This window comes from Salmo salar, chromosome ssa17 (assembly GCF_905237065.1).
Source record: "Salmo salar chromosome ssa17, Ssal_v3.1, whole genome shotgun sequence".
NCBI lineage: Eukaryota > Metazoa > Chordata > Actinopteri > Salmoniformes > Salmonidae > Salmo > Salmo salar.
Window position 1 is genome coordinate 61659188 of NC_059458.1, and position 133371 is coordinate 61792558.

Consider the following 133371-nt stretch of genomic DNA (forward strand, 5'->3'; position numbering starts at 1 on the left):
TCATTTAGCAGACGCTCTTATCCAGAGCGACTTACAAATACCATTTTCTAGCTCTAAGTCTACTTTTATCCAATGTAAGAAACACAATTTCAAATGTTGCTAGATAAGACCGAATCGAGCCGGTCGGTCACATATTTAACTTAGAGATTGTGTAATCACGGGATTTCCAGCGTTCTGTTTGTAACACTCGGGTTGATGGTCACTAGACTAGAGGCTGTATGTTATGGATTAAACTCGTAACTGCTGATATGGTTGACGCCAAACTGGAGGTACAAGGACAGAGGATACACTGATTACTATTGTATTGTGTGAAACACTGTGATTCTGTAGCAGCTGACAAAGTCACTGCCTTCTGTTTAGACTTCCTACAAGCCTCTCGGGCTTGTTTTTACAGATGTATCCTGACAAGGATATAAGGGTGTTTCCAGAGAAGGCCAGTTAGACATGTTCTTTGCTGGATGTTTCTCTCTGTTGCAAACTTTAGTAAAACAAATAGATTTTAGATTGACTATCTGCAACTGCTCTTCTCTTTTCTCCACTTGGAACTATCTATTACATCACCCCTCCCTCCTTTCAGGCGAGCCTGGATCTCAGTGAGAGAGGAAGGCCATCCTGTCTGTATCCCCAGGCTGAGCACTCACACGCAGAGGGACGATGAGGCTAGGTTTGGGGACTGGCTTCTTTGCTGGCCATGGCCGCTGGGATACTCTACATCACATCCATTAACCTCTCTAGGGTAGGTGGGATGAAATCGTACCGCACTATTCAACAGTCAGTGACACATCAGAGCACCAAATTTAAAACCACAAAATGTCAATTCAAAGTTCTCAAACATATGACTATTTTACACCATTTTAAAGACAAGACTCTCGTTAATCTAACCACACTGTCCGATTTCAAAAAGGCTTTACAGCAAAAGCAAAACATTAGATTATGTCAGGAGAGTACCCTGCCAAAAACAACCACACAGCCATTTTCAAAGCATGCATTTATGTCACAAAAACCAAAACCACAGCTAAATGCAGCACTAACCTTTGATGATCTTCATCAGATGACACTCCTAGGACATTATCTTATACAATACATGCATGTTTTGTTCAATCAAGTTCATATTTATATCAAAAAACAGCTTTTTACATTAGCATGAGATGTTCAGAACTTGCATACCCACCGCAAACTTCCGGTGAATTTACTTAATTACTCACGATTAACGTTCACAAAATACCTAACAATTATTTTAAGAATTATAGATACATGAATGGGCTGGACATTTCAGGAGGTAAATTTGGATTGGTGTGCCATGTAGCATGCTTCTGTCTATAACATAAACTGCTCAGTATGTGTTGATATTCCTTTCTACCGCTCTGGTTTTGAAAGATGCAACGTTAGCCATAGAGAAGTACAAAAGTTTTTCTGCTTTTCTCAACAACATTGATGCCCTGAATTTAGCAGGCGGTATTGACAGATCAGTTGGAAAAAGTGATGGGCTACTTTCTGCACACACCACAGTCAATATGAAACAAAATGACTTTACACAATGCTGGCCAAATAAAATGTAGCTACAATCAAAATGGAGTTAAATGGTTCCAGTCTGCCGTGAAGCGTTCATCCATGTATATGAGTAAAAGTCATGCTACATTTTCAGATATTTTAAAGTTTCTAATTTTGTCAAAGTTACTTTCATTGCAAGTTAAAGTGTACAGTTAGCTAGCTAGCGAATGTTAGCTTGCTGGATCGCTAGCTAACGTTACGTGTGTGATCTGAGTTGAAATATTACTCAAATCAGAAATCCATTTGCATTGCTAGTTATAGCCTAATGTTAGCTAGCTAACATTGAACCTAGTTGTTAGCTTTAGCTACCTGCAGGTTCATACTACAGGTACGACAATGTTTGTATTGGTAGTAACATGAGATGGGATTATCCGGTTCATTGTTTAGCTAGCTAGTTAGTTAGCTACATGTTTTTAAAATTTCTTAAAAAAAAAAAAAAAAAAAAAAATCACCTTTATTTAAACAGGTAGGCCAGTTGAGAACAAGGTCTTATTTACAACTGCGTCCTTGCCAAGATAAAGCAAAGCAGTGCGACAAAAAAAACAACACAGAATTACACATGGGATAAACAAACGTACAGTCAACTACACAATAGAAAAATCTATGTACAGTGTGTGTAAATGTAGTAAGATTAGGCTGGACCACGCAGCCATAATACCGCTTAGGAAGGAGACGCGTTCTCGCTCTTAGAGATGAACGTACTTTGGTGCGAAAAGTGCAAATCAATCCCAGAACAACAGCAAAGGACCATGTGAAGATGCTGGAGGAAACAGGTACAAAAGTATCCATTTCCACAGTAAAACGACTCCTATATCGACATAACCTGAAAGGGCGCTCAGCAAGGAAGAAGCCACTGCTCCAAAACCGCCATAAAAAAAGCCAGACTACGGTTTGCAACTGCACATGGGGATAAAGATCGTACTTTTTGGAGAAATGTCCTCTGGTCTGATGAAACAAAAATGGAACTCTTTGGCCATAATGACCATCGCTATGTTTCGAGGAAAAAGGGGGAGGCTTGCAAGCCGAAGAACACCATCCCAACCGTGAAGCACGGGGGTGGCAGCATCATGGTTGGGAGTGCTTTGCTGCAGGAGGGACTGGTGCTCTTCACAAAATAGATGGCATCATGAGGAATGAACATGATGTGGATATATTGAAGCAACATCTCAAGACATCAGTCAGGAAATTAAAGCTTGGTCGCAAATGGGTCTTCCAAATGGACAATGACCCCAAGCATACTTCCAAAGTTGTGGCAAAATGGCTTAAGGACAACAAAGTCAAGGTATTGGAGTGGCCATCACAAAGCCCTGACCTCAATCCTATTGAAAATATGTGGGCAGAACTGAAAAAGTGTGTGCGAGCAAGGAGGCCTACAAACCTGACTCAGTTACACCAGCTCTGTCAGGCAGGAGGAATGGGCAAAAATTCACCCAACTTATTGTGGGAAGCTTGTGGAAGGCTACCCGAAATGTTTGACCCAAGTTATACAATTTAAAAGCAATGCTACCAAATACTAATTGAGTGTAATATTCTGACCCACTGGGAATGTGATGAAAGAAATAAAAGCTGAAATAAATAATTCTCTCTACTATAATTCTGACATTTCACATTCTTAAAATAAAGTGGTGATCCTACCTGACCTAAGACAGGGAATGTTTACTAGGATTAAATGTCAGCAATTGTGAAAAACTGAGTTTAAATGTATTTGGCTAAGGTGTATGTAAACTTCCGACTACAACTGTATATACTGTATTCTATCCTATTCCACTGTATCTTAATCTATGCCGCTCCGACATTGATTGTGTGTATTGTTAGATGTTACTGCACTGTTGGAGCTAGAAACACAAGCATTTTGCTACACTCGCAATAACATCTGCTAAACATGTGTATGAGACAAATAAAATATGATTTCTAAGAACATTGAAACACAGCCCTGAACATGTATGTTCAGATAATCATACAATTTGAATTTAACAACTGAATGCAACCAACGTTTACATTAATAAAATAAAGCATACTTACAAATGAAAAGCAACAGAAGCGAAGTATTGTACCCTTCCCTTATTCACTTTTTCCTTCTCAAGTGTGTAAACCTCTCTCAAACTACCCCAGTACTATGCTATTTAGTCTGAGTTGACGGGCTCACAATACCATTGTTGTATACCCACTTCTTTAAATGGTTGTTGCTAGTCAGCAGAATGCGGACCAAAAATGTAGCATGTCATGAGATTCTCTGGGGGGACCATGGATGATTCAATTTAATATATAACAAGAGACTATAGTGCAACTCCTTTGTCACCAAAAAAATGTGTTGTATTACAGTACGATAGAGAAATCTGTGTAGGTCAAAAAAGAGCCGGCAACTGATACTATCGATTTATACTTTATAACATATTTTCACGATAACCTCTTTAGATGTACATTTTTACCCTTCCTTCTTTTTTGATACAACAGCAAAGACATATCAATAACTTAATTGGATTCAACAAGGACATAGTTAGTCTTCAATGTTTTTCCGGCTTCACTTCATTTAAATTGTGATGGATGTGAGCAAATAGCTATGGGTGAGTCAATGCTCTATGCAATATTTTTTAATGAGAGGAAGATGTTATTAGATGAAATAAGGAACCTATACAAGATGCATTGGCTACAATAGAGCCCCACAGTGGAGGTGTCATAATACCCATAAAACCTAGAGGTCAAACAATGAAATGGTTCCAATAATTTCCCCACCATGTTTTCCCCTTATTGTTAGGTAATTTTAGAAACACTACGGGCTGTATTCGTGTAGGCTTACCCTGGGTTGACGTTTTGTTAACCGTGTAAATTTCTGGGACAAGGTGATTTATCAATATATTCAGCTCTATTTACTCTCAAATCCAAGATTCTTAACTTTGCCTCGATTCGGCAGTCTCGTCCCGATCATCATGGCATTTGTAGTTCTTTATTATAGCCACATTAGCATTTCATTTTTTTTAGGTTAATACATTGATAAAAGTGTCCTTGTCTTAGAGATTTACACAGTTATCAAAATGTCACGCCAAGGTAAGCCTACATGAAACACAGCCCTTATTTTGAGTTTCTAAAATCCCCTATGGGAAAAATGTATGGTGAAAAAACAATTGGAACCATTTCCTTGTTTAACCGCTAGGTGTTATGGGAATCATGACTCATACTGTGGTACTCTATTTCTCTCATGCAGCATGATCCAATCAGACTGAAATGATTACTGTCCAGCCAATCATAATAAAGATGACTGCGGTGTGTAAACCAAGATCCCCAGGGGGAGCAGCAGATCCATTAGCACTGTGCAAAAGTTGCTCCTCCTACTCACATCTGCAATGAAGTTCAACTTTTATACTGTCCCAAGATGCACAGAAATACAACAATACATGACAAAACAACAAAAAGGTGTCTTTTCCATTTTTAACTGCGTTTTTGGAATTCTTCTCACAGAAACAGGAATGGTCATTTTCACACAACAAAAATAAATAACTCCTCTTCAAGACAATGGATGGAGACACTCAGTCCAAAAACTTGCGGTTCTGGTTCTGACCAAAGAGAGCCACTCGAATCTCAGGCATCATCTGAGCAGAAAGACAGACACTGGATTAGTGCCAAGCTGAACCTCATGAAAAACAGGGCCAAACTATATCTGAGAATTTGCAGTACAATCATGTGTAAAACTTCACACAGCGTATACATCTAAAGAATCTTGGTAAACCGATAGTTTATGCAAGGATATTCACACTGTTGGTTGTTTATATAGGAAAACTGTTAATTAACTAGATGTGCCAGCTGTTCATAGTGCCATTATAGTTCCTGTGAGACTGTCCCTGTGCCCTTACCTGCTGAGCCATGAGGTCCAGTCTGCTCTCTAGGGTGTTGGACACCTTGATCTTCCCATTAGCGTTGTAGATTTCAATACCTCCAGAACTGAAGGAGACACACAAACATCTTTGAATTAACTCATGAACCCTTGACTGACACCTTAGAAAGACCACAGAAGACAATTTTTTTCACTGACGTGTTAATCAATCAATACTAATTCAAAGTAAAACCTAGTTGAAATGAATGGGTTCACATTGAGACAAGGGACTGTCCTCTTACATGTCTGGGGACAGGAAGTTGTCCTGGTCGATGCGAACCTCAATATTGTTCTTCACTGCTGCTTTATAGATGGGAATGGTCTTCTGGATAGCTGCCTGAAAAGGAATACAACATATGAATCAAGCATCAACCCGGTATACTCTTGGAACAACATTGAACTGTTACCGAGTGAAAAGGATCATTCTAACCTGAAGCACCTGCAGGTCCTGTTTACGACAGCGGATGGTCACTTTGGTCTCAAGAAGCTGATAGAAACCCTAATATTAAACAACAGAGCGACAGACACATTCAAAACATTTGCTTTAAATAAAATGAAAAACTCACCGCACAATGCCTTTGACCTAAACAACGTGTAGGCCTATGTACATGCATACTGACATGTTTGCATGAATGTAGGCCTAGAGTAATAGTTATTTCTGTTTCTCTCAGGGTTGTGTCAGTACAGGACATATTTTGGTTCTATTGATCTTATTTTACATGTACGTAGTTCTCCTTGAGCTGTTCTTGTCGATTCATGTTCTGTATTATGTCATGTTTTATGTTCTGTTAGGACCACAGGAAGAGTAGCTGCTGTTTTAGCAATAGCTAATGGGAATCCTAATAAAAACACTAAAACTGTGTCAGTAACAAGTACTGCATTATTTCAAAAAAGGCCTCACCTGCAGAACCAGCCCGTCCATCAGTGCTGGGTACCTGGCTGGGTCCTTGGCTACGTTGGCCAGCCGTTGACGCGCCTCGCTCAACATTTCCTGAGTGCAAACATTGAGAGGGGTTAGCCTATTATTTACATAGAATGCGTTGCTGTAGCAGAACATCATGCCTCTGGCTGTGTTTGAACAAAACAATATGCCAGCCAAGACAAATTAAACTTACTGAAATCATGTCGTCGCGAGCCTTTAACACCTTCAGACGAGCCTGGTTCATCAGGTTAGACATTTGACTACAGAGGAAGAGAGGTAAGTAAACAAGAGGCTGTGGCACAGGACCACATGCCAAGTCCAAGCAGGTGTAAGTTACAGCTATTGTAACATATACTGTGCTTGTTACAATGAATGAGCTGTTGAATGCGACTTCAAATTTAGAATATAAAAGACTTAAAAGGAAGTTGTGTCAGACAAATTCCTCTTTGGAGAAAGAAGAGATTGAGGAAGTCTCTGAGGGAGCTGAGAGACGAGCAGCAACACTGCCTGAGCTGGAAAGAAAAAGAGTGACTAACATTTTCTTCTGCTGCTCGATCTGCTTCTCTTTCTTTTCATAATACTCCATGATCTTCAACCTCTGGGTCTGCACCAGACGGCCCTTCTCGATGTTGAACTCCTCTTCTGCCTGCAGGGGGAGACACTCGTCACTCAGAGTATGCAATGAGGAGGCCCTGTCTTTATGAGGATACATTTTAAGAAGCATTGAACCAGTAGAATTGTTAAAAGGTACTAAAATGATTGTTTTAATTCAGTAAATTCTCATTATGTCTTAGGGGAGTGATCATGCTTTCTTATTTCAGTTGAATGTGCCTATGCAAATCTTTTGAGTTTGTATTTGCTGCAAACACACAATGTGTATGTGCTGAACTATGCCAGTCACTTGTGAATCAGCACTGTACCTTGGCATCAATTTCTTCTGCCTTCTCATTGGCTTCCTGCTCAATGAAGGCCATCATGTGTTTGATCTATACAGGGGGATAGAACAGTGTGAATTAGAGATGATTTGACAGTATAAGACTCACCACATTAGGCATGCTTTCCAAGTCATGTTTCATACTGAAGAGAGTCAAGAGGCAGACTTAGAAACGTCATTGCTCTGTACATGAATTAACTTGTCTCTTTTGGTTCCACCATGTTGTGTCGATTGTGTATAGCTTACATTTCTGTTTCATCCTTTACATCTAACAAAACATGTTTCTAAACCATAAACTACAGAGGGAAATGTAATTATGAAGCCTCCTTATCAATTCTACTTTATATACAGTCCATGAGAAGGGTTGGTGAGACAAGACACCCAGACATAGGATCATTCAAGTTCCTCTGCTGACCATGCGTTTTACCATCATGTGACCATATATTGCATCTCTCCCTCACAAATACAGCACTGAGTAAATGTATTGTGCAATTAGATGTCTAAATTAAATGTATTAACAGTTAAACGTCCTAATTATACTAGACATTGTAATTGTATTTTTGTAGTAGTATTTCTGATTTCTTTTCAAGGACAACCTTGGCATGATACAATCACAATTATGCTCCTTACAAATATACAGTTGCAAACATTTATAATAGGAAAGGAAAAAGGCCTTAATAGAGCAAAAGTTGGATAGACGGGTGAAGGTTAAAAGGCTATAATTGCAATGTACCTGCTTCTGAACGTCGGCATCGCTGAGCGCCATGGTTGCAGCAGTCTAGTATCTTGTTTCCTTGAATAAAATATAAACACCGGGATTTAAATACAATAAATGCAACATGGTTTTCAATATTGTAAATCCTTTAGTGCGATGTATCAATCAATTAATTAAATACCAGTGAAATACAGCCAGGAATGTATGAATTAATCGTTGTAGTCGTGACTAAAGACGTCTACGCTGGATCAGCTGATTTTCAACGTCACATGATGTTTACTTCCGGTCTCACCCACCAGTAAGATGTGTGATGAGCAGACACTACTGGTACTGTATATCATGCCTGCTACGTTTGGTTAGGGGTATATATTAACAAAAACGAGTGAGTGCAGTGGATACATTTGTAAAATATCTAATAAACAGTGGTGGGAAAAGTACCCAATTGTCATACTTGAGTAAAAGTAAAGATTCCTTAATAGTAAATGACTCAAGTAAAAGTGAGTCACCCAGTAAAATACTACCTGAGTAGTATTTGGTTTTAAAGTATCAAAACTAAATGTAATTGCTAAAATGTACTAACTAATAACTAAGTATAACTCATTTCAAATTCCTTATATTAAGCAAACCAGACACCACCATTTTCTTTTACACTCCAACACTCCAACATAATTTACAAATGAAGCATTTGTGTGTGTTTAGTGAGTCCGCCAGATCAGAGGCAGTAGGGATGACCAGGGATGTTCTCTTGATAAGTGCCTGAATTGGACAATTTTCCTGTCCTGCTAAGCACTCAAAATGTAATGAGTACTTTTGGGTCTTAGGGAAAATGCATGGAGTATAAAGTACATAATTTTCTTCAGGAATGTAGTGAAGTATAAGTAAAAGTAATCAAAAATATAAATAGTAAAGTAAAGTACAGATACCCCCAAAAACTACTTAAGTAGTACTTTAAAGTAAGTATTCAACCCCTTTGTTATGGTAAGCCTAAATAAGTTCAGGAGTAAACATTTTGCTTAACAAGTCACATAATAAGTTGCATGGACACACTCTGTGTGCAATAATAGTGTTTAACATTGTTTTTTAATGACTACCTAATCTCTATATCCCACACATACAATTATATGTAAGGTCACTCAGTCGAGCAGTGCATTTCAAACACAGATTCCACAAAGACCAGGGAGGTTTTCCAATGCCTCGCACAAAAGGGCACCTATTGGTAGATGGGTAAATATTTTTTTAAAAGCAGACGTTGATTATCTCTATGAGCAAGGTGAAGTTATTCATTAAACTTTGGATGGTGTATCATTACACCCAGTCACTACAAAGATACAGGCATCCTTCCTAACTCAGTTGCCGGAGAGGAAGGGATTTCACCACGAGGCCAATGGTAACTTTAAAACTGTTACAGAGTTTACTGGCTGTGATAGGAGAAAACTGAGGATGGATACACATTGTAGTTACTCCACAATACTAATACAAATATTATAAAAACATGCATCCTGTTTGCAATAAGGCACTAAAGTAAAACTGCAAAGAATGTGGGAAAGAAATTAACATTATGTCCTGAATACAAAGTGTTATGTTTGGGGCAAATCCAACGCAACATATTTCTGAGTACTATACATATTTTCAAGCATGGTGGTGTCTGCATCATGTTGTGGTATGCCTGTCATCGGCAAGGACTAGGGAGCTTTTTAGGATAAAAAACAAACAAAATAGAGTTAAGCACAGGTTAAAAAAAACACAAGGCCAGAAATACACTGGAGTTGCTTACCAAGATGACATGTAATGTTCCTGAGTGGCCTAGTTACAGTTTTGACTTAAATCAGCTTGAAAATCTATGGCAAGACTTGAAAATGGCTGTCTAGCAATGATCAACAACCAACTTGACAGAGCTTAAAGAATGTTAAAAAGAATATTTCGCAAATATTGACAATCCAGGTGTGCAAAGCTCTAAGAGACTTACCCAGAAAGACTCACAGCTGTAATCATTGCCAAAGACAGACACTTCCAGATGGCAGACAGTCATTCACTGTGCTGTAGAAGGAAAGAATCCAGACTGAGTCAGAACCAGAATGGAAACTCTGTGCTATTTGTAACATGTATTGACTCAGGGGTATGAATACTTATGTAAATTAGATATTTCTGTATTTCATTTTCAATACACTTGCAAACATTTCTAAAAACATGTTTTCACTTTGTCTTTATGAGGTATTGTGCGTAGACTCTCTTCTCTGTATATATCAATGATGTTGCTCTTGCTGCTGGTGAGTCTCTGATCCACCTCTACGCAGACGACACCATTCTGTATACTTCTGGCCCATCTTTGGACACTATGTTAACAACCCTCCAGATGAGCTTCAATGCCATACAACTCTCCTTCCGTGGCCTACAACTGCTCTTAAATACAAGTAAAACTAAATGCATGCTCTTCAACCGATCGCTGCCTGCACCTGCCCGCCCGTCCAGCATCACTACTCTGGACGGTTCTGACTTAGAATATGTGGACAACTACAAATACCTAGGTGTCTGGTTAGACTGTGAACTGTCCTTCCAGACTCACATAAAACATCTCCAATCCAAAGTTAAATCTAGAATTGGCTTCCTATTTCGCAACAAAGCATCCTTCACTCATGCTGCCAAACATACCCTCGTAAAACTGACTATCCTACCGATCCTTGACTTCGGCGATGTCATTTACAAAATAGCCTCCAACACCCTACTCAACAAATTGGATGCAGTCTATCACAGTGCCATCCGTTTTGTCATCAAAGCCCCATATACTACCCACCACTGTGACCTGTATGCTCTCGTTGGCTGGCCCTCGCTTCATACTCGTCGCCAAACCCACTGGCTCCAGGTCATCTACAAGACCCTGCTAGGTAAAGTCCCGCCTTATCTCTGCTCGCTGGTCACCATAGCTGCACCCACCCGTAGCACGCGTTCCAGCAGGTATATCTCACTTGTCACCCCCAACGCCAATTCCTCCTTTGGCCGCCTCTCCTTCCAGTTCTCTGCTGCCAATGACTGGAACGAACTACAAAAATCTCTGAAACGTATTTTTCTACTGTATTATTGACTGTATGTTTTACTCCATGTGTAACTCTGTGTTGTTGTATGTGTCGAACGGCTTTGCTTTATCTTGGCCAGGTCGCAGTTGTAAATGAGAACTTGTTGTCAACTTGCCTACCTGGTTAAATAAAGGTGAAATAAATCAAATAAATAAAGATGAGAAAAAAATATATTTAATCCATTTTGAATTCAGGCTATAACACAACATAATGTGGAATGAGTCAAGGGGTATGAATACTTTCTGAATGCTTGTATTAAATTAAATAAAGCTGTCAAGCATGGACTTCTCACTGAATATCTTATTTTAAATGATTTGATACATAATTGTAGCTAATACCATCAAAATTAGAAGGAAATCAATTGTGGATAAAGTCAACATCAGTGGAGGCTGGTGAGAGGAGCTATAGGAGGATGGCTAATTGTAATGGCTGGATTGGAATAAAAGGAACGGTATCAAACACATCAAACATATGGAAACCACATGTTTGACTCTGTCCCATTTATTCCATTCCATCCATTACAATGAACCCATCCTCCTGTAGCCCCTCCCACCAACATTTATTTAAAGTATTTTCGTAATAATCCTCAGGAATAAATTGTCTGTGCAGACTGACTATGTAGTCAATGGTGCAGACCATGGTGCTGCAGACCATGTATGGGCCTTGCCAGTAGATGATGCTAGAGGGTTAGAGGAATTCCATAAAAATAGCACAGAGTTTCCATTCTGGTTCTGACTCAGTCTGCATTCTTTCCTTCTACAGCACAGTGAATGACTGTCTGCCATCTGGAAGTGTGTCAGAAAACTTTGGCCAACTGCCTGTGACAGCACTAACCTCTCTGCCTCCTCTGTACTGTTAATTATTATGTCACTCAGAGGTTTTTCACTGACTTACAGCTAGTTAGGTCTACCCAGTGCAAGACAATAGGCATAATATTTTACCAAGCTGGCCCAATGATGAAGTATTCAATCACTTTGCATGCTGCAATTCTATAGCAGCCTCTTACAAATGTAATATATTTATTTTTCCCTCCACAAAGTCATGCATGGCCACATTGTAGCCAACTGTTACGTCATAGTCTGGGCACTGGACAGGGGATGGAGAAAGAGAGAGAGTGGAAGAGTGAGATATATAGAGAGAGAGAGAGGGAGAGGGAGGGGGGCTGCTGTGTCCTGTGGAGCAGCTGGTAGTCCATTGCTAACTACAGCGTGTATGTCACCCTCTTGTCGCTGTGTCCTCAGCCCTGACTTTCTGTCCGAGTGCACGTCTCTTACTTTTTTTCAACATCTGTCTCTCGCCTACGACTTTCAACACTTTACAGAGAGGAGCCAGGTAAGACACTTATTTTATTCTGCTCTTAATTAATGGAATGCAAGGCCGCATCACAGGATATCTTGTTGTTGTTTTAGGGCAGGGCTCTCCTACCCTGTTCTTAGAAAGCTACCATCCTGTTTGTTTTTATTCCAACCCTAATCGAGCGCACCTGACTATAATTAGCTGGTTGATACGATGAATCAAGTTAGTTACAACTTGGGTTGGAGCGAAAAATCTACAGGAGGGTACCTCTCTAGGAACAGGGTTGGAGAGCCCTGTTTTAGGGGAATTGTGGTGTGTGAGTGTATAGTACTGTAGTTGTATTAGTAGGACATAATAGTACACACAAGTAGTAGTAATATATGTAGTTGAGGGGAGAGGGCCTTGTAAAAGCTTGCTTTGTTAAACCAATATAGAAGGCATCTATATCAGCCATCATGGAGCTCTTTGATGTTATGAAGGGCACAACTCCAAGAGGTTTTAACCTTGTGTATCACCTGTCAACATAAACAGGTCTGTTTCTCTGGGTGTTGTTTGGTGGTTGTCATTAGTTACTAATTAAATCAACAGGGACAGGATTATGTTCGAAGTCTTGTGTCCAGCTAACTTGTCACTGACATCGGAAAATACTAGCTTATGTGCGGCCTTTCCTCGAGTGTGTGTGTCTGTGTCCGTACGTCTCTGTGTATATGTTTGTGTGTGCACGTGCGTGTGTGTGTCTCTTGTCATGTGTCTGTTTCTAGAAATCCAATCGGATAAGATCATCAGATGGTTCAGGGGCTGAGAATGTGTCGTTTCCTCTGTCTGACATTCAGACTGACCTTTTATCTCTGGGGCTCTGATATCATGACCATGAGTCTCTGACATCACTACCATGGGTATCTGATACTATGGGGAAGAGAACAAACCTGGGTTCAAATACTATTTGAAATCATTGCAAATACTTTATCTCAGTTTGATTGAACTTTCCTGGTCACAATGGAACCAATAGAATAGTCGCAAACGTGCAAACCCCATCCATCTGGCACTCCAGACAGACTAGACCAAACACTAAATGTATCTGAAAGATTTCAAATAGTAATTGAACCCAGGTCTGGAAAGGAGTGGGACTCCACATTATAGGGATTCGTTTTAATTCAACTCTGTGGGGGTTAAAAGCCATTGTCAGAGGGTGGATCATTGGGAAACCTATAACTCAAAGAGTGAATGAGTCTTATTGGACAGATTAAGCAATTAATATGCTTTAGAACAGGTACTGTACAGTAACCTTCCACATAAACACGTTTGTGGCCTATAAGCCTGCTCTGTGCCTTGCAGGGAGAGCGTGATCACCATGTCACTGGTTCCCCTTGTGCCAAAATGCCTAGTAACATACACCTGGCAGGCCTCGGTGTTAGAGAGAGGGCAGCTTTCTCGGCATGCTTACAGCTTACACTCAGCTTTAGCCAACAGATATTTAATCCACGGTCTCTGCTGATGTGCCTCTCAGAGACAGTCAATCTCAGGACAAACACACAATGCGTTATATGACTGTGCAGAGGAACACAAGTAGTACGGCACAAGTGTATGAGCTGTTTGATCATTCATTGTTGATCAAATCAGGAAATATTTATCGTAAACATGGATAAAGGTGACCGATATAAATGTCCTCTGCCACTGTGTTTCTGTGCTTTTTTCATTATGTAATAAACAGCTCTGACTTGATCTCAGTGTTTTGACTCTGTGCCTGGGATGAGATTACACGCATGCATAATGATCAATCAGGGTTACTCAATGATGGACAGATGTATTCCATCTCAATATACAAGGAATGAACAATTGCATACAGTGGCATTTGAATGGAAAGGATGGACTGAAAGACAAGGGGACAATGAGAGGGTGAAGAGTAGGTGTCTTCCACATTTTGTTACGTTACAGCCTTATTCTAAAATGGATTTAAAAACATTCTACACACAATACCCCATAATGACAAATACCTTATTTAGATAAGTATTCAGACCCTTCGATATGAGACTTCAATTTTCAGTTTAGGTGCATCCTATTTCCATTGATCAACCTTGATATGTTTCTACAACTTGTTTGGAGTCCACCTGTGGTAAATTCAATTGATTGGACATGATTTGGAAATGCACACATCTGTCTATATAATGTCCCACAGTTGACAGTGCATGTCAGAGCTAAAACCAAGCCATGAGGTTGAAGGAATTGTCCGTAGAGCTCCAAGTCAGAATTGTGTCGAGGCACAGATCTGGGGAAGAGTACCAAAAGGAATCTGCAGCATTGAAGGTCCCCAAGAACACAGTGGCCTCCATCATTCTTAAATGGAAGAAGTTTGGAATCCCCAAGACTCTTCCTAGAGCTGGCCGCCCAGCCAAACTGAGCAATCGGGGGAGAAGGGCCTTGGTCAGGAAGGTGACCAAGAACCCGATGGTCAATCTGAGAGAGCTCTAGAGTTCCTCTGTGGAGATGGGAGAATCTTCCAGAAGGATAACCATCTCTGCAGCACTCCACCAATCAGGCCTTTATGGTAGAGTGGCCAGACAGAAGTCACTCCTCAGTAAAAGGCACACGACAGCCCACTTGGAGTTTGCCAAAAGGCATCTAAAGACTCTCAGACCACAAGAAACAAGATTCTCTGGTCTGATGAAACCAAGATTGAACTCTTTGGCCTGAATGTCAAGCGTCACGTCTGGAGGAAACCTGGTACCGTCCCTAGGGTGAAGCATGGTGGTGGCAGAATCATGCTGTGGGGATGTTTTTCAGCAGCAGGGACTGGGAGACTAGTCAGGATCGAGAAAAAGATGAATAGAGCAAAGTACCGCGAGATCCTTGATGAAAACCTGCTCCAGAGCACTCAGGACCTCAGACTGGGGCAAAGGTTCACCTTCCAACAGGACAACGACCATAAGCACACAGCCAAGACAACGCAGCAGTGGCTTTGGGACAAGTCTCTGAATGTCCTTAAGTGGCCCAGCCAGAGCCTGGACTTGAACCTGATCGAACATCTCTGGAGACCTGAAAATAGCTGTGCAGTGACGCTCCCCATCCATCCTGACAGAGCTTGAGAGGATCTGCAGAGAAGAATGGGAGAAACTCCCCAAATACAGGTGTGCCAAGCTTGTAGCGTCATACCCAAGAAGACTTGAGGCTGAAGTTGCTGCCAAAGGTGCTTCAACAAAGTACTGAGTAAAGGGTCTGAATACTTATGTAAATGTGATATTTCAGTTTTGTTTTTTTATAAATTAGCAAACATTTCTAAAAATCAGTTTTTGCTTATTATGGGGTATTGTGTGTAGATTAATGAGGGGGAAAAAACAATTGAATCAATTTTAGAATAAGATTGTAACGTTACAAAATGTGGAAAAAGTCAAGAGGTCTGAAAACTTTCTGAATGCACTGTATTTTTCGACCTCTTAACGTTTTGTGCAAGTGCAATGCGTTGTGTCCTCTGTTTTACTGTGTGTGCGACGTTTTCAACTACACAACTGCAGTATTCCATTCATCCTGGGTTTGTAACATCCCTTCTCCTCTATATCCCCACTCTCGACTACACGTCACGCCATGTGAAATCTCTGGAATAGCTTCCGCTCCTGGCTGAAATGGAAATACATATATAGGGCCTATACATAGTCAGACATGTGAGGGCCAGGCTATACATAGAAAAGAATGCTGCAACACGGAGCAGAGGGTGCTAGTTTTTCCACACAGAACTTGATCAGTCTACGTCACTGAAGGACATCTTCTAATTTACTGGTTAACCTTTTCCAGGGACCACAGCTATGAGATAGCCTAGTCCCAGATCAGTTTGTGCTCTTGCCAACTCTATTGCTGCCATTTTCAAGCCAAACAATTCCATAAGTAGTTGGCAAGAGAGCAGAAACAGACCCTATGAGATTCTGTGTCATAAAAACACAATCATTCTAGCAACTATTAAGTAGTTATAAAGGTTTTATATTCAACTCACTACAGTTGATGAATTTATTGTTGATTTTAGGAATTTACTTAATTTTTTGAACAATATTATCCAATATGTTTTCATGTTAATGGTTGGTTGTCTGTTGTGTCTCTCTAGTGGCCGGTTTTCAGTCTGGAGGGCAAGGTCCCAGCAGTTTCCAGAGGGGATGACAGTGGTGAGGTCAGTTCCCTGTCTGGAGAGCAGAAGCCTGATTGGCTGGGCCTTGCCACGCTGCAGCTGAGCCAGGGAGACAGTGGCAGGTCTGGCCCCTGGCAGACAGAGAGCAGCCTGGTAGAGTCCTGGTCCACCGTGGGAGACATGATGGACTCCGAGGACACCAAGAGCCTGGATAGCAGCAACGGAGTTGTCCACCTAGCTGAGGAGCGCAGCGAGAACCACTCCTCCATCTCCGACATGGTCCACCTAGAGCGGGAGGAGGAGGAGATGCTGGCCGAGGAGGAGGAGGACGGGAGCCTGGGGGAAGAGGAGGAGCTGCAGGCCAGTGTGATGAGTGTGCTGGGGGGAGAAGGAGAACTGGCTGAGCTCAGGGAAGAGGAGCTGGACACCCAGGAATTATTACCTTCATCTGAGGTGTCAGCTGACCACCAAGAGACTATGGATTTAATGATGTCTGTGGCTGAGGAGCTATTTGTCCAGGAGGAGCCTTCTGAAGTATCCCACGCCACCACCGTCTCTATGCCCATGCCAGTTTGGAAGTTAGAGCCCCCCTCTGCCTCCTCTACTCCTGTCCCCTCAATACCTACACTAGCTGAGTTACATTCAGAGCTCCAATACTCTATGCAGGAGCAGCTCCACCCTCCCCCGGTCCTAGGACCAGGTGCACCACAGCCACCAGATGAGAGCCAAACTAACAGCCAACCAGAGTCCTCGGTCTCGCTCCCCGCTGCCCAGGAGACACAGGAAATCCCACCAGTGACGCAGGAGGTTCTGCCAGAGAAGACAGAGGCTGAGCCTGCTACATCGCTCCCTGCCACTGAGCTACCTGTGCTGCTGTGTGGGGGCGCTGCAATAGTGGCTATTGTGGGAGTGTTAGCTTATGGGGCTGTGGCCTACTGCAGAAAGTAGCAAACCCCTAACCTGTGAGCCCCAGCAGCCATATAACCCAGGTCTTTTCAAATCTACTCTAAACTATTCCACCAAGTACATACTGGATTTTACACAATGCGTTTCTTTGCATCTATGTAGTATTATGAAGGTTGGTTGCATTTTTTATCTATTTCCTGTGCTAACTCAGTTCACGGAAGAGCTCAGGAGATTTGGAAGAGCAATAATTTATGTTTCTCTGTAAATTCACATGAAATTACACTTTTAAAATATCTTAAAAATCTGATCTTTGTTTGTTGTTTATTTTTTGTCCCTGTCAATGCACTATAAAATAAAACGCACGCACGCACCCGCACACACACACTAATTATGACTATAGTTGAGCCACTTAAACGGGTATTGTATAATGGCTTGTTCTGTGTCACTGTGGGCAAACTCAGTGACTATGTTAGTTTTTGATCAAATGTATTAGTGGATATTAATCTGTATAGTGACTCAGCTGCAAATCAGCAAAGGGACAAAGTTTATGTAGCAGGTGTGGATATCTGGGCTTACAGTAACGACTCTGCACTGCCCCCTGTTGCTCAGTTTGCTGTAATACAGAACAACAGCTCCCATTTGTCTACACACCCTAGAGATGGATTTCCTGTTCAACATGGCAAATCAATAAAGGTCTTCTGCAAGCCCTAGAGAATTGAATGCCCTCAGATTATGCTCTGTGCTCCAATATTTTCCTACATTGGCCAGGGGGGAAATAGATTTGATAAGCAAATATCCCTTTGACATTTTTATTCCTTGTGAAACACACTATGGTTACTCAGCAAACATTCCCAATCTTAATTCTCGCTCTGTTATAAAAAATGTAAAATGTTAAAACTTTCTATGAAGTACATACATATACCGTTTTTTCTTTGAACTGAAGGATTGACTAAATTAGATGTATTATTATAATTTTCTGACATGGTGTGATGTGTCTTTACTACTTCCTAGTGGCCATGTGTGGAACAGTTTTTCCTGTTGTGGATATAATTATAAGTGACTCATATTCACATTTCCATGTCCATGGATTCACTGGCTAAAACTTGGAAATGGAAAGAGTATAAATTAAGTTATTCATTCTGTATTATTTCATTTGAAATATATATATATATAAAACAATCTCAGAGATATACATCATATTCTTTTCTATATAGTACATGTGGTTACATTTTCTCTCTGCATATTGAACCACAACCCAAAGGTTATCTACACTGTTAACATTGACTGTCTCAAATTCATTCATTCTCCGTTAATAGGAACCAGTGGCATCTACAGTTACTTTGATATAGTGAGAAAGAAATACATTCTTGCAGAACAAAATTATACAAAATAACAAAAGAAACTCAACATCCATAATCTAAATATATGCCCTGACCATAACATGATCTCAATGACATAGTATTACAACCCTGTTGCCTCACAAACTTTATTCCACTGATCTAATCTGTGTCCGTGGCTTTGGTACTTCTTGATTTTCATTGAGTGCCAGTAAATAAAGAAGTTGAATAGGTGTCAACCGTGTTGCGGTTGCACTGCCCTTCCCTCGTTGGTGTTGATATAAATAGACCTTTTCAATAGAGCCTGCAGAGAAGGGGAAGAAAAATGCTTCTTTGTTTGAAGAGATAAAGCGCCCTCATGGCTGCTTTATGATTAAATGTAAACACCATGGCACTGACACTCACTCATACACACACACACACACACACACACACACACACACACACACACACACACACACACACACACACACACACACCGCTCTCAGGTAAATAGTTCAACCTCATTCTTCCTGCTATGGGTTAATTGTTAGAACTCTAGCTGTGATGTTGTAATCAAAACATGTACTTGATCAAAATCTATACAAATACATTTAGTAAATAGAGGGAGTCAAGAGAGCCTGCATTATTGGTTGCATGGTTGTTGTTTTTGATTTATAGTTTACTTTTGACAGAGGTTTGACCATGTTAATGTGTACAATGGAAAGAAAACTAGAGGGGGAGAACGTTTAGGTACCGTGGTTTCTAGCGTTCGAGCAATACTAGTCACCGAGAGGAAACCCCACACAAGCACACACACATCTATACACACGCACACACATGCACCCACTACACACACAGTATGCAGTAAGTTAAAATGTATTTTCAATACAAAAACTGGCTAGTTATATAAATGTATGGACTAATTCAGTGAGTGTAGACAGCGGATTTACAGTATATGCCACTGTGTAGGCTAGGGTTACGGATAGATATAATCTGTGCATCTTTATTTCATTGTGTCCATAATCTTTTAATCTACCCATCCAGGCAAGATCACCGCTGTATTCACACTCAGCGAACCTGAAAGGGGAACTTCAGGAGTCAGTCCGTTGATATTTAAAACGCATGTTGGCAGCATCTAAGAAATGAACTTCTCAAAAATCCCTTGTTTATTTGGAGAGGGAGGAGTTGGGATTTGCGGACAAGACAAATTCTTATTTTTGAACTATTCATCATTAACGATAGCTTTTATGACTCAGGTCAGAAGTCTGACCCATAATGCATAGATCAGTTCCACAGTTCCAGTCAAGCAACACATATCTATTTATAAAAAGGTGTGATAGCTGTACAACATATGGTTGCAACAGTGACCATATGGTGTGGCCCATATTGATTTACTGAAATATTTAATAATTACGTTAATCGTCTCAAAAAGGTTCAATCTATGTAATCGACTCACAGCAAGTTATAGTTACAGTACTTATGTATTGTATTTTTATTATTTTTATCATCACCTAGTTTGTTTAATGCTTTGAAGTATTGCGGGTGAAAATTAAATCAACAAATGCTGTTAAAAATATAGAAACTGTGGTGAGTACATTAGCAATCCCTAGTGGTTCTGAGGGTGCAATCACGTTACACAATGTTTTAACAGGTGCAGATGATTCCATCATTAGAATTAGGGAAGTATGGTTTTTAATCATATACTTTTCAGTCTCCTGCTAAAATCAACACTCATCATGCACACCTTATTGTGTTTGTTTTAGGCATACAGTAACATCCATTACAAGTCAGGATAAATCAGCAACATTGTATCAATTCTAAAACCAACAGATTGCTAATCTACTGAAATACAGATCAACTATTTACCAGACATTATGCAACACTTTTCACAAATTTTGATAGATCAGGAGGCATCTCCAGTGTGTCCATAATAACTTACTATGAAAAAAGGCTAAATGGGCTAAAAGCTAGATGGAGCTTATACTCAGGCTTTAGAATGGAAAACTAATAAGGTTTTTATCACTTGATGTCAATGACTGCAGTTTGGTTACAGACACAGTGCCTATAGAAAATCTACACCCCCTTGGATTTTCTTCACATTTTATTATGTTACAAAGTGGGATAAAAAAAACATTATTTTTGTCAACAATCTACACATACTCTGTAATGTCAAAGTGGAAGAAAAATGTCATAAAAAAAAAGATGAATGAAAAATAAAACACTAATATAGCTTGATTACATAAGTGTTCACCCCCCTAAGTCAAAGCATGTTAGAAACACCTCTGGCAGAGATTACAGCTGTGACTCTTCCTGGGTTAGTCCCATAAAAGCTTTGCACACCTGGATTGTGCAATATGCCCACATTGTTCTTTTCAAAATTCTTCAAGCTCTGTCAAGGTATTGGGGATCATGGCTAGACAGCGATTTTAAAGTCTTGCCATAGGTTTTCAAGCAGATTTAAGTCAAAACATTCACTGTATTCTTGGTAAGCAACTCCAGTGTAGATTTGGTTATTGTCCTGCTGAAAGGTGAATTCCTCTCCCAGTGTCTGGTGGAAAGCAGATGAAGCAGGTTTTCCTTTAGGATTTTGCCTGTGCTTAGCTCCATGCTGTTTATTTTCATCCTGAAAAACATCCCAGTCTTTGCCAATGTCAAGCATACCCATACCATGATGCTTGAAAATAAGGAGTCAGTTACTCAGTGATGTGTTGTGTTGGATTTTCTACAAACATAAGGTTTTGCATTTAGGCCAAAAGTGTATTCCTTTGCTGTGTTTTTTTTTCAGTATTACTTTAGTGCCTTGTTGAATACAGGATGCATATTCTGTATATTCTATTCTTATTTTCGCTCTGTCATTTAGGTAATTATTGTGGAGTCACTACAACGTTGATCCATCCTGTTTTCTCCCATCACAGCCATTGAACTCTGTAGCTGTTTTAAAAATCATCAATGGCCTCGTGGTGACATCCCTGAGCAGTTTCCTTCCTGTCCTGCAGCTCAGTTCAGAAGGACGACTGCATCTCTGATGTGTCTGGGTGGTTTAATACATCATCCACAGCATTATTATTAACTTGACCATGCTTAAAGATATATTCAATGTCTGATTTGTTATTGTTGCCCATCTACCAAGCACTGACCTTCTTTATTAGGCTTTCGAAAATCTCCCTGGTCTTTGTAGTTGAATATGTGCTTGAAATTCAATAATTGACTAAGGGACCTTACAGATGTTGTATGTATGGGGGACAGAGGAAGGGGTTGTCATTAAAAAAAGCAACCCCTATTATTTCACATAGAGTGAGCCCATGTAACTTATTATGTGATTTGTTAAGCCAAATTTGACATCTGAATTAATTTAGGCTTGCCTAAACAAAGGAGTTGAAAACTTATGCAACGACTATATTTTAGTTATTCAATTTGATTAATTTGTAAAAATGTGAAGAATTTTCTTTTCACTTGGACATTATGGAGTATTTTGCATAGATCAATGACAAAAAATGACAATTAAATCTATTTCAACCCCACTTTGTAACAGCATCAAATTGTGAAAAAAAAGTGAAAGGGAGTGTAGACTTTCTATAGGCTCTGTAAGTGTTAGCCATGTCAGACAATACACTTAAAACACTGAAGATATCATGGAAATTATATAGACATTTCCCCCAGCAGTTCAAGGGTCTCAGATTTCAAATGACAGTAAAGTCTATATTTACTGAAGAGCATTTATGATAAGATAATATGTATGTTAATAAATATCTACCCAGAAATGCTAATTAGAATGCTACTGAAAAACATTCCTGGATAAATTAAGTTATTGTTAAATTATTGTTGTTCATGTGATCTTCATGTGATCTGATCTAGTCACAGTGTGAAAGAGTGATTGTGGGAGGTGTATCTGATCTGCTCTTCCAAAAAGAGAAGTGTTGCCAACCACGAATTGACGTTGACACATTTAAATCGACCAATCTCTTTATCTGACACTTCGTTTTAGCCGAAAGGTGAATATTGGGGCTTACACCACTATATATACACTTGCACAAGTACATCCATCTCACACAGACACTGGTCAGACACTGCTTGCCTTGTCTGAAGTTTACGCTCAAATATACAAAATGGTGAGTCATGACAGATTGAAGATCTATTTTATTTTATTTTAAATACATTTCATGTTGTTTTAGAATAAGGCATTTATTCTTATTCATTCTGTAGCTTAACTTTTCTCCTAATTACGACATTGTAGTTGATTGCATGTTATTGATGTTTTCCTAGATCTCCCTGGATAATGACATCAACCAGCACTTCCAGGATGCAATTGATGTGATTCAACGGCACTCTGACGATCCGTATTGTGATACAGGTAAACTTACACTTCAAAACTCATGCCAGAAAACCAGATTTAAATCTGAACGCTAACAATCACCATCATTATATTAGGCACGGACATTATTGTTAATATTTTCTTTGTATTGAGCATGTCAGAAAAATGATTCAATACATTTTAGTCTCATTGGTTCTGGCAGTGAAGACTCTATTCAATATTTTCCTCCCTCTACTTAGACTATAAGTACTTAGAGCCTCCAACGCGATCGAGCATAATGTGCTGCTACCCCATTACCCACCCTTTTGATGTGCCAGGTCCATATGACTGGAATGAGCAAACGGTGAGTGTACAGAACAAGTGATTGTATTTTACCAGTATAGTACTATTGACTGACTTCTCCAAGTTTGCACAACTGTGATGTATGGTTACAGTACATGTATGTGGCATGTCCCATGTGGATGTGACTCACCTGACCAGTTTCTCTCTCCTCGTCCTGCCAGTCATGGCCTCATGTTGTTCCTTACGACTCACTGGGTCCATCTGTAACCATGGACTACCCCCAGTTCTACTCCATCACACCGCAACCGAGGAACGGCAAAGGTGAGCAGTGTTTGGCCATCAGCGATGAGTGTTGACAATGTCTGTAAGAGATATCAGAGAGTACAACTACACATGCTAGAATTGAACATGTTTCTACTACCTCAGATTTTTGATTGCCAAGTATCAAATTGACATCGTTACAACTGAATCTCTGCCTGTTTATGATTTTATTATAACTGAAGTCAACCTTTTCATCTCATCAGGTCGCAAGAAGCTGCGTCTTTATGAGTACCTGCATGAGGCTCTGGGCGATCCCAACATGGCTGACTCCATCCAGTGGACAGACCGTGGCAGCGGCACCTTCCACTTCCTCTCTAAGAACAAAGAGAAGTTAGCCGAGTGCTGGGGCAAGCGCAAGGGCAACCGCAAGACCATGACCTATCAGAAGATGGCACGGGCGCTGCGCAACTACAGCCGAACGGGCGAGATCGTAAAGGTGCGCCGCAAACTCACCTACCAGTTCAACCCGTCGATCATCCAGAGGCTTGGGGGCATCAGTCACGTCATTCCCCCCGCCGGGCACCCCGGGGCTGGCCACCCTGGGCGGGAGGTGCTCCTCCACCAGCAGCATGCCACAGCTGAACAGGCTTACTATAGCTCTGCTGCTGCACCTGACTGGCACAGCTGGTATGAAAATTACTCCCTCCAGGGAGACTGTGATCTTGCCACAAGCTTCACTTCATCCACAGTCACCAAGGTGTGAACTCAGGTAATGTCACTGTGGAAAATAACAGAGGTTAAAAGCTGCTTTAGCTAGCTGTCAATTCATACTGCTACTCCTGCATACTTTTGCGGGGGCCAACAACTGGGGCTTGTTGTGCAGCCATTGTGTAATGGGTGTCAGGAAACGTAACAGTCACGGTAAAGAAAATGTAAAAATGTTTACTCTCCGTTAGTTATGCCGTTTAAAAGAAAATGTAATGACCATTGATCAGATATTGTGGATCATTGAATATGTAAATAATGAAAATATGTAAACTTCTTTTACCTATGACAACTGTGAACCAGTTATAAGCATTCAGTGTGGGTACTGTACGTGTAAAGGGAAATAACTACAATGTTGGTTTCAAATACGAACATGTATTACTGCATGTCATTTTGTAAATAATGAATTGAAATCCTTTGTATCTCACACACATTGATGTATTTTAATAAATCATTTTTGTATAAGTTGTGTTTGTACTGTGCATACGCTTTTATTTTAGGCAATGAATTATTCATCACTGCATCAACACTGACCTCCTAACTGTGCTATTCTTGCTTACCTAACAATGGTGAAAATGTCATGAGTTCCAACAAGTGTCCCATCCTTGTTGTGTCCTAGGAAAAAAAGAGGCAAAAACAAGAGAAAACCATGAACTTTGTTGAATGAGCCAAAAATGGCTGCTTGTGCAACGGCAATAACAACACTGTCTACCCCTCACTCACAATTCCCCATCAATCCATACTCTGTAAGACATAAACACAAGGTGTATCTCGATCCCAAAAGGCAAACCATTGTGATAAGTGCTGTTTTCCTGTCAAGAGAGCCCATGGCTGCTCTTATCTTGCCCAGCGGTGAGGATGGGGTCAGTCCTGGGAGACAGTGCTTCTCTGGTGGTGGGCTTTGTGGGGTGGTGGTCATTGTTCCTGTGGTGAAGGTTTATTTACGGTAGCCTAGTTGTGGTGAGTAGTGCAGGCCAGGCGATAAGCAAGGCAGCCCCAACTGGCTGTCATGTTGAGGAGGCATAATAAAAGCATGGGTGTCACACAGTTCCTTCATGCATTTCATCTAACACACAACTCTGTGAAAAACCTGGGATCAGGACCTGTGACTGCAGCACTCGATATGCATCTGACAACGATGGTAAATATGAGACCGTTATAAGCTTAAGGAGATCTGCACAGTGATGTATTTTGATGTCACACTTACAAACTGAACTGTATGTGTGAGTCTGCTGTGCAATTTGAATCGGTTATCTTTGTCAGAATACTTCCAAAGACAACCAGACAGATCTGGAGGTGATTTTGGACTTTCTGGAGGAACACTACAGACAGGGCACTAGAGATGGCGGAGAAAAAGGTTATTCTCTATTAGTGTTATGAATCATAGAAATAAATGGATTATTGTATATTTTTAATGCCACCTCTTTTTCTACACTATTGCAGTGGGAGGTATCTGTGCTTTGCCTACACCAGTGACAATGGAAGGAAACTTTGGTGAGACTTGTTGTGATTACTGGTGCCATGAGGAAAAGGTACGCATATAAGCTTTCCCATGATGCTTAGGTCAGCCTGTCATAGACAGCACTTTGATCTGTGAAAGATACACAGTATATGGCTATAGTTTATTGGGTGATGTTCTGCTTGTCTCAGTCATACAACTCAGTTGGTTTAAAAAAATGTGTTTTTCAGGCTATGCAAACACATGGTGGCTACCCAACAACACTACTGGACCAAAACACCACTACACTGCCTGAGAAAGGGACAGACCACACATTGCCACATACTATGCCAGCAAGACCAGCACCCACACACCACACTGGACCTGATGAGAGAGGCAACTTCCCTTTTTGTGGTTAGTAGATACTGCCACTGGAGCTCATGCTGCCCTGGGGGACCAATCCCTAAAGAGACCTGCCTTTAACTGTAAAGGACAATGGTCCCATACAGCGCTTATCTCTGTACGTTTTACATACATATCAAATGAGCTAAATGTTTACAACTTTACCACTGAACACCATCACAGCTGGTCATCTCACAAAGGGATTTTTATTATCAATTATGACGGGATATTGTTAACCGCTCCACTCTATCTTATCATTGTTACTGTGGTTACAGGTAGAAAGGTGCGTCTGTTTCACTTCTTATTTGAGATGCTGGAGAACCTTGGCATGGCCCACTGCATTTCCTGGGTGCCAGCGGCAGCAGACGGAGTGTTCCGCTTCTCTTCCCGGAACAAGGAACAGGTAGCAGCACTCTGGGGGCAGAGGAAAGGCAACAGGAGGCCCATGACCTACCAGAAAATGTCCAGGGCGCTGAGGAACTACGCCCGGTCTGGAGAGATCTTCAAGGTGAAGAAGAAAATGACCTATCAGTTCAGCAGAGTGACCTTGAGTGCCTTGAGGAAGTGCCATCAAGGAAAACTGTAAAGGACACATTTTCACATGAAAAACTGTAATCTATTGTAAATATCAATCATCAATTCGATCATCATCAATTCAATAATCAATCATTTGAAGACTGACTTGATTTAGTCTATAGATTTTTATCAGTAGCTAGGCCTGCTGTGTGAGATTTTACACAAGACAGAGGTATGTGACTGGCATGTAGTGTAGGCTTTTGCTATAGGATACTACTCTGAGTGTACAAAGCATTAAGGACACCTGCTCTATCCATGACAGACTGACCAGCTGAATCCAGGTGAAAGCTATGATCCCTTATTGATGTCACTAGTTAAATCCACTTAAATCCGTGTAGATGAAGTGGAGGAGACAGGTTAAAGAAGCATTTTTAAGCCTTGAGACAATTGAGACATGGATTGTGTATGTGTGCCAATGGGTGAATGGGCAAGACAAAATAAGTGCTTTTGAACAGGGTATGCAACTCAATATTAGGAAGGTGTTTCTAATGTTTGGTATACTCAGTGTATATGTAATAAACATTTTAATACTACATGTGTCACACATATATGAGCATATAAGTATTATACATACTTATACATATATTATGCACATATACACTGACTATACAGGTACACCTTCCTCCTAATATTGAGTTGCAGCCTACAAGGTGTCGAAAGCGTTCCACAGGGATGTTGGCCCATGTTGACTCCAATGCTTCCCACGGTTGTGTCAAGTTGGCTGGATGTCCTTTGGGTGGTGGGAAACTGTTGAGCATGAAACACCCAGCAGTGTAGAAGTTGGCTGGATGTCAAGCATGAAACACCCAGCAGTGTAGAAGTTCTTAACACAAACCGGTACGCCTGGCAACTACTACCATACCCTGTTCAAAGTCACTTCAATATTTTGTCTTGCTCATTCACCCTCTGAACGGCACACATACACAATTCATGTCTCAATTGTCTCAAGGCTTAAAAGGTATTATTTAACCTGTCTCCTCCCCTTCATCTACACTGATTGAAGTGGGTCACATCTTTCACCTGAATTCAAGTGGTCAGTCTGTCATGGATAGAGCAGGTGTCCTTAATGTTTTGTACACTCAGTGTAGTATCCTATAGCAAAAGCCTACACTACATGCCAGTCATATACAGTTGAAGTGGGAAGTTTACATAAACCTGTAACGCCCTGGCCATAGAGAGGGGTTTTTGTTCTTTATTTTGGTTAGGCCAGGGTGTTACATTGGGTGGGTGTTCTATGTTTTTGTATTTCTTTGTTTTGGGCCGTGTGTGTGTGGCTCCCAATCAGGCACAGCTGTAGTTCGTTGTTGCTGATTGGGAGTCACACATAAGGAGCCTGTTTTTCCTTTGGGTTTTGTGGGGGATTGTTTCTGTTTAGTGTCTTGCACCTGACACTACTGTTTGGCTGTTGGTTTTGTTGTATCGTGTTCGTTCTTAAATTAAAACTCAAGATGAACACTAACTCCGGCTGCACCTTGGTCTACTTCCACAGACAGCCATTACAACACCTTGGCCAAATACATTTAAACTCAGTTTTTCATAATTCCTGACATTTAATCCTAGTAAAAAGTCCCTGTCTTAGGTCAGTTAGGATCACCACTTTATTTTAAGAACGTGAAATGTCAGAATAATAGTAGAGAGAATGATTTATTTCAGCTTTTATTTCTTTCATCACATTCCCTGTGGGTCAGAAGTTTACATACACTCAGTTAGTATTTGGTAGCATTGCCTTTAAATTGTTTAACTTGGGTCAAACGTTGCGAGTAGCCTTCCACAAGCTTCCCACAATAAGTTAGGTGAATTTTGGCCCATTCCTCCTGACAGAGCTGATGTAACTGAGTCAAGTTAGTAGGCCTCCTTGCTCACACACGCTTTTTCAGTTCTGCCCACAAATTTTCTATAGAATTGAGGTCAGGGCTTTGTGATGGCCACTCCAATACCTTGACTTTGTTGTCCTTAAGCTATTTTGCCACAACTTTGGAAGTATGCTTGGGATCATTGTCCATTTGGAAGACCCATTTGTGACCAAGCTTTAACTTCCTGACTGATGTCTTGAGATGTTGCTTCAATATATCCACATAATGTTCCTCCTCATGATGCCATCTATTTTGTGAAGTGCACCAGCCACTCCTGCAGCAAAGCACCCCCACAACATGATGCTGCCACCCCCGTGCATCATGGTTGGGATGGTGTTCTTCGGTTTGCAAGCGTCCTCCTTTTTCCTCCAAACATAACGATGGTCATTATGGCCACACAGTTCTATTTTTGTTTCATCAGACCAGAGGACATTTCTCCAAAAAGTATGCTCTTTGTCCCCATGTGCAGTTGCAAACCGTAGTCTGGCTTTTTTATGGCGGTTTTGGAGCAGTGACTTCTTCCTTGCTGAGCGGCCTTTGAGGTTATGTCGATATAGGACTCGTTTTACTGTGGATATAGATACTTTGTACCGGTTTCCTCCAGCATCTTCACAAGGTCCTTTGCTGTTGTTCTGGGATTGATTTGCACTTTTCGCACCAAAGTATGTTCATCTCTAGGAGACAGAACTCGTCTCCTTCCTGAGCGGTATGCCGGCTGCGTGGTCCCATGGTGTTTATACTTGCGTACTATTGTTTGTACAGATGAACGTGGTACCTTCAGGCATTTGGAAATTGCTCCCAAGGATGAACCAGAATTGTGGAGGTCTACAATTTTTTTTCAGAGGTATTGGCTGATTTCTTTTGATTTTCCCATGATGTCAAGCAAAGAGGCACTGAGTTTGAAGGTAGGCCTTGAAATACATCCACAGGTACACCTCCAATTGACTCAAATTATGTGAATTAGCCGATCAGAAGCTTCTAAAGCCATGACATCATTTTCTGGAATTTTCCAAGCTGTTTAAAGGCACATTCAACTTAGTGTATGTAAATTTCTGACACACTGGAGTTGTGATACAGTGAGTTATAAGTGAAATAATCTGTCTAAACAATTGTTGGAAAAATTACTTATCTCATGCACAAAGTAGATGTCCTAACCGACTTGCCAAAACTATAGTTTGTTAACAAGAAATTTGTGGAGTGGTTGAAAAACGACCTAAGTGTATGTAAACTTCCGACTTCAACTGTACCTGTAAAATCTCACACAGCAGGCCTAGCTACTGATACAAATCTATAGCCTAAATCAATTAATGCTTTATATACTCAGTGTATATTTAGATAATAAGACTGGAGGGGGTGTGGTATATGGCTAATATACCACGGCTAAGGGCTGTTCTTAGGCAAGAAGCAACCCTGGATACAGCCCTAAGCCATGGTATATTGGCCATAAACCAACGTAATTAGAAGAGTAAAAATAAATGTTTTGTCATACCCTTGGTATAAGGTCTGTTATAAACTGGGTGGTTCGAGCCCTGAATGCTGATTGGCTGACAGCCGTGGTATATCAGACCGTATACCACGGGTATGACAAAACAAATATTTTAACGGCTCTAATTAAGTTGGTAACCAGTTTATAATTGCAATAAGGCACCTCTGGGGTTTGTAGTATATGGCCAATATACCACGGCTAAGGGCTGTATCCAGGCACTCTGTGTTGTTTGCGCAAAAGAACATGTCTTAGCCGTGATATATTGGCCATATACCACACCCCCTCGTGCCTTATTTCTAAAATATATCACGGCTTTCAGCCAATCAGCATTCAGGGCTTGAACCACCCCAGTTTATATATATTTTATAATATTTATGTTTCATAATGTTTACTTATGTTTCTTTCTTGTTAAATGATAATAAAGTCTAATAAATCTCATGAAAAATTATGTCATTGAAACACATACCCAGACCACATGAGTCGTGACCATGTCGGTGGACTAGTTTGGTATTGATGCATTTTCAATTAATGAAATGACATAATCCATTCCGTTTTCAACTAAATGTAATTATGTTTCTCGAGTCAAGTCTCGACATTTGCATGATTGGAACTAAATTCACGAGGTGGCCGCTGTGGAGCGCGTGCATAATGATTAATCTCACCTGCCCAGCTGTTGACACCACTGAGGTATAATAACTGTTGACACGATGGAGAGATGCCATGTTTTCACCTGATAAACGCCATGTAAACGCTTTTTTGAAAAAGTATGTAGGCCTATTGCTTATACGTAAAAAACAGTTGAGACAACGCTGCAGAGTGCCGAGGTGAGTTCGGGCTACGGCATTTTCTTTCATAGGCCTATATTTTCTTTATGGGCATTTTCCGTCTGAAGTTGTTCATGACGAGTATGCCATGGGTCAGTGATTTCATTCCGCCGGTTGCTAAACGAAACTGGTTTCTATTGGACAAATGCAGTTATGTCCCTCCCCGTTTCGTTTCGTTTGCTTCCGTTCAAGAACGTTTTGAAACAGAATCGGCGGAATTAATACGCCCCTACAGGAAGGGTTTAAAAATATAGAGCCGACTGACTGAATAAAAAATGTTAGGTTGGCTGTTAGCCTAATTGCTACAGATATGACTGATTTAAATTGGATTAGGCCTACACGGGTGGCTGTTCCTAGGTATCATTAAAAAAATGTTTTTACCTTTATCTAACTAGATCAGCTAAGAACAAATACTTATTTCCATGACGGCCTACCCCGGCCAAACCCGGACGATGCTGGGCCAATTGTGCGCTGCCCTATGGGACTCCCAATCACAGCTGGATGTGATACAGCCTGGATTTGAGCCAGGGACTGTAGTGACACCTCTTGTACTGAGATGCAGTTTTTTAGACTCCTGCGCCACTCGTACAATAGCCCTGAACAGTGTCAAATACTGTTGGTTAGAGGGGCCCATATTGAAGTATTATGTTACTACAGTAGGCCTAAAAAAAAGCATTTTTCTTTGTCATTCAAGCTCCATATTTCTTGCCAGATGGACTGGAGAGCTGGAGGGTTTGGAAAATGTTCAGCAACCAGTCCAAAGAGGGTCATATGCCTCTGCTCTCAGGAATGCCTCCTGGGCCCAGTTTTTCAAAAGTTTTTTTGTATTTCGCCTATCGCATAGGATTAAATGCATAAAAATAGAATTGATGAATCATTTACTTGAATGGGGACCCCCCTTCTATTCATTCTAATTTTTTGCATTTAATCCTATCCGATAGCCGAAATCCGGATAGATAACCTTTAAAAAAGTTCGCCCTGAAGTCAGAGAGACATTTGATCAGAGCATGGGGAGTTCCATCACCATAAGGATGAAGAAGTGAGTCTATTTATAATCTACTTTCCATCCTACCCTCAACGTTTAAAATGGGCCATTCTCCTCTGGGAACAGAATTATGCAGTAATGAGCATCACTGTAATAGCGGTCTCTTGGCTGAGTGTGATCCTTTGCCTGGTCTGTGTGATTGTCATCTCTCCTTTTGTGTGAGGTTAATAATTTGATGTAATCATTGACTAGAGTATGTCTACATACTATTGGTCTGCATGTGTACATGCCTGGGAGCATGTCATGTGTGTGTGTTGGTGTTAGTTTCATCATGTGTTTATGGGTAGAATGGTAAGCGCTGTTATGCCCTTGTATGACCAGCAGGGTTCAGTGTAGTTCCACTGAGGGGCGCTGTTTACCCCTGGTTGTCCCTATCAGCTCTCAAGGGTGACCTCATGGCTAAATCTCCCCTGTGATGCCAACTCCTGCCCAGACCAAGCAATTCCAAATGGTTTTGTGTGCTCTTTGTAGCAGACCCACATGATACTGCCCTAAGCCTTGCATTTACCACTGGAGCCCACTCTGAGTTATAAATGGGGTACAGAGCCTGTGTGTGTCTGTTACCAAGAAAGGCCACATACTTGTTAGGTGAAGGCAGTCACCTAACACTAGGCCTAAGTAAGGACACATTTGTTTCTTCATGAAACCTGTCTGGTGTAAATCATTCAAGTCTTTCACGTTATTAGGAGACAATGTGCGTAGTAGGTGCGCAGGATATATGCAGAGATTCAACAAATTAGTTGTAGGGTTTCTTTATGATGGGCTTTACTGTCCCATTTCAATAGGATAGGCTGCAGGCAGAGATGTTGTTTCAGATACAGTCAACAGTCTTCTGTGGTCTTTTGTGTTCAATGGACAGGGTCAGCGCTGCGCTGATATTGGCCACACCTTGGTATGTTGTTGATACAGTGAATGATAGCACAAGATGCAGTGGAACAGTTTTCAGGAACAACTGAATTGTTGGGGAAATGGGATCCTGGTGTTGAGTGGTTATGTTATGTTAAGTCTCAGCAGGAGCCTGGGACTGTCCACAATAAGAAGCCCTCATTGTTTGTTTTATAAAAGCTCCAAGATGACCTCTCCTTTTAAGTCCCAACAGCTTTAAGCCTTGTTGACCGAATCGTCACAGCCTCTCTAGAGACCACTGCCTGATTTATCACTCACCCGACGTGCTAAAAGGTTAATTAGCCTCCTAGCAACCGCACCAATCTCAAAATTCTCTATCAAACCCTCTTTCCATGTCAGATATGTCAAATGTTAAGGTTCATGACAGCTTTCTAACTATAGGCCATATAACCACCGCCCAGGCAGCTCTCCAGTATTTATTGGCCCCGCAGGCAGGCCTACTTACTTGGACAGCATCCCTCGAGGATTACACAGATCTCTGACACTTGGCATAAAGTCTATATAAGCTTGTCTTCTCAATCTTTTTATGTGCAGCGAACCCACAAAGTCACTCAAATAGCTCTTGGTATAGGCCTAACGAATGTGACTGAATCATCAGGAACTATCAGATTAATCTCACGCCCGAAATGTCTCACTGGCTTTTATGCCCTATTTACTACGGTTCCTAACTGACCAGTATCCTCCCTCATTTCCTTATTTTGTTTGCTACTGTTTGCATTCCGGAACCCTGACTGATGCGTAGGGTTGCAAAATTACTGGAACGTTCAATAAATTCCCCGGTTTTCCAGAAATCCTGTTTGGAGGGTTCCAGATGTCCTGCTTATTACCGACTGTCTCTGGGAATCCTCCAACCTGGATTCTGGGAAAACCAGGGAATTTATTGAAAGTTCCAGGAATTTTGCAACCCTACTGATTTTTTGCCCCACCCACACCATGTCCACCTCATTCAGAGTTGATAGCCTGGGAAATGGTGGCATCCAGTTCACGGAACACTAAATAAATCAACAAAATGTTGTACTCCCAATGTTTATTTTGATACTGTATAGGCAACGGATGGTCCAAGAGCCTCTGTCTGCCTTCTATATATTACAATAATTAATTAAGCCACAGTTGAAATGTTCTGTCCCAATTCAGTTTTTTGAATGTGCATTCATGTATTACTCCTAAAAGTGCATCTATTTCACAAACAGTGTGTTATCTGTACCAGTTTTGATATGGTATTTTAGAGTTCCAGGATAGTAGCGTATGTACCCCTATCAGATTACATCACACCTGTACAGCAAGACATTTGATGCCGCACAGCCCTGAGGGGCCAGTGTGAAATTCAAAGTATACTGGCAGCTGGCCAGTTATGTACATCATAGTACTAACCTCAGCATCCATTCATCTGACAACCTTCAGGAAATCATTAGAAACCAATCATTTGGATCCACCACTGTTTGGACGAGGAATTAGAGCCTTTAGGATAAGAACCACACCTCTGCCAGAGTCTCCCCACCCAGCACCACACTGAATCCCTGGGAGAGCAGCCTATAGAGCTGGCATAGATGCCAGTGAGGACAGTGATGCTGGGGGCAGGATGGAGCTGTACTGTCAGCTAGAGAGAGGAGGGGCCTGCTGCCCTGCTATATAAAGACAGGAAGCCCGACTCCTCTAGATGTGTCACTGTGCCGCCTCTCCCCAATTGAGATTCCCATACTGTCCCACACTGTGCCCTCCTCATCTCTTCCCATCACTCTGGTCTGAGGGTCCCAGAGAATTTCCCTGGTGGTCGCCCATCTTTATCTCTCTCCCTCTGGACTGAGGGCTCCCACGTCCCACCTGGCCTCCCGTACAATCACGCTGATCTGAAGGCACCTACCTACCTACCTGCAGCTTTTCATTCGTTGACGCTTTTCTTGGGACCCGGCTCAAGATGCCAGAGCCCACAAAGAAAGGTAGGAGCGCCCCTGTTCTCATCACTGAGTGTACAGAAAGGATTTCAGCAAACTGTACTGTACAACCTGTCCTGAAGCAACGCTTTGTTCGAATTTCAGGCTGCATCTAGGATCCTGCTTGTTTAACGTATAACAACAGCTGATAACTGGGACTGATAATTGTAATGCACATGTTCTTTTACATTCATGTTGTAGTTATTGGTTGATTTTCTCTTCTGGCATATACTATGAGGAAAAGTTCCATTAACCCTTAATTCCTTTTTCTTGTGTAAATAAGGGCAAAATATTGATTTTGCATGGTTTCTTTTGGTGTTTATTTTATTTGTTTGTTGGCCTTATTGAGTAGCTATTTAGCATTAGACAAAAATAAGTTCTCCAAACTCTACTTTGAGAATTCCCAGGAGTTTGCTCACAATAATTGAGAAAGTGACTTTAGCGACAACAGTATTGTATTTCTGCTCGGATGTTTCTACCTCATCTGTAGAGATGGAGATTCAGGAGGTTTATAAAAAAACTGTTGTTGTTGCTGCTGTTGGCATGATGGACAGTGGTCTCATGGTGATTAGAAGCCCACTGGAGGGAGACGTGATGAGCCCTGGTGGAAGAATGTTGATGATCCCTGGTGCTTGGCACTGGGCTGAGCTGGACACCAGTGAAAAAGACCCCTGAAGGGTGATGCAATCTGGATGGACTCTTGGGATCGTGTTGGGATGAAGATGCCTTCCGGATGATGGATACATTCTGTCCTCGATCTTGCTGATGACTGATGAATGGATGGCAGGGTGGATGACATGTTATTGTACAGCAGAAGCCAAACAAGATCCCAAACCCATCCCCCATATTCAACTCCATATTCATCTCCCTCCTCCTTTCTATGGCAGAGCCCTCAATAGCTAATCGCTGCTTGTCTGCATAGACCTAATCACTCTGTGTCCGTCTTGTCTGTAATTCTGCTATGCTAGTACTTCTTCTCCATTAGTTCAGGTCTTTGGGGACTTTGCTCAATAGTAAGATATGTACAGGAACAGAACAGTATATTCAACACTTGGACACCACCACAACGGAGTGAATAAAACGTATTATTATAAACCGTTTATCTTCTGGTGGACCGTAGCTTTATCTGCAGCAGTACCCACACATCAGAAATGGCACGCACTCTCTTCTCTCCACACATACATCCAAGCCACTCTGCCTGTGTATTCTCTCCCCTGCAGGACCATGGGGCTTATAGGTTAGAATGGGAGGGCTTTGCAAGATTGCTTTCATGGAAGTTATTCAATAAATATGGTGGCAATAAATTTGAGGACTAGACCGGTTATGCAGCAACCGGTCCAATCCACCTTTTGGCATCATTAAACAGTCAGCTGTGAGCACAAAAACATACCATTCACTTTACTGGCCTCAATCAGATTTCAGTACCAGTTTATTGTTTGCCCGTGTTGCTTTGATAGGGCTCTCAATAAATGTCAACATCTCAGTGTGGTGTAGCAGAGGCTGGGTGAGCTAGGAGAAGTTTAACATCTACGACGTCGCTTTGGGGTGAGGTACCATGAGACTGTTGGACAGCTTAGCTTCCTGTTGTACACGTATAACACACAGCACTACTATAAAGTGGGTTTTATTAGTACAAGAGAGATGCCTGCAGAAAGTTTATCCACCATAATAAACATTCATCATCCCGTCTGAGACAAACACACAGGGGAAGGGGAGGCAGTTGCATGCCAGTCCACCGCAACCGCCTTCCATAAATAGCTGCTCTGTTGCAGAAGACTAGATAAACGACTGTGAAAAAAGTATTGTTGTTATAAATGACTCTGAACAGCTGAATAGGAGGAGACTGCTGGATGTGGTGTTGGTTTAGACTGCAGACCCAAGTCTTTAAAAAGCAGGATGAGAGATGACGGACTGACTGGCTGGCTGGCTTGCTGAGTGACCCTTGGAGCTCTTGGGACCTGGATTCCTTGGTCCCTGAAATAGTTCATAATGAGTGGACTTTTAATCCTCTCTCGCTCGCTGCCTCTCGCTCTCTCTCAATTGCGCTCTCACTCCCTCACTTTCTCCCTCACCACCCGCCATTGTCACACCATCATTTTAGATGATGATGATGATTCACTCAGGGCACTCCCACTCCCACCCAGAGTCAAAAGACCAGCATCATCCATTACACTGCCTGCTCTCAGCAAAAGTCTTGGGTTTCAGTGGAAAGAAAGCCCACATCCTCACCTCGGTATATTTACAACCGCTCAGCCCCCATCACTCTTCCTGCTCCGTTACCTTAGACAGCATGGTTGTCGCTTTCCGAATTCCACTACACATAAATCAAGCCTTTAGGTTTACAACACAGGGAGACCCTGTCGTCTGTTAATCTTCAAACCACAGCCCCACATCCACACTGAAGTCATCAGGAGTTCCTTTCTGTGGCCTCTTCACTTCTAGCAGCACTCATTCTCAGCGCTCCTAGGAATCAAGAGTCTGTCATTCTGCAACGAACGGACACTTTCCCTTATGTGGGACAGCCGGTCCGACTGACACACAATAGTCACAAAGAAGGGGTGTTGATAAAAGGTGTGCATTCAAAAGTTCTGGGGGTCTATATTAAGAAGAGACGGCAGCTTGGCTCTCGTTGGGGTCACCATGAGCCCATCTGTCTGCACAGCAGCAGGGGTGACAGCTGAACATACCTGCAGCGTGGTCAGCTGCACTGGGAAGATCACTGAGGTGAAACAAAACCTTTCTCTGCTGTCATGATCTCTGCGAGGAGACAAAGAATGCCTCCCTGTAGTGCACATTGATGCGTGTGTTTGTGAGACCCTATAGGATTCTGATGTGATGAGCCAACGTCAAGTTTTTGGTGAGGTGTGACAATGTCTAAATTTGAACTGGAGTGTCTGATGGGAATCACGAAAGATTGGCTGGACATTATGGTTCTAATAGTGTATGGACTTTGGATTACAGTATGTACAGTATTACTGTAATTAGGCACACAGGGATTTAGGAATGAGAGATGGATGGGAGTTACTGTATATTAAAAAGAGAGGAAATGGGCAATAGATGTGAAGGGAGAGGACAGAGAAGTCACGATGGGGCATGGCAGACTGTCTGTCTTACAGAGAGAGAGAGAGAGATGCTTCATATGGTCCTAGGACTCTGGGACTTTGGACAGGAATGGCACAGTAATGCACAGTATTCCTCCGGATCATTAACAAAGGACCCGTCGTGCCTGGCACAGGGCAGGGTGGCAAGGCTGGCATCCCTGCAGAATTCACAGGCTGTTGTGCCAGGCCCAGTGCTCATCGCTGAGTGCTCTAGCAACAGAGCTGTGGTAGTACACTGTCATCACCTTCCAAAAAAAAAACCTACACCCCCTCTTTTTCCTCTCCTTCCCTTAGTCAGTCAGTGGCCATGTCCGAAATCTGACTTGCATACTACTTGTTTAAACTGCATACTGTGTACTAATTGTACCACATACTCTTTAGCACGCACTGTTTGGTAAAAAGTATGCAGTATGCCATGGCCGAAATGTACAAATTTTGGTCCGTTCAAGACAACTGGGAATACGGAAACGAAATAAGCTCTGACTGGGAAAAATCGGAACATCGGTGATCTTCAGATCAAAGAAGTCGGAGCTCAAAGTTGATGCCAGATTTTCTGATTTGTAATTCATAGTTGGACGACTGTTCAAAAATATTTTTCCAAATCGTAGCAGGTTTTTCTCCCCACGTTCCCTGCTGTCTTGAACGCACCGACAGTTACGTCTTCACATGAACTGGAAAGGATCGTCTGTAGACCCACCCAGTGACCTTTCCGTGTTGTTGTTTTGGGCTTACGTTAGCTAAAAAGTTAGCATTTGGAACAATGTATTTGGAGTAAACTTGAATGTACCATAGGCCTATGCATGTATTAATGGAAGAGTCACCTGAAGCTTGAAAGTAATGAGGGATGCAGTAGAGGAATGCAGTGCTGAGGCAGATGGCTCGTAATAAGGACAACTGGCTACTACTCCGGAACTGTGTGTGGTGAGATTTCTGGCACACAGAGCTGCTGAGGCATCACCCAAGTGGGTGCTATACATTTTGAAGGAGAATTCCAGTAGCTACCCGACTCCCAGAGCAGACCCACAACAAGATCGTTACCAGACTATCTTCATCAACCATGTCCCTGACCTCCTTCCTCTGATCAAGCCATGAACTGTCCCTCCATTTTTGAAGGATGCATGCACTCAGACTTGGCCTCTATTGGTTGACCTACCTAACTATAGTTGACTAGGTCAACCAATACATCATCATGAGTAGCCTAGCTATGGTTGGCTAGGTCAACCAATACATCACCATGAGTAGCCTAGCTATGGTTGGCTAGGTCAACCAATACATCATCTGTCACGGTTGTCGTAAGGAGAAGCGGACCAAAGTGCAACTATAGTTAGGCTACTCATAGCGGCTACTCATGGTGATGTATTGGTTGACCTAGCCAACTATTGCTAGGCTGCTCATGATGATGTATTGGTTGACCTAGCCAACTATTGCTAGGCTACTCATGGTGATGTATTGGTTGACCTAGCCAACCATAGCTAGGCTACTCATGGTGATGTATTGGTTGACCTAGCCAACTATAGGTAGGCTACTCATGATGATGTCACGCCCTGACCTGAGAGAGACGTTTTGTTTCTCTATTTTGGTTAGGTCAGGGTGTGATTTGGGTGGGCATTCGAGATTTGTAGTTCTTTGTTCTATTCTATGTTTTCTATTTCTAAGTTGTCAGGTTCTAGTTTGGTATTTCTATGTTGGGTTTTGTTTGGGATGATCTCAAATTAGAGGCAGCTGGTCCTCGTTGTCTCTAATTGGAGATCATACTTAAGTAGGGTTTTTCCACCTGGGTTGGTGGGAGATTGTTTTTGAGTAGTGTATGTTTCACCTCTGCATCACGGTTTGTTGTTTTGGTCTTTAGTTTATGTTTATGTATTGCATAGTTTCACAGTGTAAATAAAATGTGTAACGACACACACGCTGCACTTTGGTCCGCTTCTCCTTACGACAACCGTGACAGATGATGTATTGGTTGACCTAGCCAACCATAGCTAGGCTACTCATGATGATGTATTGGTTGCCGTAGCCAACTATTGCTAGGCTACTCATGATGATGTATTGGTTGACCTAGCCAACTATTGCTAGGCTACTCATGGTGATGTATTGGTTGACCTAGCCAACCATAGCTAGGCTACTCATGATGTATTGCTTCTTTGTTTTTTTAAACTTTTGACACACTGTGAGATTCTGAAAAGCGCTATTGAAATGTAATCAATTATTATACCAAAGATGGTTCGTTTAGTAGAGCAAAAACCTCTGACGAAGGCCGAAAGGCCGACACGTAAGCTTCAATAAAAAAAGTGCTATTAGCGAGAGCATTGTGCGGGTTTCTCTTTTCTTTCAACTTATCGAATTGTTACCATGCACCTAGAACTTTTAACTCCTGAAAAATATAGAAAAGGATAGCTTTCAGCATTTAACATATTACATGTAAAGGCCTGTAAAAGGTATTATGCCAATTGCAGTATATTTCTCTGGAATACTTGCACTTTTCTAAAATGTATATCGTCACATTTACAGTACATGAATGTGCCAGTGAAGCATAGGAAATAGATGGGAATGTGTTGTTGCGGACACGGCATTCGGGTATTCAGACACGGCCACTCTCATTTTTCCTTTTGTCAATTGCTAAGACTCCACCATTTTAACCATCCTTTTAACCATCCTATCTACTTTATATGTGATGCAAGTACACCCCCCCCCCACACACACACACAAAGTTGAAATCTGTTATTTTTGATGCCAAAGTCCCTGTGGGCTGGTATCACTCTTGGTGAAAGTGCTCTTCTTGTAGCCTCTATCTGTCACTGTCTGCTGAAGTCTCCATGTCTGTGTTTGCCTGTTACTATGTAATCCATCCTCAGTCTACCAGGCTAATGTGACGATTGGGTGGAATTCCCTTTCCTCCAGTCTGCATATTGACACACAACATCAGAATGGGACTTTGTGAAACTTGCATTAACTTTCAATAGGAAGAGGAAAGAGGAAGAACCACTGTGTTGTGCAAGAGTGGAGATTTTCTATCTAACCTTCTGGTAAGAACCAGACGGGAACACACGTGACTCTGTTTCATTAGCCCATTAATAACATACAAGGTAAACGTTTAAACCCGATAGGCTAGGGCGTACCACTGGGGCCTAGCTTTAGGTCCATTAATAGGTTTAGATTGTAGTGTCCAAATAGGTGCCATGACCCGCTGTGCAGGTTTGATCAGTCCAGACAGTGCAGAGTTCAAACAACGTGTGTCAATTGGTACCTTTATAATCAGTTACTACTATATAGTGTCCAGACACAAGGTGCTGTGCACCACAGGGATGGTGGCTCACTGGGGACAATAGACAATAGGCGTATAGCAGTGGCATCCTAGTCATGATACTATACATTAAACTGTGTAGCAGGTATATATTGGACCTTCTCAATACTTTCAGCAAAACGGTCACATGCTACTTTGATGTGTCCACTTACAGCATCAACATTTTGATAGTTGCTTTGGCGCGCAACAAATTGACTAGATCAAAAATGCCCCCTTTTCAATTGTTCTCTTTTGTCTCTGTTTTGCAGATGAGATGTCCAATGGTGAAAAAGGTCAGTAAAGGGTGATGCCCAACTATGTTCTTTCACCTCACATAGCACTGGCTTTGAGCAGAGAACTTGGTATGAGAGAATTATTATGGGATACTTTGGTTATGTCAGGCAGGAGAGAATTTATCCCATATTAGGTTGGCAGTTTTGCTCTATTGGAGGGTGGAAACCATGTTTGTGCAACATGTGAAGGCACATTAAGATACTACTGAGGCTGCATGTAATGTGACCATTCCACCTTCGACTTCAGTGTGAATGTGGAAACACGGTCGCTGGTTTAAACACTGTAAAAGTGTAAATGTGAAGGGTCTACATGTACAGGCAATATAACTGTTGTACTACTGTGGGTCAGTGGTGACGACCGAGTGGTCAGAATCTACACATTCCCCCGGTGGACCTGCTGATCCAGGCCTGTTGATTCAGCTGACGCTCCTGGCCCCCCATGTGACCAGGGCGCTGGCATGTTATTGGCTGCCTGCCGACAACAGGCTTTGACCTTGGGAGCAGCGGCAGCGTCTTGGGCCTGTGGCTTCGTACAGTGGGGGGAATAGCTCTGCTCACACACAGGTTTAGGCTAAATGTAACCCTGGCCGGGCACTGATTTTATTTTATGTACTTCTCTGAAAGTATTAAATCGTAATTGTGCCATAAATATTGCAATTTACACAAAGATGAATTCTGAATAAACCTGTCATACAGTAAGTGAAGGACACATTTGAACCCTGTAATATATTTCATCCATCAACTTTGGGGTGGCTGGTAGTCTAGTGGTTAGAGTGTTGGGACAGTAACCCTGCCAGAGTCTAGGTGATGTGGGTAAGGCGGGGTCAGGCGCAGGACACAGAGATGAGTAATAATAGTAACTTTACTCAAAATAATCATCCAACAAGGAGAACGAAAATCCAGAATCACATAAACGAGACAACTGACAACAATAAACACGCACAAAACCATGATGGCTCCAGAGGGTTAAATAGGGAAATAATTAAAACGAAATGGGAACCAGGTGTGTAAGATACAGACAAAACGAATGGAAAAAGAAATGTAGATTGGTGGAGGCTAGAAAGCTGGTGACGTCGACCGCCAAACGCCGCCCGAACAAGGAGAGGCACCAACTTCGGCAGAAGTCGTGACAAACCCAAGGGTTGCTGGATTGAATCCCCGAGCTAACAAGGTACAAATCTGTCGTTCTGCCCCTGAACAAGGCAGTTAATCCACTGTTTCCCGGTAGGTCGTCATTGTAAATAAGAATTTGTTCTTAACCGACTTGCCTAGTTAAATAAAGGTTCAATTTAAAATTAAATTAAAATAAATTCCCTCATGGTCAAGCACCAAAGCAATGAATCTGATTCAGGCAAATGGCTGTAAAAAGAAATCTTGAAGGGAAAATGTGTTCATCTACACTCAGAAAATATCCCACTTGATATTGTGCATGCATATGTAGAAACGAATACAGTGGATTTACTGTATGTGTCCCAATCTGTGTGTGACTGAATGGAAAATGGCGAGTGAAGTTGGGCATACAGTGAGTAAGTCTGCCCATTGGTGGGAGAGTGAGTATGTTAAAGGCTCGATGTGGAGGCCCATTGGTGTGAGAGTGAGTATGTTAAAGGATAGATGTGGAGGCTTTGCTCTATTAAATGCAGCTCTTCCATCCCTGCTATATTTGTCACATACTCAGAGAGTGTTGCCACAGACAGTAGTGAGGCGCCAATGCCCACACCTGAGATATCCCTCGAGGTCTCACCTCCACCCGCAGGTGGGTAACCATGCACTGGTGTCATGCCCCTCTTTTCTCCCCTTCCAACACGCGTGTTTGTTGTTGTGTGTCCACCGTTCTTGTTTTTCTTCCTTCACAATGGGATTTCTCAACTGTTCCTCAACGACACACATGTTCACACACAAACAACGCATTTAAGTGAAAATAGTCTACGTGTGATCCAAATAAGTCAACTTCCTGATAAACAGCACATATGATGCACATCATTCCATAGTTGCACTGCTGCTACTGTAACACACTCCCGTGCTCGGCGTTGCTGTGATGCTCTGTCCCCAATACTGGCTTGTGCTTTCTCTACCGTTGTGTGTGTCTGTATGAGGTACTGAAGTATTGTATTGGAATATGGAATCATCCACAGGAAGTACATTCAGTGTGAATGAGGAAGTATAGGTTTAATTGTTACATTCAGCAGGTAGCCGTCATTAGACTTATAATAGATTCCGTTGACATTGTCACGTTCAAATTTCTGGGAACTGTTATGATTGGCAATGTGAAATAATGAAAATATTTTTTTTTAGCTTGTGGTACATTGTAATTAAGTCTTGTACAAACTTGCTGAATAAGTAAAACTATACTTCATTGAAGCCTCCAGGACCAGCTATAGATATGCAATGACCAGATTGGTAACATCCCTCAATTTTACTTGGTAGTTGGCAAAGATAACTTTTATAATTTCTATCAATTTCGACTGCCTGTCATGCATTCAGACATGACTGTCAATGGAACGACCCATTCTGGTTGCTGGCTATCTATGCTCATCCATGTCCAGCCAGCACCTCATATGTGTTTTGAGAGGCTGCTAGTGCTTTTGCTAAAGGCTTGCTGCTCCAGCCTGGCACTGTTATCTGCTGTACAGAACAACCGGTAGAGACTGAGGGGAAGGATCCACAGCCCATAGAGGTGCTTAAGCCTGTACAGCCAGAACCAGTAGAGAATGGGTCTAAAGAACCAGAACCAGAGGCGGTAGTGGTCGGGGCTAAAGAGCAAGTCGAGTCTGTGAACTCTGAAGTAAAGGAGGAGGCCCCGTCCCCTTGCTCACCCCCACCGCCTGGTAAGTCAAATTCACTCAGTCTCAAGCCATTCACAGTAAAAGTGCATGCTGTTTTCTATAACTAAAGCTATAACTGAAGTCCCAGAGTTTTTCCTGATCAGGTCATGTGGTTAGGAAAAACTCCAGGCCCTACTCATAAATAGTAACAAGCGCTTCCGTTCAATTATCCCACTCTCAAACCATTGATTGAAGCAGTTTGACTCTAGTCTGTAATAGAGTCAGATCCATAGTGCTGGTCTTTGCTAAGGCCTTTTATCTTCTCCCAATAGATCATATGGGCCAAAGTTCCATTCAAATCAGGCAATGGACTGATGAATCAGGGTTTTATTTGGATTGAAGCGCTGTTTGTAATGACAGACTATGACCAATGCTGCTATGACCCAATGTGATGAACTTCATTGGCATTTACAGTACAACAGCCATACATTGGTTCATGCTTTGCTTTCTGCAGATTGTCGACTAGTGCATTTTTATATACATTAAGTTCTAAGACTTCTAAGGCGAAAGTGCCCCCAAAGTTGTGTCTGATAGCTTTGTGATGGTCAAACAGCACATATAGGCTACATGTAAATGCAGTGTGTCTGCTGTGTGCACAGTTCAGTACGACAACTTTACGGCACATACAGTTGGAGTTAGCAGTTTGTTTGTATTAGAAATTGATGACTGAAAGAAACTTAGTGCTGTGTGAGTGGAGGAGTTGGACGGTAACTTTAATCTGTGAGAGCCTTGTCCCAATTCAGCAACTGTGAAGGAGGAAGCAGAGCCAGTTGTCACGGAGGTTAACCAACCTCCAGAGCCTGTTGTTACAGTGGTTACCCCACCACCACCACCCCCACCTCCAGAACCAGTTGTTACAGAGGTTACCCAACCTCCAGAGCCTGTTGTTACAGTGGTTACCCCACCACCACCCCCACCTCCAGAACCAGTTGTTACGGTGCAGGTTACCCCACCCCCACCTCCAGCAGGTCTGGAAGAGTGTGTGTCTGTGCAAATGCACGAACATGTGTATGTGCATATGCAAGAACGTGTGTGTATATAGGTAGACTACGTTTATGTGCGTATGCACAAACATGTGTTGGTGTGTGTGTGTGTGTATGTATGTTTGTGTGTATATTATTGTGTGTGTGTGGCGTGTGTTTTCTGTCTCTAGTCTTCTCAGTACAGGTTACAGACTGTTTATAGCTGAGGGTCTAGGATTCATAGTGAGGCTATACTGTAGCAACAAGCACAGTGATGTATGGAAGGTTATAGCTCTCCGATAGTCACTCATCACTCAGCATTGCTCCAGAGCCTTTTTACCACAACAAAGGTCAGTTTCATATGTCACTTCTGTTTTACTCAATCCTCACCTCCCTTGAACGCTCTCTCTATAACACCCTTATTTTTAAGAAATAGCACCCCTTGTGTGGACATCCGGTAATACCGTTTACCCTGGTATTCTACAAAAACGGTGTGAAAATCTGGATACCGCCCAACACTACTGTCTATAACGTCTCTGGAGGTGGAGCTAAGCTCAGTTACTCTTTTGATCGATGACAAGCAGAGGGTTTCTCAAGTAACAGGGCTTTTCTTGGATAGTTAGGTCTTTAATCTTTCATATCCCTTGTGAACATTCTTGTGTTCTTCTGGCCCGCTGCTTGTCAACTTCAATCTCTCTCTTCCTCTCACAGTGCTTCTTACTTGTGCTTCCAGCTTTCCTAAACCAAGCTTGTGGTGTTACGCATAATTCCTTTATCTTACGTACACGTGTGATCTCTTACATCACTGTCCACTCCCATCCCATAGACACTGGTGTGATCTCTCACAGGACACGCTTCGATCTCACGATCAACACGTTTATGGTCTCGTACACTTCATCTATCCATTTCAAAGACATGCATATGTGGTGGTGTTGTGTCGTGTTTGTCCCATGTTCTGTCTTGTCTTGCATGCTTTGTCTTGTGGCTTGTCTTGTTGGCCTGCATGGACTTGGAGCTTTTGATAGCTGGGTCTGTGTCAATCACACCTTTATTGCAGATAAAGATGATGACGGTACAACCAACACCCCATCACCACCACCCCCACCAGGTTGGTAACCATGACAAACCATCCTAATTTCCCCTCCTTTCCCATCTTGTCAAGTCGGTTACCATGGAGACTCCACTATAGGACAGTGCTCCCATCAACACCCCAAAAGTACATTTTGCAGGAGACAGTTACTGTGGGGAAGAGTCTAACTATAGAGAACACTATGGATAGATGGTAGATGGGTCTTATACCTGTCTTTTAAATACCAGTTTTTTCTCAGACCTTTGGAATATATTCCTGATATGCATTTAATACTTGCACATGGCATTTTGCTGGTTAAAATATTCAGTATCAGCTCCTAAACTATTGCAATATATGTTTGTGCATATCACATACATATGTTGTTTACATGCATGCCAATTCAAAAATGCCAAAGCATAATTCATACAAGCACACAAACCTTTATTTATTATAATGCTCAAATAAAGGTATGGATGTGAAGATCACATCTGACATGCACACCTTGACCTTTTCTACATTTTGTTGTCATACCGCCTGAATTTAAAATGCATAACATTGAGATTGTGTCACTGGCATAAACACAATGACGTCAAAGTGGAGTTATGTTTTTTGAAATGTTTACAAATTACTTCAAAATGAAAATCTGAAATGTCTTGACTAAGTAAGTATTCAACCCCTTACTCACTCTGTGTGTAATGATAGTGTTTAGCAAGATTTTTGAATGGCTACTTCCTCTCTGTACTCCACATACAATTATCTGTAAGGTCCCTCAGTCGAGCAGTGAATTTCAAACACAGATTCAACCACAAAGACCAAGGAAGTTTTCCAATGCCTCGCAAAGAAGGGGACCTATTGGTAGATGGGTAAAAAAAATAAAAGGCATTGAATATCCTTTTGAGCGTGGTGAAATTACTAATTACACTTTGGATGTATATCAATAGTACAACCCGTCGCTACAAAGATACAGGCGTCCTTCCTAACTCAGTTGCCGGAGAGGAAGGAAACCACTCAATGATTTCACCATGAGGCCAATGGTGACTTTAAAGCAGTTACAGAGTTGAATGGATGTGATAGGAAAAAACAGAGGATGGATCAACAACATTGTAGTTACTCCACAATACTAACATAAATGACAGAGTGAAAAGAAGGAAGCCTGTACATAATAAAAAATATTCCAATACATGCATCCTGTTTGCAGTAAGGGAATAAAGTAAAACTGCTAAAAATGTGGCAAATAAATTAACTTAATGTTCTGAATACAAAGCATTATGTTTGGGGCAAATCCAACAGAACACATCCCTGAAAACCACTCTTCATATTTTCAAGCATGGTTGTGGCTGCATCATGTTATGGGTATGCTTGTCATCGACAAGGACTAGGGAGTTATTTTAGAATAAAAAGAAACAGAATAGAGCTAAGCACAGGCAAAATCCTAGATGGAAAACCTGGTTCAGTCGGCTTTCCAACAGATACTGGGATACAAATGCACCTTCCAGCAGGACAATAACCTAAAACACAAGGACAAACATACACTGGCGTTGCTTACCAAGGCGGCATTGAATGTTTCATAATGCTTTATCATTATGAGGTATTGTGTGTAAATGGGTGAAAGAACAATTTAATCCATTTTGAATTCAGGCTGTAAACCAACAAAATGTGGAATCAGTCAAGGGGTATGAATACTTTCTGAAGGCTTGGAATACACATATAAGATCCATTCATGCCACTCATGCTCATCATGTATACTGTAGGTATATTATATGTTATATTAAATTATGATATTATACATGTTTTGGTTTGTTCCCGACCTCAACTATGTTGATACCATACCGGTTCTCTTGTCTTGAATTGTCTTATGTATTCATATTTAATTCATTGGAAATTGTTGGTAAGAGTAATTGGAAGTTTCATTTCATACTTTTTTTCCAATTACAAGGCCATAAGGACAATTTGTCATACTTCTTTTTGTCAATCATCACAAAGGGTCAATAGCAATATTCTTCACCAGAGTCAAATAAATTGACTAGATAAAAACACAAATTAATTTCAGTAATACTATGCTTTCTTTCACAGAGGATGCCAATACAGTCAAGAAACTCTCTATTGAGCTGCCTAGTAAGATCTCTCTGTTAATCCTACAACTATAGCTCTGACCAAACTGGTCTTTTTGATCAGAATGTTTCAACTGTCTGGATGTAGGAAACATGTTCGGGGACGTGTTTATTTCTAGAAGGTGTTTTGTGTGGTTTTTGAAGTTAGTTATTTTTCCAACCTTAAAAGATCAGATTGTCAACGGTGAAACATATTGCATAAACATCATAATTGATTTTTATGAAAAAGGAATGATAAGAATTTAAGGATTTTTAGGGTCTCCTTTTCTGCAATTTTCTGTCTGGCACATGAATGTTATACATATTTTATGTGAACACATTTGGAATTCTGATTGGAATACAATGATACAGTTTGTATACAACTTTATTTTAAGAAATATAAAGGCATGAAAGAAAATTCAAAACTGATTCTCCTCACTGGTGAAACATAACAATATACAACAATGTACATAGTTACAGCTTTTGATTGGCAGCTTGCATCATTATGTCAGAATTCGTCAGGGCTCAGCTTGCTTACTGTTAGATGTCTTGTATTGCTTGCTGGTCCTGAATGTTTGTGTGTGCTTGCTTCTGTGGACTTTACAGTATTATTTCTTATAATATGCTGTAAATTTCTCTCTGTCTTTGTTCAGATGATAGCGTCCATGTGTCAGCCATGGGGAGAAAAGACTCAGGTAATACTATGTAACAAAAGCCGTAATAACCATCCTATTAGAAGTGACATTTTCAATAGCAGAGCTCCAGAATAGCAGTATTCTCTCTGGAGCAAGCCCACCCACGAACAGTGTTAGTCTCTTAGCTGGCTCTTTTCATTTTCCCCGCAGAGCTGGTTCAATGGAACCTGGCTTGGTATACTTTAAAAGCTCAGGTTCATTTGGACTATGTTCTGCTCCATGAAAAATACTGGTTTCCTAAAATGTCATAGTTCAACTCCCACGTTCCCCTCCAATGCTTGTAGCAAGCTATGGGGCTTTTGGACGTCAACATATTTTTCAAACATGGGAAAATTAATGACATTTCACATAAGTACGAAGTCAATTCAATTAAGTGACCTAGTTGGGTGTTAGTCTTTGAGTCAGAGATGAAGTAAAGTGGGGGAGGGTAGCTGGGTCTTTGCAGTAGGTAGCGAGGGGTGGGGCTGAAGGGACTCCCTATGTAGGTCTGTCTAAAGCAGTTTCATCACATGTTGAGCATGGCGACTGCTGACATGAGTCCTATTCCACTTAGTCTTCTGCGATCTCAAAGAAGACCGGAGCATCTAAAAATTGAAGAATGTATCAATCGATACACTTTTGCACACGGCAAAGGAGTCTCTTCGGATATGGTATTCATTCAAAACCCGTAACGCTTTTCCCAGTACAGGTATTTGTTCTATGTTCCATGTTCTTACGCTTTCCATGTTGCAAAATGTTATGCTTTCCATGTTGCAGCTGCCATGAACAGCTGAGGAACAGTGTGAATGTATTTCTGTCTGTCTATCTACCTTGGGAAGTATATCGCTTTCAGATGAATACAGAGAAGTGTGCTGACGGATTGTTGAAGCCGTTGAGTACAGTATACGAGGAGTGTGTTGGTCTGTTGGTGTTGAGTCTTTGTGTGATGGTCTCTCCTGATCGACCAGTGTGGTCTCTGGGAGAGGGACAGGCTCCAGAGGACCTTGACAAGCCCGTAGACACCCCACCGCTGTCCAGCCTGCTCATAGAAAGACCCCAGGGCGGATCCATCACTGTGGGTGAGTGCCTGCTGAGTGACCTCTCCTCTCACAGCTGCTGTAGACCAGAGATGACATACTCGTAGAGACATTTTAAAACCCTTACATGTATTATATTTGTACTGGTCAAGGTCTTTTAGATTTGGCTGTCTCCCTTGTTAAGATAGGCAGAGAGAAGAGGCTATCTCTCTCTCACTGCCTCTCTCTCTGTCTGCTTCTGTCTCTCTTTCTCTCTCTCTGTCTCTGTCTCGCTCTCTCTCTCTGTCTCGCTTTCTCTCTCTTTCTCTCTCTCACAATTGTATTTATTCTCTCCAAGAGAAGGGACCTCTGGTAACCATGTGTAGGAAATCTTTCCACCTCAAAGGCTATTCCCACCATGGACATGCTGTGTTTTACATGTTCACAAGGTGGAGACATCTCCTTTGTTGCCAAGGTGGAGGCCCAAGACCTGCTCCGTAAACCCACCATCAAGTGGTTCAAAGGGAAATGGATGGACCTGGCCAGCAAGACCGGAAAGCACTTACAACTGAAAGAAACCTTTGACCGACGCACCAAGGTAGACACCCTCCCATGCATAGCTCTATGTATGTTAACACACATACACATTGGTCCCCTAGCTGTCCTTCCAATACCTATGTATCGCCCCGCAGATTCACACATTTGAGATGCATATCATCAAGGCCAAAGACAACTATGCTGGAAACTACAGGTGTGAGGTCACCTACAAGGACAAATTTGACAGCTGTTCCTTTGACCTGGAAGTGAAAGGTTTGTTGCACTGTTTGAGTCTCAGTCATATAGCAAAGAACACACGCTGAAACACGAGCAATAATATAATATACTGTGTTATTGTTTTGCATTATTGTCTTTCAGAACTGGAACAGTCACAGAGTGTTGATATTCGATCAGCCTTCAAAAGAAGGTAATGAGAGCAACACAATCTGACCACGCTATTTCGATTTTTGAAAACAGACCGTTCGTAGACTAGTTTTCAGAGTCAACAATAGAGTGATATTTTTACAGTTAGTGGTTAAATTGAGCATTTGACTAATGAGTATCCTTTTTTCTCATAATGATAAATATGACAATAGTAACATTAAACACAAACTTCACTGGTTTCGAGCAAGATTCATTACACATGGCAAATAAACCTGAAAATGTACATTTGAGCATCAGATACGTGGGACATTGTGGCTCAGTAGGAAAACCATGGCTCTTATCACAAACCAACATGAGAGCATAGTGTCTGAAACATAATGACCATGAAATCGGATGTGATTAACCTTTATTAAGGGTAATTACCAATCAACGTGTTGAACAGCACAAAGGCCAACGCTTGCATTTGAAACTCCCTCCCAACAATGTGTCAGAAAGCAACGCAAATCATCCCAGCCCCATAGCATTATCCCAACGTAGCTGCTCAGTGATGCTCCTGCAACACAGCAGAAACATTGTGGAAATGTTGTCATATGCTGGCTGGGATCGCTCTCAATACTCCTTACACAAACCAGTTCGTTAGAAGCATTTAATTGGAAATGAATCGAAAGGGTTTTTGTGTAAGCCACCAATCATGTGTTAGTCTGGACCTAATGCATTTGATTGAAGTCGGTAGCCGCTGCTTTGCGTTGTTCTTTTAGCATTGTTTATCTAGTTGCCTGTTACTGTTTCTACTCTGATTAAATCTCCATTAATCTCTTCTTGTTAACAACAGCAGTGAAGGACACGAGGATGCAGGGGATCTTGACTTTAGTGGTCTTCTTAAACATAGGTGAGAGTCACTGTCCGTCCTCAAGGGGACAGTCTTATTTTTGTATTTTTTTTTTTACTATGCCCTTGTTTTGGGTGTTTACCTCTTTTATTTTGCCCCAGCAACCACCATTGAATCTTTTACTCTTCCAAATTGCTTTCTTATTTTGTTACATGGTATATATGTGCATTACAATATAATATAATATATTAAAGAGTGTAGTATATTAGTTAGTACATAGGTGAAGTACCATGTACTGTAAGAGTACATCATTTCATTAATATCAGGTTTTACAGTGAATCACATAAAAAGTTACTATCTAGTACACTATCTACTCTCACATATTGCTAACTGTATTTTTGAGTTTCTTTTTTCATTTGTAAATACAAATCTACATTTTTTTCTTGGTTCAAACAACAAGACAACAGCATGTTTTTTCAATGTACTGCCAGTACAATAGACCTAGACAGACCGTGACACATCACTGAGGTAAAATTACACATTTATTTGGGCTTGTCTCTTCTTCTTCCCTACACATTCAGAAACCAAAGGTTAGTAGAGAGAATAACCTAGGTAATTAAACGATTAGACCTTACTGCGGGGTAAGTACTATAATCCTGTAGCGTCCCCAGCATGGAATGTAGCTCTAGGATCTGGAACAAGCAAGAGTGTTGGCCTACTGTAGTACGGTAACACTTCATTTACAGCCGACATTCTCAAATGCTCCATTAACAATCAGTAAGGATGGAAATGGACTTTGCGTCATAAAGTCTCTCTGCTGTTTGGGATGACCACTTTTTTGATCAACAGTAGAATTCAATAATACTGTGTTTATGAGGCAAAAGGACTCCCGTTTCGGATCATTAATGATCTGCTAGTGGACCATTTATAAATGATGCTGTGAAATAGTGTTATCGCTACATTGTCATTTTATTTCAACTTAGAAATACAAGGCACATATCACAATGTTTATTTCAGTCTACAGAGTAATTGCCTGAAAATAAACAAGAAGAGAGATGCATAAGAATGAAATAATAATTTCATGCTTTTTTACCTCCAAAGCTTTCCGACATTTGGGAAAATGTCCATGAAAGAACGGACTGATTGAATGATCTTTATTTCGCTGCCTAATGGATCTACTCACGCCCGTGGGCAACATGCTTATTAACCTGGATCTCACAGATCTAACTTCCCCTATGGACGCCTAGCCTTCCATCTCTAACACGGTCAGAGCGTCTCTGAAGTGGTGATGAGTGAACATACTGAGACACAAGGCAAAGGGATGGGCAATGTGAATAGAAAGAGAAGGAATGTAGACTTTATCAGCAGCACATCTTGGAGTAAGATATCCCTATATTCCTGCACGCAGAACCTAGATCAGTAGTGTTTTCCCAAATTGTTTCATTCTGTTGAGGTGTCATGTTTACCCCCCCCTCCCCCAAGGAACAAAAGTAGCCTAATAGCATTTATCCGTTTATGACCTTTTTTGTTATTCATTAATACAGCACTGGTTCAAATTGTAGTTTCTCATGCACAATCTCACCCTAAAGGCAAGTAACAATGTCCAGACTAAAAGAACTCGACCCTGGTCAAAACCCCTACCTGAAACATATTCAACTCCCTTGTAATAATCTGATCCCTCTACTTTCCTCAGCAGTAAAACCCTTCCTATAGGATATAATACATATAATAGACTAGCCACCCCCTCTCTCCCGTAACGCCTCATCCTCTCCCCCTGTAACGCCTCATCCAGAGAGGATGTCAGAGGACAGGTACAGGGCTTCAGACCACGCCCATCCCTTTGTGTGACATGTCCTGAGGAACTCTGTAGCGAGAGAGAGAAGGGAGGGAGAGAACATGTGCCTGATATAAGGAGAGAGAGAGAGGGAAGAAGAGAAATTACTATAGAAACACAGCAGATCAGTAGAACAGCGGAGGGAAAACACTCTTGAAAACTAATTCAGTAGGAAGTCCCAATCTATAGTAGATACAAGAGAGTAGTCTTCCTTCAGTGCATTCACTGCCCCTTTTTTAGTACCATCTCCAGAACCTCCTTCCCCACCCAATACCCCCCATAGGGAGCAGTTCCTCAGGACACGTCGCGATAGCCCAGAGCGTGGCCCCAGCCCTCACACCCTCCCCTCGTATCCTGCCCCAGGGAGCCCAAGCAGGATGAGACGCCCGAAGTGGACGTGTGGGAGATCCTGAAGTCGGCCAGGCCAGACCAGTATGAGAAGATAGCCTTTGAGTACGGCATAACAGACCTGCGGGGTCTGCTCAAGAGGCTGAAGAAGACCAAGAAAGAGGAGAAGAAGAGTGAAGGTGCTGAATTGAGTGTTTGTCCATGCGACTGTGTATCACTGTTGGGATTATGCTGCACTATGGATTTAGATTGTTTAGCTCATAATCAGCTAATCTGTGATTATTCAGGGGAAAGGCACACGTTTCTCTGGTTTTCTATAGGATGCATAACCATTGTCATGGGATATTATCTTTTTTGTAAAGCTTTTGCCAAGAAGTTGGATCCAGCATACCAGGTGGACAAAGGAGGGAAGATCCGCTTAGTGGTGGATCTTGCAGACCCCACAGTAGAGCTGAAATGGTACAAGAACGGCCAGGAGATCCGTCCAACTCCAAAGTACGTCAAGCTTTTTCTTCTTTCTTCATGTGTTAGTATTCTATGTTTTTCTCTCTTTCGTCTTCTCACAAATGAAAGGCATTTTTGGGAGTTCCTCTTAAAATGTGTTTCATTCGTGGTTTGGTCCTCATTGCCGGTCCCCCTGGTACTTGTAGTTTTTATCTGTTTCTTGTCACATCTCTCAGCATTGAAAAGCAATGGTTCACATGCTAGTGTTTCTGATGGTCTCGTGGTGTACAAAAGCAAGTAAGGACGCATACACCCACACGTGCGCATCAAAACACACATTGTTTTACACCAATAATTGCTTTCACATAATGACACACACATACAGCCCTGTGTGACCCTGTTATGAACAGGGGTTTTCCTCTACTGCCTCAGCCCTTGTCAACCAGGGACAAGTCTGACCCTACATGCCCTTTACACCCATACAGAGCTCCCATTGTGCCCAGACACACACAGCTACAGGACCAGCCCAGATCTCTGCACTGTAAACCATTGCCAGCTGATGCCCAGTGAACAAATAACGTTCTCTCAACACTAATGTGGTGTTGATAACATGCCACATGCATCTCACCAACGCATCAAGAACGTTATTTGTTTGCTGGGCAGTGCGTGGCGCTGAGCTACATTTGAGTGGAAATGCACTGTTTGATGATTTAAATAATGGTCCTTTGCTATTAACTACAGGTCCTTCTCTGTACAGGGAAATGGCGGTACCTTCTCCACAGGTCTTTAACACTTGGCTTTGTAACAATCAATGGATGATCTATTGTTTTGATAGCTGTGTACCCCACCAATGTTAGCGTACCATAAATATAATATGGCATAGTTTAAGTGTATTGATCTTACCACATTGTTTTATCAACCTATCAATAATGGGAAAATATAACGAAAAGTGACTTGTGTTATTTTCTTAGCTCTGTCTGGAAATCATTTGTATAATTAAGTGATAATGCCCGAGAAGCCAGTGTTTCGAGGATATATTGTCAGGGGTGTTGTGCAAACCGGCTTCGAGGGCATTATCATTTTTATACAACGGATTACCAACATATTCAAATAATGATTGACATATTTTCATTTTCAACGTTATTTTGATGAATTTATTTATACTATTTCATCCTTCCACAAGATATAGTCCCGACACAAGTCTAGGGTTGCTACCCAAGCCGGCTGGTCGTTTGTTCTATTGGTTCAGTTGCCAGAGATTCGACCCAGTCGTTTGTTCTAAGTGTTCCATTGCCATACTGGCTGGCAACGTTCTTATCCCTTGCTTGTTAGCTAGTCAACTATGGCCAACTTACAGTCATGTCAAACAGTGCAGCCAGAATAACAACAGTAGCTGCATTTGCATTTGTTTAAACTGTTTTCTAGTGACATTTATTTGGACACAACAATAACACTGAGCTAAAGAGGCGCGATTTCGCCTGGCATAGAAAATGTGCTCTCTCTTTAGGACACTGTTGTTCAGAGGAGCTAGCCAACAACAGACTGCAAACCAGCTGCACTTCACTGACATTTCTTTGTATATATCCATAAAAATTATGCCAGCTGATTCATGATTTGGACTGGCTAAGAAACACTCCCTGCCTGTCTGTCTCGTCCCGACTCCCGACTTCCGACACATTCATTACTGTGCAACAGCTGGAGATTGTTTCAATATTCAAATTCAGTGTTGCAAATGTCGGAGAGACAGACAGCAAGGTTTATACAAATCTCTGCTGTTAAAAACTAAATGTTAGTCTAAAAGAAATGTGAGATAATGTCTAGATGCTTTTTATAGTGGAGATCAAGTTTATAAATTGCCTGGCTGGGCTGATGAGACAGTGGATTGCGCAGTCAGATGGAACAGAGTAAATAGGCATTTTAACATCATAGATTTAGCCGGTGGTAATTTGTGGAATAGACACCGGCTGGAATTAGACCCACCCGTTGTAATAACTACTGTTAATACACATACTTTTGAAAGTTAATCTCATCACTAAATCTAACATCTGTATTACGCGATGTTACAACACCTCTATGTACCCTCATAATGGCAAGTGTGTACTTAGATTCTAAAAAGTGAAGGGTCAATCTCAGGCTACTCTCAGTAGAGGTTGTTCAAAGCCAAGCCAAGTTAAAGCCATCTGGGAGGTTATTGCAGTTTTCTGTTCCCTGGTCTCCAGTGGTGTATTTCCCAGGATTCCCTGTAATGAAGATCTCTCTCTCTCATTTGTTGTAACACTATTGGCTGTTACAGTCCCCTCCTCTATCCTTCTGCCCTATCTGTCTGTCTGTCATGCCATGGTGCTCATCCCTTTCTCTGCTATAACCACTTCCTCCTCTGGCTCCATTCCGGCTCCACTGCTGATCTTAAGTCAAAGGAAGTAAGTCCACCCGTCCTTCATCCCTGACCTCTGGTGTGACCCCAACCCTCTATCTACTCTATTCCTCTGGGTGTGCACTGACAACCCACGCTGATGCATGTTGGGATGTGTTTGTTTGTGAATGGGGGCGGGTCTCTGTATATGAATTTGGCTGTATATCTTCACATTACTATGATTTCAATGACAAAGGTTTTTGATTAATAAGCACAACTTTTTATTCTTAAAATAATCTAATATAAAATAATAAATAATACATCTATTTCTGCTTTTGGAAGACACAAGTAAGCAAAGGCAACTGTCTGTAGCTCAGTGGATGATATGAAGTCTTGAAATAATTGCCATTCACAAGCATATATGGTATAATATAACTTTCTCTCCAAGCACATATTATCACAGTATGTGGAAATACAGTGATATGATTGATTGATGCACTTGCTGCATAGGTTTATCTTTGAGCAAAAAGGCACACAGCGGATACTGGTCATCAACAACTGCGGCCTGAATGATGACGCTGCCTATTCCGTAGCCGCGGGAGAAGAGAAGTGTACCACAGAGCTGTTTGTCAAAGGTACCCCTCTCCATTCCATCATCCTTCTCTCTTCATTTTAATGTCTCTTTGAGGAATTAGTGGGACCAGAATGTGGTCTCTCCACAATTTCACACTCCACTGTTTCTAATTATATTGATGCCTTTTATGATTTGTATCTTACCTTTCTGCAGAGTTACCAGTGAAGATTACTAAAGAGATTGAGGCGGTGAAAACGACAGTGAACGAGAGGATTGAGTTGGAGTGTGAAGTGTCGGAAGAAGGAGCTCAAGTAAAATGGTAGGGCCATGTCCAACTTAGTGTGTGTGTGTATGTGTTTTTTTTCCATGTGTGTGTGTTTTATCCTTGTGTCCCTGTGTGTGTGTGTGTGTGTGTGTTTTCCCGTGTGTGTGTGTGTGTGTGTGTGTGTGTGAGTGCCTCTGAGCCTCTAACCTTTCATCTTCCCCCTCAGGTGTAAGAACGGCGTGGAGGTCCCGACCGGGCCCCGGTCACGCTACCGTGTCAAGTCTGAGGGGCTGAAACACTGGCTAATCATTGACGATGCCTCAAAGGAGGACACTGGAACCTTCTCCCTCATGGCCTCTGGGGGCACTTCCGAAGCCAAAGTCCAGGTTGAATGTGTGTATTTCACTTTCCTCTCTTTTCCTCACACTTTTTCTCTTACTGAGAAACTGTAGATCAACTATATTGATGACTATTTAAAAAAAATTCTATCCTCTTATTTCTTTCCATTCTTCCCTTCATCAGTGAAGCCACTGAAGATTATTCAGGATTTGCAGGACATGACAGTGCTTTTGGGCCAGCCACTGAAGATGCACTGTGAGATCTTCCCTGGGAATGTTCCAGGTCGCTGGTACAGGAACGGACAGTTGATCCAGTCCAACGACCGCATCAACATCCTGCAAAGAGCCAAGTACGTCACCTCCCTCCCACTCGCCCATCTCCTCAGCCCCGTACCTGTGTTCACGGGGGTTTCATACCTGGTCAAGTCACAGAGGCAAACATTCTGGGCCCAAATCAGGATTCATCATTAGGCTAATGTAACCTGAGCAAGAAAAACTCTGGGCCTTAGCCCTTCCCTCTGTTCTCCTGTCTTTTTCATATTGGTTATGCTGTCTTCTCAGGAGCAAGCCTACAATATTCACTTGTTTTCTTGTTTTGACAGGAACCACCGATTAGAAATTGTGAACAGCACCATTCACGATGCCGGGGATTATACCTTTGTGCCAGAGGGATACACTCAGAGCCTCTGTGCCAAAGTTCATATCGTTGGTACAGTCATTTTGATGATACAAAACCATCCGTGGGTTGATAGGAATATTATAGAGCACTTACTTGTTTTCTTCCTGGTCCCGTTCCTACAGATCCTCCCAGGGTGCACCTGGAGAGCTTGAACTTCCCTGACAACACGGTGACCATTGTGGCAGGAAATAAACTTCGTGTGGAGATCCCCATCAGTGGAGAACCAGCACCCAGAGTGGTGTGGATGAAGGGAGAGAGGGTGAGTGCTGACCTGGGTCAAAATAGGCTTCATTGTGCTTAATTGTTGTCGGAAGTACAGTATACATACTGAATGTATGGGTACAGTACAATCTACTATTTGCCATCGTAGGTAATCCTTGACTCGGGCCACCGTGTGCGAGCTGAAACCTTCTCGGACTACACCAGCCTCACCATCGACATCGCAGAGAAGGAAGACACAGGAAACTACAAGATAGTCCTGCAGAACGAGGCTGGGGAAGCAGGGGCTAGCATCAAAGTCAAGGTGGTGGATATTCCAGACCCTCCTGAAGTTCCCCTAGTCACGGAGGTGGGAGGAGACTGGTGCTCTATGACATGGGAACCCCCGATCTATGACGGAGGCTCTCCCATCTTAGGTAGGTGTGTGTGGTTGGTTTTATGCTAACAAGTTGGATATTCTGGTGTGTGTGTGTGATATAGAACTATGCTTTTCCCCAAAGGCTACTTCATCGAAAGGAAGAAGAAGCAGAGTTCCAGATGGATGAGGCTGAACTTTGACCTGAACAAAGAGACCACATTTGAGCCTAAAAAGATGATTGAGGGTGTCCCGTACGAGGTGCGCGTCTTTGCTGTGAATGCCATCGGCGTGTCCAAACCCAGCGAGCCATCCAAAGCCTTTGTGCCCCTGGGTGAGTTCTGAGTACGAGATGTTCGCTTGGCAATGTAAATCTTTGTGACAAAGCCAGTGAGGTGACACTTACAGTACAAAGATGTTATCCTCTTATGTAAGCCAATACAGTTTCTCTTGTGCTTATATCATATCACGATAGTGGGAGAAAAATGAAAGAGCTGGTGCTGTGATACTGTGTGATAGTGCAGGCCATTGCGTGGGCTGCCCTTCCCCTTTGCAGCTGTTCCTCTGATACCCCACTATTCCAAGCATTCCGCATTCTGACTGTGACCTCCACTGGACGTGGCCGGGGCTTTAGGAGATATTAAATATGTCTTTATAATGGCTGCCAAATCATCTAGGGCTTATAGGTTTAGGAGATCAGCCTCCCACAGGGTTCAATAGGAGTTAAACGTGATGCAGAATGTAAGAATAGACGTTAAGAGCCGCCCCTAATGAGATCCGATGAACAGATTGATGGCATACCAGGGTCAGCTAGAGGGGTGTCCCACTCACATGGGCATGGAGGTGTTTCTTAGGTATACTACATTGCATGCGTTATACTGTAATTATGGCAATTGGAGATCCACTTTTGACAAGGCATGAAACATACTACACATGCAAGGAAATGTTTGTGTGAAGTCCAACCGTTGTAACACTCTCACACTGATTGCTCTCAGCTGTGACCAGCGAGCCCACCATGCTGGTGGTGGATGATGTCACAGACACCACGGTGACCATGAAGTGGCGTCCCCCAGAAACCATCGGAGCTGCAGGCTTAGACGGCTACCTGGTGGAGTATTGCATCGAAGGAAGTAAGAAGCATTCGATTGACATGCCCATCATCGACGAATAGACATTGTCTTTTATAACTAGAACCCACTTGACTTTTCATGATCAGGAGAAACTCCCGGCCTGTTAATAAGTATTACCTGCTGTGTTAAGTCTATGGACATGTTCTCCACAGCTGATGACTGGAGAGTAACCAATAAGGAGCTGACAGAGAAGACTAAGTACACCATCACTGGCCTCCCTCCAGAGGCTAAGATCCTGGTAAGGGTAAGGGCCATCAATGCTGCAGGCGCCAGTACTCCCAGAACACTTCAGCACTCTATCCTGGTCAAAGAGGTCATCGGTGAGTCCTAGCCACTCTCCACTTCTCTTTTTGATGTCTGTATGTATTATTTATTAGCAAGGCTTAAGCAACAGGGCTAGGAACATGACATTTGATACACAAGTCCAAAGAACGAGTGTTCATCAAATATTTACAGAGCCTTCGGAAAGTATACAGACCCCTTGACGTTTTCCACATTTTGTTACGTTACAGACTTATTCTAAAATGGATTAAAAAAAAATCTAAAATCAGCAATCTATACAGAATACCCCATAATGACAAAGCGAAAACAGGTTTTTAGAAAAATGTGTGAATGTATTAATATAAAAAAAACAAAAATACCTTATTTGCATAAGTATTCAGACCCTTTGCTATGAGACTCGAATTGAGCTCAGGTGCATCCTGTTTCCATTGATCATCCTTGAGTTGTTTCTACAACTTGATTGGAGTCCACCTGTGGTAAATTCAATTGACTGGACATTATTTGGAAAGGCACACACCTGCCTATATAAGGTCCCACAGTTGAGACTGCATGTCAGAGCAAAAACCAAGCCATGAGGTCAAATGAATTGTCCGTAGAGCTCCAAGACAGTGTCAAGGCACAGATCTGGGGAAGGGTACCAAAACATTTCTGCAGCATTGAAGGTCCCCAAGAACACAGTGGCCTCTATCATTCTTAAATGGAAGAAGTTTTTCCTAGAGCTTTTCCTAGAGCTGGCCGCCCGGCCAAACTGAGAAATCGGGGGAGAAGGGCCTTGGTCAGGGAGGTTACCAAGAACCCAATGGTCACTCTGACAGAGCTCTAGAGTTCCTCTGTGGAGATGGGAGAACCTTCCAGAAGGACAACCATCTCTGCAGCACTCCACAAATCAGGACTTTATGGTAAAGTGTCCAGACGGAAGCCACTACTCAGTAAAAAGCACATAACAGCCCGCTCGGAGTTTGCCAAGAGGCACCTAAAGACTCTCAGACCATGAGAAACAAGATTCTCTGGTCTGATGAAACCAAGGTTGAACTCTTTGGCCTGAATGCCAAGCGTCACGTCTCGAGGAAACCTGGAACCATCCCTACGGTGAAGCATGGTGGCGGCAGCATCATGCTGTGGGGATGTTTTTCAGCAGCAGGGACTGGGAGACTAGTCAGGATCGAGGGAAAGATGAACGGAGCAAAGTACAGAGATCCTTGATGAAAACCTGCTGCAGAGCGCTCAGGACCTCAGACTGGGGCAAAATTTCACCTTCCAACAGGACAATAACCTGAAAATAGCTGTGCAGCAAAGTTTCCCATCCAAACTGACAGAGCTTGAGAGGATTTGCAGAGAATAATGGGCGAAACTCCCCAAATACAGATGTTCCAAGCTTGTGGTGTCATTCCCAAGAAGACTCAATGCTGTAAAAGATGCAAAAGATGCTTCAACAAAGTACTGAGGAAAGGGTCTGAATACTTATGTAAATGTGATATTTCAGTTATTTTTTTTAATTAATTATCCAAAAATTCTAAAACCTGTTTTTTCTTTGTCATTATGGGGTATTGTGTGTAGATTAATGAGGATTATTTATTTTTTTAAATCAATTTTAGAATAAGGCTGTAACGTAACAAAATATGGAAAGTCAATGGGTCTGAATACTTTCCGACGGCACTGTAGATAATGACATTTTTTTTACGGAACTCACATTACATCCACTTATCTGACCTGCCCTCTTCCCAGAACCACCTAAGATCCGCATCCCCCGTCACTTGAAGCAGACGTATACTCGTAAAGTCGGAGAAGCCGTCAATCTCGTTATTCCATTCATGGTAAGGCAATAACAGAAAATGTCTCAACTACCTTCAGTGAAAGCCCTTTAGTAAATCATATTTAGTTAGATTCATGCTCCTATGCAATATGTGGCATGTAGGGCAAGCCCAGGCCAAAGGTGAGCTGGCTGAAGGAGGGTCAGACGGTGGACCCCACGCAGGTCACTATCCGCAACACGGACTGTGACAGCATCATCTTCATCCGCAAAGCAGAGAGGAAGCACTCTGGGAAGTACGATATGAAGGTGGAGGTGGAGAACCACGTGGACACGGCCATCATAGACATCCAGATAGTAGGTGGGTCAAGGGACACTGACAGGAAGGATATCCTGATCTCACAGTTAAAGTTGTTTAGGCATAGAACCATTAAGTATTTGTATCGGCCATTTTTACAGATTGAATCAAACAGGAAGTAGAAGAAAAAAATACTATAAGAGGGAAAGATCTCATAGTAAAGAGTTGATCGAGCTGAATGTTTTTAGCTTTGTTCTGCCCTTTATTCCCTACCAAATTTTTCACAGCAGCTAATGTGTAGCACATGCAAATAAGACCCATACTGATGTTAATGATGTTAATGGATTAATCTCTCCACTCAGACCTCCCAGGGCCTCCACAGTGTGTGAAGATAGATGAGGTCTGGGGGGGAAACGTGGCTCTGGACTGGACCCCTCCGAAGGACAATGGCAACGCTGCCATTACAGGCTACACCATCCAGAAAGCAGACAAGAAGACCATGGTATGAGTCTGCTGAATGCATCACTTGGTACTTATTATATGGAATCAGTATGAGGGAGAGATTTTTACAGTAAAAGTACCTCTGTATGCATATGGAATTCAAGTGTATGTGCTACTCAATGTGATCCCCAGCATGTTTAAACTAATCTGCTCTCTGTGGGACAGGAGTGGTACACGTGTATTGAGCACTACCACCGCACCTGCATCACCATCACAGAGCTGGTGGTGGGGAACGAGTACTTCTTCAGAATCTACTCTGAGAACATGGTGGGTCTGAGCGAGGGTGCCACCCAGACCAAGGACAGCGCCCTCATCGTTAAAGAAGGTATGTGTGAGCTCCTCTGTGGGGGGGATACCATATGGAGAGCAATGAAAAATATGACCAGTATGTCATCCCCCTCTACTTTCTAATATTATGGACCAACTCATTCAAAAAGCAGATGGACATGAACCTAAAGTCACTTATTTTTTCGTTTTCTTCTTTGTCTTTTGTCACAAGGTAACGATACATAGTGATAAAATATTCATTTTTACAGAATTGGACCAGTTTCTTTCATTCAGAGATGGCTTATACACTACATATCATGTTTCATTGTACTATTAATGCGGATGTTGCTGTCTCTGACCGCAGATGATGAATTAAAATACTGTCTCTCCTTCAATCATGATCACAAGGGAAATTCCCCCATGATACAGCTCAGCGCCTGTATCATGTACAACCCCATTCTTCCTCCCTTCCTTCCTCTGCAGGCATGCAACTGAAGAACCCCGAGTACATTGACCACGACTTCAAAGAGCCTCCCAAGTTCACCCAGCCCCTCATCAACACCTTCGCCATCGCTGGCTACAACGCCACCCTCAACTGCAGCGTCCGCGCCAACCCACGGGTAGGTGTAGCCCGGGTCCCAGATCTGTTTGTGCTGTCTTGCCAACTCCATTTCAGCAATTGGAGTTGGCAAGACGACACAAACAGATCTGGGACTCAGGCTAGGGTAGGTGTGTATGACTGTACTTAGACAGTGCCAACACCAACCCTCTGGGAATGTTCTGTCCAACTAAACTCCTGGACATGGTTGTGGTATCATTGCTGCTGATGTTCAGTCCTGCCTATTAATTAGTAATTGATTTAGACATGGGAAACCAAGTATGTCTTCTCTATTGACTCTGGCCAATCAATGGCATGAATTGATGAATTAGGAGTCAAACCTAAAGACTGTGCAGCCCTGAAGCCCTGAGGCTGGGACATCCATGCCCTGGCCTAGTGGGTCATCTTAGGCCTTTAGTCAACCTGTTCCCCATACCCCTCCAACCTGTTCCCCATACCCCTCCAGCCTGTTCCCCATACCCCTCCAGCTTGTTCCCCATACCCCTCCAGGATGGACCAGGTTCAAATTGTCCAGGCCCCCAGCTGTATGCTGAAAGCTTTACACCTGCAGCCTGCTCTTTCTGCCCGCCTCTCAATCACGGCAGCCTTTACACCTGACAGCTATCCTCTCTCTAACAATACGTCTCTAGTCAGCTGCCTGAAGTTTTTTGTTGAGAGGTTTAAAAAATGGCTTAAATTAACAGACCATGGGCACTATGTAAATATAAGGGTTTATCTGATTAATGCACTCTTGGTTATAAGATATGACTGTTCATAACCTAATCTGAACAGTGTATCTCTAACTTGAACAATGTATTGGCCCTCTCACTGAGAAAATAGTACAAATCCACAGACCAGTAAAACATTGCAATGTATTTGAATGCTTTTGAAATAATGTACTACAACATATTGAGTTGACAAATGTTTTAATGATACAGTGGCGATGCCTTTTATACTACTTGATAAACATTATGGGAGTAACTTGCGAAACATCCCTGACTTAATTGAGTATTGATATTTTAGAGGCTTCTCTAGGAAACGGAATAACCTTCTCTGTTTTTGACTTCAGCCCAAAGTGATTTGGATGAAGAATAAGATAGCCATCATTGACGACCCGCGCTACCGCATGTTTAGCAACCAAGGGGTCTGCACCCTGGAGATCCGGAAACCCAGCCCCTACGACGGGGGCATGTACTCCTGCAAGGCCATTAATGACCTGGGTGATGCACTAGTGGAGTGTAAGCTGGAGGTTAAAGGTCAGTTTGGGCTGTAGGGGTACCTGGTGACCTGCGGTGTATGTTATCCACATGTGTACAGTATTAGGTGTCTAGACTCTTTGGTGACGTAGATCAGAACATAGTTTGTTTCAGTGACTACACCACCAAAGGCCCGTCCGTATCAACTGTGGTCCTGAAGTATCCGTCGTACATATATCGTATATGATATATGCTTATATTGTCATATACAATATCCAGGGGGTTGTCATTACATCACCCCTGCTACTCCAATGAGTAACAACGTATTACATCACGTGGATGAACTCAATCTATGCATTTCCTTCTCATTTCAGAACATTTTAAACATGTTCAACTAGTTACAGGTGTTCATACAAGACTTCATTAATGTCACTTGTGTTCATCCGACTACCACTGTTGAATTTCCTACCACAACTTCAAAGTCACAACGTCAAATGTAGCATGCTTCCCCAATACAGCATGGTCCAATTCTTCCTAAGGCGTCATCACACATCAACACCTCATAACTCAAACACACACCAATACGTATTGTTCTAGATGTAGTTCCCTTGTTCGATGAATACTATCTTGTGGCTCCATGTTTTAATGTTTCCCCTCAACAGATGGTGATGTTCCTTCAATTACGTGTTTAACTCCTCATATAAAATGAGTTCAGTAACTGACCAGTATTCCCTGGAGAACACATAACTCCCCCATGTAAACATTTGGATAACTCCTCTTCTCTTCTCTCCCCCCAGTCCCCACTCAGGAATAGTGAATGTATGTTCTCATCCAAGGTAAGCTTTCATATGGTTTTGGCATATGAAGCTTATGTCATTCATTCTGCATCTGTCAAATGCCAATAATACAGCTTTACTCAGCAGTAGTAGGTGGTCTATTTAAGTTCACACCCACTCATCTGAAAGAGTACCAAGGGAAGGAATGCAAGAGTTCAGGGCTTGCCTGCTTTAGTCAAATTGTATGTGTGTTATGTACAGTAACATAATAGATTGTGTATGTGGCTCTAGACACTGTATGGGCAGTGTTCATTGGAGCCAGTTACTTTCCAATAACACTCTAGGGTTGCTGTCTAGGGTGGCTGTCTAAAGTCAAGCGTACCCCTAACATTTCAGAAGTCTATTTTAACGGTTGGTGTGACGTGACTGCTTGTATGACCCGTGTTTCCCTGGTAACCGTGTCTGTTCCTCATCTAACATATGCCACACAAAAAAAGGTGAGTAACCTTCAAAGTACTGCAAATGGTCTGATCTTGACATCAGAGTAAATACCAACATCTGCAGAGCATGGCTCTTTGTTGAAGATTAAAGGTTGACATTATGCTTACATTATTTTCCAGAAGTCGTTACTCCAGGATGGTGTTCTGTACATACGTGTTATGATATTTACTGGGGTGATAAGATACAATTCATCGATAGATTACTTTCTGCTGATTAATACATAGATGATATATCTATAGTAGTCCTATATTTGACACAATAGGGTTATTATCATTTGTGTCAATGCACCATCTATTATGTACTAGAGAAGGCAAAATCCAGTAAATGTTCCTGAGCACATTTTGGGCCTACTTAGTGAATGGCCATGCCATGGCTCCTATAGCTCTGCCTTAGTAAGCCTAGGCAAATATAGATTTACTCAGACTCAAAAGTGACGTATTGCACCTGTCCTTTAACTGACACTTTCTCTATTTTCTCTCCTCTCACTGCTGTCCACTTTGGTATCTCTTCTTTTTTGTACTGTATGGTGTCTCTCTTCTGTTTCTTTGTTGCAGACTCACCCTCTTTTCGCTGTTTCAGTGTCTGTTTCGATGTTGCACACTGACCCTCTGCTATTTTCCTGTTGGACTCTTACGATCTTCTCTCTGTTAAAGATTGATAGTCTTCGCTCTCTCTTTCACTTTCTCTCTATACCTCCGAACAACAAATTGAGTGTCTCTCCTTCCTCCCCCAGGGGGCTTTACCTTCTCTGAGCTCATGCAGCGTGGAGTGCCTTTACACCTGATCGATAAGTACATGAGCGAGACCAAGGTCGTGGAGCAGCCAGAGAAGTAGTCAGACTGAGCAACTGCTGCCCGGAAACCTGTCGTCACACCACTAGTGATCTGCCTCTCACCAGCAGTCGAGGGAGGGGCTGGAGGGGGAGGGAGGGATGTACTGGACTTTGGCATGGCATGCTGTGTGCGGGTATAGAGCTAGTTACCATAGAAGAAGCCAATTCATCACCAGCTTTGAGTCATCTCCTAGTATTCAAAAGGCTCTGTTTAAGCTCAGTTGCATTTTGGCAGTGTTTTGGCTGTAGCTTTTTATTTTAGATGAGTAGTGCGGGAAATGTACAGTAGGACGAACTGTAATTTCCACCTATGTGGACATGTTTTGTCTCTGTTGGGATTGGGAACTGTGTTTGGGGGAGGAAGCTAATGTTGAAATGTATAAACAATATGGCTTGATGTCTGTAATGCAATGTCTTGTGATTAAAGATTGAACTTCAAAAGATACAAATATTAAAACATTTCTGATCAGGTGATTTGCATGAGAATTGACAGTATTTCATCGGTCCCTTTAACATGCTTCACATTAGGATTTTCTGATTTCATTTTCTGTTCTTGGAGTATGAAAAGTATAGTTGTCAGACGACATTGATGATGGCGCCGACAGAGATGGTCGCCTCGCTTCGCGTTCTTACAAGCATTTCGCTACACTCGCTTTAACATCTGCTAACCACGTGAATATGCCCAATAAAATGTGATTTGATTTGGGCTTTCAACCAGACAGTTATCCATCCTTTTATTTAAGCCTTACACTGCATGACACTGTGCTTTCTGTGCCCATACTGTACTTAAGGCTTGAGTATATTCTTAGCTTTCAGGCCATCTACGCATGCTTTCATCTTCAATTTTTGGTTTATGACTCCTGGAATAAAAGAAAAACATGTAACATATCATTCTGTATGTGTAAATAATTTCAGGAAAATGTTTTCCAATACATAATAGGAACAAATTACAGTATTAAGATGCTTAAAGAACACGCCACATTAACTTCAGAGTGCACTCGGAACTTAGAAATGTTGGACTCTTACCATCTTCTGTTAAAGATTAATAGTCTTCGCTCTCTCTTTCACTTTCTATACCTCCGAACAACAAATTGAGTGTCTCTCCTTTCTCCCCCGGGGGCTTTACCTTCTCTGAGCTCATGCAGCGTGAAATTACAGTATTAAGATGCTTAAAGAACGCCCTATTAACTTCAGAGTGCCCTCAGAAATGTTGCAACTACAGAATACAATTTTACAATGTTACTTACGTTCAATGGAGCTATGAAGCTGCAGAAACCTACTGCAGTTGTAGTTCACAGCTCCTAGCGGTCAAATGACTACATTTCATTTGAAATTCCCGGCCTCATTCCCTTCCGGAGACTTGCTTCCTGCTGAAACGCAATTCTCAATCACAAACGGAAAAAATATCGACGTTCCTGGTTCCGCTCTGGAAAAATGACTATTCACACGTAACTGCCAAATGAGCAAGTATTTTCTGGGCGATCGCGAGAAGATATCAGTGCCTGAAACCCACAGGAACGTCAAGACTATCGCTGGGTGATTGGCTACTTTTCGTAGCGCCGAAGCTGAAAACAATGCCACATTTCTTGTGGCCGGAGCCGCTGTCAGCCGCACAACTCAAGCGGCTAGAGGAGCATAAATATAGCGCTTCGGGTCGATCCCTTTTCGAACCTCCTTGTCAGATATATTGGAATTGGCTGGTCCAACAAATTCCAACTTGGGTAGCGCCTAATACTCTGACTATAATTGGACTGGTAATAAATATAGTCACAACTGTAGTGTTGGTGTTTTACTGCCCAACGGCAACAGAGGAGGTAAGTGCTTTGCGACCTTGGGGGGAGAAACTTTTGAGTAGCCATGTAGCAACACCCCATGACAGCATTGTAACTCTCTGAGATCATGTGTAACATTGTTGCAACTCGAATCCATTTACAGCACTATTGTTACTTTACAACTGCTCAAAGCATCAGAATAGTTGGTGGACAATGTGCACAGTCCACTATCTAATATTTTGTTCCTCGAAAGTTTGTCTAATAATTTGCTTGATTAAAATGCCAAATAATAGTTAGTGACCAAGTTGCCACCATGTTTGCTCATCCACTTACAAATCGAGCAAATAGCTATTTTAAGGTAACTGGGAGTAAGTCTGGCTGAATGTTTGTTCAAGGAAAACTAAAGTAATATTAACTTTACCTATTGCAAGTTTGAACTTTGATTAGATCATGTAAAATAAGCAAATCGATAACAATAGGTATACAACTTCAACCATAGTCAGCAAACCAGTAACAGGGCGAATACGTAGGTTTTAACCATGCCACGTGTTCATACTATGACCTGTCATCCACTTAGATCGATTCTCTGAAGAGAGAGAGAGAGAGAGAACCTACCCTTTGCCTGTCCTCTTTTCTGTCCTTTGTATAGTGTGCATTCAGGCGCGTGCCTGTCAGGTATTCAGAGATGTGTTACAGTATGTTTATTAGTTCTATACCTTTGTCCACCCATCCCACAGTACAGATTGGAATCTCACCACTGACACAAAGTCCAGATTCCATCAAGCTCCAGGCAGGTTTGTGCAGCAGACAATTCAACAAGGGCATTTTATATGCAGCACAAGTTGTTGTGTCAATGCAGCCATGGACCCACATATAACCTGTCTCCATCTAGATTCTGTATATACAGTACAGCATTGAATAACTAGATGAAAGGGCTACCTGGCCTGGACATAAGCTGCAGCATACACCACTGTCACTGGCCAACTAAAAATATGTCAAGAGTGATCCTGTATGCCTATACTCAATACTGAACTTGCCTGAGAGCCATGTAACTAAGATGACTACCTGTATACAGAAAGGGCTTTTTTGGGGCAGGGGTTACTGATTTGTTGTTGTTGTTGGCAGAGGAAGGGACTGGAGAACAGCAGGATATCTAGAAAGAGAAAAAAAACTACTGTCAAAATAGTTGTGGTGGACAAACCAATGGGACAAACACACAGGCCAATAGAGTAGTGTTGTGTTGAGAGAACACAGGCAAGTACAGTGCAGAAAGAAGAGTTAGACCAGTACAGTACATTGTAACCGCGTGGGCCCGGGCCCACCTACTGGAAAGCCAGGCCCATCGAATCAGATTGGGCAACAAAAAAAGCACATTTCTCTTTGCCCCATGGTAACATTTTGTAGAATTTCAGAAAGTTAACTGTTTTCCTAAATACAATTTTCTTTAATTTTTTTTATTTAAAGAAAAAAATTGTCCCTCCCAAATGTCTTGAGGCCCACCCACCAACACATTTCTGGCTACACGACTCGTACATTGTGGTATAGAGAGATGATAAACACTGTTGGCTCACCCCTAATGTCCAGATGGCTGGGAATACTTCAAGTCTCAGTGGTAGGAACTCACCCAGTCAGGTCATCTACTTTCCTTTACCATATTTTCACTTTTTTTTTTCTTACACACTCACACGTGTGTGTGGTGGGGGTTGGAAGAGTTATTCAAATGAATAAGTTATTGAAATATTTCTTTATTGAGGTATCAGGGAAAGCTGTGTGCAATGAGAGCATCGCTGTCTTGAAAGACTACAACTTGTCCCGACACTTCCAGACGAAGCATGCAGAGAAATATAGGAATATGTCTTCTGAGCAGAGGGCAAGTGCATCGAAAGAGTTGCTTTCTCAGTTGCAAGAGAAGCAAGGACTTTTCACAAAACTGCATTCAGCAAACAACGTAATTGCGAGAGCTAGCTATGTACTGTCCCACAAAATTTATGTACTATGTCCCGCTTTTTGATGTATTTCAGAACTGCAGTTTCCTCTGCTTGGAGCAACAGTGAAGTGGGCAGGGCAGTATGGATTTCTTCTCTTACATCTGCAAGTAGAGTCTGAACATCAGACAGGATGGCATTGTCTCCCTCAATCCGTGCAATGGCTACTGCTATAGGTTTCAGGAGTTTCAGGCTGCTTACCACTCTCTCCCAAAATACATCATCCAGGAGGATCCTCTTGATGGGGCTGTCCATATCTGCAGACTGTGATATGGCCATTTCTTGGAGAGACTCCTTCCCCTCCAGGAGACTGTCAAACATGATGACAACACCACCCCAACCGGTGTTGCTGGGCAGCTTCAATGTGGTGCTCTTATTCTTCTCACTTTGCTTGGTGAGGTAGATTGCTGCTATATCTTGATGACCCTTCACATACCTAACCATTTCCTTGGCTCTCTTGTAGAGTGTATCTATTGTTTTTAGTGCCATGATGTCCTTGAGGAGCAGATTCAATACATGAGCAGCACAGCCAATGGGTGTAATGTGAGGATAGGACTCCTCCAATTTAGACCAACCAGCCTTCATGTTCGCAGCATTGTCTGTCACCAGTGCAAATACCTTCTGTGGTCCAAGGTCATTGATGACTGCCTTCAGCTCATCTGCAATGTAGAGACCAGTGTGTCTGTCCCTTGTCTGTGCTCTTCTAGAATACTGGTTGAGGGGTGGAGATGATATAGTTAATTATTCCTTGCCCACAAACATTCGACCACCCATCAGAGATGACTGCAATACAGTCTGATTTCTCTATGATTTGCTTGACCTTCACTGGAACTCTGTTGAACTCTGCATCCAGCAAATGAGTAGATAAAGCATGTCTGGTTGGAGGGGTGTATGCTGGGTGAAGAACATTCCGAAATCTCTTCCAATACACATTGCCTGTGAGCATCAGGTGAACCAGTTGCATACACAGCTCGAGCAAGACATTCATCAGCATTTCTCTGACTACGTTCCTCCATTGAGGCAAAAAAACTTCTAATTCCAGGAGGACCATTAGCTGTTGCTATCGATAAGGTGTCTGATTCATCATCTTCACCTCGAATAGAAGTAGAGGGAGTTTTGTCAGAGGTTGCTTGTGAGCGCTGAGGAAACTTTATGCACTTAGCCAGATGCTTCTGCATCTTTGTTGCATTCTTCACGTATGATTTGGCACAGTATTTGCAAATGTACATAGCTTTTCCTTCTATATTAGCTGCAGTGAAAGATAGTGCCCGTGGCATTTTCCTGTAAATATTAGAAAAAGAGTTTAAAAAAAATCCAATTCCATGTACAGATAAATAGTTAAGCAGTTAGATTAAACAACTCCTTTGTAAGATAAATGTTTTAAAATGAAACATGTATGGAAACAGGTGAATTAACACTACTCAGTTAGCAGGCTCAAGCAAGCTAAAACCCACATGGTAGCAAAAACTTACTAGCAGAAATTGTTAATGATTTAAACACACTTTGATGTAGGCTACTATTTACTAGTTAACAAAAAATCATGTATGTCATATAAAATATATTCACCCCACCCAGTATTGTAATCAAAACTTACCAGAAAGTATGTAGTCCTTGGCTCAGACAGTGTAGTTGTGTGGGCTCAATAGCATCTCATTAGTGTGCAAGATCTTGAGAATCAGCTGTACATGTGACGGAAGAGTGCACTGTGCATGTAGAGGGTTGCAATTCCATTGAATTGGGGATAGTTTAACCAAAATATGCCACAAGACCTAGAATTGCCTTGTGTATCCCACAAAAAAGGTTATAAGCTAACTTTTTTTTAATGAATTTAAGCAAAATACTCGATTCAAACCCTTTCAAACCCTAGACATAGTGTGTTGAGGACATCGCAGAGAATATGGAACAACAGTTGAAAGACAAGGTAAAGGATTTCACCTATTTCTCCTTGGCCCTGGATAAGAGCAGTGATGAACACGACACGGCACAGTTGTTGGTATTCTTACTAGGCATAACCCCAGACTTTGAAATTACAGAGGAGCTTTCTTCAGCGCAGTCAATGAAGAGCACAACCAAAGGGAAATATTTATTGGAGGAGGTTAATAAGTGTGTGGCAAAGCTGGGACTGAGTTTTGAAAAGTTATCGAGTGTGACCACTGATGGGTGCCCAAACTTGACAGGAAATAACATTGGCCTTTTGGAAAGGATACAAGATCAAGTAGCTGAGCTGAACCCAGATCAGAAAGTTATTTTCCTGCATTGCATCGTTGATCAGGAGGTGCTCTGTAAATGTGTTCTGAAAATGAGCCATGTTGTGGATACAGTCACTAAAGTGGTAAACTTCATAAGAGCAAAGTCTTTAAACCACATGCAGTTTGTCTCCCTATTGGAAGAGACAGAGTCGGGTCATGCAGATCTCCACTACCACACAAACGTGAGATGGCTGAGTTTGGGGAAGGTGCTTTAAAGGGTGTGGGACCTGAAGTTGGAGATTGCTGAGTTTTTGCAAATGAAAGGAAAATATGTGGATTTCCCTCAACTGCAAGATAAAGAATGGTTGGCTGATTTTTGCCTTCACCGTGGACATCATGGCCTTCCATGAATGAACTGAATTTTTGCCTTTTTGAAAATCAGATGTACAGCCTTGTCAAAGCCTTCAAGGGAAAATTACTCCTACTGACCCTCCAAGTAGAAGCCAAAAATCTCACTCACCTTCTGACACTACTAGTCTGTTCCCTGTCAGATGACCAGCGGGAGAAGTATACATGGCTGCTGCGTGCTTTGAACGGTGAGTTTTCTCCTCGTTTTGAGGATTTCAAAGTGTTGGAAAATGACGTGCTGTTGGTTTCCTCTCCTTTCACCTTCAATGTGGATAACTCTCCCACTGACCTGCAACTTGACCTCATCGATCTTCAGTCTGATGCAGTGATTGGAGAACTATTCAAAACAATGTCACTGACGAGGTTCTATGCATCTTTCGATGAACAACACTTTCCAAAGGTTAGGAGTCATGCTGAGAATATGTTTGTACTGTTTGGGTCAACCTATGTATGTGAACAGACATTTTCAGTGATGAAATATAACAAGTCAAGACACAGATCATCTCTTACTGACTCTCACCTCTCAGCAATCCTGCGCATAGCGACGTCAGAAACTATTCCTGACTTCACTGCTCTAGTCAATGCCTTGTGTTTTTGTGCGTACCCGTTAACAAGAGTTCTGTCCGTGGTGCTGAATGCACAGTACTTCTCCCTCCGTGTAGTTCATTGCATGTTTAATCATGAAAATACCTACCAACATGAGAACTTGGATGTGGTTTATTTCTGTGCATGTTAAAAAAAAGTAAAATAAGTGGCATATCTGGATGTGATTTACAGTAGATATATCTGTCAAAATAATTGCCCAGGCCTGCATTATGCTGTTTTGCCTTTCAAATCATTTCCTAGAAAACAGCTGTAGTAAGCATAAGTTTTAGAAAATGTTCGAACATGTCTGTTAGAGAAAGCACACCCGTGTTGAAGGAAACTTGTCAAACACAAGCAACTCTCTGTTTTGCAAGAAGTGACTCAAAATAAGATAAACAACTTTCCCCAATGTGTCATGGCTTACTTCAATCTTCACTGATTTGATTTGGAAATACACCCTGCATCTCATGTAAACAAGTCTGTTTGTCTTCTGACTGGGAGTAAACAAAGACCGAGACCTTTCTCTTCAACGGGGGATGGTGGAGGAAAAGTTTGTCCTAGTTGAAATAGAAACCAGGTCAATCCATCCCCTTGTTTAATCAAATTTCTCTCCCTCCCTTTCTCGCTCTCCTCCCTTCCCCCCCCTCTCGCTCTCCCTCCTTCCCTCCCTCTGTCTCCCTTCCTCTTTCCAGGCTCCAGCATGGGCCTTCATCCTGAGTGCGTTGGGCCTGTTCATCTATCAGTCGCTGGATGCCATCGATGGGAAGCAGGCCCGGAGGACAAACAGCAGCTCTGCGCTGGGGGAGCTCTTTGACCACGGCTGTGATGCTGTCTCCACAGGTGCGGGCCAAATAATTTTTGTTGTTGCCTGTTTTAATTTGTGGTGCTTTACAGTACCTGACCAAGTGTATTTCAAGCAGTGGGGCTCCCCTGTACTTTTGTCTAGAGTCTGGACTAGACTGAATTTAGTGTTTTAGCGTCATAGCAACCAGTGTATCTTATTGAATGACAACATACATTGTTCTATGCCTCAGAAGTACAGTGCCTTGCAAAAGTATTCATCCCCTTGGTGTTTTTCCTATTTTGTTGCATTACAACCTGTAATTTAAATGTATATTTATTTGTATTTCATGTAATGGACATAAACAAAATATTACAAATTGGTGAAGTGAAAAGAAAAAAATTACTTGTTTAAAAAAATTCAAAAAAAATGTAGCTGAAGTGTCACATGATCTCAGTATATACAGTTGAAGTCGGAAGTTTACATATGCTTAGGTTGGAGTCCTTAACTCGTTTTTCAACCACTCCACAAATTTCTTGTTAACAAACTATAGTTTTGTCAAGTCAGTTAGGACATCTACTTTGTGCATGACACAAGTAATTTGTCCAACAATTGTTTACAGACAGATTATTTCACTTATAATTCACTATCACAATTCCAGTGGGTCAGATCTTTACATGCACTAAGTTGACTGTGCCTTTAAACAGCTTGGAAAATTCCAGAAAATGTCATGGCTTTAGAAGACTCTGATAGGCTAATTGACATCATTTGAGTTGTACCTGTGGATGCATTTCAAGGCGTACCTTCAAACGCAGTGCCTCTTTGCTTGACATGGGAAAATCAAAAGAAATCAGTCAAGACCTCAGAAAAAAAATTGTAGACCTCCACAAGTCTGGTTCATCCTTGGGAGCAATTTCCAAATTCCTGAAGGTACCACCTTCATCTGTACAAACAATAGAACGCAAGGATAAACATCATGGGACCATGCAGCCGGCATTCCGCTCAGGAAGGAGACGTGTTCTGTCTCCTAGAGATGAACGTACTTTGGTGCAATGTTTCGAAGTGAGAATGGCAGAATTGTGAACTTACTAAATGACTAGAGTTTACTGTGTGATATTAGGTTGCTTCTTGTGTATATATTTATGTCTGGATTTTAATGATTTGTATGGAGGGCAACAAAGAGACCAAAGATAACCCTGAAGGAGCTGCAAATGAATCCCAGAACAACAGCAAAGGACCTTGTGAAGATACTGGAGGAAACCGGTACAAAAGTATCTATATCCACAGTAGAACAAGTCCTATATCGACATAACCTGAAAGACTGCTCCAAAACCGCCATAAAAAAAGCCAGACTATGGTTTGCAACTGCACATGTCCTCTGAAACAAAAATATAACTATTTGGCCATAATGACCATTGTTATGTTTGGAGGAAAAAGGGGGAGGCTTGCAAGCCCGAAGAACACCATCTCAACCCTGAAGCACGGGGATGGCAGCATCATGTTGTGGGGGTGCTTTGCTGCAGGAGGGACTGGTGCACTTCACAAAATAGATGGCATCATGAGGCAGGAGAATTATGTGGCTATATTGAATCAACATCAAGACATCAGTCAGGAATAACCTCTTACATCTAGGCGTTCCGCTAGCGGAACCCCTAGCCAACAGCCAATGGGATTGCATGGCACGAAATACAAAAACCTCAAAAATCCAATAATTTCAATTTTTCAAATATACGACTATTTTACACCATTTGAAAGAGAAACCTCTCCTGGATCCAACCACATTGTCCGATTTCAAAAAGGCTTTACAGCGAAAGCAAAACATTAGATTATGTTAGGAGAGTACATAGACCAAAATAACCACACAGCCATTTTCCAAGCAAGCATATATGTCAATAAAACCCAAAACACAGCTAAATGAAGCACTAACCTTTGATCTTCATCAGATGACACTCCTAGGACATTATGTTATACAATACATGTATGTTTTGTTCAATCAAGTTCATATTTATATCCAAAAACTGCTTTTTACTTTGGCGCGTGATGTTCAGAAAATGTATTCCCACCAAAAACTTCCGGTGAATTTACAAAAAATACTCATCATAAACGTTGACAAAATACATAACAATAATTTTAAGAATTATAGATACAGAACTCCTTTATGCAATAGCTGTGTCAGATTTTTAAAATAGCTTTTCGGCGAAAGCACATTTTTCAATATTCTGAGTACATAGCTCGCCATCACGCCGAGCTATTCAGACACCCGCCAAGTTCGGGGCAACCTAAACTCAGAATTAGTATTAGAAATATTGTATTACCTTTGCTGATCTTCGTCAGAATGCACTCCCAGGACTGCTACTTCCACAAGAAATGTTGTATTTGTTTGAAATAATCCATAGTTATGTCCAAATACCTCCGTTTTGTTCATGCGTTCAGGTCACTATCCAAAGGGTAGCGGGCGAGCGCAATTCGAGACGCAAAAAGTCAATGTTCCATTACCGTACTTAGAAGCATGTCAAACGCTGTTTAAAATAAATTTGTATGGTATTTTTAACGTAAAATTGCGATTTAATATTCCAACCGGACAATGGTGTATTCATTCAAGGAGGAAAAGAAAAAACAGCGTGCTCGTGGGAACGCGCATATCCAATCTCTTTGTCCTCAGGCAGACCACTCAGTGACTGAGCTCTGCCCAGAGACAGGAAGGCTCAATCCACTTTCTGAAGGCTTTAGACAGCAAATGGAAGCCTTAGAAAGTGCAACGTAACAGCACAGATACTGTAGTTTCGAAAGGGATGAGAAAGAACTACATTTCTCAGATCCTACACTTCCTGGTTGAATATTTCTCAGGTTTTTGCCTGCCATATGAGTTCTGTTATACTCACAGACACCATTCAAACAGTTTTAGAAACTTCTGGGCAAGAGTAGTAACCAGTTTAAATCGGGTATGTTTTTTCATCCGGCCGTGAAATTACTGCCCCCTATCCATATGAGGTTAAAGCTTGGTCGCAAATGGGTCTTCCAATGGATAATGACCCCAAGCATACTTCCAAAGTTGTGGCAAAATGGCTTAAGGACAACAAAGTCAAGGTATTGGAGTGGCCATCACAAAGCCCTGACCTCAATCCCATAGAAAATTGGTGGGCAGAACTGAAAAAGCATGTGTGAGCAAGGAGGCCTACAAACCTGACTCAGTTACACCAGCTCTGTCAGGAGGAATGGGCCAAAATTCACCCAACTTATTGTGGGAGGCTTGTGGAAGGCTACTCGCAACGTTTGACCCAAGTTAAACAATTTAAAGGCAATGCTACCAAATACTAATTGAGTGTATGTAAACTTCTGGCCCACTGGGAATGTGATGAAAGAAATAAAAGCTGAAATAAATCATTCTCTCTACTATTATTCTGACATTTCACATTCTTAAAATAAAGTGGTGATCCTAACTGACCAAAGACGGGGAATTTTTACTAGGAATTGTGAAAAACTGAGTTTAAATGTATTTGGCTAAGGTGTATGTAAACTTTCGACTTCAACTGTATACACCTGTTCTGAAAGGCCCCAGAGTCTGCAGCACCACTAAGCAAGGGGCACCACCAAGCAAGCGGCACCATGGAGACCAAGGAGCTCTCCAAACAGGCCAGGGACAAAGTTGTGGAGAAGTACAGATCAGGGTTAAGTTATACAAAAAATATCTTTGAACATCCCACGGAGCACCATTAAATCCATTATTTATTTATTTTTAAATGGAAAGAATATGGCACCACAACAAACCTGCCAATAGAGGGCCGCCCACCAAAACTCACAGACCAGGCAAGGAGGGCATTAATCAGAGAGGCAACAAAGAGACCAAAGATAACCCTAAAGGAGCTGCAAAGCTCCACAGCGGAGATTGGCGTGTCTGTCCATAGGACCACTTTAAGTCATACACTCCAGAGCTAGACTTTACAGAAGAGTGTCCAGAAAAAAGCCATTGCTTAAAGAAAAAAATAAGCAAACATGTTTGGTGTTCACCAAAAGGCATGTGGGAGAGTCCTCAAACGTATGGAAGAAGGTACTCTGGTCAGAAATTGAGCTTTTTGGCCATCAACAAAAATGCTATGTTTGGCACAAGCCCAACATCTCTCATCACCCCGGGAACACCATCCCCACTGTGAAGCATGGTGGAGGCAGCATCATGCTGTGGGGATGTTTTTCATCGGCAGGGACTGGGAAACTGGTCAGAATTTAAGGAATGATGGATGGTGCTAAATACAGGGAAATTCTTGAGGGAAAACTGTTTCACTGTTCCAGAGATTTGAGACTGGGACAGAGGTTCACCTTCCAGCAGGTCAATGACCCTAAGCATACTGCTAAAGCAACATTCGAGTGGTTTAAGGGGAAACATTTAAATGTCTTGGAATGGCCTAGTCAAAGCCCAGACCTTCAAAGTGGTAGGCATGTTGTGTCAATCAAATGATACAACCCCCCCCCCCCAAAAAAAAAAATCTGTTTTATATCCAGGTTCTAAGGCAACAAAATAGGAAAAATGCCAAGGGGGGTGAATACATTCACAAGCCACTGTATGACACATTGTTGCTCATTTAGTTCAACTTTCTCCCTCTCTGCAGTTTTTGTTTCTGTGGGAACATGTATATCCTGTGGGATAGGAAGCTACCCTGATTGGATGTTCTTCTGTGGCTTTGTGGGGATGTTCATGTTCTTCTGTGCACACTGGCAAACCTATGTTTCCGGAACGCTGCGCTTTGGCCTGTAAGTAGAAATGATGCCTAATTATATTATTTGTTTAGCTGTTGCTGGGCAGATAACGGCTTTTTTGTTTTTGACATAGTACTTAAGTCTAGTCCATCGTGCTTCATAAAATATACAGTCTTGTTCTGATCTATGAGTTCTATAAATTCTCTCCACCCAGGGTTGATGTGACAGAGGTCCAGATTGCCATCGTTGTCATGTATGTGATGTCAGCTTTTGGTGGAGTGGCCCTTTGGGACTACAGGGTATGGCTTCAATACATTTATCCATCCATGCACACAAACCTAACACACACTCCCCTACCCACTCATACACTCTCGCTCTCTCTCTCTTTCCTTTTCTGTCAACTAAGCCGTAGGATTTGGAGACTTGGACATTTTACACCAACATTTGGCACTATAAGGCAACATAACCAATCCTTAACATGTACTGTATAACCACTCAACCAACCAACCCCCACAACAATCTGACTACTAGTTATTAAATAGTCCTTTTTGTTTCACTTTCACTCTGTGCAGCCTGTGGAGGCTTAACGACTAAACGTCACAATCAGAAGTAAGAAGGTAATTATGGGTAGCTAATCCACCGTGGCGTAGACATGATCACATGATCTGGCTAGCAAACAGCTGATGTCACCACGCAATATTATTGGCTTCTCCTCCCATCTTGGCCTCAGCAGCATGCCCCGCCCACCCACAGCTTACTGGTGTAAACAACGCTAGCTGCTGTGACAGAAGTTGATAAGTTCTGTTAACTGAAACTCTTGGTTGTTTTACCCTCTTGTAGTTGCCTGTCCTTGGGGTGAAGCTGTACGCCTTCCCCATCTTGGGCATCATTGGGGGAGCCGTGTTCTCCTGCTATAACTACTTCCATGTCATCCTCAACGGGGGCGTCGGCAAGAACGGCTCCACTGTGGCTGTAAGTATTATTATGTAATGACGTGTTTAGCTAAATATTTGGGTTGATTAGTGTTTATTACGGTTAAGCCTAAACAGCCGACGTGGTAGTAAAATGTTGCATATACAGTGCCTTCAGAAAGTATTCATACCCCTTGACTTATTCCACATTTTGTGTTACAATGAATTTAAAACAAAGTTTTCAATTTTTTTTGCTAATGTATTGAAAATGAAATGCAGAAATATCTCATTTGCATAAGTATTCACGCCCCTGAGTCAATACTTTGTTGAAGCACCATTGGCAGCAATTACAGCTGTGACTCTCTTAAGAGCTTTCCTCACCTGGATTGTGCAACATTTGCCCTTTTTTTTAAAAAATTTATTATTTTCTAAATTCTTCAAGCTCTACCAAATTGGTTGTTTTTCATTGCTAGACAACCATTTTCAGGTGTTGCTATAGATTTTCATGTAGATAAGTCAAAACTGTAACTCGGCCACTCAGGAACATTCACGGTGTTCTTGGTAAGCACCTCCAGTGTATTCTGTTCTTCTGAAATAGACTACATTTTCTTCATATCATGTTTCTTTAGACCTGTCTAAAATAAATAAATAATGGATTTATTGTGAAGGTGTAGGCTATATTACATGGATTTATTAGAATATTTAAAATGTAGATGTGGCTTGTTTGGAAGCCAGGAGATGCTAAATGCGTTTGTTAATTAACAGTCAATTACCGTGAGACCTGCAGTTATTTGCTTGACAATCACCGGCTGATGAAATTTCGTAGCGACTAAATGTGGAAAAATTCAAGCGGTGTCAATATTTTCTGAGTGCTTTTAAGTTATGTACCCAGTTGGTCCCTCAGGTCCTCTGGCACTGGCCTTTTAACTATCCTAAAGCCTAGGACCAAGAGGCATGGAGAGGCAGCCTTTAGGTATTATGCCCCCAGCCTCTGGAATAGCCTGCCAGAGAACCTGAGGGGGCTGAAACTGTGGACATATTTAAAAGGTCTTAAAACATATTTTTAGCTTTGCTTTTCCTTATGGTGCTTTTTAGTTGTTCAGTTTGTTTGTTATGTAGTAAATATTTCATATTTTTATTTTCATAGTTTTTTTCTGTAAAACACATTGCATTCCATGTCTGAAATGTGCTGTATAAATAAAGCTGGATTTCATGTGAAGGCACTGTACATTTTAGGACAATCAACAATTTTGGGGGGGCTTCTATTCTAGGTTAACAATTCAGAGTTATTCACTATTTTGCTGTGTTCCTTAGGACACCAGTGTGCTGGCACCAGGTATGCACATCGGCCTCATCCTCACACTGGCCTTCATCATCTTCAAGAAGTCATCCAACAAGCTTTTTGAGCTGCACCCCTGCCTCTACATCCTGACTTTCGGCATGGTCGTCGCCAAGATCGCCAACAAGCTAGTTGTGAGCGCTCCATTTAATATAATAGTCTTCTTTCTTACTTTGCTGTAATCTCTCAATCTATTAATATCTCTAGTCTACTGCCTGAAGGGAAATTCATTCAAAAATATATTTTTCTGTCTGTCTGGAGTGTCTTATCAAGCAAGCAATGAATACTTTTCCTCATAAATGGGACCTCCATGTATAACAGTGAAAGCCATACCAGTATTTACCTTAGCTCATTCATTAGCTTTGCTCCTCCTCCAATATCTGTATGTTCCTTATGTGTTCCTCTGTCCTTGTGTCAGGTGGCCCACATGACCAAGAGTGAGCTTTATCTCCCAGACACGGCTTTCATCGGGCCTGGCCTCCTCTTCCTCAACCAGTACTTCAACAGCTTCATCGACGAGCACATAGTCCTCTGGATCGCAATGGTGAGTTCTCACGTCTTCACTATTCCGTAGTTCTGTCATCAAACTGTTTTAGTACAGGTCTGGTGTCATTTTCAACCCACTTCAGTTGATGTCTTCCACATAGATAGGACCAGAAGTTTCACCTAACCACAAACTGCCCATCAAGTACATTTCTCATGCCGGTCCTTGTATTTCCTCCCCAGGTCCTGTCGTTGATTGACTTGACGCGCTACTGCACAGGCGTGTGCATCCAGATCGCCTCTCACCTGCGCATTCACGTGTTCAGCATCACGGCGCAAGCTGCCCTCAAACGCAACTGACGTTTTGCCCGGCGGAAGAAGGCGGGGGAGGTGGAGGACGCCGCCCCGCTCTTGAAAGCAGACGATGAGGTCCCCTCCACCCCAAACCTCAGCAGCCTTGACACAGTGACCACCTCTGACTAAAGGTTGCCTGTAATAACACTAGAGTAATGACAGGAAATGACATAACCACCCCTGATTAGAAACATCATCAAGGGTAAGACACTGGTCTGTAGCTCACTGGATGAGTGCAGAGTAGCTGGCATGGAAATAAATTGGTTGGTTTTCCTTTGTCTCCGTATAGGAAGTAATCATTACCTGAGATAATCTGAGACTCAGATTTGATAAATATCATCAGACAGGTTTTAACATCCAAAGAGCAACATTTTCCATTAGTTTCAGCTCATTTAATTTAGACTAAATCATACACTATGGGTAAAAGCTACAATACAGTTTTTGGCAAAGATCGAATGTTTCTGTGATCAGATAAAGGAGTTGCTTTGTGTTTTTCCCCCTTGAATTTGGTTTCTCTCAATTATTGTTTTAACTTACAATTGATACATATTCCTACCTAATTGACCTATATTCAATGCTGTGAAGTTAGAGGCTACAGTACTAGACATGTCTTAACAGCCTCTCGTTAAACAATGTGATATCATTGTTCAAATTGATATTGTAGCTCTTAATCATTCATTAGTCATTTTTTTTCAATGAATGAGACCCAATCTGACATGAAATGAACTTGATCAGGGCTAGGAAATGCAAAATAAATCAACCGTTCAACCTCCGATAACTTCCAAAATGAAGTTTGTAAAGTAGAATGAGACATTCCTAATGAGGTATGGTACGCTAATTGTCAAGGACTGCAGGTGAAGGGGCAAGGGTCTGGGTTAAGTGACATTTCTTCAAGGGCTTCCATCTGACTATGAATCCCCCTCCAGTGTATCCAGCACCACTTACCCTCTAACCTCAACTCTACTCCAGTTGAAGTCCTTGTAGTCATGTTGTGTTAACACCAGAGTCCCATCTGCTTTCAACGTTCTTCTCCGTAAAGGGCTAATTCTTTGATTGTACAGAATTCTGTTTGGCGCCTTAAATGTTTTTGAATCCTTTGTTTTAATTTTAAAAATTTCAAGCAGTTTAGGAACAAGTACTAAAATGTTTTGTCTTTTCTGCATCACTATGAAACCAGTTTATGGTTGAAGTATCAGACAATATACGTAACACTGAGAACGTTGTACTGGAACTTATTTTACTATTTATTATAATTCTGTACTGGAAGCCATCTTTTTTTCCCATCACATTTAGAATATTGTGATTTATTGTTGAAGGGTATGATTCTGAACTGTTTCAGGTAATGGCTGAATGCATTGTTTGGTCATTGCTCGACAACTTTAGGATAGACAGACAAAGGGATGCAACGGTGCTGGAAGAGATGTGGATGTATTATTTCGGGGATGTTTTGCCTCTGTGGTCATGTTAATGTAACTATTGGAACAAAGATAAGTAAATCAAGAACCCCTACTCTAGGAATATGCCCACCATACCATAGAGAAAATGCCCATAAAAAGGACATTTTGACTTGCAGATTATCTGGGTAGAATTCCAATGAGAGCCTTCAGATTACGTGACATTTCAATAACTTTGTCTGGAAATAACAGCCAACCTTAAGTTAGCCACCTGTTTTTGTTCAATCAGGGTTTGAACTCCAGGTGAACTTAAACTATGCATTGAAAAGGCCACATGCTCAATTTTAACATGCTATTGCACTATTCAATACAAGTAAAACATCTTTATACTAAAGTTCAAAATGATTGTAATAAAGAAATATTTTCCATTCAAGAAATTCAGTTTCATGATTTAAAGCATAACCAAGCGATTCAGGTTTATTTGATTTGGGATGCGCCAAAGTGATGACTAAACAAAAATGGTGAATTTGACACTCCCAAGAGACTCATTTCAAATATACATTAACTCAATGTCCATGCATACCACCCATTGTTGTAATTCAACCTGGTCTCAGAGCATTGTGTTATTCTGTACATAAATCCGTGTGTTACAAATTCCAATTTGTTGTGTGGCTAACACAAACATTTGCAAATTATCTAAAAATGAACCACCCTCCTATTGTTTTATATCCTAATTTGAGTGTCTCACATTTACTATGTTACGTCTAGTCTGAGACCAGGCTGTGTAATCTGCCACACTGCATACCACAGTACACCAATACTACACATTCAGCAATAGTAAGGCAGCAAAACATCATGGTTCTACTGCTGCTGGCAATCATTCACATTTTATCATAACATCAATGCACTGCTTGTAAGCGGAGAGGAGAGCTACCAAATTCGGGCAACGAAGGCTCAACAGAGAGACCATAGAATTGAGGGTCAGTAGTAGAACACTTGTGGAGCTAAATTAACATTCCGTGACATTCATTAGGAACGCATTCACTGAACAATACAATCAGATGTTACAGAGCATGCTGCAGAGATCTGAATTTCAGACACTAGCAGAGCTAAACGTACAGTATCCCACAGGGACACATTCTGTATGGATGGCTGATCGCTGTGTGAAACATTCATTATTTTAAAAAAACAACCAGTGTGGCATTTTTCCCCCACAACCCCATGCCTTTGAAAGAAATCACTTCTGACATGTAAATACCAAATCCAACCAAGACATTTAAAAGGCAAGCAGGGACAATGGGTAAACAAGGTCATACAGTCTGATACTTCAGGAAACACTCTTTAAAATAAGGCACTTGTGTTGTAGACAGTGACATGGTGAAACAGGTCAAATGGCATAATTCCTGTTATTCTGATCTTCCCAATCCCTTTTATCTTCTGTGGAATATAGGTTAAATTAAAAAATTAAAAATAGTGTCCAACCTAACCTTGAACGCGTCGGACGGTTACAGCTCTCATGGTTAAGGTGCCGTAAACCCACACCACAGAGATGGTGTCTCCCGTCAATTGCCTCCAGATCATGCTTTTAACAGTACATCAATCACACTGCCCACACTGACTGGACTGGAGCAGTTTAGTACATATTTGGCTCAGTCAGTGTCCTTCTCCACAGCCTGGTGTGTGGGCAATAAGTCCCTCTGGTGGAAGGGAAGAGAAGTTTCTGGCTTTACAGGCTTTGTCCGCTGGCACAGCATCACATGACATCACTCCAGTATCTCCCAGCCAGGTGATGCCTGTCAATCATCTTACCCACCACACATGATTGACGTTGTTTTCAAGAGTCCCCCTCTCCTTGAGCCATGCTGACGCAATCCCAGGTGAGGACGTTTCGAGATTTAGGGATAGCCCTCCTCGCTCTCCACCTACCTCTGCATGGCCCTCACTTTGAACTCAAGGAGAGAGGTTGAGGGTGGAGGGAGAAAACAGGTAGGAGGGTGGAGAGAGGGAGGATAAGGACGTTTTTCTCTCGTTCTTCACACGCGCTCTGGGTTGACATCGTTGCTGACCCTGCGTCTGGGAAACAGCTTGCGCTTCAGTAGAATCAGCTGAGAGAAGAAGAAAATACCACAAAAGAACTGTGTCACAAAAACACAAACACAGGCAAGAGTGAAAAAGGAGGAAGCGACATTACTCTGCATGTGGCTAGCTCTGAGCGGAAGCTTTTTGCTGTATTTTTGTTGACTTTGAACAGATCAGGGCAACAGCATTTCGGGAGAGTCAACTTAAGTCCTGTAAAGTCACCAAAAGGTGGTTTATTGGTCCAAGTCTGAGCCATTAAACCAGAGATGTAAACAGCTCTCCAACTTCAAGAGGCAATTTACAAACAAAGCACCTGATGCCTATGAAAAGAAAGGAGGAGCGTAGCCTTAGGCCTGAGGAGAGGGATGATTCTTAGGACAAAGACGGCGCCATCAGATTCCTCTATTTCCCAATGGCCCAGTGCACAGTGTGGATTACCCATTCCTCCACGGTCGCTCTGGCGATTAACCTTTAGTAGGACCACTGAAGGAGAAACTTTACCCCAACCCCCTCAGATCTGACGGGTGCCATGATCAACAAAGAAACCATGCAACCACCATCCACTGCTCACGGTCCAAGAGGGACAGGTTTCAGTCATTCCAAAGCTCAACCGACAGTGAGGGATACGTGCCCATGTAGAGCTCCCTCTATGGAGCCCTGGGGATAACTAAGTGCTAAATAGCACATCATCAAGCTACAAGTGTGCCGTTTATATTAGCGAGGCGGAAATATACATGACAGTGTAAAGTTCTACTGACCTGCTCGGCAAAGAAGGAGATGACAGTAAAGATCACCAGAGTCACCAATACACAGTGGGTCCAGAACTTCAGCTTGTCCCGATATACTCGCCTGTAAGACAGAGACAGTAAGACAGCAAAAATAAATGAACTATTTTTGGGCCATCAATGAACGCATGACTAAGCAGATAACTCTCTGAAAGTCATCACTCTCATATTCTGATCCCGGTCTCCAATATGACATTTGATTGGGTGATGGACAGGGTGAACTGTTTTGGGGGGAGTATCAATGAATACAAAACAGAAACTCGACAAAAGTCACTACTATCATATTCAGAGTCCAGTCTCAATTATGAAATATTTTAGGCTTGGATGACAGGGTTAAAGGTCATGATGAAATGCCTGTGGTTCTAGGGGAGAGGACGACAGGGTAAAGGGGTGACAATGTAACATCACCAGACACCAGGGGACCTCTGCTCCCACCCACCTGTCACTTCACTAACGCCCTTCTGACTCATGGAGTGTCATGTGTGTGGATCAGACGAGTTTAATTTTAAAGTCTCGGTATCTGGATAGATTCCTCCAGCTCAGGCCTGCCGCTAGAAGAGCAGGATCCCACTCTAACCCCCTGGGATTCCCAGCGATCATTCATGGCAGTGCTGAGCACTCGGAGGTGCTGACAGATAGGATCCTTCATTCTTCTCTTGGAGAAATGGGGAGAGACCTCTGTCTCGCATGGCCCTGATACATTATCTTACTGTATCTGTCCATCTATCATTTAGGACAGATATTACAATTGACAAAGTATCTGTACAGGCATCTTGTATTGTTTGCACATTGTGCTTCTGCACTGCCACCAATTAATGGTATAATGAAAAAAATGATGTACTAAATGCAAATCACATATTCAACTGATACACTCCAATATATCATACCATTCCCCTCTAGTATAAACCACCCCAGTCCTACCATTCCTCTCTCTAGTATAAACCACCCCAGTCCTACCATTCCCCTCTCTAGTATAAACCACCCCAGTCCTACCATTCCCCTCTCTAGTATAAACCACCCCAGTCCTACCATTCCTCTCTCTAGTATAAACCACCCCAGTCCTACCATTCCTCTCTCTAGTATAAACCACCCCAGTCCTACCATTCCTCTCTCTAGTATAAACCACCCCAGTCCTACCATTCCTCTCTCTAGTATAAACCACCCCAGTCCTACCATTCCCCTCTCTAGTATAAACCACCCCAGTCCTACCATTCCCCTCTCTAGTATAAACCACCCCAGTCCTACCATTCCCCTCTCTAGTATAAACCACCCCAGTCCTACCATTCCCCTCTCTAGTATAAACCACCCCAGTCCTACCATTCCCCTCTCTAGTATAAACCACCCCAGTCCTACCATTCCCCTCTCTAGTATAAACCACCCCAGTCCTACCATTCCCCTCTCTAGTATAAACCACCCCAGTCCTACCATTCCTCTCTCTAGTATAAACCACCCCAGTCCTACCATTCCCCTCTCTAGTATAAACCACCCCAGTCCTACCATTCCCCTCTCTAGTATAAACCACCCCAGTCCTACCATTCCCCTCTCTAGTATAAACCACCCCAGTCCTACCATTCCCCTCTAGTATAAACCACCCCAGTCCTACCATTCCCCTCTCTAGTATAAACCACCCCAGTCCTACCATTCCTCTCTCTAGTATAAACCACCCCAGTTCTACCATTCCCCTCTCTAGTATAAACCACCCCAGTCCTACCATTCCTCTCTCTAGTATAAACCACCCCAGTCCTACCATTCCCCTCTCTAGTATAAACCACCCCAGTCCTACCATTCCCCTCTCTAGTATAAACCACCCCAGTCCTACCATTCCTCTCTCTAGTATAAACCACCCCAGTTCTACCATTCCTCTCTCTAGTATAAACCACCCCAGTCCTACCATTCCCCTCTCTAGTATAAACCACCCCAGTCCTACCATTCCCCTCTCTAGTATAAACCACCCCAGTTCTACCATTCCTCTCTCTAGTATAAACCACCCCAGTCCTACCATTCCTCTCTCTAGTATAAACCACCCCAGTCCTACCATTCCTCTCTCTAGTATAAACTACCCCAGTCCTACCATTCCCCTCTCTAGTATAAACCACCCCAGTTCTACCATTCCCCTCTCTAGTATAAACCACCCCAGTCCTACCATTCCCCTCTAGTATAAACCACCCCAGTCCTACCATTCCCCTCTAGTATAAACCACCCCAGTCCTACCATTCCTGGAGCTCTCCCATGTGGAGAAAGCGGTTGCGGTATTCTCTGGGCAGCTCGAACTGGGAGGTCAGAGGGAACATGGACTCATAGAAGTCCCTCAGCACCGCCTTGACAGTCCCTGCGTCCTTATGGCTGTGGTCAATGTTGTCGTTTAGACATATGAACTTCCTGTGAGGAAACACAGTGATGTGGTCAAATCATAAATCAACATCATTGTCAAATAAAAAGGAAGTATAACAACAAAACAGGAAGAAGTAGTACATATTAATTAGGCAGGCACTAGGCTAGACACCCACAGAAAGCACAGAGATAATGATAATAATTTGGGGGGGTGCTTTTCTTTGTCCTGTTACACACAAGTGTGTAATGGAAATGTGTGTCTTTCATATCCCAACTCCGAGACACCGGCAGGGAGTGGGGTCACTAAGTACCTTGCTCAAGGTCACAACGACAGATCTTTTTCACCTTGTCCGCTCCAGTATTCGAACCAGTGACCTTTCGGTTACTGGCCCAACGCTCTAACCTCACCTGGGGTTCTTCCTGATGTCATCCAGCTGGCCCACCACATGGGACACGTTGGTCCGCACCATCTTGAAGGCTATCTCCTCCTCGCCCATTATCTCAAACCTGTCAAAGGAGAGGTTTCCATGTTTACTATGATCTTAAAATAGGATCAGGATATCCGGAGAAAATGTAGGATGGGTGACATATATAGATTAAGGAATGTGGATGATGGTAGAGAACAGGACTTTATTTATTTATTGTATTTTTATAGACCCAACCACCCCCTCTTCAGGGGACAAAAATAAAAAAATGTACAGCATTTTCTTTTGTTGTTACACACATTTGACATAGATGGATTTCTTTTTTTTTTGAGAACAGGACTTACTTGTACTTGTTCTGGTCTTTGAAGGCCTTGTGGATGCGCTCTGTGACGGCTTTACAGTGGACCACCAGACCTTTAGTGACGGGAGGCTGTGGATTCAAATACACAAATCAGTCTCTGCACCTCAAGTCTACTACAGCTTAGAAATGTTGTTGGGCCACAGCACAGAGGCCGTGTAGAGTAGTCACCATGCTGGCTTCGTAGTATGCCTCCTGTGTAGGGCTAACGATATGTAGCTGGGTCAGGTTGGTGGGCAGCGTCTTAGAACAGTTGATCAGCAGCTGCTCCAGACCTGTCAGATCCTGCAACACGCCACACGCTAACACATTAACCTCACTGTACCACTGGTTTGAGATCAGCTTTTAAAAACAGGAGTAAAACCAGGGTCGGTATTCATAAAGTGTCTCAGAGTAGACGCGCCGATCTATGATCACTTTGGCCTAAGATGATAGATAACATGGACACGACGGGGACCTGATCTTCTACACCCAGACTTCTCTACTGACCTGCAGGTTGAGGGGGAGCTCATGGATGCGAGTGGCCAGCGTTCGGATCTCACGGTCAGACAGAATGCCGGAGTGGTCCGTGTCGATCTCGTCGAACACTTGCGAGACGTTGAGCGGCTGCAGGGCCGACATCAGGAAGTAGAAGTAGGAGAATGAAAACTGCATGTCCTCCGGGTGACGCACGCGGTGGGACGACGTCAGGTCGAACGCCTGTGGGAATCTGAAAGATGGAGACATTCGCATATCAGTTTGTTCAGCAACTAATTCACTTTAACGAGGTAAACAAATGAGTGCTCCTGTTAGACAAGCACTCACAACAGCTACTTCGGTCTTCTATATTACTAACCCAGTATTTCCCATATGACGACATTTCCTGCTACTCACATGTCTTGGAGCTCCTGCATAATGAGCCTGTCGATCATGTGGGGCATGTGGGCGGGGACCTTGCGGGAGGTGAAGCCAAACTGGCCGTTGAGCAGCTTGTTGACGTAGCGGAGGGAGTCGGCGAAGGTGTCCTGCAGCCTCCGGCCAGCGGCGGCGCTGTCTGCCTGGTACGCCAGCTCTCCCTCCAGACGCTCCTCCTCCTATAGGAGCCATAGAAAGAGCCAGAAAGCAATAAGAGAATACACAATTAACATTCTTATCAAATTCAGATAACATTCAGATTCCCATTTACATTTGGAACACTAAAAGTTTAACAAACAGTTTCTGAGTAAAGTGTTTGCAATTCAATCCAATGCATGGTTGTTCTCGATTCTATGTTCTTCATCTCAAGAGCCAGGATTCTTCCTGACTGACCTTGTGACATTATTACAACAACCCCAGCTCACCTCCAGCAGGTCCTGGAAGTACTTCCGTCTCTCCCAGGGCAGGAAGCCTCTATCTGAGGAGGTGTAGTGCTGCAGCTTCCTGCCCAAAGGAACCCCCCGGGCTCCCTTTGCTCCTTCCTCCGGTCCCTTCTCGGCCCCTGCCCGCTGCTGCTGTGATTGGCCCTCTGAGCCCTTGGCTTTGGCCAGCTTGGAGGACGGTGGAGGTTTCTCTGTGGGGGTGGTGTCCTGGGCTTTAGCGGCTTTCGGAAACTCCCCATCCACTAGAACTGGGATGGGGGTTGCTGGAGTCTTTTGTGCTTTCTGTTTCTCTTTCTCACCAACGATGCTCGACTTGGGCACCTCCTCTGGTGCCTCGGTTCCCTCTGGCTCTTTGGTCTTCTCTGCTCCGTTTCTTTCTGGACTGTGTTGTGCTACTGGGTTAGCCTCCAGTAACTGTGGTGCGTCTGCCTCTCTCCTCACCACATGTCCTACTAGGTCTTTAAAAGGGTTGTCCTGGGGTTTGATCTGGTCAGCTGGTGTTAACCTGGAGCCCCGATTGGCCAGAGCCTTGTACGGCCCCAGCAGCATAGCCTTGGTGAGGTTATAACCCTTCATAGTGATGTCACCCACCAGGAGTTTTCCTTGCAGCCTCTGAAGCTCACTCTGCAAGGCCGCCGGTAGCAGGGACACGTTCAGCGCAGGCACCTCCACGATCACCTCATTTTCCCCAGGTGGCCTCTTCAGGACTCGGGGACCTTGTTTCTCCAGAGGGACATCCTCGAAAGGGACCTCAGGCTCTGCGCTGGCGGTGGTGGGCTTGGCCTCTTTGGATCCATCTTTGTGGAGTGGGCCGGACACGGACACGTTGGGCTGGGGGAGCTGACGGGTGTCCACAGCCACGCTGAAGGTCAGGGAGAACTCCTTGTCGTCATCCCCTCGGACAGTGAGGTTGTAGTGGACCAGCGAGGCATTGTGGCCTGAGTGAAGGAGCAGGTGGACCGTCTTCCACTTATTGGCCACCGAGGTATGGCGCACGGCCGGGTTGTCGCTGACCTGGGCCTCGGTCACCCGGCGAGCCACGCCTGCAAAGCTGAAGTATGGCCTGGTCTCACCCACCGGCAGGGTGTACAGGGTCCTGTTCTTCAGCAGGGTGACGCTGTAGAGCTGGTTAAAGTGATCTACAACACACACACACACACACACGATGCATGATTATCACTGCTCTTCCACCTCACTGGATGAGCTAACGTGACCAGACCAGGAAAAACACTTGGCCAATATTCTGCACATTTTCTCATCAATGAAACATTTGATCTCAGAGTCTTCTCTTCACAAAAGTAGAACCTGTTACGAACAAATTGCAGTAAGTTTTGGAGACTTGACCCTGTGCCAAAGTTTCCAAAATAATGATGTTGTTTAAAAGGAGTGCACGGGCGAATTTAGTTATTGTACATGCGCACTTCACAGAGTAGGCGTTCCCTCACGGAAAATATGTAAATACGTGTTAAAACGCGCAAATAGGATCTGGCTAGCTCCTGCTTGGAACTGCACACGTCTTTGCTTGTTCTGCCCACTGTGCTCATTTGCTCCCATTGCAAACAGCACATCACATATCTTGGGTTAGTATTCAATATCTTAGCTATAAATAAAGCTTTTCCAGGTCAGGCGAATAAGAAAAACTCCTGGCCCTACTTCAGATCACACGCACCTTGTCCACAGTCACCCACGTCGAAGCCACAGGAGAGCACGTTGCAGGCCTGGTCACAGAACTTGTCTGCCAGCCAGGAGTTGGCACAGCCTTGGTTACAGCTGGACACGCCCCCGATGCCACCTAGACCTCCGGAAAACTGCCAGGGCTGATTACCCACTCCGCCCACACCGGTCCCAAACCGGCTGCCCCCAGCTCCTGTGTGGTGAGATGGAGAAGAGGAAGAACATCAAGCTCAGTGAACGACGAGTTGTGACGGAGGAGAGAAGGGAAGAAAGAGAAGAGGCAGACTGGTACAGGGAGGGATAAGGAGTGATTGTCACCCAGGCAGTCGCCACCATCCCAGTCACAGGCGGAGTTGTTGCAGGCCTTGTCACAGTAGCCATCTTTGATCCAGGAGCCTGGACAACCTTCAGCACAGTTAGGGACCGGCCAGGTGAGGTACACCTGTAGGGAGAGAGGACAGGTGAGGTACAGTAGGGATGTACAAAATACAAAATAACAGAACTATTCCTCAAAACATAACCCAATCGAATGCTAGCAAGATACAGTTGAAGTCGGAAGTTTACATACGCTTAGGTTGGAGTCATTAAAACTCATTTTTCAACCACTCCACAAATTTCTTGTTAACAAACTATAGTTTTGGCAAGTCGGTTACGACATCTACTTTGTGCATGAGACAAGTCATTTTTCCAACAATTGTTTACAGATATTATTTCACTTATAATTCAGAAGTCAGAAGTTTACATACACTAAGTTGACTGTGCCTTTAAACAGCTTGGAAAATTCCAGAAAATGATGTCATGGCTTTAGAAGCTTCTGATAGGCTAATTGACATCATTTGAGTCAATTGGAGGTGTACCTGTGGATGTATTTCAAGGCCTACCTTCAAACTCAGTGCCTCTTTGCTTGACATCATGGGAAAATCAAAAGAAATCAGCCAAAACCTCAGAAATAAATTGTAGACCTCCACAAGTCTGGTTCATCCTTGGGAGCAATTTCCAAATGCCTGAAGGTACCACGTTCATCTGTACAAGCAATAGTACGCAAGTATAAACACCATGGGACCACGCAGCCGGCATACCGCTCAGGAAGAAAACGCATTCTGTCTCCTAGAGATTAACATACTTTGGTGTGAAAAGTGCAAATCAATCCCAGAACAACAGCAAAGGACCTTGTGAAGATGCTGGAGGAAACAGGTACAAAAGTATCTATATCCACAGAAAAACGAGTCCTATATCAACATTACCTGAAAGGCCGCTCAGCAAGGAAGAAGCCAATGCTACAAAACCGCCATAAAAAAAGCCAGACTACAGTTTGCAACTGCAAATGGGGACAAAGATCGTACTATTTGGAGAAATGTCCTCTGGTCTGATGAAACAAAAATAGAACTGTTTGGACATAATGACCATCGTTATGTTTGAAGGAAAAAGGGGGAGGCTTGCAAGCCGAAGAACACCATCCCAACCGTAAAGCACGGGGGTGGCAGCATCATGTTGTGGGGTGCTTTGCTGCAGGAGGGACTGGTGCACTTCACAAAATACATGGCATCATGAGGAAGGAACATTATGTGGATATATTGAAGCAACATCAAGACATCAGTCAGGAAGTTAAAGCTTGGTCGCAAATGGGTCTTCCAAATGGAAAATGACCAAGCATACTTCCAAAGTTGTGGCAAAATGACTTAAGGACAACAAAGTCAAAGTATCGCAGTGGCCATCACAAAGCCCTGACCTCAATCCTATAGAAAATGTGTGGGCAGAACTGAAAAAGCGTGTGCGAGAGAGGAGGCCTACAAACCTGATTCAGTAACACCAGCTCTGTCAGGAGGAATGGGCCAAAATTCACCCAACTAATTGTGGGAAGCTTGTGGAAGGCTACCCGAAACATTTGACCCAAGTTAAACAGTTTAAAGGCAATGCTACCAAATACTAATTGAGTGCATGTAAACTTCTAACCCACTGGGAATGTGATGAAAGAAATAAAAGCTGAAATAAATCATTCTCTCTACTATTATTCTGACATTTCACATTCTTAAAATAAAGTGGTGATCCTAACTGACCTAAAACAGGGAATATTTACTAGGATTAAATGTCAGGAATTGTGAAAAACTGATTTTAAATGTATGTGTCTAAGGTGTAAACTTCCGACTTCCACTGTATGTCATATTTATATGAAATGATAAAAAGTCTACATGAGCACAAACTTGAGCTAGTGAGTTGAATTCAAGACCAAGGATCTAGTAGCACTTGAATTTAAGTCTAGACCCGGACCTTCTGTCCTTTGGAGTGACTGAAGAAGTCGTCAGGCCACACGTCCTTCCCGAACATGACGTCGTCGTTGAGGTAGATGAACTTCTGAGACAGGCCTGGGATTCGGTGGATGTGGGTCTCAATGGCAGGGGAACTGAAGGTGGGCAGGTGGGTGTGGTTCTGGAAGACATCCTACACAGGAGAGACAATCATATGGCAACTTGGATTTGTTTTCCTAACTAAAGGCCCAGAATTCTTCCTGCTCCGGACACAACATCCCTTATTTTCTGTTATTGTCAACAATCATGTGAGAGTAGTACTGTAGGTCTCAGGTGTACCTGGTGTGTTACCACGGTGACGCGGGGGTTGTCCAGGTTCAGCCAGGAGGGGATCTGCCCATTGGTCACGATGAAGATGTGCCGCACCCAGGGGGCATGTCTCTCCACCGAGCGCAGCGAATAGCGCAGCTCCTCGTTGTCCTCGAAGCGACTGGCCGAGACGTCCTCGTCCTGCTTGGACTGGGGGGGGCAGAGAGCAGAGCAGAGGGGTCTGAGACATGCTTTCACCGTGCTCTGAAAAGAGACCAATCCAAAATGTTTGCAATACATGTCATTGTATTTTATCCTCGAGGTCGTATAGGTAGAGAACAACGGAAGTTCTCAGTCCAGCAGTTTAGTTCCACTCGGTGATACCTACTGCACCATGAATGGACAGTGGAACTGCATTAGGAGCGCTAACTCTTGTCTCTTTACCTTGACATACATTGTTGATCTTCCCTGATAGATAGTGAGTGACGGGACAGAGACAGAGTGAGGGTTTACCTGTGTGATGGCAGTCAGGTCCCAGAAAAGATACGCAGCGCTGATGATCAGCTCTTTCCCGTCCAGGGTCAGGTTCTTTTTGGCCTGCTGGGTCAGGTCCGTAAAGTCCTGAGGGCTGTTCAGATGGAGCAGGGCGATACTGGCCTCCGTATACAGCTGGAACTATGAGAAACAAAGAGACAGAAACATGGCAGTGTGGCACCAGAGACAGCAGATGCTACTCAGCATAGCAGCACCATGACAAAACAACTCAAATATCACAGCCTTTATTTGGAGCCAAGGACACAACCTCCACAACAAGACAGAGATATTTTTATGAACCACTTTAGCTGTAGTGGCCATGTCAAAGGTTATATGGCGCTGGGCCTAAAATCCCTTATTGTGACTTTGGTTACTGCTCCTGTCCCTGGGAAGAATTCCGTGTGACAGAGATGACAGACAGAGCCACCACATGACAGGTGCATACACAGAATACTAGGCTGAACGTGAGCTGGGTTCAAAGCGATTCGATTTTGATGTTGACCTATAACCTCTGACCCATGGCCAGTTTAAAGGATGGAACCACATCAAAGCAGAGGACTCGTCACAACCAACCACGACTACTGTAACCTTCAAGAGAGAATACCCCAGTCATGCCACTGGGGATATGGGAACGAGAGTGAGTGAGTGAGGCAGGGGGGGAGGGTTCGAAGGAAGGAAAGAGTGGGGCAGGCTCTTGGAAAATTCTGTGATGTCCTTTCTGGGTGGGGGAGCTGGTATTGATCTCAGCGTTGGATTGGAAGGCACGGCTCAGTGTCCTTGCATGTGCATGGGTCATCTCAGTCGTTGCCTCTCATAACCATCTGTCCCTACTCTCTCATCTCCTTAGTCCCTAGCCTTCCAGACAACCCACAAACCACTGAGCCAGAACCCAAACACCTTACTACTGCTGGCCTCCCACTCAGCCTTGACATGTTTGTTCTCTGCTCCTGTTGTTATAGAAATCCCTAAGATGAGGCCGGGACAACCAGCTGGAGATCACACTTCCATTTTTATTAGCCCCTTTTATAGGAGCTGTTAACACACAGCTCCATGTGTCTGTACAAGTTCTCACACACACACACACACACACACACACACACACACACACACACACACACACAAGACAATAGTAAACATAGCTTTACTAGGAAAGGCATTGGCAGTAACATCAACATTCTCATCCACATCTGCCTGTCAGCAGCCCGTCAAAAGATGCAGGCGTTTAGTTGAAGTATTAAAGGTCACGTCATACCCGTTATCATGAGCCAATGTCAATAGTGACCAGAGGATCCAAACATCAGCTGTTTTTCCTACTTCTGACATTTTAAACTGTTCATTACTGTTTAAAAACGTCATTAGTCAGTTGAGACAAAGAGGTGTATACATACAAACCACAAATACAGTAAAACCTTGAACCACGTGCTCCGGAAGTAAAAAACTGAAGCCTAAATATACCTAACCTGGGTAAAACCAAACCAAATCGTGCGTGTATCACGAGAGTCTAACACACACACCAGAGCCCAGTAAATATTTTAGCACAACTAAACGTCACAATAGTGTTGAGTGAGGGGGAGGCTTCATAATGTCATATGATCGTCGATCCATCATCCCCCCCCCCCCACGTCTCAAACTCCACAGCAGGGATCGTCAACTAGATTCAGCCGATTTTGTTCTGGAGGATGGCTGGTGACCCGGAACAGAGTTACAATTCATTTGTTGCCTGCAAGTTGATCGCAAGAAGCCCAAACAGATGTAATATTTGACTAAAACATCATTATAAACCTTGCTTACGTTTGTATGATCACATGTCTTAAGAGTGGGACTGCTTGGGAACAGGTTTCCCCAAATCAAAATCACTAGTTCACTTCCTGGTGTTATAACAGTATTTTCTGTCCAACAATAAATTCCAATAAATTCATCATATTTTGCGGGCCGCCAGTAGGGAAAGCCTGGTCTACAGTATAACCAGGGGTCATTCCAGTCATATGATTAAGGCCAGTGAGGTGACGATGCATCTTGGTGGAATCTATGGATTCCTCGTGGCCTGGCTTGTCCAGCGATAATGCTGCAGCTTCTGGCACACGTCTTCAATATCAGCATGGGTTTGAATCCCAAACCTGAAACACCTAAAAATTATATACATAAACACCAAAATAGTACTACTGTGTGACTATCATGGCTTTAAATGTAGTTATACTTTACGGCTTCTATTTATTGACTATTTTAGTCTCTCTCTCTCTCTCTCTCTCTCTCTCTCTCTCTCTCTCTCTCTCTCTCTCTCTCTCTCTCTCTCTCTCTCTCTCTCTCTCTCTCTCTCTCTCTCTCTCTCTCTCTCTCTCTCTCTCTCTCTCTCTCTCTCTCTCTCTCTCTCTCTCTCTCTCTCTCTCTCTCTCTCTCTCTCTCTCTCTCTCTCTCTCTCTCTCTCTCTCTCTCTCTCTCTCTCTCTCTCTCTCTCTCTCTCTCTCTCTCTCTCTCTCTCTCTCTCTCTCTCTCTCTCTCTCTCTCCCACCCCCTCCATGTCTCTGCATTCTCTCCATCTCTCCCCCTCCATGTCTCTGCATTCTCTCCGTTTCTCTCTCCCCCTCTGTGTCTCTGCATTCTCTCCCCCTCCCCGCCTTCTCTGCATTCTCTCTCCCCCTCCGTGTCTCTCTGCATTCTCCCCCACTCCCCTTCCGTGTCTCTGCATTCTCTCTCTCTCCCGCCATCTCTCCCCCCTCCATCTCCCCCCCACTCTTCCCCGTCTCCCCCCTCTCTCTCGTCCCATCTTTCCCCACCTCCCCGTCTCTCTCTCCACACCTCCCCGCCCCACCTCCCCATCTCTTCCCCATCTCATTCTCTCCCATCCCCCCCCCCGTCTCCCCACCTCCCAGTCTCTCCCCGTCTCCCTCTGGCTCTCTCCCTCTGGCTCCCCCCTCTGGCCGTCTCTCCGCTCTCCTCCACCCCCGGCTGACTCTCCGCAGTCCACCCCCTCCCCCCTCCGGCCAACTCTCCGCTCTCCACCCCCCCGGCCGTCTCTCTCCCCCTCCGTCTCTCCGCATTCTCTCTCTCCCCCCCTCCGTCCCGCTCTCTCTCCCCCTCCGTCTCTCCGCATTCTCTCTCTCTCCCCCTCCGTCTCTCCGCATTCTCTCTCTCTCCCCCCTCCGTCTCTCCGCATTCTCTCTCTCTCCCCCTCCGTCTCTCCGCATTCTCTCTCTCTCCCCCTCCGTCTCTCCGCATTCTCTCTCTCTCCCCCTCCGTCTCTCCGCATTCTCTCTCTCTCCCCCTCCGTCTCTCCGCATTCTCTCTCTCTCCCCCTCCGTCTCTCCGCATTCTCTCTCTCTCCCCCTCCGTCTCTCCGCATTCTCTCTCTCTCCCCCTCCGTCTCTCCGCATTCTCTCTCTCTCCCCCTCCGTCTCTCCGCATTCTCTCTCTCTCCCCCTCCGTCTCTCCGCATTCTCTCTCTCTCCCCCTCCGTCTCTCCGCATTCTCTCTCTCTCCCCCTCCGTCTCTCCGCATTCTCTCTCTCTCCCCCCCTCCGTCTCTCCGCATTCTCTCTCTCTCTCCCCCCCTCCGTCTCTCCGCATTCTCTCTCTCTCTTCCCCCCTCCGTCTCTCCGCATTCTCTCTCTCTCCCCCTCCGTCTCTCCGCATTGCCTCTCTCTCTCCCCCTCCGTCTCCTCTCTCTCTCCCCCTCCGTCTCTCCGCATTCTCTCTCTCTCCCCCCTCCGTCTCTCCGCATTCTCTCTCTCTCCCCCCTCCGTCTCTCCGCATTCTCTCTCTCTCCCCCTCCGTCTCTCCGCATTCTCTCTCTCTCCCCCTCCGTCTCTCCGCATTCTCTCTCTCTCCCCCCTCCGTCTCTCCGCATTCTCTCTCTCTCCCCCTCCGTCTCTCCGCATTCTCTCTCTCTCCCCCTCCGTCTCTCCGCATTCTCTCTCTCTCTCCTCTCTCTCTCCCCCCTCCGTCTCTCCGCATTCTCTCTCTCTCTCTCCCCCTCCGTCTCTCCGCATTGCCTCTCTCTCTCCCCCCTCCGTCTCTCTGCATTGTTCTCTCTCTCCCCCTCCGTCTCTCTGCATTCTCTCTCTCTCTCCCCCTCCGTCTCTCTGCATTCTCTCTCTCTCTCTCCCCCCCTCCGTCTCTGCATTCTCTCTCTCTCTCCCCCTCCGTCTCTCTGCATTGCTCTCTCTCTCTCTCCCCCTCCGTCTCTCTGCATTGCCTCTCTCTCTCTCCCCCCTCCGTCTCTCTGCATTCTCTCTCTCTCTCTCCCCCTCCGTCTCTCTGCATTCTCTCTCTCTCCCTCCCCCCTCCGTCTCTCTGCATTCTCTCTCTCTCTCCCCCTCCGTCTCTCTGCATTCTCTCTCTCTCTCTCCCCCCTCCGTCTCTCTGCATTCTCTCTCTCTCTCCCCCCTCCGTCTCTCTGCATTCTCTCTCTCTCTCTCCCCCTCCGTCTCTCTGCATTCTCTCTCTCTCTCTCCCCCTCCGTCTCTCTGCATTCTCTCTCTCTCTCTCCCCCCTCCGTCTCTCTGCATTCCCTCTCTCCTCCCCCTCCGTCTCTCTGCATTCTCTCTCTCCCCCCCTCCGTCTCTCTGCATTCTCTCTCTCTCTCTCCCCCCTCCGTCTCTCTGCATTCTCTCTCTCTCTCCCCCTCCGTCTCTCTGCATTCTCTCTCTCTCTCCCCCTCCGTCTCTCTGCATTCTCTCTCTCTCTCCCCCTCCGTCTCTCTGCATTCTCTCTCTCTCTCTCCCTCCTCCGTCTCTCTGCATTCTCTCTCCCCCCCCTCCGTCTCTCTGCATTCTCTCTCCCCCCCTCCGTCTCTCTGCATTCTCTCTCCCCCCCTCCGTCTCTCTGCATTCTCTCTCCCCCCCTCCGTCTCTCTGCATTCTCTCTCCCCCCCTCCGTCTCTCTGCATTCTCTCTCTCCCCCCTCCGTCTCTCCTCGCCTTCCTGAACCTCCTGTCCCCATACACTCTGCTTATAAAGGCTACCTCACATGTGGGGCCGTAGAAAAGTCTATGTGAGACAGAGGGAGTGGGTGGAATAGAAAGAGAAAACAGAGGGGGATAGAGAAGGAAAGGTCAGTAAAATCCTGGTGACCTTTCAGTGTGCTGCCTGGCACCACCCCATGGCCGCTCCCCAAGACAGGGTTTCACCCTAATACCCTTCTGTTATCACATGACCCCCGACGAGAGACACACAGAGAGACAGACACAGAGAGACAGAGAGACACACACAGAGAGAGAGACACACAGAGAAAAGAGAAGGAGAGGCAGTAGGAGGATAAGGAGGGCTCACTGTAGTCAGGAGTCTGCAGATCACAGACACTTTCTATTGTAGTGTAGATGAACGGGAGAAGACCGTTTAAAGAAGGATTTTTAAGCCTTGAGACAATTGAGACATTGAATAGGCAAGACAAAATATTTAAGTGCCTTTGAACAGGGTAGGGTGGTAGGTGCCAGGCGCACCGGTTTGAGTGTGTCAAGAACTGCAACGCTGCTGCGTGTTTCACGCTGAACAGTTTCCCATGTGCAACTCAATATTTTGAAGGTGTTCCTAATGTTTTGTACACTCCGTGTAGCTTTGTATGTATATAGCCTGTATCAATGCCTGCAGTGAGACAGAACTACAGTAGTTATTTATTACAGTTAACCATCAGTGGATTATTTTCTTTGATTATCTCAGAGTAATCCGGCGTGTTACTGGCATTCGCCCTCCCGAAATATTTCAGAGTTCTGATTGGAGAAAATGATTAGATAGACAACCCGTGGCCAAACTAAACCAGGGCTCTTTACTACCATAACTTTAAATAGATGGGAGACCTCTTCTGCTTAAAACCTGTTAGGGCTAGGGGGCAGTATTGACACGGCTGGATAAAAAAACATACCCGATTTAATCTGGTTACTACTCCTGCCCAGTAACTAGAATATGCATATAATTATTGGCTTTGGATAGAAAACACCCTAAAGTTTCTAAAACTGTTTGAATGGTGTCTGTGAGTATAACAGAACTCATATGGCAGGCCAAAACCTGAGAAGATTTCAAGCAGGAAGTGGCCTGTCTGAGAAGTAGTGTTTCATCTTGGCTCTTTTTATTGAAGACTCAGGATCTGTGCAATAACGTGACACTTCCTACGGCTTCCATAGGGTCTCAGAGCCCGGGAAAAAGCTGAACGATATCGAGGCAGGCTCTGGCTGAAACACTATCGCTTTTGGCAAGTGGCCACTCAGAGTACTATGGGCTTAGGCGCGTGCCCGCTTCGACCGAATGCTTTCTTTTCCTTTGTCTGTTTACCTAAAAGCAGATTCCCGGTCGGAATATTATCGCTTTTTTATGAGAAAAATTGCATAATAATTGATTTTAAACAGCGGTTGACATGCTTCGAAGTACGGTAATGGAATATTTACATTTTTTTTGTCACGAATTGCGCCATGCTCGCCACCCTTATTTACCCTTTAGGATAGTGTCTAGAACGCACGAACAAAACGCCGCTGTTTGGATATAACGATGGATTATTTTGGACCAAACCAACATTTGTTATTGAAGTAGAAGTCCTGGGAGTGCATTCTGATGAAGACAACAAAGGTAATAACATTTTTCTTATAGTAAATCTGACTTTGATGAGTGCTAAACTTGCTGGGTGTCTAAATAGCTAGCCCTGTGATGCCGGGCTATCTACTGAGAATATTGCAAAATGTGCTTTCACCGAAAAGCTATTTTAAAATCGGACATATCGAGTGCATAGAGGAGTTCTGTATCTATAATTCTTAAAATAATTGTTAAGCTTTTTGTGAACGTTTATCGTGAGTAATTTAGTAAATTCACCGGCAGTGTTCGGTGGGAATGCTAGTCACATGCTAGTCACATGCTAATGTAAAAAGCTGGTTTTTGATATAAATATGAACTTGATTGAACAAAACATGCATGTATTGTATAACATAATGTCCTAGGGTTGTCATCTGATGAAGATCATCAAAGGTTAGTGCTACATTTAGCTGTGGTTTGGGTTTATGTGACATTATATGCTAGCTTGAAAAATGGGTGTCTGATTATTTCTGGCTGGGTACTCTGCTGACATAATCTAATGTTTTGCTTTCGTTGTAAAGCCTTTTTGAAATTGAACAGTGTGGTTAGATTAACGAGAGTCTTATCTTTAAAATGGTGTAAAATAGTCATATTTTTGAAAAATTGAAGTAATAGCATATCTAAGGTATTTGAATAACGCGCCACAGGATTCAACTGGCTGTTGAGTAGCCCATAGAGGTTAAGTGCTATTACTTATTTAATTGGGTATAATTATATTGTTTAAGGTCTGTGGTTATGGCAGACAGACAGAGTCCATGTTCAGTTGGAACACAATAGATTCTGTCTTGATCCTGTCTGATTTACAAACGGTTGGAGCATGGCAATGACTGGCCCATCTTTCACACCACGATTCTGAGGTACAGGGTGACATCTTGTGGCTATATGAATATAGTTACATATTATATTCATTTGTCCTGGAATTGGACCTTATTTTTTCCTAAAATCTGCATTTCTCATTAAATGTAAATAAAATGTGGTGACATGGTTAAGAAAACAACGAATGTGTTCATATGATAAAAATGGCATACTGTATTATGTCAAACACTGCCCTCTAGTGAAATAACAGATACCTCTCCCTGTCTAAAATAAATACAGTACTGGATTTAGTATTGTATTTTCCTGCTAGATTATGCCATTTCTTTTCCTTTTTCCATCCAGGTTAGTCTTACCTGTTTGATCCTGCCAGTGACAACAGATGGCAGTTTGACTCTGAGCTGCTCTGTCTCCTTGAAGGATGCTGGGAAGCCACTGAGGTAGGCCAGGCTCTGCATGCGGACCAGACCTGGTGCTTCCTTATCTGTGGTCTACAGTATGAACAACAGCACAGTAGATTATTGTTACCACATGACTGTGTGTCCATTTGCTTATTCATCCTTAAGTAAGGACCAGTGTATCCAATTGGGGTAAATGCTCGATCATATAATGGTGCTGGAATCAGACAGGTCTTGGAAGTATTGGTTGTGTCTGGTGCAATAGAAGTTCTAATAGCAGACTACAGAGTCCGGTAACTCACCAGGTAACATCTAGAGACAGAGCGCTTCAGAGCCTCACGCAGAGCGTCTGTGTAGGCCTTGTCCGCTATGGGGGGGGGAGAAGAGAGAGAGAGAGATTTTGCTGTGATGACATGATTGGTGTTCTCGTACTGAGTGGGTAGCAGAACTGTGAACTGTGAACTGTGAACCGTGCTTCTTTCACATGCATTGCTTGCTGTTTGGGGTTTTAGGCTGGGTTTCTGTACAGCACTTTGAGATATCAGCTGATGTACGAAGGGCTATATAAATACATTTGATTTGAATTAGCATGTGTGTCGAGTGCCAGTTAGGAGTGTTAGTTTCAATGACTCTTTACCATCAGCATGGGAGTGGAAGACGACCACAGACACTGTGGTGGAGGGGTGGAGGGGCTTGGCCACTTGCAGCAGCAGCTTGGCGGTGGAGAAGGAGGGCGAGAGCGATGGCAGCTCCTTCAGGGTGACGTTGGCTGGCAGAGCCGGGTCCAGGGCTAGCATGGGCGCGATGATACAATGGGACAGCAGACATTCTGGCTTCACACTGCAAACAGAAACACAGAAATATAAAGAGAAAGATAAAAAAGGTCACAAAACATCAAGATGGTGTCCACAACGCCAATCCAACGTCACTACTTCTACCACACCACCATGGCTTGTGAAAAAGCCCGCTCTGTCTTGCTGCAGTTTGCACCCCTTGCACAAGGCTTCCTTTGTGCTGTGGTTGCGTCGCCCGCCTTAATGTCTGTGGTCATAAGCCAACTGTCGTTGCAGATTGGTCGACTACACAGAGACCCTCTCTCCCAAACACTCAGTTGAGCAAGAAACAGGAAACCATGTCAAAACCCTTGATCTAAGACGACCGTAGTTTGTGTCTCAATAAGATGGTTCATCATCAACTCCCAGCCCTTAGAGTTTGGAAGCATCCATATTGAGCTAGATATGTAAAGTATCCGTGTGAAAACCACAGTAAATCTACAGTAATGTACAGGCGTTTCCATCTCATCACTCACCTGTCCTTCGGCAATTCAGTCGGATCACTTGCATTCTTCCCCAGCCGTTCCCTATGGTGAGAAACAGTCCAGAAAGTCAATGCACTGATCCGTTAACGCATGGAATGTGTTGTTGGGGAATGTTCTAGTATTGTGATTGACAATCGACCTTTGATCTAACAGAATCTCCCACTGGCAATATTAGTTACCTACTTATTTGGTGTCCCCTAGTCTTCACAACAGGATGAATGGGAATGATTCAATCACAGTAATCATGTAATGTGAATAAGTACCCGCTTCCTTTACGTGCTAATAACCGCCTCTCAGAACATTCAGCGGGCCACAGTAACCCTCTCTCCGTCCAAAACCAAAAACAAGTATGTTCAGCTTGCATTCACGTCAAAACTATTTGTGTAGCCTAATGTGTGTGCCGTGTAACTGAAGTCCCGGTGACCATGTGCAGTACCTCAGTGTTCTCTGCTCTTCCTCCAGCTGCTCTCTCACACCACGTAGCTGCTTCATCAGGTCGGTGTCCGTGCCATTCACCCAGGTGTACACCACATCTATGGGCATGGGCTGGCACAGCCTACCGCGGCACAACACCATAGAGAAGATACACATCCATTTTAAATCAGTAGACAGAAAAAAGCACCATTTGGAATAGTGAGTTGAGACAGTGAAACACTGGTTATCCCTGTAGTTTCTCACCGTGTCTGGAATGATTTCCCAGCTACATTGTCTCTATAGGAGTCAAACAGTACATGGTACTGATCCCTACTCCACTCTACCACCACCTACACACAGAGAGGGGGATGATATCATTAACCACTGAATGGATTGTATACTTCAACATAACCAACCAGAACAGGCCGTGCCTTAACTTAGAGTGTAACGTCACACACACACACACACACACACACACACACACACACACACACACACACACACACACACACACACACACACACACACACACAGAGAGAGAGAGATAAGTTAACTGCTGCATCATTGCGTTTGACAAGGGTTCGCTTGTTAGCTAACTAAGCTACTTACTTCTCCAAACTGGAAGGCAGAGACGATCATGAGGACTATCCCTCCAAAGCAGAGGTACAGTCCATAGCGGTGGGACAGACAGGTGTAGGTCTGTCTCTGCAAGAGTTTCAGTACTGAATTGATTATCACCATGGTTCTCCTTTGCAATCCATATCTCTTCAGTCATTCACCGAAGACGCGGGAACATATCGGAGTTAATATAAAATAAACACTACAAAACGAACGACGTCTTCTTAGTCACATGACAACTAGCCAAAACTGTCAAAACACATGACCAACCATTGCACTTCCTTTATGGTGATGTGCGCCTTGTCTCAAATGTTCCGGGTGCTGCTTTAAAAAAAAAGTTGTACCGCCCTCTATCGACTAGGAGGAGTTGTGCTATACATTTATCGTGGCGTGTCCTATGCGTAGAAATACACTGAACATACCAAACATTAGGAACACCTTCCTAATATTGAGTTTCGCCCCCCTTTTGCCCTCAGAACAACCTCAATTCATCAGGGCATGGACTCTTTTATTTATTGTTATTTATAGTAACAGGTAAGTTGACTAAGAACACATTCTCATTTACAGCAGCAACCTGAGGTATATTAACAGGGGAGAGGAGGGGGGATGAATGAGCCAGTTGAAAGCTGGGATGATTAGGTGGCCATCATGGTATGAGGGCTAGAGAGGAGAATTTAGCGACTGAAAGACGGCACCCTACACAGGGCAATGTCCCCAATCACTCCCTTGGGGCATTGGAATATTTTTTTTGACAAAGGAAAGAGTGCATCCTACTGGCCCTCCAACACCACTTCAAGCAGCATCTGGTCTCTAATTCAGGACCAACCCTGCTTAGCTTCAGAGGCAAGCCAGCTGTGGGATGCAGGATGGTATGCTGCTGACTCTATGTCAACAACACAAAGGAGCTGATCGTGGACTTCAGGAGACAGCAGAAGGAGCACGCCCCCATCCACATCGATGGGACCGCATTGGAGAAGGTGAAAAGCTTCAAGTTACTCTGCGCACACATCACTGACAATCTGCACCGCCCGCAACCGCAGGGCTCTCCAGAGGCTGGTGCGGTCAGCCCAACACATCACCGGGAGCACACTGCCTGCCTTTCAGGACATCTACAGCACCCAGTATCACAGGAAGGCCAAGAAGATCATTAAGGACCTCAGTCACCCGAGCCACGGCCTGTTCACCCCGCTATCATCCAGCGAGTTCAGTACAGGTGCATCAAAGCTGGGACCGAGAGAATGAAAAACAGCTTCTTTCTCAAGGCCATCAGACTGTTAAATAGCCACCACAAGCCGGCCTCCACCCAGTACCCTGGCCTAAACTTAGTCACTGTTACTAGCCGGCTACCATCCAGTTACTCAACCCTGCAATTTTGAAGACTCATGTTAAAAGGAACCACCAGCTTTCATATGTTCTGAGCAAGGAACTTAAACGTTAGTTTTTCTACATGGCACATATTGCACTTTTACTTCTTCTCCAACACTTTGTTTTTGCATTATTTAAACCAAATTGAACATGTTTCATTATTTATTTGAGACTAAATTGATTTTATTGATGTATTATATTAAGTTAAAATAAGTGTTCATTCAGTATTGTTGTAATTGTCATTATTACAAATTTATAAAAATCGTCCGATTAATCGGTATCTGCTTTTTTTGGTCCTCCAATAATCAGTATCGGCGTTGAAAAATCATAATCGGTCGACCTCTAGTACAGATACTATTCTATCCACATATTCTTCAGATATACTACATATTCTCTCCACATACTGTCCATAATGTCTATACTCCGGACTCTGACATTGCTCGTCCTAAAATTTCAATACTTAAACATTTCTTAATTCCATTATTTTACTTGTATATTTGTGTGCATTGTTGTGTATAGTTAGATATTACTGCACTGTTGGAGCAAGGAACACAAGCATTTTGCTACACCCATAATAACATCTGCTTGTCACGCCCTGACCTTAGAGATCTTATTTATTCTCTATGTTTGGTTAGGTCAGGGTGTGACTCGGGTGGGAATATCTATATTTTCTATTTCTTTGTTTTAAGCCGAGTGTGGTTCCCAATCAGAGGCAGCTGTCTATCGTTGTCTCTGATTGGGAATCATACTTAGGCAGCCTGTTTTCCAGGCTGCCTAAGTATGATTGTTTTCTGGTTGGGTTGTTTTCTGTTTAGTATTCTGTTACCTGACAGAACTGTTGGCTTTTTGTTTTGTTACTTTGTTCGAGTGTTTTTTGATCTAATAATATCATGAACACTTTCCACGCTGCGCTTTGGTCCACTCATTCTGACGAGAGCCCTGACACTGCTAAATATGTATGTGACCAATACAATTTGATTTGGTGATGAAAGCATTCCACAGGAATGTTGGCCCATTTTGACTCCATTGCTTCCCACAGTTGTGTCAAGTCAGCTGTATGTCCTTTGGGTGGTGGCCCATTCTTGATACACACGGAAAACTGTTGAGCGTGAAACAGCCAGCAGCGTTGCAGTTCTTGACTCAAACTGGTGCGCCTGGCACCTACTACCATATCCTGTTCAAAAGCACAATCTTTTGTCTTGCCCATTCACCCTCTGAATGGCACCCAAACACAATTGATGCCTCAATTGTCTAAATGCTAAAACATCCATCTTTAACCTGTCTCCTCCCCATCATATACACTGATTGGAGTGGATTTAACAAGTGACATCAATAAGGGATCCTAGCTTTCACCTGGATTCACCTGGTTAGTCTATGTCATGGAAACAGCAGGTGTCCTTAATGTTTTGTATACTCAGTGTAGAATGGATGCATCCCTCTGCAGGCCTTCCCACTCAGACTAGAATGAATAATAAACAATGGAAAGAAAGAAATATACATTTTGGTTCAGAAGAGGATGTGAGGCCATTTTATGTAAAGCTTTGCGTCTTAGTTTCTGTTACATGCGGAAATGATCGGACGAGGCACCGAAGTCAGACCAACTCAACGTGACTGTTAGACCACGTGACTACAAATTAACGGTTTACGGTATAGTTTTCAGTAAAAGATGTCACTTTTTAGGTGGCCGATTAGCCAAATTATAACCCTACTTCAAATCTCAGCTCTGAGGGATTTTACCTGTCAGTATTCTGCATCGTATTTGTTCTTTATTAATTGCACTAAGGTCGGTCTGTCTGCGTGGTAACCTTTCCTTATTGCTGACAAAATGCTTTGGTTCATGGAGGAATTATGCTTTTAATTTAACCAATTTTTTTGATAATCTGGTCATCTAGCACGTTTATTGTTTCTTACCTAATTAATTGCATTGTTCGAGCATGATGTGGATGTTATCTTCCCCTATACAAAGTAAGATTATGATTCTTTATCAGCAGCCTGAGCATTTTTATTTTCCACGAACTTTCCGTTCTTCATTAAACCGTGATAATAGCATTTACTTCTTATTATTTAAATCAGTGGGGGTAATGGAAATAATGTTTCTTTATTTCTACTCATCAAAACCGGCGATATTAACGGAAATCATATTACATTCATATTGCACCACAGTTGAACGCTGTACTTGGCTGGTACCCAGTTCCCGGCTGTGTAGTCTACAGCGTAGGGGCCTGTGAGCTACTTAATGTCCGGTGTGTGTCCTCTCCTGACATTTAAACAGCTTGTTTATTGAGCAGATAGATATTTAAAACATATGCAAACTCAACATGAATAGGCATAGATAATTAATAAGGGTTTAACTAATTAGCGCTTTATTCAAACAATTAAAGCCCTCTATTCAGTAATATGTTCAGTAGATATACCTTCATTATTTGTTTGTAATCAACTGGTATGGTTTTACATTTGAAATGCAATTATCTATTTGGTTAATAGATTATGCCAATGGTATGATTTTGTTTTGAGTACATTTTTTGTTTTTATTAAATAACAAATTATATCACTTTCTGTTCTGTTATAATTTAATGTGTATAATGATTTTTAATATAATGTATTGTTTAAATTAAATCCAGATGATTTAAAATGACTTCCAGACATGGCATTAATACACACATTAACCCTGAACTATTTGTTCTTTAGTGACACTGGGGCTGAACCCCCAGAGAGCTGTGTCTTTGGCTTGATGACTCATCACTGCATTTGCAGATGAGCCCAGAAAGACACTAAAACCATGAAAGAGCTTTTTGTCTTAGTGTAAAGGGATAGTTCACCCAAATTATATATTTGGTTTCCTTACCCTGTAAGCAGTCTATGGACCATATATGACAGCAATCCATGCTTTGGTTTAGTTTCCCTGGCAATGTTTCTACATGCTAATGTCATGGGATGATGTTAGCATTTTTTCATGCATCATGTTCAAATCATCTATGTGACTTTGTTGTTACCTCTGTTTTAAGGTGCAAATAAATAAATATTGCAGCAGGTTTCACATAGGCCTACAATAGCCTACTGTGAGCGTATACTGTCTCAATGTGAAAAGTGCTAATAAAAAAATTCACTCCATGTGCCATGCCAAATCCTCTACAGGTATGGCCACCATGTATGCCAGATACAAGTTTGTGGAGAAGCTCAATGAGAAGTCGGGTGGTGTGCCCCCAGCACTGAACAAGGCTGCTTTATGGATTGGAATGCTTTCTTGTTTGGGGATGTGTTTTGTCGCTACTTTCCAGGTAGGTTGCCACGAAGGCACAAACGTCAGTTCAACAACTAGTTTTGATTCACATTTGGCCGAGTTGTCAATTAACGTCAATTCAACAAAAAATGTCACGGCACAGACGTCAGTTCAATTAGCCTATTAAACTTTGATTCAACCAGTGTGTGCCCAGTAGGATGTAATTGGATTTAAGATAAAAGTTGGGTGAAATCCAATCAGTTTTCCATGTTTATTCAATATCATCACATTGAATTTCTTTGTTAAAATGATATGGAAACAACATTGATTCAACCAGTTTTTGCCCAGGGGGTTGCCACCCCTTTAGTGTGAAGATGGAGGGGTTTTGTACCATGAAGTGACAGTGTGATATTCCATACATGATCTCTCTGGCGTGTTCTTTTTCCCCAGGAGACAACGATTATGGCAGTTCATGATGCAGGTGCATTACTCTTCTTCGTTTCTGGTGTTCTGTACACCATCTTTCAGTCCATTATATCCTATAAGGCCTTCCTGTCACGGGTGTCGTATGGATTGGACCAAAACGCAGCAGGAATGTGAATACTCATCTTCTTCAATGAAGGAAAACGTAAACACTTAACAAAACAACAAACATCGACGAGAAACAGTCCTGTCAGGTGCAACAAACACTAAACAGGAAACAACTACCCACAAATCCCATAGCAAAAACACCCCTCTTAAATAGGACCTTCAATTAGAAGCAACGAGGAGCAGCTGCTTTCAATTGAAGGTCAACCCAATAAACACCACATAGAAATAGACATACTAGAACTAACATAAACCCCGAAACACTCTAAACAAACACCCTCTGCCATACCCTGACCAAACTACAATAACAAACAACCTCTTTGACTGGTCAGGATGTGACAGTACCCCCCCCCCCCAAGGTGCAGACCCCGGAAGCACCTCACACAAAAAATAAACACAAAAAATAAACCCCAAAAACAAAAAATAATCCTAACTAAAGGAGACCTCGGGCTGATGCGCGTCGCTGGAGACCTCGGACTGAAGGGCGACTCTGGGAGCTCCGGACTGGAGGGCGACTCTGGGAGCTCCGGACTGTAAGCTGTCTCTGTCGGTTCCGGACTGTGGGCCGTCTCTGTCGGTTCCGGACTGTGGGCCGTCTCTGTCGGTTCCGGACTGTGAGCCGTCTCTGTCGGCTCCAGACTGTGGGCCGTCTCTGCTGGCTCCGGACTGTGGGCCGTCTCTGCTGGCTCCGGACTGTGGGCCGTCTCTGCTGGCTCTGGACTGTGGGCCGTCTCTGCTGGTTCCGGACTGTGGGCCGTCTCTGCTGGTTCCGGACTGTGGGCCGTCTCTGCTGGCTCCGGACTGTGGGCCATCTCTGCTGGCTCCGGACTGTGGGCCATCTCTGCTGGTTCCGGACTGTGGGCCGTCTCTGCAGGCTCCGAACTGTGGGCCATCTCTAGACGGGGCACTGTCGCCGGAAGCTCTGGACGGGGCACTGTTGCCGGACTCTCTCGACGGGGCACTGTTGCCGCACACTCTGGACGGGGCACTGTTGCCGGACACTCTGGACGGGGCACTGTTGCTAGACACTCTGGACGGGGAACTGTTGCCGGACACTCTGAACGGGGCACTGTTGCCGGACACTCTGGACGGGGCACTGTTGCCGGACACTCTGGACGGGGACTGCGCACTGAAAGCCTGATGCGTGGGGCTGGCTTAGGAGGCGCCAGACTAGGGACACGCACCACAGGGCTAGTGCGAGGAGCAGGAGCAGGACGAGCTGGACTGGGCTGACGCACTGGAGGCCTGGTGCGTGGGGCTGGTAGTGGAGGTACCAGACTGGAGACACGCACCCCAAGGCTAGTGCGAGGAGCGGGAACAGGACGTACTAGACTGGGCTGACGCACTGGAGGCCTGGTGCGTGGTTCTGGCTTTGGAGGCGCCAGACTAGAGACACGCACCTCAGGGCTAGTGCGAGGAGCAGGAACTGGATACACCGGGCCATAAGTAGGCACTGGAGGTCTGGAGCGCACCCCCTGCACAACTCGTCCTGGCTGGATGGTAATAGTAGCCCTGCACGAGCGGAGTGCTGGCACAGGGCGAACTGGGCTGTGCAGAGGCCTGATGGCTGCCGTGCGTAGAGCAGGCGTAGGGTAGCCTGGGCCTAGGAGGCGCACTGGTGGCCAGATGTGCTGCGCAGGCATCCTCCTTCCAGGCTGGATGCCCACTCTAGCACGGCACTTGCGAGGTGCTGGGATCGCTCGCACCGGACTGTGCGTACGTGTAACAGTGTAGGTTCCGTCCCTCTCTTCGCCCCAACCTGGGCTCGAACCAGGGACCCTTGCACACATCAACAACTGACACCCCACAAAGCATCGTTACCCATCACGCCACAAAAGCCGCAGCCCTTGCAACGCAAGGGGAAACCCTACTTCAAGTCTCAGAGCGAGCGACGTCACTGATTGAAATGCTATTAGCGCGCACCACCGCTAACTAACTAGCCATTTCACATCGGTTACACTCACCCCCCCTTTGACCTCCTCCTTTTCCGCAGCAACCAATCATCCGGGTCAACAGCATCAATGTAACAGTGTTGGTTCCGTCCCTCTCTTCGCCCCAACCTGGGCTCGAACCAGGGACCCTTGCACACATCAACAACTGACACCCCACGAAGCATCGTTACCCATTGCGCCACAAAATTTGCGGCCCTTGCAACGCAAGGGGAAACCCTACTTCAAGTCTCAGAGCGAGTGACGTCACTGATTGAAATGCTATTAGCGCGCACCACCGCTAACTAACTAGCCATTTCACATCGGTTACATACGCATGGGCGATATCGTGCGCACTTCCGCATACACCGGCGCTCTCCACTCCACACGCTCCCCATAATTACATTTACATTTAAGTCATTTAGCAGACGCTCTTATCCAGAGCGACTTACAAATTGGTGCATTCACCTTATAATATCCGGTGGAACAACCACTTTACAATAGTGCATCTAAATCTTTTAAGGGGGGGGTTAGAAGGATTACTTTATCCTATCCCAGGTATTCCTTGAAGAGGTGGGGTTTCAGGTGTCTCCGGAAGGTGGTGATTGACTCCGCTGTCCTGGCGTCGTGAGGGACATAATAAGCACGGGGAGTTGGCTTAGGGCTCACCCTTGGCCCAGCCAAACTTCCCGTGTGCCCCCCCAAAAAAAATATTGGGGGTGCCTCTCAGGCTTCCTTGCTAGCCGTGTCCCAGCATAGCATTGTCTGTCCTCTTCAGCCTTCCTCCATGGTCCTTCTCCCGCTAGTATCTGCCCCCAAGTCCAAAACTCCTTAAAGCTCTGCTGCTGCTCCTTCCTCCGCTGCTTGGTCCATTGGTGGTGGGTAGTTCTGTCACAGGTGTTGTAGGGATTTGACCAAAATGCAGCGGGAATGTGTATACTCATCTTCTTTTTATTAGGCAGAAAGAAGGAAAATCCAAAATAAACACGTATACAAAAACAATGACGATAAACAGTCCTGTAAGGCTTACAGCTATACAAGGAACAACTACCCACAAAATCCCATAGAAAAACACCCCTCTTAAATAGGACCTTCAATTAGAAGCAACTAGGAGCAGCTGCTTCCAATTGAAGGTCAACCCAACAAACACCACAGAAATACACATACTAGAACTAACATAGAAATAGACTAACAAGAACATAACCCAACAAACCCCAAAACACTCTAAACAAACACCCCTCTTAAATAAGAACATAGCCCAATAAACCCTGAAACACTCTAAACAAACACACCCCTGCCACGTCCTGACCAAACTACAATAACAAATAACCCCTAATACTGGTCAGGACGTGACACTTCCCCTATGGATGTTCCTTCGCCTTGTGATGGATGCGCACAGGAATTGCAACTATCGCCTTCCTGGCAGTTTTCCCCAGAATCCTTGAAAACAATAGTAACCCCTGGTGTCTAAATGATTTTAATCATGAATGATCATTGTTTTATAAAATAAAATATCTCCTTCATTTACCATCCAGCTGTTGTCTGTGCTATCTTTGTGACACAAACCACACTGCATAGAAAAACAGAAGACGAGGTACAGTATGAGCACATCTTTACCAAAAAGACCACTCACATAAACAACAAAGATGGACAACATTCTGGATCAATATAGGCTTTATAGGCCAGAGAAGCTATTCGTGCCAATACCAGTCTCTATCCGACTCTCCCTGTCATTACAGGACTATGTGTTCCATCTGGTGAGTGCTGTGAGTGAGTGGATCGTGGCCTTCTGCTTCTTCTTCTTCTTCTTCACCTACATCCACGACTTTAAAGTGAGTTTTCAGTCACCGCTCTGTCATTGTGGTGGGAAATCATTCTCCTTTTCTTCTCCTTATTTTAGTTATTTCTCTTTGTTTTGTTTCTTACAGAAGTTTACTCTGAAGCTGAGAACACAGTTTGTGGACTATTCCTGATGAAGCGTTTATTTGAACCTTTTAATCTGAATATTTACTAAATCAAGTGTATTTTTTCTACTTTTATAAAGCAAATGTATATGAGATCATCTGAATGGTACGATGTATTTCTTTATACTGTATCCATTGCAACATAACCCCAGTCTTAACGATTAACTACAAAACAAACACATCCTGTGAACAGCAATTAGAAAACTTGTTGGGTTAATGAAAGACTTAACCCATTGTTCATCATCTGGTGGGACAAAGGTCAGTATTGCGCAAGAAAATCACAAGATCAAGTTAATATAGAAAATTAATTTCACGCATCACCAGTAAATGGATAGAGGCTGTACGTACACTTACCTACTCCAAGGTTAATCGTTTGATATTACGATATAAATATTTTTCTAGTTAGGTATTTTGCTCACAGAAAACTCTTGTTTCTCAGGGTATTGAGGAGGCATATCTATGGTATACCATTGTAGTAAAGTAACTCAAAATACATACAGGGCTATGTGTGATATATTTCTGTTCCAAACACAAAACCCAAACAGTGTTTGAATAAAATGACGGCCACATATCTTTAGGCAAAATGTGTTATTTATTTTTCAGGCTAAACTGCATAAACACTACAGGCCATACTTGTGAACATTAGAAAAAGTTTAAGTTCAAGGTTAAGTTTAAGCATCAGCCAATTAAAATCTCTGACATAGTGGCAAGTGATCAAAGGCTACATATTAGCTGTTCCCATTACATACAGTAAGGTTGCACATTTTGCACTATGCTAACCTCACCAGGTCGCTGTGATAATTACCTGTAGGACATTCCCTATCAGCCAATTCAAATCGTTGATGGACGTGTTGATGGACGTGTTCCAACACGTAGTTGGACGTGTTCCAACACTTGTTCATGGAAGCGCACTTAACAGAAGTACAACAGCGCTTACTGATAATCAAAGAAACTACATCACGAGTGTTTGACTGACTGGTCAAATTGCTCTCTGTATAGATTTGTGGCAAGGGTTCAAATCTCACTCAAGTTTTTGTCCGCCGTTGAAATGTAGCTTTACATTTACTGTGTTAGTGTGTTGAGAACGGACGTAGCCTACAGCTTGAAAAGGAAAATTATTAATTAATTTAATAAGGAGATACCTCTTTCTTCAGCCTTGCAGACAAACATACTGCTATGGCCTAATAATCATATTACATAAGCTATATTACATGGACTATATTAAATGGACTATATTACATGGACTATATTACATGGAGTATATTACATGGACTATATTACATGGACTATATTACATGGACGTGTACACATATGTAGGTCTACAATGTTTTATATGTATTTTTATAATCATCTACTTTGTCACATATGAGTTATTTGATTGGAGGAGGAAGAACATAACAAAGTGTACAGTATGATTGTAGTTTGCACTCTCGTTATCATCCTACAGATGGCAGTATTGCAGTTATTTTAAATAAGTTTATCATGAGTCCGGACTCGAGCCCACGCTACAGTCTTTAATTAATGTAGGAAGACACTTGACTGTATCAGTATCAGATTGTGAATTATTTATATTTGAAAAAGTCATATAAATCTCTGGTTAGCATATTATGTACTATAGGAACTCAATAATATAGCTATAGCCTACATTCATTCACATCAGATAGTGTTCTCCTTATGTTATATAACCTATTAATGCATATGTAACTTTGTATGGTATACTTCAATCCAACAATGTTTGCGGTAGGCTATTTGTGAAAACTATGAATTCAATGTAAAAATGCAGACCGACACATAGGCTACTGGCACTGCTACATACATAATCATTTAGTACAGGCCAGTGGCGCAACTTTCACTGGGGACAGGGGGGGATATGTCTCCCCCACATTCTGAAATTGCATTTTTGTCCCCCCCAGTTTTGTAATTGGAATGTGATACAAAACAAGGCAACGGTGTGCTTTAGGACCATGCTGACACCTCCTTGCGGGCTGTTAAGGTGTTTGGAGTGTTTATCCAACTGGATAAGAAAATATATATAATTATGTCCCCCTCCACTTCTAAAACCAAAGTTGTGCCCCTGGTATAGGCTATATTAGATACATATGTAGCAGTGGAGGCTCCCCAGAGGAGGACCATTTAAAAAGTTATCATTTTTAGATAAATCTATACTAAATATAATCACGTCACCAAATCATTTATTAAAACACGATTTTGCAAAGAAGGTCTACAGTATCCTCAACAGCACTCTGTAGGGTAGCACCATGGTGTAATCGGAGGACAGCTAGCTTCCGTCCTCCTCTGGGTATATTGACTTCAATACAAAACCTAGGAGGTTCATGGTTCTCCCCCCCTTCCATAGACTTACACATGAATTATGACAACTTCCGGAGGACATCCTCCAACCTATCAGAGCCCTTGCAGCATGAACTGACATGTTGTCCACCCACATAATGAATGAATCTAGTACTGAAAGCATAAGCTACAGCTAGCTAGCACTGCAGTGCATAAAATGTGGTGAGTACTTGACTCAAAGAGAGAGAAAGACAGTAGTTGAACAGATTTGAACAAATTAATTTCTTCCAAAATGAAGGAGAAGCAAGAGAGAAATAGAGAAAGCGATTTCATTATTTTTTTTCATTTTAAGTTTCACTTACTTAGCTAGCAAATGCAGCTAGATAGTTTAACCTACTGAAACACCCTGCTCAAACAGAGGGATGCTATGTTAGCTAGCTGGCTATAAAACTGGAACTCTTCCAAGTCAAGGTAAGCTTTTGGTTTTCACTAATTTATTGCCACCGGGGCCCGCCGGTGTAACTGCTTACTGACTGTACAATGTAACGTTACTGCATGATTGTAGCGGGTTTACTAAGGCATTGGTTATATTAGCTATGCTTACTATGACGTTACTTACGCTAATATGGTGACAATGATGTAGGCTGTGTGTCGCAGTTTGGCTTGGAAAGTTTTTTTGCCTGGTCACATACAGCTGATGTGTTGTGCATTGAAGTCCACAAGCGAAGGGGAGAGGTGTGTCACGTCCTGACCAGTAAAGGGGTTATTTGTTCTTATAGTTTGGTCAGGATGTGGCAGGGGGTATTTGTTTTATGTGGTTCAGGGTGTGTTTGTGTATGTGTTCATGTAGAGGGGGTATTTGGTTTATATGGTTCGGGGTGGTTGTTTATGTAGAGGGGTGTTTGATTTATTAGTCCAGGGTTTTGGTTATTGTTCTATGTTAGTTTTTCTATGTTCTTTCTAGGTGTTTGTATTTCTATGTTTTGGTATTGGGGTTGGACCTTCAATTGGAGGCATCTAGTTATCGTTGCCTCTGATTGAAGGTCCTATAATTAGGAGTTTGTTTGTCATGGGATTTTGTGGGAGATCGTTGGTGTGTATAGCTTTGTGCCTTACCGGCCTGTTCTTTGTCGTCGTGTTTTTTGTATACGTGTTTATTTTGTTTTTCCTTCTTTGTCCTTTAATAAAAGAAGATGAGTATACATTTTCCCGCTACATCTTGGTCTAAACCCTACGACACTCGTGACAAGGTGAGAAGAGGAGAGCGCATAGATGCCAGAAGGAATACAACGTGACTGCTATGTAAATGAACTGTGTTTATGCGTGATCAGGGGTGTATTCATTCCACCGATTCTGTTGAAAAACGTTTCTTAAACGGAAGCAAATGGAACAAAATGGGGATAAACATAACTGAATTTGTCCAATAGAAACTCTCGTTTGCAACTATTGGACTAATGATTACACCTTATACCAGCTAGATGCAGGCAAGTGTGTGCAAGGCAGTATTGAATGTCACTGTATGTCCATCTGTCATCTACGTTGTAAACTGCCATTCATAAGCTAGGTTGTAGCAACCTCGTGATGGGTATAGGGAAAATTAGAGTATCATGTAGTAGCCTAAACCTATCACTGTTACATTGAACTGGGTGAATGGAATATGAATGACAGTCATCCAATATGCTGCAATAGAAATAAGGCCATGCTCATAAAAATAAAATCGTCCACCCTCATCTTAAACAGCCCTGACCGCCACTGATTTGTAGGTCTACACTTGCAACATTTTATATCCATTATGATCATCCACTTTGTCACATATTCGTGGACCAGCAGTGAGGGGGGTCGAACCTGCGGTTAATCAACTGCTTTAGCAGTGGTTGCCACCAGGAGAGTAATAATGCTTACGGTACATGGCAGCTATTTGACAAGTCCATAAGACTCTTCAACTCTTTTTTTTATTTTTACGATGTACGATAAACTTAAATGTGGTATAGACCTCTATCTTTTCTCCGTAAAAGCACATGGATGTACAGGTAACTGCCAAAATAAAGGAAACACCAACATAAAGTACCACCAGAACATCTTCAATGCGCCTTGGCAAAGATTCTACAAGTGTCTGGAACTCTATTGCAGGGATGCGACATGATTCTTCCGCAAGAAATTCCATAATTTGGTGTTTTGTTGATGGTGGTGGAAAACGCTGTCTCAGGCGCCGCTCCAGAATCTCCTATAAGTGTTCAATTGGGTTGAGATCTCGTGACTGAGACACACACACATACACACTTTAAACCTTCTATGCTCCTTTGAGACCCATCTTTTAATGTCACTGAGTTTTCTTCGAGCCATTGTTGCCAAAATAATGGGCATCTGGGCATTTTTATAAATGTTTATACATGACCCTAAGTTACCTGATGTAACTACCAAAATAAACAAAACACTTGAATAAATGACGGATACAAAGTAGGTGCTTCCACACAGGTGTGGTTCCTGAGTTATTAAAGGTGCAATGCAATAATTTCTGGGTAATTTCTCTTTGCTAGGACTGTTTGGGAGTGGTTTATGTGGGGAGGGGAAACTGAAAATTTGTTAAACATGTGCTCTTTATGACAGAGTGTTAAAATTAGGTAAAATCAAACGTTTTTTCGGCCAAGCTACACTTCACAAAAGGCACCGAGTTGGTGGAACTGCCCAATTAGTGATGACCCTCAGCCTCCCCACTCAGACTAGACAAACCTATGAAATGAATAAAGCAAAATGAAATTAGAATAGAAAGAAAGAACGTGTTTTGGTTCAGGCGTTGGTGCTAAGGCTTTTTTTTTACCCCTTTTTCTCCCCAATTTCGTGGTATCCAATTGATATCTACAGTCTTGTCTCATCGCTGCAACTCACATACGGACTCGGGAGAGGCGAAGGTCGAGAGTCATGCGTCCTCCGAAACACAACCCAACCACTGCTTCTTAACAAAATGCCCACTTAACCCGGATACCAGCCACACCAATATGTCGGAGGAAACACCATGCACCTGGCGACTGTGTCAGTGTGCACTGCGCCCGGCCGCCACAGGAGTCGCTAGTGCGCAATGGGACAAGGACATCCCTGCCGGTCAAACCCTCCCCTAGTCTGGAAAACACTGGGCCAATTGTGCACCACCCCATGGGTCTCCCGGTTGCGACAGAGCCTGGACTCCACTGCGCCACAGGGGAGGCCCTCTAAGGCTATTTCTGAGACACATTGTTTATCTGTCTACAGTATAATGAGCATATGCCGGTGTTTTTGTGTGTGTTATGGAATTAATGGCTGTGTCTGTGTATTTGTGTGTGTGTGCACTCTTAGAAAAAAAAGGTGCTATCTAGAAACTAAAAGGGTTCTTTGGCTGGCCCATAGCAGAATCCTTGGTTCCAAGTAGAACCTTTTTGGTTCTAGGTAGAACTCTTTGGATTCCATATAGAACCGTTTTCACAAAGGGTTCTACATGGAACCCAAAAGGGTTTTACCTGGAACCAACAAGTTTTCTACCTGGAACGAAAAATGGTTCTCCTATGGGGACAGCTGAAGAACCATGATGGAACCCTTTTTTCTAAGAGTGGGTGTATGGCCATGGTATGTACGGCTGTGTGTGTCTTATTGTCTGCCACGTGGTAATTATATGAAGAGGTCTGCCCAACCCATATAGGCCCAACTGCAGCCTACACATGACTGAAGTTCCATCTTGTCTAGACCATGTGACTGCAAGATTACAGTTTAGTTTAGCCTACAGAAAGAGATGTCACTTTTAGGTCGCCTATAAATGACATCCCTCCTTCAAATCTCAACTCTTGAGGAATACTGGCATGAAGGATTTTACCTGTCAGTTTTCTGCATTTTATTTTTTCTTCCTAAATTGCACTCAAGATCGGTCTTAGCCCAAAGGCCAGCAGATGGCTACCTTGAGTCGTTTCATCTTACCCATTTTACCTTCATCTTATTTAATATGAAACAACTCAATATCGCCATCTGCCAGCCTTTGGGCTAGATCGGTCTGTCTGCGTGGTAACTTTTCCATATTGTTGACAAGATGTTTCGGTTCATGGAGGGAATATGCTTTTTTACCAACTTTTTGGGTCATATGGTTCTCCAGTACTTTCATTGTTTCCTATCTAATTGCATTGTTCAAGCATGATGTGAATGTTATCTTCCCCTATATAAGGTAAGTAAGAACAAGATTAGGCTACGATTATTAACAGTTGCCTAATAGTTTGTATTTTCCAAGAATAACTACACACGTCTTTATTATTTAAATCAGTGTGGCTAATGGAAATAATGTTTCTTTATTTGCACTGACCAAAAGCTGCGATCATTAACATAAATCGTATCGCATTGTAGGGACGAAAATACATCCGTTTCATTTTCCCCAGTTCAGCTCTGTATATTGTTGCATGATGCTTCTTTAAATAGGTTACTGACATCATACAAAATTCAAAAGGGTTTTCGATTTTATGACCAAATTTGTAAGGACCGACGCCGGAGATGAGAAGCAGGTACGGGGGGCTGCAGCAGGCGTGACAAAATTATATGGTTTTGTTCATCCATTAAATAACATACATCCATGTACTTTCACTGAAAAAAAGTAGGATTATATAACATGTAACTTTGTATTCAGATGTCGTAAAAGTCAAAGTTTGTCTCTCATGATGTTGTCAAATAGCAGTGATTTACCAACTAGCCTACTGCTAGTCTGGAGAGGTTGCAGTGATCCACTAAAGTGGTCTACCCCATGGTGTTAAAGGTCGGTTGGAGTCAAATCCCATTCAGGGCTAGATCCATTTTTATCTTTGATCTACTCCACCGATGGTCCTCGAGTGAAATAGCTTAATGTGACGAGGTAGGCGAGTATAACATCTTGTACAATTAAGTACATTGAACAAAAATATAAACGCAACATGGAACAATTTCAATGATTTTACTGAGTTACAGTTCATATAAGGAAATCATTCAATTGAAATAAATTCATTAGGCCCTAATCTATGGATGTCACATGACTGGGCAGGGGCAGCCAATCAGAATAGTTTTTCCCCACATAAGGGCTTTATTAGAGACAGAAATACTCCTCCGTTTCATCAGCTGTCCGGGTGGCTGGTCTCAGATGATCCCGCAGGTGAAGAAGCCGGATGTGGAGGGCTGGCATGGTTCCTCGTGGTCTGTGGTTGTGAGGCCGTTTGGACATGTTGCCAAATTCTCTAAAACTATGTTAGAGGTGGCTTATGGTAGAGAAATTAACATTCAATTATCTGGCAACAGCTCTGGTGGACATTCCTGCAGTCAGCATGCCAATTGCACGCTCCCTCAAAACTTGAGACATCTGTGGCATTGTGTTGTGTGACAAAACTGCACATTTTAGAGTGACCTTTTATTGTCCCCGGCACAAGATCATGCTGTTTAATCAGCTTCTTGTATTGCCACACCTGTCAGGTGGATGGATTATCTTGGCAAAGGACAAAGTGCTCACTAACAGGGATGTAAACAAATTTGTGCCAAAAATTTGAGAGAAATAAGCTTTTCGTGTGTATGGAAAATGACAGGGATCTTTTATTTCAGCTCATGAAACATGGGACCGACACTTTACATGTTGCGTTTGTATTTTTGTTCAGTATAATTTTGCCTGTATTCATTGTAGTGACAAAAATGTGTTTGTAGTTTGTAGTCCTAAAAACCCCAAATTAATTACCTCCTTTTTGTTCAGCCATTCCTATGGGGAAAATGAATTGGGAAAGAATAGGGTTGTGGGATAAACGCCCCAAAATAATAAAATAAATGTTCTATGAGATAATATCAGTCAGTTAACATGACCTTTATGAAATATGAAGCCTTTCATGTTTTTTTTTTAGATAAATTCACAAAAGTGGTGTTAGTTGAAGAAATGATCTCATAGAACAAAATATCTCCTTTTACCACAGACCTTATTTCCTATGTTTATCCAAAAACCCTGGAAAAACAGAATTCCTTTTCCCATTGACTTTGTCCAACGAACCATGGTGGAGTTAGTGCCTACAAAAAGATGTCATTACTATTGCTCTCTATTAGGCCTATCCTAATAGCCTGTGTTTAGGTCTGACTAACTCCAAGAAGCTCCTTTCATATTATTAATTTACTACATGTTGCCTTCTCTTTGATTCACAACAAAACCACAGTTAGGCCTAATAAATATTTGAAGTGTATGCTACACTAAAGTTCCATAAGGATAGGGTTAAGTTTAGGAGTTAGGTTAAAGGGTTAAGGTTAGGGTAAGGGTTAGCTAAACGTGTTAAGATTAGGGTTAGGGCAGGGTTAGCTAAAATGCTAAGTAGTTGCAAAGTAGCTAAAAAGTAGTAAGTGGTTGAAAAGTAGCTAAAGTTTCCCGTGATGAGATTTGAACTCGCAACCTTTGGGTTGCTAGACAGTTGTGTTATACGCCTGACCAACCACCCACCCTACTTTCATTATTGCCTTAAGTAACCATCTGTCTTATGCAACCATACGAAACATATCATATCATACTTAATGGAGTGTCTCGGAGTTACGTACAGAATAATAGGAAATGCTCTGAGACCAGGTTGAAAATGGTGTTGATATAAGCTAGCCCAGCTAATAACACATCCATGACAATGAAAATATCTCTATTGTTGACCTGAATGTCTATATAGGCTAGGCCTAGCATGTGTTACAGCATTGACAGAAAAGGAAGATAGCATATGTTACAGAATTGACAGGAAAGGAAGATCAGATTAAGGGCTCTAGTCAATCAGGTCCGCTTTAGCCGACATCCACATTGAGGCTGTTTTGGTGGTGTCGGGTCGCGTCAATTCGAATCTGGTATTAGAACAAAATAGTTAGCACAGAGTAACTTCTGATTTCTTTGTACTTTAATTAATGCAAACACTTGAATGGTAAATATGATGTTCGTATATACGGTCTCACTGTAACACCACGCAGGGCAAAACAGAGAAGAGAACAACACATCCTTTGTTCTTCCTTAAATACTCTGACAGAGATAGTTCCCGCTCATTGCTGGCCTGTCAGAGGGAGGATGAGCATGGTTTAAACTTACTCATCCTATCGTTGGCGTGCAGGTTGGTCCCAACCTCGTGACGCACTTCCTGTTGCCGGGTGTAGTTATTGTCTTTAGCAGTTGACTTATCTATAGTTTATATACTTAATATTGTAGCATAGCTTCTCTGTTATATTATATAGGTTATGCAAACAAATAGCCAGTTCAATCCTAACAATCCCCCTTTTCACACCCCCTGGGGTGTGTACATACTCCAATAAGAAATTTCAGAGAAATGTAGGATTCCCCCTTTTGACACCCCCTAGGGTGTCACTCAACACAATTTGTAAATCTCCATTTTAATGATTAGATTATTAGATAAAAACCCTCACGTCCTTCCGGCTACACCTCACTTGTACTAGGTTGACTACCAGTCACCCAGGAACTTCAAACCTTCACATAAGGAAAGACAAATAGTACACAGGATAAATTCAGAACATATTATTTAAAAAACGTATAAAAAGAAGACCTTCTTGCGGCAGTGGCTACACCTAACATGTGTGGGACGGACTCTTTGTCCCAGTACTTAAAACCTTCACATCCACCTGGTACCCAATTCAATACATATGAGAACATTTTGGATAAGCTTTATTCAACCACTTCCTCAACAGCAAACCAAGGATCGTCCTCGGACAGACCCACCTTTTGCCCAGAGCTGGATTCAGTGTTCTCCGGGGTCAATTCCATCAAAGGCATCATTCCGGTTGCTCTGACAACATCTGTGAAAGACTTTCTTAAGCAAGGGATTATACAAGCAGCACAACATATCAATAATAGGAACACAAGCACTAGGGTCAGAACTCCAGTAACCACCATAGCTGTATACTTGCCAAAAAATATATTCAGCCAATTCCACTTGTCTACCCTCGCTACACCCTTCATTTCAGCAGATAGCTTGTCAAGTCCCAGTAGGGCTAAATATTTCACATACATTATAACACATCTATTTTTATTGGATTCAGAAATTTCACACAAAATCAAACTAATTCAGGAAACTCTAAAGATGGTCTCATCTAACATGGGCTCCTCATAATTGAATGAATCCTCCACCAGGCTCGGCGGAAGGTATTTGTCGTCCCACTGGTCTGAACTTTGACTCGTTCCGTATCTCACCATCTGCTCCGTTATCGATCTCCCTAGAGTTCTGGTGATTAAACCTCATACAGGTGAAAGCAGCCCATAATACAGTTCTTACAACACTTTTCCATTTCCCAAACATGAGCTGTGTTATCAGGAATGTACGTACAGCAATGAACCTAATCATTCTACCTACACCATCCTCTTTTGTCAGTAACATATCGAGAGTCAGTCTATTTTACCAGGTCATGAGGGAGGTGGCGGATAATTGGTCAGAGAACCTCTTTACTGCATCCCCGGTTTCATTCATGAATCTCTGTTGATTATAAAAGATGTCATTAATCCAATCCACATTTTTATTTATTGTCAACTACCAAAATAATGTAGTGTTAAAGCCTTCACATATTTGATTCATAGCTTTGTATTCATCTGGAACTTCCCTGAGGATGCCAATAGCATCCATCTAGACAAAGCTACTCCCATCCTGGTCAAAACTCCTCCTGTGCCTACTTTAGCCTCCTATAACTGGCCTCTGATGACTAATTCGATCTGGTTGGACCAATAACCCCAGGGCGCAAGTTCCTAGCCACCCTTTGTGGTAATTTCTGTCGTATGCGTCCTTTGCTAGTACTAGCCCACCCTATATCAGTTATAGGTGCTATGAGGTTAAGAATTTTCTCCTGTGCTTTCAAACCTAAGTCAGTCACATTAACGATTACCTTTCAGCCATTACAATCATCTTAGTTCTCGGTGACATTCTTGTATCTATAACACTGGTGCTCGTCAGGAATTTAAGTGAACCGAGGTGGGTTGGCCGAGTACTTCAATCTGGCCAACCCCAATTCCTTTACAGTTGTCTGCTTCCCCAGGAAATTGTTTAATGTTTACCTTAAATTCTAAATCTTGATCTTCTTTGATTCCTTATTCTGTATGTCACTCATCAGTGTATTATATAGTTTATTTTACTTCTTTTCAATGACAACGGTATCATGTGATTAGTACCGGAAGGTGGTGGATCTGAATGTATCAGAAAGGTTACCAAAACTATGATGCAGCTCAGAGTCTCTACTCTTCCCAAAAACCGCCAACCCTCTCCTGCCCTTAGTCTCTCTGCTAGGTACCACCCCATACTCACACCTCTAGGAGCACACACAGTGATGAACGGTCGGGATAGGAAATCTTCGTTAAGGAGGTAGCCCCCGGACCCTGTTGGTACTCGGTACTCGGTTAGCACAGAAAAAAAAAAATAATAATATATATATATAAAATAAAATGTATGGAATGAAATGTATGCATTCACTACTGTAAGTCGCTCTGGATAAGAGCGTCTACTAAATGACTAAAATGTAAATGTAAATGTTATTCTCCTAACTGTGTGTGATCAGCAGTGCTCATATGTGTACATACCTTCTTGCAGTGGATAACGTGGACCCAAGTGACTCTCTCAGCTTTTCTAATGGCAAAGGCAATGGTTTAACAGAACCTGGTATGGGCCTTCCCAACGGGGCTACTTCCCGTCTTTTCTCCTCAGGGACTGGATCCACACCCAGTCTCCTGGTTGTACTGAGTGAATCACCTTCTCCTGTAATTCACCTGTTGGACACAAAATCTTGGACATATGGGTTTGGTTAACAAACAGTCTTCTCATGTGTTCTGTTAGTATTTCTTCAACTTCTATGTCTACCTGTTCTGGTATCTCTATTCTCCCTAACTCTGGCATTCTATAGGCTCTACCTGATTAGCTAAAATGTCATCCATCATTTAAAGAGATAGATGCTAGTAAACCAACTCTAGGGATAATATCTTGACCTCATATTTTAGTTACCATAATCATGTCCACCAAGTAAGTTGGGAACGCTTCTACCCATTTGCTATACTTATCTGTTATTGTTAAACACCCCTTCTTCCCCTCAATTCGGAATAGTTCAATAAGTCCATTTCCAAATGTTGGAATGGATATTCTACAAAAAAATGTTTTGTTTAAGTAATATGTTCTTGTTTAAGTAATTATCCTAACCTGTTCTATCACCTGCTCTACTATACTCCCCCTATTTATACATGGCTCAAGCCATGTATCAATATTGCTGCATATCTAAACAATGTCTTTGGTAAGATCAGTAAATTATCCTTATGTCAGCCCTTCTCTTGTAGGATTGCCCCCTTTCATTTTCCACATGTCCAATTCTCCCTGGGGCATTCATCCTTAGCTACCCTGTAACAATTCTCTGTCAAGTGTCTTATTTAAGATTTATCTGTGCTGCTTTGTGTGGTTTTAAATGCCTATGTGCTTGTCTGTGTAAATAGTCATATCTCTTCTTAGAGAATTGACCAAACATAAACTTAAAATCAAAACTAAAATACATGCCAATAGAGCCGATAGTCCCTCCATTAATTAATATCCTAACTAAGCGAACCAAACTAAATTATCTTCCTATCTTCTATTGTTATTATGTCTTTTCTGTCTGTCCCAGTGTTATTTCTGTCCTCACCTGTTTATAATTTAACTATGCTGGTCTTCACTCACTAACTGTTATCTAATTATTTTGTGTCACTTTTATCTTCTCTTCCTGGCTTACGCTCTCCTCCTGCTACTTCCAACCCATCAAGGTCTTAGCAGTGCAGGGGAGGACTTCTCCATCTGCCCTTCCTTCTATCTGTCTGTCGCTCTTTCTCATAACTGTCAGTATCAAATATGGTTTGTTTCCCACTATTGACTAAATGTCTCACGGTCTCCCCTGTTGCACTCCTGAATTTTTTGAAAAATCAACCTGTCTAGATATTGCATATCTACTTAATTTTATCTCGATACCCTCAATGATCCTGGATCACCTACAAATGTCATATATCCATTTCCTGTTGACATAAGTCTACCATTATTAAACTTATTCACAACAAAATATAATAATACTATTATGTCAATTCCACAGCCTTGTTGTGTTAAATCTCTTACACTGCTTACAACCACAGCTGACTTCCTAAGGGAAAATACTTATCTAGATAATGTAAAAAAAATACCCCTGCTTATCAAAAAGATATTCAAATAACATAATCAGATCAAAATGCCTAATCTGAACTACTCCACAAAGAAAAAGTATTGTACCCTTCTGTCTTCTCATTGGCTCAAATTATCAATTGTGTCTAAGAACTTTAACTCCATCATAATTATCAGTTCTACAAATTTCCTTAAAATCAATATCACCAATGACCTTAAATTCACCATCCAAATGGCTTTTCATTGCGGCTGATCAGACCACAAAGGAAAAGTCACCAGAGGGGTCAAAAGTCATACCACCTTTTCAGAACCGTGTTTCTTACTACATTAGACAAATGAAAGCTAAGAACTTTATCTACATTTTGTATCCCAGGTTCCCAGAACATTCCCTATCAAAATAATTTCACGTGCTTGATTCAAACTCAGAAAACAAAACTTCCAAAATGCCATGTGTGTATATCCCTTTAAGATATCCTGTCCCTAGGATTTTTTCCCAAAGAGAGCTAAGTGCTCCTTTTTCCATAAAATAACCACTTGGTCAGCATTTCATCATACTACACCGATTCAAAAACCCAAAAGTTAACTACAAACAAAACCTAATAATAACTCCACTGTACTTCCTCAAATCATTAGTTTTAAACTTCCTCACTGGTTTATGTGATTGAACATGCCTTTCCTTCCTCCTCCTCTGAGTCTGGCTGTGGGCGCCTGACCTTCTTCTCTCTGTATTTGTCTCGACCCTGTCATGACGTTGGCCTGTGGGTAAGGTTTATGACCCCCCCATAAATACCTTTCTCCCTTCCCCTCTCTTTCTGGCCCTACTGAAGGACTTGAATAGCGTGTGTTAAATATAGAGAGTCTGGGAACATCAAACAAATGGGGAAAAGGAACCATATTTTGGTAATAAAACCAGTTGGAAATATGCTTGGGAACGTAATGAGTATGGATGTCAGTTCGGTTGTCATCTGAGACATTATGACTGATGACAGGACGACATAAACTGTACCTGAGAAAGTATACACCCTCTAGTTATCAGAGTAACATGGAATTGTTATGCAATTGAAATGTTTGATATTGAAATTTTTTGTTAGGAGATTAAATGTAATTTTAGCTTCCAAATGAGAGAATTGGGTTTTCATAAGGAAAGTGCCCTGCTTGATCAGTGGCCCACCCCTGTGAAGAGACAGGGGTTATAAACGATGAAACACATCCTTCCCCCTCTCCACTATATAAGCCTTTGACGAAAAGATAACCACATGTTCCAGTACGTGAGGTCTGCAGCCTCTACGTTAGAAGGACACACGTCAAGTACAGAACTAAGCCAACCTCAGCGTGAGCTTTGGTGGCGAATGGTATGAACTTTGAGCTTATTCACTACAGAAGTGATACTTCCTAGCCTCGCCGCGGTCCCGATTTCAGCGCGGCTCAGGTCCTGGAACAGATAGCCTCCAGCGTCGACCGAGAAGACGAAGAAGACTTTTGCGATTCCGAAGAGGAGGACGTTTCGGAAGACGAAGACGGCGAGGAATACGACCCCGAACGTGACGCGAACGACTCAGCCTTGCGGTCGCGCTCCTCTTCTTCTTCTTCTTCGGAGGAGGAGGAGGAGGAAGAGCGAGAGGGAGAGCGAGAGGGAGACACGGCCGCCGCCCGAGAGCGAGACAGAGAGCCAGAGCCAGAGTGAGAGGACACGGTGGCGGCGGCGGCCGTCCAAGCCCGAAGGGAGACGTTGCTGTCAAAAAACGGCAAAATCAAATGGTCCTCCGCGGCCTATCGCGGGCCGGACCTGCCCCGCGCCGTCCGCCACCCCGGCCCCGCGGTGACGCCTGGCCCTACGGACTACGCGGCGTCGCGTGCGCTCGACATCGAGTCCACCTTCCGGCTGTTTGTCACGCCGGCGATAGAAAGGATCGTCGTGGACATGACCAATCTGCAGGGGGTGAGAAAATACGGCGACGGCTGGCGACCCATGGACTCGGTCGACCTGCGCGCCTACCTAGGGCCTGCTAATCCTAGCGGGCGTCTACAGGTCCCGGGGCGAGGCCGCGGCCAGCCTGTGGGACGCGGAGAGCGGCAGGACCGTGTTCCGAGCCACCATGCCGCTCAAGGTCTTTCACAAGTACTCGAGGCTGCTGCGATTCGACGACCGCCGGTCGAGACCCGCGAGACTCGCCGCCGACAGACTGGCGGCCATAAGAGAGGTCTGGGACCTGTGGGAGGAGCGGCTGCCAGCCCTCTACAACCCGGGGTCCGACTTGACGGTGGACGAACAACTGGTCCCGTTCAGAGGTACCATGTGCGTGTGTGTGTGTGTGTGTGTGTGTGTGTGTGTGTGTGTGTGTGTGTGTGTGTGTGTGTGTGTGTGTGTGTGTCTGTGCGTATCTGCTGTGAGTATCTGTGCGTGTACTATAGAGAGGTAGCGTCGGCTTGTAACATAAACGCCGTGCGCCCCCAATGATGAGCCAGCGGTAGTATAGAGGGGTAGCGGCATCAGAAGCAGTAGCATCAGCAGCATCATCGTCAGCAACAGCAGTATCGGCAGCGTCGGCGTGTAACATAAACGCCGTGCGCCCCCAATGATGAGCCAGCGGTAGTATAGAGGGGTAGCGACATCAGGAGCAGTAGCATCATCAGCAGTAGCATCAGCAGCAGCAGTAGCATCAGCAGCAGCAGTAGCATCAGCAGTAGCATCAGCAGCACGACGCTGCTAATCTCCTTCCTCTCAACCCGGGGTCTGACTTGATGGTGGACCAACAACTGGTCCCGTTCAGAGGTACCGTCTATGTATCTGTGTATCTGTGTAGTATAGAGAGGTAGCGGCGGCGTGTAACATAAACGCCGTTCGCCCCCCAATGATGAGCCAGCGGTAGTATAGAGGGGTAGCGTCAGCGGCATCATCATCATCATCATCAGCAGCAGCAGCAGCAGCAGCAGCAGTAGCATCAGCAGCATGACGCTGCTTGATGAGCCAGCGGTAGTATAGAGAGGTAGCGTCAGCATCAGTGACGCCGCCGCCGCCGCCGCCTCTAATCTCCTTCCTCTCCCTCTCCCAAAAGGGCGCTGTCCTTTCCGACAGTACATCCCCAGCAAGCCGGCCAAACACGGCATCAAGTCGTGGGTGGCCTGCGACGCCAAGTCCAGCTACGCTTGGAAGATGCAAGTCTACACCGGTAAGGCGGCCGGCGGAGCCCCCAAGAAGAACCAGGGCGCCCGCGTCGTCCTCGATCTCACGCAGGGGCTGCCCGCTGGTCACAACGTCACCTGCGACAATTTCTTCACCTCCTACGAACTCGGCCAGCGGCTCCTCGAGAGGAACCTCACCATGGTCGGCACGGTGCGAAAGAACAAGCCCGAGCTCCCTCCCGCGCTGCTCCAGTCAAAGGGCAGACAGGTCTCGTCCTCCAGGTTCGCCTTCACGCCCACCGCCACTCTGGTGTCCTACCTGGCAAAGAGAAATAAGAACGTGCTGCTCCTGAGCACGCTGCACACGGAGGCCGACGTTAGCGATCGCCGCGACCGGAAGCCGGCCCTCATCCTAGACTACAACCGCAACAAGGGCGGCGTGGACAACCTAGACAAGGTGGTCGGCACCTACAGCTGCAGACGGATGACTGCCCGCTGGCCCCTGGTCATCTTCCACAACATCCTCGACGTGTCCTCCTACAACGCCTTTGTCATATGGCGAGAGATCAAGCCCGACTGGATGCCTCGGAAGCGGAACAAGAGGAGGGTGTTCCTGGAGCAGCTGGGAAAGGCGCTTGTCAAGCCCTTGATACAAAGAAGGCAGCGTCTCCCCCGCACCGAAGCCCCGTCCGCGCTCGTCAAAGTCATGCAGAGTGCCGACCGCGACGCCGCTCCTCCGCCAGCCCGGGAGCACGCCGCCGGCCCGGCCGCCGCCCCGCTAGTGGTGAGTAAGAGGAAGAGGTGTCAGCTCTGCCCGCCCAAAAAGGACGCCAAGACACACACGGCGTGCTGCAGGTGTAAGAAATACATCTGCAAAGGCTGTTCGCACGCCTACTGTCACACTTGTGCCCTCTGGGCCTTTAGCCGAGACGGGACAGGGTGACCCGCCCGGGGACACGGGGAGTAGGCAGAATGGGAGGACAACGGGAGGGTTATGTTTCTCCACTATTGCCAGTCCTATTCTCTCCTTTAGTCCGGCTTTCTCCATTGCTTCCTTGATTTGACCTTTTCTGGGTTCTCTCTCTTTCTTCCATCCCCCCTCTGCTTTCTGGGTTTTCTGCTTCAATGTTCCCAGTATTCGACCTGGCTCGCCTCCTGTGGGAACTCCATCGGGGGACAATACCCAACCATCCTCTATCCATTCCTTATAGAGTTTCTCTCCTCGTCTCTTCCATTCCTTCCCGTCCTTTCCTCCATTAATTTCGAGCGTGGATTTTAGAGCCTTTAATACTCTCTCCGCTTCTAC

The 133371-nt window shown here is 43.2% G+C and overlaps 6 protein-coding genes, 2 long non-coding RNA genes and 1 pseudogene across 29 annotated transcripts; 5 read left to right on the forward strand and 4 right to left on the reverse strand.

Moving 5' to 3' along the window:
• Positions 1–3918: 3918 nt before the first annotated feature.
• LOC106576269 (V-type proton ATPase subunit E 1) lies at positions 3919–8302 on the reverse strand. The gene is made up of 10 exons (XM_014153352.2): positions 8172–8302; positions 8009–8068; positions 7262–7327; positions 6878–6987; positions 6535–6601; positions 6321–6410; positions 5850–5918; positions 5662–5756; positions 5400–5487; positions 3919–5138 (listed from the first exon to the last, which is right to left on the reverse strand). The coding sequence occupies exons 2-10, from the start codon at positions 8039–8041 to the stop codon at positions 5076–5078; spliced, it is 681 nt and encodes a 226-aa protein (XP_014008827.1). The 5' UTR covers positions 8042–8068; positions 8172–8302; the 3' UTR covers positions 3919–5075.
• Positions 8303–12207: 3905 nt separating this feature from the next.
• Positions 12208–24778, forward strand: LOC106576270 (transcription factor Spi-C). 3 transcript variants are annotated; one of them, XM_014153354.2, is made up of 5 exons: positions 12210–12393; positions 22957–23044; positions 23245–23348; positions 23509–23608; positions 23812–24778. In XM_014153354.2, the coding sequence occupies exons 1-5, from the start codon at positions 12274–12276 to the stop codon at positions 24309–24311; spliced, it is 912 nt and encodes a 303-aa protein (XP_014008829.1). In that variant the 5' UTR covers positions 12210–12273; the 3' UTR covers positions 24312–24778. The 3 variants fall into 3 exon arrangements, with proteins under 3 accessions (XP_014008828.1, XP_014008829.1, XP_014008830.1); XM_014153355.2 differs by lacking the exon at positions 12210–12393 and adding an exon at positions 22570–22802; XM_014153353.2 differs by lacking the exons at positions 22957–23044; positions 23245–23348; positions 23509–23608; positions 23812–24778 and adding an exon at positions 16448–17681 and having other exon boundaries at positions 12208–12393.
• Positions 24066–30994, reverse strand: LOC106576271 (uncharacterized). The gene is made up of 4 exons (XR_001321914.2): positions 30731–30994; positions 26608–26733; positions 24874–24928; positions 24066–24326 (listed from the first exon to the last, which is right to left on the reverse strand). It is a non-coding gene; the product is annotated as an uncharacterized lncRNA (long non-coding RNA).
• A 3494-nt stretch (positions 30995–34488) lies between these two features.
• On the forward strand, positions 34489–68262 carry LOC106576332 (myosin-binding protein C, slow-type). Of its 18 annotated transcripts, XM_045699894.1 has the most exons (35): positions 34489–34780; positions 41425–41448; positions 43127–43204; positions 44082–44276; positions 45017–45241; positions 46293–46343; positions 48378–48419; positions 49048–49089; positions 50037–50147; positions 50534–50682; positions 50777–50894; positions 51000–51048; positions 51838–51894; positions 52416–52424; positions 54032–54195; positions 54379–54511; positions 56872–56880; positions 57324–57448; positions 57601–57706; positions 57879–58045; positions 58175–58340; positions 58593–58699; positions 58792–58928; positions 59040–59304; positions 59389–59577; positions 60239–60373; positions 60526–60693; positions 62381–62469; positions 62571–62766; positions 63066–63205; positions 63370–63529; positions 63955–64091; positions 65139–65325; positions 66063–66101; positions 67276–68262. In XM_045699894.1, the coding sequence occupies exons 1-34, from the start codon at positions 34759–34761 to the stop codon at positions 66077–66079; spliced, it is 3969 nt and encodes a 1322-aa protein (XP_045555850.1). In that variant the 5' UTR covers positions 34489–34758; the 3' UTR covers positions 66080–66101; positions 67276–68262. The 18 variants fall into 18 exon arrangements, with proteins under 18 accessions (XP_045555850.1, XP_045555844.1, XP_045555845.1 ...); XM_045699888.1 differs by lacking the exon at positions 66063–66101; XM_045699889.1 differs by lacking the exons at positions 56872–56880; positions 66063–66101.
• On the reverse strand, positions 68083–68883 carry LOC123728235 (uncharacterized). The gene is made up of 2 exons (XR_006760142.1): positions 68622–68883; positions 68083–68234 (listed from the first exon to the last, which is right to left on the reverse strand). It is a non-coding gene; the product is annotated as an uncharacterized lncRNA (long non-coding RNA).
• chpt1 (choline phosphotransferase 1) lies at positions 68716–84704 on the forward strand. Its single transcript, XM_014153357.2, has 8 exons — positions 68716–69188; positions 75006–75153; positions 79699–79840; positions 80001–80085; positions 80627–80758; positions 82012–82170; positions 82455–82580; positions 82763–84704. The coding sequence occupies exons 1-8, from the start codon at positions 68949–68951 to the stop codon at positions 82877–82879; spliced, it is 1149 nt and encodes a 382-aa protein (XP_014008832.1). The 5' UTR covers positions 68716–68948; the 3' UTR covers positions 82880–84704.
• Positions 84705–106756, reverse strand: LOC106576272 (N-acetylglucosamine-1-phosphate transferase subunits alpha and beta). 2 transcript variants are annotated; one of them, XR_006760141.1, is made up of 22 exons: positions 106451–106756; positions 106106–106191; positions 105864–105983; positions 105419–105469; positions 104747–104949; positions 104412–104476; positions 104068–104202; positions 96325–96486; positions 95842–96021; positions 95525–95695; positions 93575–93698; positions 93252–93449; positions 91565–92721; positions 91119–91318; positions 90735–90954; positions 90417–90530; positions 90232–90317; positions 89871–89969; positions 89343–89510; positions 87105–87195; positions 86231–86372; positions 84705–86181 (listed from the first exon to the last, which is right to left on the reverse strand). XR_006760141.1 is itself a non-coding variant. In XM_014153356.2 (21 exons), exons 1-21 carry the CDS (start codon positions 106580–106582, stop codon positions 86301–86303), a joined length of 3834 nt encoding a protein of 1277 aa, XP_014008831.1. In that variant the 5' UTR covers positions 106583–106756; the 3' UTR covers positions 84705–86300. The 2 variants fall into 2 exon arrangements, 1 of the variants encoding a protein (XP_014008831.1); XM_014153356.2 differs by having other exon boundaries at positions 84705–86372.
• A 2640-nt stretch (positions 106757–109396) lies between these two features.
• Positions 109397–115855, forward strand: LOC106576345 (DNA damage-regulated autophagy modulator protein 1-like). 2 transcript variants are annotated; one of them, XM_014153468.2, is made up of 6 exons: positions 109397–109789; positions 110960–111102; positions 111495–111525; positions 115096–115154; positions 115300–115392; positions 115489–115855. In XM_014153468.2, the coding sequence occupies exons 1-6, from the start codon at positions 109759–109761 to the stop codon at positions 115531–115533; spliced, it is 402 nt and encodes a 133-aa protein (XP_014008943.1). In that variant the 5' UTR covers positions 109397–109758; the 3' UTR covers positions 115534–115855. The 2 variants fall into 2 exon arrangements, with proteins under 2 accessions (XP_014008943.1, XP_045555862.1); XM_045699906.1 differs by having other exon boundaries at positions 109397–109607.
• Positions 115856–127782: 11927 nt separating this feature from the next.
• On the forward strand, positions 127783–133008 carry LOC106576333 (piggyBac transposable element-derived protein 4-like; annotated as a pseudogene).
• Positions 133009–133371: the final 363 nt, after the last annotated feature.

Excerpts from the sequence above, each read along its gene's own strand:
- LOC106576272 (XM_014153356.2), bottom strand. The coding sequence starts at position 106,582 with ATGGTGATAATCAATTCAGTACTGAAACTCTTGCAGAGACAGACCTAC. Across the intron at positions 95,696-95,841 it reads TCACCGTGGTAACACACCAG|GATGTCTTCCAGAACCACAC; the intron begins GTACACCTGAGA and ends TCTCCTGTGTAG. Across the intron at positions 90,531-90,734 it reads AGCTCCCCCTCAACCTGCAG|GATCTGACAGGTCTGGAGCA; the intron begins GTCAGTAGAGAA and ends GGCGTGTTGCAG.
- LOC106576345 (XM_014153468.2), top strand. The coding sequence starts at position 109,759 with ATGATGTGGATGTTATCTTCCCCTATACAAA. Across the intron at positions 111,526-115,095 it reads TATGGCAGTTCATGATGCAG|CTGTTGTCTGTGCTATCTTT; the intron begins GTGCATTACTCT and ends TTTACCATCCAG. Across the intron at positions 115,393-115,488 it reads CCTACATCCACGACTTTAAA|AAGTTTACTCTGAAGCTGAG; the intron begins GTGAGTTTTCAG and ends TGTTTCTTACAG.
- LOC106576269 (XM_014153352.2), bottom strand. The coding sequence starts at position 8,041 with ATGGCGCTCAGCGATGCCGACGTTCAGAAGCAG. Across the intron at positions 6,411-6,534 it reads CTCGCGACGACATGATTTCA|GAAATGTTGAGCGAGGCGCG; the intron begins GTAAGTTTAATT and ends GTTTGCACTCAG. Across the intron at positions 5,919-6,320 it reads TGGACGGGCTGGTTCTGCAG|GGTTTCTATCAGCTTCTTGA; the intron begins GTGAGGCCTTTT and ends GTTTAATATTAG.
- chpt1 (XM_014153357.2), top strand. The coding sequence starts at position 68,949 with ATGCCACATTTCTTGTGGCCGGAGCCGCTGTCAGCCGCACAACTCAAG. Across the intron at positions 75,154-79,698 it reads CTGTGATGCTGTCTCCACAG|TTTTTGTTTCTGTGGGAACA; the intron begins GTGCGGGCCAAA and ends CCCTCTCTGCAG. Across the intron at positions 82,581-82,762 it reads TAGTCCTCTGGATCGCAATG|GTCCTGTCGTTGATTGACTT; the intron begins GTGAGTTCTCAC and ends TTTCCTCCCCAG.
- LOC106576332 (XM_045699888.1), top strand. The coding sequence starts at position 34,759 with ATGCCAGAGCCCACAAAGAAAG. Across the intron at positions 50,683-50,776 it reads CCTTTGACCGACGCACCAAG|ATTCACACATTTGAGATGCA; the intron begins GTAGACACCCTC and ends ATCGCCCCGCAG. Across the intron at positions 59,578-60,238 it reads CAAAGCCTTTGTGCCCCTGG|CTGTGACCAGCGAGCCCACC; the intron begins GTGAGTTCTGAG and ends GATTGCTCTCAG.
- LOC106576270 (XM_014153353.2), top strand. The coding sequence starts at position 12,274 with ATGTCACCCTCTTGTCGCTGTGTCCTCAGCCCTGACTTTCTGTCCGAG. Across the intron at positions 12,394-16,447 it reads ACTTTACAGAGAGGAGCCAG|TGGCCGGTTTTCAGTCTGGA; the intron begins GTAAGACACTTA and ends GTGTCTCTCTAG.